We start from the raw sequence: 144,179 nt of genomic DNA, 5'->3' as shown, positions 1-144,179 counted from the left end.
TGAAACATTGTAATTTATTTTACAGGGAATATATTTTATATGTTTTAAGTATAAAGTGGCTAAAAGACTATTGAAATAAATGTGAAAGAATTTGAACAGCTCCCCATTTGTTTATAGACAGGAGACATGTTGTGATTTTGAACTCCAAATAGTGTGCAAATGGTACCAAATCAATTTGGTACCATTTTGTCCAATTGAGTCTAATCAGTACTCAGGATTTTACTGTGCATGATTGTATTGTTTTCTTTCTTTTTCCTTTTTTTCTTTCCTATATAAGGCACATTCTTACTCTTTTTAGAAGAGGGGGGGATGGGAGGAGATGAGGTTTTGTTACCAAGCCTCTCCCCCCACCGACCATGTGCATACCAGAACACACACACACACACACACACACACACACACACACACACACACACACACACACACACACACACACACACACACACACACACACACACACACACACACACACACACACACACACACACACACACACACACACACACACACACACACACACACACAGTGGGCTTGTGCACAGATTCACACATAGATGTAGGCTCCAGAATTATGTGTTTCTTTCAGTAAATAAAGCAGAAAGGAAAAGGGGGCAGTGCGTTGCCAGATAATGCGAGAGAAATAAGCAACCAGGTCTATGAAAACAACAAGCCCCAAATAAACGACATGAAAGGCACATTAAGGTGCACTATTAACCTTGGCCTCCACTATTTGAAAATAGCCGATCTGCAAGCTCACAACGCACCGTGATGCAACGCGTTGTCACCTTGTAGATCAGCTATTTTTTTTTTTTAATATTGGAGTTTTTGTTTTAACATTTCAAGAACACAAATAGGTACAGGCCAGGGGTCTCTGGCACACAATTATTTCAGATGGGGGATCTGCGCTACGGACAAATAGGCTACATATCAATTCGGGGGTCCTTAATCATTGCTTAAACGATAATTAAAACTTTTGAAACAAGCCCAGAAAAACAAACAAAATATTTACACACAACTTTACAGTAAAAACAAGCCCAAAGTCGCTTATAATAAGCGGACATGGCAACACTGAAAGGGGGGCTCAATCCGTCCGGAGGAGGAGAAAGAGGGGATGGATGCAGATCAGATTACAGACAGAGACTTTACTTTTTGGGAGGGGGGAGCGAGAAGTGGGGGGAGGGAGTAGAACCTCGATCCGTTTATTTTACCATCCAGCTTAAAAACATTGTAAAAGGACTTACTATCTAACTTTAATCCTCCACAAACACATTGTTTTTCGGCGGTTCAATGTGGATCATGAAGGGATCACTTTTTGGGATCTACTACGGCGGAGGGTCCTTGTTCCAGAAACGCAAGATCACAAAGTTTCGGACCGCAGCGTGAAAAGTGGAAACTTTTGGATACTTTGTTGCAACAATGTTGCCGTTTTGACCAAACGGGCCTGAACTGGATACAATATGGATGAAGATGGACGTTATACATGTGTAAGAACTGCTTTGTAAAGCATGAATACACAATAGATATATTTATATGTGTAATAGCTGCTTTATGAAGCATTAATACACAATAGATATATTTATGTGTAATAGATGCTTTATGAAGCATTAATACACAATAGATATATTTATATGTGTAATAGATGCTTTATGAAGCATTAACACACAACAGATATATGTATAATGTGTAATAACTGGTTTATAAAGCATGAATACACAATAGATATATGTATATGTGTTATACATGCGTAATAGCTGGTTTATGAAGCATGAATACACAATAGATATATTTATATGTGTAATAACTGGTTTATGAAGCATTAACACACAATAGATATATCTATATGTGTGTGTGTATATGTTTTAGGGGGATTCCTAAAGTTGCCTCTAGTTGAATCGAACTGCCCAAGATGTCTTCCCATCGCAGGGGCCCCGTTTTAGGGCCGTTGCTTTACTATCACTGGGTCTGGGTTTGGTTGTGGGCTTCGTTCTGTTCGGGTTCCTCTTCGTCTCAGGCGGTTCTGTCCCCAAACGGGACGATCCTCTTCGACGACCTCTGCAAGAAGTCTGTGACCTGTGAGGTCCTGAGGTTCAACACATGCCTGGGCTCTCCTCTGCCCTACACACACACATCCCTGGTCCTGGCCGAGGACTCTACCACCCAGGAGGAGGCCAACGAGAAGCTGACCATGTGGTCTGGTAAGAGCTTTGATTTATCATTACTTAAAGCTTCTAAAAACTGTATATTATGTGTGATCCAGTGATGGAATCTTATGTAAAAGTATCAATAGCCTATTGTAGATTAGAGTCTGTTACAAGTACAAGTTCGGTATCCAAAATATAGCCTACTTGAGTAAAAGTACAAAAGTATTGGCAACAAAATGTACTTAAAGTACCAAAAGTAAAAGTACTCATTATGCAGAATGTCCAATTTCACAGGGTATCATTATGTATAAAATGTATTGAAAGGTTTTGAAAATAGCCAAAGTTTAATTAGGGCTGAAGTGGTTAATGTATGTTTTTTTAATAATAATTCAAATCTATAAAGTAACTAGTAACTACATTTTTCAAATAACTGTAGTAAAAGTACAATATTTGCCTCTGAGGTGGAGTAGAAGTAAAAAGTATTGAAGATTGGAAATACTCAAGTTAAGTAAAAGTACCTCAAAATTGTACTTAAGTACAGTACTTGAGTAGATGTAGTTAGTTACTTTCCACCACTGTGTATATGTGTGATCAAAAGTATATTATAGATACAAAAAATGCCTTGGATCAAGAAGACTATTAGAGTCGATAAAATACATCTATGATCCATGTTTATTGTTAGCCACGTGATAATGGGGTTAATTGACATGATGATGACCTGCTAATTATTCCAAAGAGTTCGAGAAATTATTTAAAGGTACTGGAAGTGACAACAAAAGGTCATTCACAGGACAGGATGCAAACAGAAAGAGGAGGTTAGACATCCAGTTAGTGCTCTTTCACATGTAAACACCTATGACACCTATCTTCAGCTGAGAACAACATGTAAACACCTATGACACCTATCTTCAGCTGAGAACAACATGTAAACACCTATGACACCTATCTTCAGCTGAGAACAACATGTAAACACCTATGACACCTATCTTCAGCTGAGATCAACATGTAAACACCTATGACACCTATCTTCAGCTGAGATCAACCTCTATTGATCCAGGTGTCATAATCAATAACAGCTGTGAGAATGAGCAGGAGAGGCTCTGGTAAAAGCAAGAGTCAAGAACCAAATCAAGAGATTATCTTATTATGATGACAACTGAATTTGATGTCTGTCTGTCTGTCTGTCTGTCTGTCTGTCTGTCTGTCTGTCTGTCTGTCTGTCTGTCTGTCTGTCTGTCTATAGCAAGAATACACATTGAATATAAAACTGAAATACTGAGCTACTGGCCTGCTCCTAGATGATCTAGGAGATCAATAGATTAGAAATGTACAGTAAATATTTGGATTAATATACATCTATTGCCAGTGGATGTATGAATGAATATGTGTGTACAGTACAGTCTAACATAGGCCAAGGGTTCCCAAACTTTTCAGACTGCGACCCCCCCCAAATAATCATATTTGAACTGGGGACCCCCCGACCCTGACAAGCACTTGCAATTGTAGGAGTTGAGGCAGCCATTACATTTAGTTTGAAAAATAGCCGAACTACAAGCTCACAGCGCCTCTTTGATCGGCTATTTTCACAATGTTTGCCTCTTTCTTACATAATATTTGACAAATTTGGTGTTAAAAAGGAATTCTAAGTCATTAAATTGTAACTTTAGAAATGATACAGTATGTTTGTTTGTATGTTTATATATTTTCTAATGTTCGAAGACAAAAACACAATTAAATCGTTAATCGCAATTATTTGTCCATATATGGGCAGTTGGTTGTTGTGTTGACATTTACATTATCAACACAACAACTTACTCCTGTAACTATACGGGGCAGGCGGACAACGTAACGCAAGAGCCCAAATATGGAAATGCCCGGCCCGTCACATGCCCATATATGGAGAATAATGCATTACTACGATAATTATGATGTAAACTAGAACCAGGAGACCTGGTACTGCCAGACCCCTAGTGGTTGAAATCTGAATGGCCGGGCTTTGCATGACGTGTGTCCCTTCTATGTCCCTTCTATGACGAAAGGGGGACAGACTTTCTTGGCTGGGGCCGGGGGACAAAGTGACCATGCCCATGTATGGAGAAAACAGATACAAAGCCTCATGTAAGCCCGACCCCTTGGGTCTGGCAAAAATTTGACATGTACCAAGTACATTTTTTTCCTCCCCGATACCAATTCATTCCGATACCCATAACTTGCGTATCGGTCGATACCGAGTACCGTTCCGATACCAGCGTGTAATTTAAAAACAATCTAGGACGTGTCTCGCATAGTGGGGTCCAGGTCCGTCTACAAGCTCATACCGCGTCATTTCGTGACACGCTGCGAGCTTGCAAATCTTTTAATATATATATTTTTTAAAGCAAACATTTGTAACTCAAATCTTTGCTTCTGGGGAGTCCCTGGAACAAAATATTTTTTAAATGGGGATCCGTGGCCAAATACGTGTCATATTGGGTGGTCCTTGACATAAAAAAGTTTAAAAACTGATATTACATCTAAAATGACACAGATGCCTTCCCCGGTCTTAATGGGTTAAGCGTTAAGGGTATTGTTTGGGTTTATTTGGGGCTTTTACACCTGAACTGAACACACTGATCAACGTGTTGCAAAGTGACATAAACCAGCCCAATAAGCCTGACAACTCCAAGCAAGCTGATAACACATAGCTTTTATGCTTATGTGTGTGTAATGCAGTAGCTCTCAAACGTTTTTTCGTGCCAAATTGATATATATTTGGCCGCAGACCCCCATCTGAAAAGGTTTTGTGCAAGGGAGCCCCAGAAGAGAAGATATTTTTCAAATATTTCCAAAAATAGCAGATGTGCAAGCTCGCAGCGTGGCACAAAGTGACGTGCTGTGAGCTTGTACGTCTGCTATTTGTGAATATCCAATGTATACATGGATAAAGTGGTTAAGATGATTGTGTTATTAACTACTTTTGCTGGGAAGCCCCTGGTACCCGCCCACCCGTGTGTGTGTGTGTGTGTGTGTGTGTGTGTGGCCTGGGCATCATGGACAAAATCAGATATCAAATAGTTCTTCAGCAATATCATCTACAGTATATATCAATATTGTGTTTTACATGTACATTGGTGTGTTTTGTTCCATCCAGGCTTGCGGAACGCCCCTCGCTGCTGGTCGGTCATCCAGCCCCTGCTGTGCGCCGTCTACATGCCCAAGTGTGATGGCGGGCGCGTGGAGCTGCCCAGCCAGAGCCTGTGCATGGCCACCAGGGGGCCCTGCAGCATCGTGGACCGCGAGAGAGGCTGGCCCAACTTCCTTAAGTGCGAGGACAAGGACAAGTTCCCCGTGGGCTGCTCGGTACGACATGCACTTTGACTTTGACCTTTTTATTGATAATCCAATCCAATCCACTTTATCTATAGAACACATTTAAAACAACAGTGTTGGGTAGGTAGGTACCCTCACAAAAACATGCAGTAATCCTGGTCTCTATACTGCCTCCCCCTGGTCAGCCAGGGCGCCTGATGGAGGAGAAAGGAACTGGTTGGAATAACGTGTTCTTTCCACGCGCTACGTCCAACCGGGGAAACTCCCCCCTGTCAGGTGATAAGAAGGCTTGTTAGCTCTCATGCATTGAAGGAGGCATGAGCTCAGCTCTGGGCTCTTTCCTTTAAAAAACATTTTGATACCAATACTTTTGTACTTTTACTCAAGTAAAGTTTGCATTCCGGACTTTCACTTGTAACAGAGTATTTCTACATTGCAGTATTGATACTTTTTACATGCGAGTACTTTTTCCATCACTGATCTCGTCCTCTCCTCATCTCTTCTCCTCTCCTCTCCTCTCCTGGTTCTCTCCATGTCAGAACGAGGTCCAGAAGTTGAAGTTCAACGTGTCGGGGCAGTGCGAGGCCCCGCTGGTGAAGACGGACATCCAGTCCAGCTGGTACAAGGACGTGGAGGGCTGCGGCATCCAGTGCGACAACCCTCTGTTCACCGTGGAGGAACACTCCGACATGCACGCCTACATCGCGTACTTTGGCTCCATCACCCTCCTCTGCACCTTCTTCACTTTGGTGAGCCTCAGTAGGCTCCTAGGGCTGTCACGATTTACGTGACGATTAATCGACACACAAATAATTGCGATTAAAGTAGAACTATGTAACTTTTCTCTTCTAACCCGGATTTGAACCTGGTTTCCTGCTTAAAGGAGTAGCAAAAATATTCTATATCAATTACACACCCCATGAAGCCTTAAATTCATGGATGTTCACGGAAAGATGCTAATGTCTCCGGTAGGAGACTCAAACGAGACTCTTTGAGTCTCCGACCGGAAACAAAGCCGGTCATCAAATTATTTGCTCAGGAATACGACAAAAACAAAACAATCTCCATGAATTCAAGGCTTAATGGGGTGTGTAATTGATAGAAAATACGTTTTTTTTTGGGTGAACAACTCCTTTAAGTGCTACCATTTTTTTTACCATTGAGCTAATAGAGCCTGCCTGCTTGCTCAGGGGATCAATGGAATATTAACCATCAGGTCAAAATTTGTGTCAGATCCTGTGTCTAGGTGAGACATGACCTTTGACACGATCTAAATATCTCAATAGAAGAGCAGGGAGACAAAATACAACAACCATAAAATTACATTGTATTCATATGTTGTGTTGTGTTGTGTTGTGTTGTGTTGTGTTGTGTTGTGTTGTGTTGTGTTGTGTTGTGTTGTGTTGTGTTGTGTTGTGTTGTGTTGTGTTGTGTTGTGTTGTGTTGTGTTGTGTTGTGTTGTGTTGACCTGTTCAGTACAGTACTGTATCTTTGTTTGTTCTCTCTTCATCTTCTCCGTCTCTGTGTTTGAAGGCCACGTTCCTTGCAGACTGGAAGAATTCCAACCGCTACCCGGCCGTCATCCTGTTCTACATCAACGCCTGTTTCTTTGTGGGAAGTATCGGCTGGTTGGCCCAGTTCCTGGACGGAGCGCGCAAGGAGATCGTCTGCAAGAGTGACAACACCATGCGCCTGGGAGAGCCCTCGTAAGTCAGCCAGCAAAAAAAACACTGGTGATGAGGTTAAGGCCATTTTATTATACTTGCTTCTTCATATTCATATTAGGGCTGGGCACTTAATCAAAAATATATCAAAACCGACATTTAAAACCAACCAATTTAAAACCGACGTAAAGCAGCACTATGTAACTTGTAATGAATAAAATGTCATTTTGTCCAGTCTGTATGGCCGAGTATGTTAATCCTCCTATAATTCTTGGAACCTCTGTCTGTCTGAACACGTTTATCTCCTCAGTGGGTTGAGCAATTGATCTGAACTAGCACACGGGCATATGATCATTACCATGTGCAGACACTCAGAAACGGCATTTTTCGCTTCTCCCAAATTTATTAGCGTTTTTTTGGAAACTCTGTGTAACTGTACGGCCGCAGTTTCGCTAACTTTGTTAATTAACTTTCGTTAATTCGCATGTGCGGCCTCAGGGTCTGTTTTCATGGTTACAGCCCCTCTGGCTATGGGATGACCCCTTAACGCCTGCACCGTGTGAGTGTGCGTGTTCGCTAGGGGTCCGCGACTTAATGCATGGACCTGCACTGTGCGTGTTTGTGTGTGTGTGTGTGTGTGTGTGTGTGTGTGTGTGTGACTGTGTGTGTGTGTGTGTGTGTGTGTGTGTGTGTGTGTGTGTGTGTGTGTGTGTGTGTGTGTGTGTGTGTGTGTGTGTGTGTGTGTGTGTGTGTGTGTGTGCGTGCGGGCATGCGGTAACTGTCGCAGCTAGGCAGACATCGACTCATAGGAACACACGCCTTGCCCATACATAATTAAAAGTCTGACAATACCTGGAACGCATCTGTGTCATTTTAAGATTTCTTTGGCTATTCAGAAATAGCAGATATACAAGCTCATAGTGCTAGAGCTTGTATATCTGCTATTTTTTTAAATATTTGAATATATATATATCTTACTTTAAAGCAAACATTTTGTACTCAAATCTTTGCTTCTGGGGGTCCCTGGAACAAAAAACATTTCAGATGGGGGTACATATCATTTTGGGGGTCCTTGACATGAAAACGTCTGAGAACCACTGATATAGTAACGTACGTTTTTCAGAAAACTGTTAGGATTTAGGAGCCATTTTGTAGAATCGGAACCTCAGGCCTTAATGGGTTAATCGTAATTGAGACGAAAGTTTGAAATAACGTTGATGTTGATTTGAAGTCTTATCACCCAGCCCTTACGTCACATGGCGTACATTTCATTACCACTCAGACAGCCTCTTGCCTCATGCGCGTGCAAGTATGCTGACAGCAGATGCTTGAGCAGAAACATGGTTGCTCTGGTTTGAGGAGAGGTTTCTTGTGTGAGGAGATCCGTGGCTACCCGCATCATTAAAAGCCTATAAAGACAACCCAATGTGCTTAGATTATTGGAAAGAAATTGCTGTCACTGTCAAAGAAAAGATGGAAGGGTCTGCAGGCAGAAGTAGCCTATCTGACAAGTTTGTGGAGTGGTGGAGTGGTAGAAAAAGTACTGCATTTTCTTTTACTTACAAGTAAAAGTCCGGAATTCAAAATTTACTTGAGTAAAAGTACAAAAGTATTGGTATCAAAATGTACTTAAAGTATCAAAAGAAGAAAGTACTCATTATACAGAATGTCCCATTTAAGTTTTCAATTATGTATAAAATGTATACAAATCTTTTCAAAATAGCAGATCTACAAGCTCACATTGTGAGCTTGTAGATCGGCTATTTTCAAATGGCCGAAATGTATATAGGGCTGAAGTGGGTAATGTATGTTTTGTAATAATAATCAAAATCTACAAAGTAACTAGTAACTAAAGTTGTCAAATAATTGTTGTGGAGTAAAAACACAATATTTGCCTCTGAGATGTAGTGGAGTAGAAGTAAAAGTACAGAACATTGGAAAAACTCCAGTAAAGTAAAAATACCTCGAAATTGTACTTAAGTACAGTACTTGAGTAAATTAATTACTTAGTTACTTTACACCACTGGTATAAACAGAACTACATACACAGATACACACGGACCCTCGAGGCAGCGTGGAAAAGGCGAGTATAATAGCGTTTTTAGATAGTTTGGATGCATTGTTTTGCATCACTCAATTGTTGATTTGTACTAGGGCAAGAGACCTAGTACAAAAAGAAAGAATAAGGACTTCAGTCCTTATTCGTTTCATAGACACTTATATTGATGTCCTCTTTGCCTTTGTCTCGTTGATTTCTCTGTCCTCCGCAGGTCTTCGGAGACGCTGTCCTGTGTCACCATCTTCATAATCGTCTACTACTCCCTGATGTCCGGGGTGATCTGGTTCGTCATGCTGACGTACGCCTGGCACACCTCCTTCAAGGCCCTGGGCACCACCCACCAGCCGCTGTCTGGCAGAACCTCTTACTTCCACATGGTGACCTGGTCCATCCCCTTTGTCCTCACCGTGGCCATCCTGGCGATCGCAGAGGTGTGTTACCAAACGCCAAGTTCCAATCATTCTAACTTCCACACACTCGCGCCTTAGTCCCGCCTCCGGAGGAACCTAACAGGTTGGACTGATCGCCACGGAAACCGGAACGCTCGTCAGCGGCTCTTGTATTCTTCTATTCGTTTAACTGAGGTTAGGAATAAGGTTAGGTTTAGGCATAGTTTACTGAGGTTACGTTTAGGAATAAGGTTAGGTTTAGGCATAGTTTTACTGAGGTTACGTTTAGGAATAAGGTTAGGTTTAGACATAGTTTTACTGAGGTTAAGGTTAGGAATACGGTTAGGTTTAGACATAGTTTTACTCAGGTTAAGGTTAGGAATAAGGTTAGGTTTAGACATAGTTTTACTGAGGTTAAGGTTAGGAATAAGGTTAGGTTTAGACATAGTTTTACTGAGGTTAAGGTTAGGAATAAGGTTAGGTTTAGACATAGTTTTACTGAGGTTAAGGTTAGGAATAAGGTTAGGTTTAGGCATAGTTTTACTGAGGTTAAGGTTAGGAATACGGTTAGGTTTAGACATAGTTTTACTGAGGTTAAGGTTAGGAATAAGGTTAGGTTTAGGCATAGTTTTACTGAGGTTAAGGTTAGGAATACGGTTAGGTTTAGACATAGTTTTACTGAGGTTAAGGTTAGGAATAAGGTTAGGTTTAGACATAGTTTTACTGAGGTTAAGGTTAGGAATAAGGTTAGGTTTAGGCATAGTTTTACTGAGGTTAAGGTTAGGAATACGGTTAGGTTTAGACATAGTTTTACTGAGGTTAAGGTCATAAGGTTAGGTTTAGGCATAGTTTTACTGAGGTTAAGGTTAGGAATAAGGTTAGGTTTAGACACAGTTTTACTGAGGTTAAGGTTAGGAATAAGGTTAGGTTTAGGCATAGTTTTACTGAGGTTAAGGTTAGGAATAAGGTTAGGTTTAGGCATAGTTTCACTGAGGTTAAGGTTAGGAATACGGTTAGGTTTAGACATAGTTTTACTGAGGTTAAGGTTAGGAATAAGGTTAGGTTTAGACATAGTTTTACTGAGGTTAAGGTTAGGAATAAGGTTAGGTTTAGACATAGTTTTACTGAGGTTAAGGTTAGGAATAAGGTTAGGTTTAGGCATAGTTTTACTGAGGTTAAGGTTAGGAATACGGTTAGGTTTAGACATAGTTTTACTGAGGTTAAGGTTAGGAATAAGGTTAGGTTTAGACATAGTTTTACTGAGGTTAAGGTTAGGAATAAGGTTAGGTTTAGGCATAGTTTTACTGAGGTTAAGGTTAGGAATACGGTTAGGTTTAGACATAGTTTTACTGAGGTTAAGGTTAGGAATACGGTTAGGTTTAGACATAGTTTTACTGAGGTTAAGGTTAGGAATACGGTTAGGTTTAGACACAGTTTTACTGAGGTTAAGGTTAGGAATAAGGTTAGGTTTAGACATAGTTTTACTGAGGTTAAGGTCATAAGGTTAGGTTTAGGCATAGTTTTACTGAGGTTAAGGTTAGGAATAAGGTTAGGTTTAGACACAGTTTTACTGAGGTTAAGGTTAGGAATAAGGTTAGGTTTAGGCATAGTTTTACTGAGGTTAAGGTTAGGAATACGGTTAGGTTTAGGCATAGTTTCACTGAGGTTAAGGTTAGGAATACGGTTAGGTTTAGACATAGTTTTACTGAGGTTAAGGTTAGGAATACGGTTAGGTTTAGGCATAGTTTTACTGAGGTTAAGGTTAGGAATACGGTTAGGTTTAGACATAGTTTTACTGAGGTTAAGGTTAGGAATACGGTTAGGTTTAGGCATAGTTTTATTGAGGTTAGGTTTAGGCATAGTTTAGGCATAGTTTTACTGAGGTTAAGGTTAGGAATAAGGTTAGGTTTAGACACAGTTTTACTGAGGTTAAGGTTAGGAATAAGGTTAGGTTTAGGCATAGTTTTACTGAGGTTAAGGTTAGGAATAAGGTTAGGTTTAGGCATAGTTTTACTGAGGTTAAGGTTAGGAATAAGGTTAGGTTTAGGCATAGTTTTACTGAGGTTAAGGTTAGGAATAAGGTTAGGTTTAGGCATAGTTTTACTGAGGTTACGTTTAGGAATACCTGGTGGCGACCATTCCGAGGTCGCCGGATTTGACCCGGGGCAAGGCGTGTTTTGGGGCGAGCGTTCTTGTATTCATAGCCACTTTCCAATACTCAATTGTCTGCCAGCTTTCGTCCTCCGTCCTCCACATGTCACATTGTATTGGACGGTGTATTTCTCTGTGAATTGAGCTGTTTGACATGCATTCTGGCTTTGGCTCAAGATGCCAAGGATTGGTGGTGGACAGCAACATAGTACATTTACATGAGCATTGTACAAGTAAAATCTTTTAGTATCTGTACATATTCGTGCTCAGTATGTGAATGGCGCTTTACACAGCCCAGTCTGGTGGAGATATGCACTCCACGGAGCACCCGTTTCTAATTCTAAAATAGTTTTCTCAACCTTTCTGTCGTTTTTCAACGAGCTGATCATGTTCTGTGTCATGTTCTCCTGTGTAGGTGGATGGCGACTCAGTGAGTGGGATTTGTTTCGTTGGTTACAAGAACTATCACTACCGGGCCGGGTTCGTTCTGGCTCCCATCGGAGTGGTGCTGCTTGTTGGAGGCTACTTCCTCATCCGAGGTGAGTACTGACCACAAACCTTACTTAAACATAAAATGTTGTTACCAAGTGGGATTGTGTATAGGCATTTTAGTCTGTGGAAAACCCTTTAAATGTCATAGATCGACCAGGAGGCAGGCTTGCAAGTAAAATAATATAATTTATTCCAGGCCTGGACAACAATAGGAAATAACAAAAGAAATAAACAACTCAAAACTCAACAGAACATAAATAACAGAGAGGTAAGGTGTCAGCCTCTCCCCATGGCAGCACACTCTACTGAGCAGCTCTCCATTATATAGTCTAACAGACCCCACCCATGGCTACAATCAACCAACCCTGTGCATTCGAAATCCACCCAAGCTGCTCCCCATGTAGCATTAAGCAGCTCCTCAGGCTTCAAGGCAGCCTCCCCTTTACAGCATCTGATAAATAGATAAACACAAGTATACAAGTAAGACGAGCGAACGCTGGAAGCGAACGCAGCTCGAAAATATTGTGTATTTACAGACTTTGTGTGTGTGTGTGTGTGTGTTTGTGTTTTGACTGTAGCTGCACTCTGGCGCACTCTGTCGGCCGCACCCAGGCAGTGCACTGCACACAGACAGACAGACACACACACACACAAGCCGAGCAGACTTTCATAGTAAGCTCCACTTGGGCCTTCCGCGTTCGCAATTAGATTCCATGTCACAACAGAATGTGCACCTTCTGTGGGACTGAGAATCTACAAGTTATACAAAACAGCATCACATACAATGAATGTGTAATACTAGTAAATTAGTCAAGCTGCTCTGTCACAAATGTAACAAGTATACAGGTGTAAAAGAGTGAGTGGGTGATTTTATTTTCAGTACAAGCTCCCAACTTACATATACAAGACAAATGACACATGACACAATGGGCCCTATTTTGCGTGTCTTAAGTACCAGGTCTTATGACTTAACTTAAGACCTGGAGGTGTGGCCAATGCTGTTTGGCTGTTTTGAGTGGCCAAACAGCATTGGCCACGCCTCCAGGTTTTTAGTTAAGTCATAAGGCCTGGCACTTAAGACACATGGAAAATAGGGCCCCATGGCCCTTAAAGAATGTTGCACTGGCACATAACGCCCGGAAGTCGAACCCGGGTCTCTCGTGTGGAAAGCCAACATCTTAACCGCTAAGCCAAAGGGAATTCCATATCGCTCGGGGGAGATATAAGACTTTCAGGCCATGAGACTGAGGGTGCCTCGGGGCTAAAGCATCCAGGAGAAATGACGAGCACCCATCACAAACTCATCACAAAAACAGAAAAAAAAAACTCTGACATCTACACTTCATGAAGTACATTTTTGGTATCAAATTAACCAAATTAACCGCATTAAAGTTACAAACCCCCCCAAAAAGGTAACAAACCCGGGATATAACCGCAAATGTTCGCGCGAGCGCTATGCACGTGCGTTGTGCACCCAGTATCGCGGACATAAATCGGCCCATGAACCACTTCAGATTGTTACAGTAGGAGGTGTGTTAGCAGTGGTTTCCCAATTCAGATTTCCTAAGGTTTTGGGATTGGTTGGTGCATAATGAGACACTCAACTTTGATGTGCATTTTTACTAAAACATTTCCAGAGGCTTTAATTGTCAGCAAGATTACAAGTTAGTATTTACTAGCTTTCTTGTTCCTGGAATGAGCTTTAGACGTTAACTCTCACTTCCATTATTGGGTCAGTTCAGGGCAATGGTTTTTAACACTTTTGTTCAAGATTGTATATGTTTTAATTCATTATCTTGGATATCAGTTAAGCTGTTTTAGATTAGTATTTTCTGTCATTTCTGAATCATGCCTTTTTACATTATTGTTATTAATTAATGCCTACTATGTTGAGTACTGTGTTTTTATTGTATTGTTACCACGGCTACATTGAAAATGAGGTCCTGCCCCTCAATATACTCCAAGTTTAAATAAAGGTGATGATGAAGTGCAGGGAATTCAGCCTAGCAGACTAGTCGAGTTTACTTGGAACCTTTATCATTTAATTATTAAAAAAATATTTGACTATTAGAAAGATACGTTGATTATGATCTGTATTTGTGTTTTCAGGAGTGATGACTTTGTTCTCCATCAAGAGCAACCATCCAGGCCTTTTGAGTGAGAAGGCAGCCAGCAAAATCAATGAGACCATGTTGAGACTTGGTATGATTTAGAACTGTTATTATTCACCCATAAACACAGCATTTGATAACACCACCACCCACGTCTTCTAATCATGTGTTCACGTACGATATTTGTTTTATTTTCCATAAAGGATACAGTGTGTTTATCACTTTTGTTTTCTTCGTGTCAGGTATATTTGGATTCCTGGCCTTCGGTTTTGTCCTCATCACATTCGGCTGCCATTTCTACGACTTCTTCAACCAGGCCGAATGGGAGAGAAGTTTCAGAGAATATGTACTGTGAGTCCTGACACTATCTTAAATACTATAGATACTATCGTTGCGGCAGAAACCAGCTAACACTTTTTTTCCCATAAATCAGTGCTATTGAACAGCCTTTACGTCTGTGTGTTGATTAAACAAATATTGAACCAATGGAAAGTATTAAGAAGTGCTTCTGACAAAACCAACTCCATTGGATCCTCAAACTTTCTGCTAAACCAGCTAACTCCACCAAAGGGGGGTGGAGTTAGCTGGTTTTGATGACTCCAGGCCCCACCCCCTTTTGACCTCCAACCTCATAGTGAGCTTGGAGGGTCCATTTAGCTGTTCTTGATGAACAAAACCTCCTAACTCCACTTTTTGTTTTGTTTTTGTCATTTCCTGAAAAATGTACATTTAGGAGTTAGCTGGTTTCTGCCGGACAGCAGAGATATTATACTAATATCTTATAGTATAAGATACACAAATATTATAGCATTTGTGTGTTGTCACTGCTGTTGTATCCTACTGACTCACCTGCCAGTTATATACTGTTCCATCAAGTCACTTCAATCTTTTTGCCCAGGGGCGTCAATTGGGTATGGCAGGCTATTGCAGCTGCCATACCCTGGCTCCAGGGGTAAAAAAATAAAATGTAGGCCTACTTTGCGTTTAAAATCTTGATTGTATCAACTAACTGGCTGTGCGCATCGGAGGAGCAGCGGAGCCTGTCATCAAGGGGCGGGCCGTGTGTGTGTGTGTGTGTGTGTGTGTGTGTGTGTGTGTGTGTGTGTGTGTGTGTGTGTGTGTGTGTGTGTGTGTGTGTGTGTGTGTGTGTGTGTGTGTGTGTGTGTGTGTGTGTGTGTGTCGAGACACGAGAGGAGAATTAAAACACTCGCCCCAAAACACACTCGCCCCTATGTTTTTCGCCGACCGAGGCCGCCAGATATACCCGGGCGAGTGTGTTTTGGCTTTTGGGGCGAGTGCTTTTGGACGAGGCGTTCTTGTGAACAAGCAGTGAATTAAATCACGTGTCGCCGGTGGAATACAAGTCGGAAAGAAAATAATCAGGAGCTCAACAACATATAAGAGGATACATGAGCTATAAATCTGTGCTAGATGCAAAGTGTGCATATTTAAGCAAGTATTTTAAAACAGTGAAAGCTACCGAGGAAAAAGAAAAAAAAAAGTGATAAACCCCCGCCGGCCGCCACGACTCAAACTAACGACCACGTTGTGAATAATTATAAACAAACAACCTCCTGGTGCCTCCTGGTTGGGGGGTAATTTGACCAAAACCGAAGGTATTGAAGAGGAGAATGTTATGGTCATCAGAGATCAGAGGATCTAGCAGCTGCCATTCTGATAATGTTAGGAGCAATGGACCAGGCAACAGTGATACTACGAGCAGGTAGGGTGACCCTACCTAGGGTCCCGTCCAAAGTGTTTCTAAATGGACTGCAGTCTGCACAGAACCCTATCCATCAGATCCAAAGTGTTATTATCATACTCCTATTACAGAGAAGATTTCATACCCCCCACTTTTTGCAAATTTAATTGTGTTTAATCTTTTTGATAATAAATCGGTAAAATCAGGCAAAAATAAGAATTAAATAGCATAACCCTAACCTAACCCGAATCCTAACCCTAAAACCGAAATAAAGTAACCAAAAACTGGAAAAAAACGAACCCAATCCGCCCAGAACCGCACAAAAATTTCGCGCGCGCGCGGGGCTCATGCACGCGCGCGCAGCGCGCGTGCATGAGCTGCCATACCCTAGCTTTCGCTGAACTGACGCCACTGTTTTTGCCAGTTCTAGTTTTCACTATTTAGCTAGTTTTAGTTAGTTAGTTATAGCAGGGGTCTTCAACAGGGGGTCCGGGACCTCTAGGGTGTCAGAGTTAATACAGGGGGGCCACCAAATCTTTGTGTGATAGAATCTTTTTTTTTTACTTTAACCACTTGAACCCTAGCATCCTTATTCTGAGGGGAACATTAGCCGAAAATAGCAGATCTACAAGCTCACAACGCATCTGCGTTGTGTGCTATTTTCGGTGAAGAGGTTTGGTGTAGAGGGACAAAAGAGTGCACACCGATGATGTACAGTAGTGTTGTCAAACAAGTCTATGAAGCTGTCTGTGAAATCTATGAAAAAGTTTAATCTGCAACACAATTTTATACAATATGCAAGCTACAGGGGGTCCTTGCTTCATCTCTCTCTCTCAGCTAAGGGGTCCTTGGTTTTAAAAAAACGTTGAAGACCCCTGCTCTATAGTAACCCTGCTGTGTAGTTCCACATGTTGCTCCAGAGCTTACATACAACCACTGACTGCAGCCCTGTTCAGCCCCAGTCTGTTGACATTGGTTGGACTGGGATTAATTCCACCTCAGAAATGTCAACCTCTCCTTCCTGCTCCAACCAGTAAAAAGACTGATTTATTCCTCAAACCCGCCATTTGAATAAACCTCATGTACCGAGCTCAGAGTGAGAGTGAGGGCTTATATTACGTATGGTTCACAGTACAGTACAGTTCATTTTTGTATTCATTTTGAACAGGTGCAGATTTCTAATTAAAGGAGTATTATCTTTATTTTTTCTCGCATTCCTAAGCCAATAATTTGACGATTAGGTCATCGGTCAATGCCGGTCATCAAATTATTGGCTCAGGAATGCGACAAAAACTATGAAATCTCCATGAAATCTCCATGAATTCAAGATTTATTTTTGAACTAACAGGTGCGAGGCCAATGTGACGATCGCTTCCCAGACCAACAAGCCGATCCCAGAGTGCACCATCAAGAACCGTCCTAGCCTGATGGTGGAGAAGATCAACCTGTTCTCCATGTTCGGGACGGGCATCGCCATGAGCACCTGGGTGTGGACCAAAGCCACCATCCTCATCTGGAAGCGCACCTGGTGCAGGTCAGAACAACACACCAAACATCTAGCAGCAAACACTATAGCATTTTTTTTTTAAAGCCTTTCTGTAGAGGTTTTATCTTTAACGTTCTCAATTATGATAAGAGTTTGTACCCGTAAGGTCCGTACACACCTAGGCCTGTCACAATTATTACAATCGTCTAATCGCAATTATTTGAGATTATCACAATTCTTTTGCATGATCGACATAATCGTTTCTCTGTTGAACATTTTTCATATAGTTTCAAACATTTTAAAAAGTTGTGGAAATATCAGATCTACAAGTATCCACAAGTTTCCTAGGCTGTGTGGGCATAACTTCCTGTCGATTTGATCCAATGAAATCCAATGAAATCCAATGAAATCCAATGATATCCAATGAAATCCAATGATATCCAATGAAATCGACAGGAAGTGATGCCCACACAGCCTAGGAAACTTGTGGATAGATCGGCTATTTCCACTATGAATATATCTTAAATTAAATATGTAATTTCTTTGTATATTTAGGTTATTTGTCATATCTGCCCTGTGCAACTTCAAAGCCTAAAAGCCAAACAGAAATGTAGTTTCTATTCAACGACAAAAACACAATTAAATCGTTGATCACAATGATTTGTGTGACAATGAATCGTCACGTAAAATTTCAATCGTGACAGCCCTCTACACACTGGGAGCTATTATTTCATGTGATTAATTCACATACATTTAAACTGCTGTGTATGAGGACATCCACACAGATAACTCAAATATAATGCAGTGATAAAGCGACATCTACGTTTTTTTAAACAAGGCATCTTTCATCATTGATCTTATCTACTGTTTGTCGCCTACGCATCCGCTTTGAAACTCATCTGGGTGAGCAGAAGTTCTCTTTCACAATATGGTGGTCCTTGACATGAAAAGGTTTGAGAAACCACGACTCTTCGTGAACTACTTTCTTTGTAGAAACGTGTTAAACCTGATTGATGTAAGTTAGTTTTTTATGGTTCCTATCGCAGGGTCATCGGCCGCAGTGACGACGAGCCCAAGAGGATAAAGAAAAGCAAGATGATCGCCAAGGCCTTCTCCAAGCGTAAGGAGCTGCACAAAGACCCGGAGAAGGAGCTGTCCTTCAGCATGCACACCGTGTCCCACGACGGACCTGTGGGTGAGTGGATGAGCTCACGTGCACAACCGTCTCTGTCGGGTGGAAACTCCATAATGTCCAAATTCTGTTACTCTTCAGGAAATGGAACGAAAACTCTAAGGCAGGGGTCTTCAACAGGGGGTCCGGGACCCCTAGAGGGTCCTCAGAGTTACTACAGGGGGTCCGCCAAATCTTAGTGTGATTTTTTATTTTTCTCGCGCTGCGAGGCGTTGTGTGCTTGTAGATCGGCTATTTTTGGCAAAGAGGTATAGGTGTAGAGGGGGGAAAGAGCAGACCAAGTAAACAAAAAAGTTTAATCTGAAACACAATTTTATACAATATAGAGGGGGTCCCTGCTTCATCTCTCTCTCAGCTAAGGGGTCCTTGGCCTGAAAACGTTGAAGACCCCTGCTCTAAGGAATACAAATAAATGAAAATATAAAAACCATAAAAAAGTATTTTCAATTCATAATTGAAGAGGTATGTAATTGGAAACAATAGTTCCACCTTGTGGTCAGAAATTGTAATGCGACTAATGAAAGACTAGTGACTACGTGTTGTCATCAGTTTTCCTCCTTGCTGTTCCACTGTAGTGTTGTCGTTAACTATCACATACTGTATTAACTGTATACTGTATAAATTATACTTTGATGTCTCTGAATGGGCTTTCCTGTGGCCTGCCTCTGATTTTCATTTGTAGCCGGAATAAATTTTGACCTAAACGAACCTTCCAACGACATGTCGTCTGCCTGGGCGCAGCATGTGACCAAAATGGTGGCCAGGCGAGGCGCCATCTTGCCCCAGGACATCTCTGTCACTCCTACTGGAACCCCAGGTGAGAGCCCCACTTTCACTGCCATCCACTGTATTCCCAAGGCAGCCATTTTGCTCTTATCACACCTAAGATGGGAAAACTAAAACCCAAGAACAAAATGTTCACTGTGTGTATGATCATATTTATATCTGGAATATACATTTTCTCTGTCCTCCGTCAAGTATGCACAATAAAGAGGACAAAAATAAAATATGGACCCATATAGGCCTGTCACAATTATTACATAATCGCCAAATCGCAATTAATTTAGATAATCGCAATTATTTTGCATAATTGTCATAATCGTTCCCATGTTGAGAAAGGTTCATACATTTTGTTCATACAAGCTCACAACGTGTTGCATGGCGATCTGCTATTTCCACTATTTTGTAACACAGTGTGAGTGTTAAATATGAAATATGCCGTATTCTGGCCATAATACATTAATCATTTTGATTATTGGTATCGGCCATTTCTTTAGTGTATTGAAGTTGAAGGCTCTGTGCAACTTTAGTTTACAAAGCCATAAAAGCCACACAATTAAATCGTTAATCACAATTATTCTTATCACAATAGGTCATTTTGTGACCCATCGCTTTTTCTTTAACTTCTCTACTTCTTCCTCTGTGCCCCCACAGTGCCGCCCCCAGAGGAGAGGAACAAGCTCTGGATGGTGGAGGCCGAGATATCGCCGGAGATGATCAAGAGGAAGAAGAAGAAGAAGAAGAGAAAGAAGGACCACGCGCGCCCCCCCATGGAGGAGGTGGCGGACCACCAGGGCTACCGGTGCCGCGAGTTCGGCCCTCCCAGCTCCGTGCCCCGTCTGCCCAAACTCCCCTGCCACCCCAGCCTGGTGGCCAGCCTGTGGGAACAGCAGCAGCAGCAGCAGCTGGAGCAGCAGGAGAACCTGCCGGGGTCCTACGCGGACCCCCGACCCGCACATCAGCCCCCCTCCTATCAGCAGGGATTCCCTTATGCGCCTCCCCGCCAGAGCCGTCAGAAGAGCCACCTCCAGGACCTCCCCAGCACCCTTTACAACCCCCTGACCTTCAACGACCGGCCAGAGGACCTCGGCCTGGGGCCTCGGTGTCAACCCTTAGCGGCCGGCCCTTCCTCCTGGCAGCCCGGCTCGCCGTTCCGCTACCCCGGGGAGGCTGAGCCCGCCGCCGCCGCCGGGGGCTCTGGGTCTGGGGGGAGGGTGGTCCGTGTTGGCCAGAGGGTCGGGTTCGGTCCCATCCACTCCAGGACCAATCTTATGGAGGCACAGCTTATGGACGCCGACTCGGACTTCTAAAGATATTTTTGAGGGCTTTTCTGCCTTCATTGATAGTACACAGTAGAGAGAGAGAGAGAGAGAGACAGGAAACGGGGAGAGAGAGACAGGGAGTGACACGCAGCAAAGTCGCCTGGCTCGGAAATCGAACCTGCGACTCGCTGTCAGGCTGCATTAGAGCCTATGTGGCCATCGGCGCTGCCATGACTTCTAAGAGACGGATTTGCGTTTTATTGACCTGTAAACTATAAAAGAAAAAGTGCTGGATACTTTCAAACACAGCGTTTCCCACAGCGCCCAAACGGTCAAGATGGAACCAAGTGTGGCCAGGATAATATTTTCTTTTTTTTAAAGGGAAGGGCTTAAAAGAAAGCGTTATCATATTGTAAATATCTTCACAAAAAAATATTTTTTTTAATATTCTGTCTTTGTCCAAAATAACATTTCATAGACAAACTCCACGATGACAAAAACAAACGAGGCAGCTAAAGTCATCTTGGCTTAAGAAATAAGTCATCGTCATTCTTGCAAGTCCTTTTTTCTAAATATTTTTATAGTCTATATGATTGTCACAATGTTGATCCTGTTCTCTAGCAAGATCCCTACAAGTTTGTACTTCTGTTCTTCTTTGGAAAGTGACAAAATTAGGGTCAAGACACAACTAGCAAACAACAAGCAAACTGAGCTCAGACATATTCTACTGGCTTACGGATGTTTTATACTCGTCAAGAGATGTCATTTTTTGCCGGCAGACGCGGTCGTTCAATAAAGCATTAATGAGCTTTTTCTCATTAGTCAAATACGGATCACTGAATCACCCAATTTCTGGATTTTTGGAATAGCCATTACATATTCATATGAATATTACACATTTCTTATCCGTCTGTTGGTTTCTACCGAATATATATATATATATATATATATATATATATATATATATATATATATATATATATATATATATATATATATATATATATATATGGGGGACTTGACACTAGGAAGTAAAAAAAGATAAATTGAAACGATACAATTGAGCACATGAAGTAGTACACGGTGAAAGTGACATGATTTTGTAAATTGTCATCTGTATAGAACTAAAATAGTTATTGTATTCATTGCATACACTCTGTTGCCTGGGGCAGTCATGCAACCGATTGAAAAAATATATATATAAACAAGGCTTTTTTTAGGATGAAATAGATGTGAATGACAGCTTGTATTTTCCTTCCCTTTTGTATAAGTACTTTTTAATGGGATTATCTTTTATGTCAGTGTTTCCATTTCTATTATTATTATTATTTTTATTCTGTTGTACATATTTAATATTCTGTCCAGGAGAAACGTATCGTTGCTGACGGGCAGAAACCTTGTGTCTCTATATTTCTACTTTTGTTTATGTTTTTCTTTAAATTAACGCCTTACTTCATACAAGAGTGTCGCACAAAAAGTAGTGAAAATAGCCGCTCTACAAGCTCACAATAGATCTAGTTGTGAGCTGTAGATCAGCTATTTTCACAGTTTTATTTAATAGAAAATGATAATAATGAAAAAAGAAACGGATTTGGACGTACAAGGTTTCCGCCTGACGGTGATGTTATGTTGTCCTTACTTACGTATCTCACTTCCTGTATATTGCGCGTGCGTGTGTGTGTGTGTGTGTGTGTGTGTGTGTGTGTGTGTGTGTGTGTGTGTGTGTGTGTGTGTGTGTGTGTGTGTGTGTGTGTGTGTGTGTGTGTGTGTGTGTGTGTGTGCGCGCGTGTGAGTGTGCGTGTGTGCATTCATGCACTTGTTGTATTTGAATATGTGTGTGTGTATGTGTGTGTGCTGTTCATTAGGTCATTGTTTGTACTGTGTTGTTGTGTATAAATCTAAAAAGTTAAACAAACCAGTCAACCACACACTGTAATACTGTAGTGCAGTGGTTCTCAAACCTTTTCATTTCACGGACGAGGGTAGTGCTCCGATCAGGTTTTTTGGGTCCGACCGCGATCACCGATTTTGTTTTCTTCATGATCGGCCGATAACGATACCGATCGAAAGGGGAAATTTTTAATATCTACAGAATTATTTTATTTTATTTTCCGGATCGGGTAAATTGCCAATCACCAATGGAGTCAATTGGAGTGAAAATCCGGCCGATTTCAATTGGTGGTCGACTGATCGAAGCACCACTAGATTGGTACTGTACCCTATGAGTTATGGGGGCCACAAACCCCCATAACTCTTGAGAATGTACAAATATATCCGTAACTATCTGATAGTGGTAGGTTCCCAACTACCCCCCCTCCCCAGGGTTGAGAACTGCTGTAGTGTACACCTACACTGTCAGTAGGGCTGTGCAACATGGACAGGACACAGTGTAAAAAAAACTACAACAAAAAACACCTTGACATTGATATATTATGATGATAATATAGCATTTGAAAATATCAAGCTCAATATTTTATTAAGTATAAAATGATATTACGATATCCCAAATCCCTGTGTATATATCTAGTCTCATATCACAACATTGATATATGGATATATCTCCCAGCCCTAGGCGTTCATGATCATGATGCCATTCTGAACTAGACTGAAGTGAGAGTCCTTTAAATGTTAATTGGCGAATCATTTAATTAGTCTTTGAAGTGCATAGTGTCGGCTGTAACAGCACTGCTATGAAACAGCAACACTGCAGTTCAAGTTTCATATCATTCGCTGTTTGGCGGAAACCTCACATCTCTGTATGTCAACTTTTTAATGTTTTTTCTTTTGTAAATTAATGCTCTACTTAATTATACAAGAGTGTCGCGCAGAGGAAGTGAAAATAGCAGATCTACAAGCTCACAACGCGCCGACGCGTTGTGAGCTTGTAGACCTGTGATTTTCTCTTTTTATATTACTTTTCAAAATAGTAATTAAAAAGGAATGGTTTTGGACGAACGACGTGTCTACCTGGGCTTTTGCACTGTAAGAAGAATTACAGCTCATATCCACTTACAAGATGGTGCTCCATGAATATTAATGAGATGAAAGGAGGGAGGAGGGGCTACAGGTTCATTTATAATGACGTCACTCCGTTATCCCCACATCCTCCGTGATGTCAGACTTCGGTTCTCTATTAGTATTAGTACCAGTGGTGGACAAAGTACTCAACTCCAATACTTTGAGTCAAAGTATCTACTCAAATATTACTCAACTTGCAAGTGAAAGTTGCTCAGTCAAAACTTTCAATTGTATATACAAATACTCAAGTAAAATACAGATACAAAAACAAAAATGTATTTTAAGTACAGTACTCAAGAAAATGTACTTCGTTACACTCCACCACTGATTAGTTCCATTAGTGAAACAAAACCCTTGAATCCCAGATAATTCCTAAACTGTTGACGAATAATTGTTATCACTTTTATTGTGCAGCTGTACTTTTGTATATTTAAATAAAAAGTAAAGATATATTTTGTGTTTCTTTTCTTTTCTTTTATTTGTAATATGGCCTTCAGCATGGATATTCAACTGGCGGTCCGCGGGCCAATTGCGGCCCACAGGGACCTTTCTTGTGGCCCCTGGAGCAATTCGGCGATTTTCAATGAATTAAAAAAAAACATATTTTTTTCAAAAAATGTTTTTTGGGGGGTTAGTGAAAGTTACAGGTATGGTGTTTGCGATATGAAATGTGAGCTTACCATAATCACAGTAATCCTTAATAATCATATTCCATCATATTCAAGGGCTTTTGGAGAGAAATTAGAGCACTGCAGAGGGGAGGTGTGGGTGTGTATTTGTCCAGCTGATGCTCGTTGTCGCTCGTTAATGTCAAGGCAATTATGTTTCTGCGCTGTCAAATAGGTCTACATCAGATCCTTATTTCCAAGAAAAATAAGGGCTGTCAAAGCGACCTCAGCAGTGCTGCAGGCTGATCACCTCCCTGCCACGCTCCGTTGGCAATTTGTGTAAAAGAAGCCTTCATGCAGAGTATTGAGTGCATAATGAATGAACATACTTTTCACAAGGTTGATATTTTGGTATTATAAATAAAATGTTTGATTGGTCTTTCAATATTTTTGAGATACTGGATATAGGCTGGATATAGGCTTATGTATTATATTACATAAATAGATATATTATGTATTATATTTAAATAGCAGATGTATAAACGCACAGAGCATGGTTTTGCAACACATTTATGACATGCCCAGAAGGGGGGGGGGGCTACAGCAGATCAAGTGATTTCCAAAAAATGACTCTCTAGACACAACAAGTCAAAGTGAAAGTTGTCAGCTGTCTGCCTTGTTACTATGACAATACAATGTTCAGTGTTCATTACACAACCTCTGCTTTACAGCAGATCAGGCCATTTCCAGTGAATGACTCTCGGCACAACAAAAGGTCAAAGCATGCAGGTGTTACTTGCACAACACAAAGTATAGGCTAGATACTCCGGGTCAAATATTACTATTAAGTAAAAGTGCTGGAGTACTTACTTAGAACAGCGAGGTTCCCAGTTCAATCCCAGGCTCCCCCAGAGTTAATATCGAAGTGTCCTTGAGCAAGACACTGAACCCCTAATTGCTCCCTAATGAGCAGGTTGGTCCCTTGCATGGTTTCCTCTGCCATCAATGTATGGGTGAATGTAATGCACAATCTATGTAAAGCGCTTTGGATAAAAGCGCTATATTTACATTTATTGCTATAGAGTGGTAAGAGGTTGTTCAGAAACAGTCCATGTCTCTCCTAGCCTGGCTCCAGCCCGTGAATTGCTAGCCACGGCCATTAAAAAAATATGTTCAGGCGATTCTGGAGTGAAACGAAATGAGAGTTCAGGCTGAGTGTCAGGCTATGTCTCTCCAGCTCTTTATGAGAATGCATTTTCAGGTTGTGATACCAATTTTATCCCACCAGAATAGAGAACTCAGTCAGGATACAGATTAAACAAGTTAAATGGGAAGTGATGACAAATAAATGAGCAGACAAACATTGGAACTGGAACACTATAAAATTAAGCTGATAAATGTGGGTACTCTCTCCTGGTTGGCTGAAATGTTGTCACCCACCTGAAAAGGTGTAAATCAAAGAGCTGGAGAGATGAGGAGACTCCTGTTACTGAACAAACACTATTAGCAATAATTACTATTATCAGAATATAGTGCTTTAACCTAAACAAAAACACTTTTTTGTTTGAACCAAAACATATCACTTACCCTACCTTTAATGACTTTCAATAATAATAATAATAATAATAATAATAATAATAATAATAATAATAGCCTAATAATCATAACAATGTATTATCATTATCGTTATCATTATTATTATTATTTTTTTTATTATAATTATTATTATTACTTTTAATATTATTATTGATTGTTATCATTATTATGATCATTATTATTATTCCAGCATACAATCCAGTTCCAGACCGCCTACATTTCCCAGAATGCCTCAGTGCGGCCCCAGCCAGTAGATGGTGGCCAGGGTAATTAACCAGCTGTGTGGAGAGACAGTCAGACAGACAATGTGAAGCAGCAGAGGTTTACTAAATAGTAAAAATGTCTCAAACTAAACCATTACTTGCACCAAGTGATGCCGAAAACGTCCGGAAAAGATCCACGGCAGGCAGTTCAGGTGAGACTAAAGACATTAAACTCTGAAATGTTAACCCTTAATTATCTCCGAGACTATAATGTGGGACATTTATCCTAACTTCTTTAGGCAATTTTCTAGCCCTTATGCATGACAGGCATGGATGAACTTCAACCTGGTGTTTGTTTGCACTTTCTCCATTTACGGCGCGTACATCTACATTAACGTTCAGATTTCAAATATATAGTGCTTACCCCATGGCCACGGATGTCACAATTATGTACGGGCCCTCAGAAGTACACGTATCTACCGTATTTTTCAATAAAAAGCATTTTAATCCGATTGGTGGCTATTCCTGAAATGTATATAGGGCTGAAGTGGTTAAATTATGTTTTGTAATAATAATCAAAAAAGTAACTCAAGTTTTCAAATAATTGTAGTGGAGTAAAGTATAATATTTGCCTCTGACATGAACAATTTTGAGAACCACTGGTTGTCTATTTGTCAGCCAGAATTTGTACTCGCACCAATGTCTTTTTTAATGTGGTCAGTCACAGACAGGAGGCTACATTCCATATGACCATCAGCAGGTTCATGTTAGTCACAGATGTTTTCCCAGGACAGTTTACGGCGCATCGGGTGTGGAATGGATGTCACAATACCAGTCAGTCACCACTACATCACTTGGTTTTTATTATCTTCACTGTGTGTGTGTCAGTCACCTAAGGGCTGAAGGGCATGCCCATAAGATGTGTGTGCGAGGACTACACATTGCTGGACTGGCTAAAAGAAGGGCAAAACAATTAATGACATATTGTTCTGTGTCTGACAGTATTGGCACTTAATATGGAAAAGACGCTGTCACCTACTCATAACTGTATGTTAGTCTGCTTGTGTCTAGTGTAGGCCTATATAGACAACTGATCATGATCTTGCATAGCTTTTTTTTTACTCTGATATATTTAGATTTTGACATGATTTATGTCTTATAGCGGAGCAGCTAAGTGCTACGATCTTTCAATTTATGATAAAAGCGTGAAAATTGGCGTGAGCAGTCTCCATGGGTCACTTGACAAGAATATTGTCTGAGCCATTTGTAATTTCAAGATGGCGGCCATTTTTCAAGATGGCCGACACCTTAGTGGGCAGTTAAGTGATATGATGGTTTATTTGGTGATACAAGCATGAACATTGGCATGAGCAGTCTCTGTGGGTCACTTGACAATAGGCCACCCACAGCTATTTGAAATTTCAAGATGGTGGCCATTTTTCAAGATGGCAAACACTTTAGTGGAGCAATTAAGTTATATAATGGTTTATTTGGTGATACAAGCATGAACATTGGCATGAGCAGTCTCTCTGGGTCACTTGACAATAGGCCACCCACAGCTACTTCAAATTTCAAGATGGCGGCCATTTTTCAAGATGGCCAACACTTTAGGGGAGCAATTAAGTTATATAATGCATTACATTTGGCATGAGCAGTCTCTAAGGGTTGCTTGACAAGAAAACACTCCCAGCCACTTGAATTTTCTATTTTCAAGATGGTCACCCCCTGGATCCTCAAAAGACATTTTCTCATAGAAATGTACGTTTTTTTTTTCATTAAGGACGATTATTATTATTATTATTATGCTAAAACAGTTGTGTTGATTTGTTGATCATAGATAGATTAGATAAGAGTGAATATATGCACTACCAGGGCACACTGGTGATATATCACTGCTGTTAAACCTCAGAGTGGGGTTCAATGTCAGCTAATTGAAAGTTAGTATCCCAAATGCTGTCTAATTTACCCCAAAACAGTTAGATAGCCGCACCTGAATTGACAGGTTGTGCCAGCGCGGGAGAGCCTAGCCAAGGTTAATGGGGTTTTAATTAACCGGATGGTGTACAGATCGCATGGGATTTAAATGGCATTGGATGAACGATCGGACTAAGTGTTGGGTTAAGGCACAAACTTAGTTGTATCCCATACATCAAAGTGCTTGGTAAAAGGTGGTAAAAGGATAAACCCTCTGCCTCTGCCTATGCTGCAGACATGGCAGAAGCCATCATAACAGTTGTGAAAACTAACTGGGACAGATGTTTCATTTGTCAGCAGGTCACCAAGGAAAAATTCATTCAGCCAAGTTTATTCAACAGAGAGCACGATCGTACTGGTCATGATACCATTGCAAGAAATGTTCCATTATTTCATAAGATCAATGCTCTGCCTATCTTACTTAGTCCAACCCGACTAGATGAAGGTGATGGCATAGAAAGCACATTGACAAGAAACAGAGCAACATATCATTCAAGCTGTTCAACAACACAGAGCTGGAAAGGGCCCAAAAGAGAGCATCTACATCTGCTGAAGACACTGAAGATACCAAAGATATCCATGTCAAGAGACTAAGAAGATCTAATGTATGACCGGTCCAGTGATGTCACAACTGTGAACGAGGCCAGGCTTGATCTCTTTGCCAGAAAGCAAAGACGATATGACTTGATCCTGCCAACTCAAGCAGCACTCAAAGAGCATGCCAAACGTGCTTCTTATGAGGCTGGATACGTGTGGGGACAGGCATTGAAGCGACCTCCACAAATGCCGAGCCCATCTGACTGGGGATGGGTGGAACAGGACGAGAAGTGGAAAGTCTTCTGGACTCCACTTCCACCTATTGCGGAGAGTTGTTGGGAGTTGACCAATTGTGGGTGCACCAAGGCATGTACTGGAAGGTGTAAGTGCTTCAGATATGGACCCAGTTTCACATGCCTATGTAATTGCCCCTGCTAGAACCTATATTTGCATGTTTATTTTGCCAGAGTTATTCCCCGTTGTCCTCTGTGTTTTCAAGGGTAGGCCTATGGCTCGGCTTCCCCTCGCCACATCGGCACATCATGTTTTACTTTGTATCTAGTCTATTACTGTGTAATTTTCAGTTGTTACTTTGTAACATTGCTTCCACTACCTTCCACTGCCATATCTAACAGTGAAGCACATTTTCAGTTTAGTTCCTTAGTATAGTTTGTCATGGTTCCGTGGCTATTGCCATTCAGTGTTAGCCATTGCTCATAATTTTGGAGCACTGTCCGTTCAGCACCACAACTGTGCTTATCAGCACCACAACTGTGTTAATGTATTCATCTTATTTTTTGTTCCCCCACCCCTTAGTATCTATTTGACACATGTAATGGCTGTTAGTTTAAAAAAAAAAAAGATATATATTATCCTCCCTTGTGACTGTTACCTTGTCGTGGTAAGGGAGCTTGTGTAAGCCTACCTCAGTGAACACTGAGAGCTATGCCGGTGGGAGGCAACTCCTGACAGGTTTTACCAAACTGGGCAGCTTGTGGGCGAGGAGTCAGACAAAACACAGTCAAACAACCTCTCTTGACAGAGCTTTTTGAGGAACCCAATACATTTCTATGAGAAAAGATATCATTTAAGGATCCACATGGCGCACGGCAGACATCTTGAAATTTCAAGTGGCTGTGGGCGGTTTCTTGTCAAATGACCTTTTGAGACGGCTCATGGCAATTTTCATGCTTGTATCACCAACTAAATGATTTCTTAAGCTTAACTGCTCCACTAAGGTGGTGGCCATCTTGAAAAATGGCCGCCATTTTGAAATTTCAAGTAGCTGTGGGTGACTTATTGTCAAATGACCCACAGAGACTGCTCATGCCAATTTTCATACTTGTATCACCAAATGAACCATTATATAACTTAAATGCTCCACTAAAGTGTCGGCCATCTTGAAAAATGGCCACCATCTTGAAATTTCAAGTAGCTGTGGGTGGCTTATTGTCAAGTGACCCACAGAGACTGCTCATGCCAATTTTCATGCTTGTATCACCAAATAAACCATCATATCACTTAACTGCCCACTAAGGTATTGGCCATCTTGAAAAATGGCCGCCATCTTGAAATTACAAATGGCTCAGACAATATTCTTGTCAAGTGACCCATGGAGACTGCTCATGCCAATTTTCACGCTTTTATCATCAACTGAAAGATTCTGCCAGAAAAAAGCATTTAGCCGCTCCACTATTAAACTGAAAGTAATGTCCATACACTAGTTGTGAGGGAGAGAGAGGCCTGCAGATTCACTAATGCCCAAGCCAAGAGCTAAGGCATCGGCAACATTTTGTTCAGTTCACTGAACAAAGTGAGCTTGAACTGAAATCGCTTGTTCGGTCAGTGTCTGTGATAATTGGTGCTGTCCGGGTTGCTGTCAAGAATTGCTGAACAAGAACTAAAACAGACTGTTACAAGCTGGTGAAGAAGGCCGGTTGGTGATAAAGTGGATGGCGTGAAGAATGTGGGCGGAGGAGAGAACAGCAATAGCAGATCTACAAACTCACAACCCCTTCGAGGCATTGCAAGCTTGTAGATCTTCTATTTTCAAAATATGTATCTGTGGAACCAAGTCAAACTAAATGTAATGCCTCAACTCCTACAATTCCGAGAGTCTGTCAGGGAGGGGGGTCCCCAGTTCAAATATGATTATTTTGGGGGGTCCCAAGTTCAAATATGATTATTTTGGGGGGTCCCAAGTTCAAATATGATTATTTTGGGTCGGTAGTGGCCTGAAAAGGTTGAGGACCACTGCCGTAGCAACTAAATTATACTGACTTTGTCGTTTGCATGGATATTGTTTCTACTGTCGTCTGTGTATTATTTTCCTCACTAACACTGTACCGTGCGTTACTGTGCTGTATGTTGTTGATACTGTATTGCAGGGGTCTTAAATGTTTTTTTTTCCTTAGCTGAGACTCGAGAGAGATGAAGCAGCCCCCCCCCCCCCCACTACATATTGTATAAAATTGAGTTGCAGAGAATGCAAGAAGGCTCATCCCAACACATTCTTTGTTTATTTGTTTACGCATTATCTTTTCTATTATACAAGTATATATGTTTGATGTTCAAGTGTATTTTCAGACATTTAACCCTCAATACTTTGTAAACTTGAGTGACCATAGGCTCTGTATTTGGTCTGCTCTTTTTCCCTCTACACCAGTGGTTTTCAAACCTTTTCATAGACCAGGTCCATTATTTATTCTGCATTTGAGCCACGGACCACCGTTCGATGAGATTTAGACTCTCAGACCCAAAACATAGAATATTTTGTTATCGTTGGATGAGATTTTGTCCACAATTCCATGCTGTATTGATGTTGGTACCATAGAAGAAATGACTAGCAAATGTTGATCAAAATAACTATTCTTTAATTAAGTAATGCAGATGTTTGACAATATTCTTACTCTTGAGTGCGTAAAATCAAACCATTTGGTTTCATTTTACTTTACACTCTCAAGAGTTAAAGATCTAATAAGGGCCCATTTGGTTACCAACTCTCCATCATTTAGCTGTGGACCACCTGGAACCCCCTCAAGGACCACTGGTTGAAAACCACTGCTCTACACCAAACCTCTAAAAACAAACCCCTCTTGATTCCTCGTGTTCCTCAGAGCACCATGGGGAGCCTGAACAGCATCAACGGTTTCCGCGGCGACATCACTCGGACCTGGCCGTAGCGGAGACGCCCTCCCCCGACGCTCGTCACTCGGACGCCGGGCACCACTTCTGCACCTACTCGCCCAAAGGTCTGCTGGTGGTACCTCGAGGTGAGTGACCACCTCTCTCTGTACCTACTGTACTCACCTAAAGGTCTGCTGGCTGTATTTTGGGCAGAGCGTTATTGTTTTAGTTTAAAGCATCCATTTCACAACTTAATGGTCACAATACTTTGAAAATAAATTGTGATAATGTAACATCCATTAGTATACTTTTTGGTGACACCTATGCTTTTTTCAGGCCTTTTGAGGGTATTTGTGAAAATATAAAGTAAAAAACGGCTTAAAAACAACAGTTACGCAATCAATCAATCAATACGCCATGTCACAAATCACAATATCCAAAATTCCAGATAATGTCTATCCTTAAGTCACAATATAGATATAATATTGATATGTTGCCCGGTCCTACTTGGACCGGGCAATATCTTGTGAGTGCTGTGAAATTGTGTATTTATTCTGAGTGATGTGACGTCCATTGCAGCTCAGTCGAGGACCTCTGCCCGCTCCACGCCGTCACAATATGCTGAGGAGGGCTGGCAAGAGGGCACCTCCAAGACCACCATCAGAGCTGAGAACGAGGTGGAGGCCATGAGAGAGGCCAACAACTACAGGGTAACTGCTGTACAATATGCTGACGTGAATATTCTATTTCAGTCAGACAACTCAGATAGACAACTCTTTTTTTTTTTTACTGAGCATAAATTATTTGAGCATAGATATTTCAAGCATAGTTTGGCATCAAGGCTCTCTATTCGTTCCCTGCAAAGCGCAATACAATATATACAATACAGACGTCTGAATTTTTTCCTTCGTAAAGGGAGGTGATATAACTACAAATTGACGTCATTCCGAGCTTCGGAAAAGGTCGGTCTCTGAACGTCTCCTCGGAACCCTTTGCACCTCTAGATCAGTGGTTCTCAACCCCATGATTTTTTGGGGGTCCCCAGATGAGAGTAAAGTGACAATTTAAGGGCTTTTAAGACCTTTTTAATACCAAAAAAAAAGAAGAAATGAAAAAGGACCATTACTGCATCAAAAGCAATCAACAAACTATACTATAAAGACTGGTCAAACTTTGGCCAAAATGTCAAATAATATAAGATAGAGCCAAACCTTTTGAAAAAGTTCACAACGCCTTGCATTGTGAGATTGTAGATCAGCTCTTTTCACAACATTTATCTGTGGAACAGAGTCAAACTAAATGTAATGCTTCAACTCCTACAATTCCAATTGCTTGTCAGAGTGGGGGGTCCCCAGTTCAAATATGACTATTTTGAGCGGTCCCCAGTTCAAATATGGTTATATTGAGGGGTCCCCAATTCAAATATGGTTATTTTGGGGCATAGCGGCCTGAAAAGGTTGGGACCGAGGTCTGTTGGGAACGATGCCCGTTGGGAACGATGGGGTAAAATGCCTGTTGGGAATGCGTGTCCTTCCAGTTATGCAGAGGACTCCTAGGTTCACTTGTTGTGTTGTGTTCTGTATGTGTGTGTGTTTACTACTCCCTACTGTTGTGACTGACTGACAGTGTGACTGAGTTCTTGTTGTCTTATTCTAGTCTTCTTTGTCTTGTCCTTTGTTTTTCTCTTGTCGCCTTCTCTTCTCTTTCTTCGGACTGTGCCCCGGGCAGTGGTGGAAAAAGTACTCAAATTCTTTACTTAAGTAAAAGTACCAATACTGCAATATGAAAATACTTTCCACCACTGGCCCCGGGCCAGTGTAATAACTGGATGAGGGGGGGGGGGGCGCACTACAAATCCTGAACCTATGAACCTATAATACCTGTTGTCAACTCTGTCTTTACATGTCTGAACTTTGTTTTCCAGTTTGGTTTCAGGAAGTGGAAGGGTCATGTGACTGAAAGACCCATGGAGAACCGGTCCGCGGTGGTCAAAGAACTCTACTGTGATGTGAACACGGTGAAACCTCAAGCAGGTCCATCTGGCTTCCTTCTTTATTCATTTTATGTTGCTTAAAGAATGCAAACTCATCTTGGGAGTCGTTGAATTGTTGATTGAAAAGTGACAACATAAATGACTAATTTTCGCACTATAAGGCGCACCTGAATATAAGCTGCAGCAGCTAAATCGAATGATTTGTACATATATAAGCCGCACTGGACTATAAGCCGCGGGTGTTTTAATGTTTAATTACCATATGTAAGGGTTCGTGCACAGAGGGGATTGTCGGGAAAGAAATGGCTGTTTGGGGAAGCTCCCATTTATTAACATTTCAACAAACAAGTTGCAATTTGCATAACGTATTCAAGTGTTACCATTTAGTGCAATAGTAGCTACAGAACATGTACTGTGCTGTGTAAACTGTACTGTATCACATAGCGTTTCAGACACACAAACGTTTCAACTTTCAAACTTAAAACGGTGCGCTCCCAGCGCACGTACCGGCAGTGATCTACAGTAGTGGTTTTCAACCCGTGGTACAGGGACCACCAGTGGTCCTTGAGGGAGTGCTAGGGGTTCCCCAGCAAAATGAGTTAATAGCGTCACAATCGTTTAACCACTTAGCTTTGGATATTCAAAAATAGCAGATCTACAAGCTCATAGCCCAGCACCGAGTGCCTTGCTATGAGCTTGTAGATCTGCTATTTTTGAAGCTCATAGCAAGCTCAACAAGCTCATAGCGCGGCACCGAGTGCTGCGCTATGAGCTTGAAGATCTGCTATTTTTGAAAAACCTTGGAAAAAGTGTGCACATCTTTGAATATTTATATTTTTTAAAGCGAAAATTAACTGATATCTTTGCTTCGGGGGTCCCTGGCACAAAACATTTTCAATTGGGGGTCCGCGGCCAAATGTGTATCAATTTAGGGGTCCTTGGCATGAAAAAGGTTGAAAACCACTGATCTACATTATAGCCTACAGTAGTACCATAACAAAAAACAAAGCTTACAGCGCTTGACGAGGCAATATCAATGTGCAAAAAAAAAAGTGCCTGTAACACGGCAGTAAGCGTAAGACTAAAGGTGCAGTAAGTAACACGGCTACTTAAAATATACGGTAATCAGCCAGCCTACCAGAAAAGTCATTAATCCTCGTCTTCATCTTTTAGGCCACGGTGCAGTAACACAGCTGTAACCAGAAAAGTCAAGTCATTAATCCTCATCTTCGTCTTCTTCCTGCGTACTAAAACCACCAAAGTCCTCATCTTCAGTGTCGGAAACGAACAGGCTCAGGGTGGCTTCGTCAGCCACTCTCCTCTCTCCTTCGTTGTCGCTCTCAAAACCAAGGAACTCCTCTTCGTCACTGTCGGAATCGAACAGCCTCTGAAGGGCCTCAGCCGTGGCGGGGTCCTCGGCGTCCTCCTCTTCATCTCGCAGCGGCAGCAGTCCAGCCTTTCGAAACCCGTTGGTGATCGTGGATGTTTTGACACTCCTCCACGCTGTCAGGATCCACTCGCAGACTTGAGCGAAAGTTGCTTTTCGCATGCGACCAGTTTTGGTGAAGGATTTATCGCCGCTAGTCATCCACGCCTCCCACTGAACGCGTAGTGCCACTTTGAACGCACGATTCACACTGATGTCGAGTGGCTGCAGATGCTTTGTTGTGCCCCCGGGAATCACAGCTGGAATTGAATTTGTGCTCTTGATGGCTGCTTTCACAGAATCTGTTATATGGGCCCTCATGCTGTCCAAAACGAGCAACGCTTTTTTTGGGCGAAAGAATCCTCCAGGGCGCTTGACGTAGCACTCATTCAGCCACTCCTTCATTACGCTTTCCACCATCCACCCTTTCTTGTTGACTTTAAAGGAGATGCCGTTCGGGATCTTTTCTTTTGGCATAGTAATCCGCTTAAAGATCACCATTGGCGGAAGCTTTGATCCAGATGCTGTGCAACCCAGGACACAAGTGAAATTCGTCCTCTCGTGGCCAGTGGTTCTCAACGGGATGGACGATTCACCTTTCTTGTTGACAGTCCTAGTGAGAGGCAGGTCAAACGTCAAAGGCACTTAATCCATATTTATGATCTGGTCCGGTCCGATGGAATATTCTCTAATCTTTCTTTGTGTGAATTCGCCGAAGTTTGTTATTTTTTCCTGGTAGTCGGGAGGAAGTTGCTGACACACAGTCGTCCGCGCCCTGACGGACAGTCCCTTTCGTCTCATAAATCTGAAACACCAGGATGGTCCACCTCTAAAATTTTCTATTTTCATTTCGGTGGCGACTGTTTTGGCTTTCAGTCGGATCTGCACGGTGGAAACACCTCGGCCGTCTGCTCTCTGTGTGTTCAGCCAATCTTCAAGAAAGTCTTCAAGTTCGGGCCATCTGCTTTTATTACCTCTGAAAGCTTTTTTCGACTTTTTGCATTGAGACAGTTCTTCACGTTGGCGTCTCCAACGTCTCACCATTGACTCATTGATACCAAGGGTACGTGCAGCAGCTCTATTTCCTTCTTTTACTGACAGATTGACTGTCTTTAACTTAAAAGCTGCATCATACGCACTTCTACGTTTGTTTTCCATGGCGGTTTGTGAATGAAAAGTTCCTTTGCACAAACTGTCTCGCTCTGTAATGTCTGTCTTGCTCAGCTCTCGTTCTGGTTCCACTTTTTTTTCTTGGCGCGCTGCCTATCTCACTCTCCCTGGCTTTTCCTGCTTGTGTTGCCATGTCCGCTTATTATAAGTGACTTTGGGCTTGTTTTTCTGTAAAGTTTTCTTGTAAAATGTTGGTCGTTGTGGGTTGTGTTTTTTTTGGGCTTGTTTCTAAAGTGTACTTGCTTAGGCTTGCTTCAAAAAATAGCATAGGTTTTAAAGGGAAACTTCACCGATTTTCAACCTATCTTCATATATTTGATCCTCACTAATACTCATGATAAAATGGTACCATTTTTTTCTACTTGGTCTTTTCACTGGTGACATGTTTCTGAACTGTCCACAGCCCTCCTCTGAGACACAGACCGAGTAGAAAAAAAGGGTACCATTTTATCATGAGTATTAGTGAGGACCAATTATATGAAGATAGGTTGAAAATCTGTGAAGTTTCCCTTTAAGTGCTCATGTGGCCTAAGCATAGAGGGCCTAAGTTGCTTCTTTTGGGCTTGTTTTCATAGAACTGGTTGCTTATTTCTCTCGCAAAATCTGGCAACACTGGCTGGAGCCCGCTGCTTAAAGGTGGGGGGCGCGGACCGGCCATAGAGCCGATAGAGTTAAAGGTGGTGGACTGTAGCCTGTAAAATCCATAGATTTAGGAGATCCCCTAGTGGCCGTTATCTATGTAAAAATCCATAGATAAGCCGCACCGTTATATAAGCCGCAGGGTCGAAAAATTGGGGGAAAAAGTCGCGGCTTATAGTCCGAAATTTACGGTACTTTATAAACCACAAGTTTTTTTTTAAAAACAATTTAAATAAAAAAAAACTAAAATAGATCTTCAACCTCAGCTTTATCAGGTTGCAGATGTGCTATTTTTGAGTGGTGCCAACCACTCCTATATCTGACTGTGTCCGTATGTATGTATTTCTGTCCAATAAACAAACATTGATGACAACATCAATACGGGGGTCAATACGGGGCTCATCAAAGGCACCACTCACTTCACACAGGGTGTGATTTTTTTTTTAGCGGCGCTAGCCGCTCGGTAAGGTATAGAGCGGATCCTGCTCTATACCTGACTTTGTCCGTCAACGTTCTGATTGGTCAGGTCCGTCAACGTTCTGATTGGTCACGTCCGTCAACGTTCTGATTGGTCAGGTCCGTCAACTTTCCAGTGTCGGCCCTATGGGGGGGCATTGGGGGGCAATGCCCCCCCAGATTAGACTTTGTGCCCCCCCAGTTCAGATTGGCCAGATGTTTTTATTTTTTTAATTTTTTTCAAGCAGCGCAGCGCAGCGCAGTATAGCCTGCCTTTTTTTTCTCCCGCTGTGGAGTCTGTGCCTGTGGAGATGCAATGCCGACATTACATTAAAGACATTATAGGCCTAATGCTGTAATTGTATTTGTTGTTGGTGCATATAGGGGCAAGGTAAATGAACCGAATTAACCGAAATAGAGTTACAAAACACCCCAAAAAAGTAAAATATCCATCCAATAACCGAAAAAAATCGCGCGCCGGCGCTTCGCGCCGGCGCGCACGGGTCCCGCACGCGCGCGCAGCAGCGCGCGTGCGTGAGGGACAGGCAGGTGCCCCCCCTAGAATAATTAATGCCCCCCTGCTTATTACTGTCTGCAGCCGGCACTGCAACTTTCTGATTGGTCAGGTCCGTCAACGTTCTGATTGGTCAGGTCCGTCAACGTTCTGATTGGTCAGGTGCGTCAACAAAGTGATTGGTCAAGCTTCACATGACACGTGGCTATAAACACATTATAAACACATATCGATGACATAATGTATCAAAGGCGCCGCTACCTTCACACAGGGTGTGATTTTTTTGGTATAAAATAGGCCTTCCTACAGTCATAATCTCAGCCTAGTTAATAATCATTCATAATTTGTCTGTACAGGTTCCGTGGTCACCTTTGGAAACATAGTCTATGTGTTTTTGTTTGGATGGTGGGTCTCCCTGTTCTACTTGCTGCTTTGCCCTCTGATGTTCCTGACCATCTGCGGAGCTCCTTATGGTAATGTTATGTTTACACATACCACTTAAACCCTGTATGGTTGACCGGAGTATCTCAATCCTCTTTTCTTCGATGTAAAGCGACTTTTGGTACTAAAAAAAATACTATATAAATCTGAGCTATTATTATTACATTAATTATCTTAATATAGCTAAAATGGTTTTAAAGATACATCGCATCTACTGTATGTTTACACGTTCACTTATTTGTGTTTTTTGGAACATAATAATAAAAAAAAAACACATTTTGGCTTTTAGGCTTTTTAGGCTTAAAGGACAACTTTGTTTTTTTTTTACAACCAAGGTTTGTATTTTAGCTTGTAATTAAAGTAAATAAAAGATGAGTGTTATTTTTTTTTTTCATTTACTGCTTTCTATAGTTTTAGCAATTTTCGCGATCTTTTTTTACAGTGGGCGAGGGCATTCTGTCCGGTGGCTAAATATGCCTTTTTTACACAATAAAAAAGGTCCTGTGGTCTTTGATGGCCAGATGTGAGTTATTGGGGGCTAGAAGAGCTACTGTAAATAATAATAAAGAAAACGGCGGGTTATTGTGTAAAAAAAAAGACATATTTAGCCACCGGACAGAATGCCCCCGACCACTGTAAAAAAAGATCGCGAAAATTGCTAAAACTATAGAAAGCAGCACATTTAAAATCATCTTTTATTTACTTTAATTACAATCTAAAACATAAACCTTGGTTGTAAATATACAAAGTTGTCCTTTAACGTTTGTAACGTTAAAGAACGATGTGATGAGTTGTGAGTTTGTAGATCGGCTGTTTCCGTTATTTGTTTGAAAATATATGAACATTTTTCAACAAACATTATTATGCTAATAATCTCAAATAATTGCGACTAGGCGATGAAAAGCTGATTGCAAATATGCTTTTTTTTCTTTTCCTAGGGAAATTGTGTTGGAAGTTGACCTTTTACTTTATATGGCCGTTTGGGAAGTCCATACAGAAGGTAAGATTATACATGGTCCATAATCTATACAGTGTATTAGTTGACTTGTTTTGACAAAAAAAAAATCATGTTATTTTAGTTTGATTTGGCCCCATGGATGATATCGTTGCTGTCGGGCAGAAACCTCTTGTCTCCATATTCTAACTTTTTGTGTTTTTTTTTAAATAAATTAACGCCCTACTCGATCACACTACAGCGTCACACAAAAGTATCAAAAATAGCAGATCCACAAGCTTGTTTGAGCTTGTAGATCTGCTTCTTTTGCTACTTTAACATTTTAACCCATTAAGATTTAGATTTAGATTTGAGCTAAAAAGCATTATTTTACACTTTGGCTATTCAAAAATAGCAGATATACAAGCTCATAGCTACGAGCTTGTAGATGTGCTATTTTTGAAAAATCGTGAAAATGTGTGCAAATCTTTGAATATAAATACTTTTAAAGCGAACATTTTTAACTCAAATCTTTGCTTCTGGGGGTCCCTGGAACAAAATATTTTGATGGGGGTCCGCGGCCAAATACATATCATTTTGGGGGTCCTTGACATGAAAAAGATTGAGCACCACTGATACAGAAACATACGTTTTTCAGAAAACTGTTGGGATTTAGGAGACATGTAGAATCGGCTTCAGGTCTCAATGTCGAGAGTCCCGGTCTGTAGACATAGTCTACTGGCCAATTTTTAATCATAGTGATAATAACAACCGCCTACTGGCGAGTGGTGACAGGAAGTTATAGTCCCTTATACTAGTAGGTTATAAATAGACCTTGATGTTTTGTTTTGAAGCTTGACATTTTCTGGTGTAGTGAATTTACACGGCAGCCTGTAGCCCCTTCATGCAGAATTACAAAGGTTGTTAGCATCCTGACATGCTCGACTGTGTGATCGTCGTCCGTCGTTTTAATTAGTGTTTTTTTGTGATAATGCAAAAAAAAAAAGCAAAAAGGCTATCCATGTATGCAGGAACATCTGCATTTGGGATAGACGGATTATCCTGAATATATATTTAATTAGTGTTTTTTTGTTATAATGCAAAAAAGAAAAGCAAAAAGGCTATCCATGTATGCAGGAAGATCTGCATTTGGGATAGACGGATTATCCTGAATATACATTTAACAGGATATGAGGTGGTATTAGTTGGACTACTTTACATCATTTAAATCTAATCTTTCCTTTCTCTTCTGCTACTTTGTGTGGACAGGAGATCCCAAACAGCAGTGCGATCCAGGAGGAGGAGGAGGAGGTGGACACTGAAGACAGAGAAGACCTCGGCAGGGAGAAGCCCGTCTCGGTGTCTTCGCCTGTCCACCTGGACGTCCCCGTCCCCATCGAAATCCCCGTCCCCCCGCCGCCCCAGGAAAAGAAAGCCTGCTCTGATCACTGGGTGAGGAAAACCATCAAGATGTAAATGCTTTTCCAGAACATTTAGCTTTCAAATGGATGCTGTCTGTTCTCTATACCAGGGGTCTTCAACAGGGGGTCCGGGACCCCCAGAGGATCCTCAGAGTTACTATAGGGGGTCCGCCAAATCTTTGTGTGATATGATTTTATTTTTCACATTAACCACTTGAACCCTAGTATCCCTATTCTGAGGAGAACTTTAGCCAAAAATAGCAGATCTACAAGCTCACAACGCCTCGTGCTGCGAGGCGTTGTGAGCTTGTAGTTCGGCTATTTTTGGCAAAGAGGTATAGGTGTAGAGGGAAAAAAGGGCAGACCAAGTAAACTAAAAAAGTTGAATCTGAAGCACAACTTTATACAATATAGAGGGGGTCCCTGCTTCATCTCTTTCTCAGCTAGGGGGTCCTTGGCCTGAAAAAGTTGAAGACCCCTGCTCTATACGGAGATAAATCCTCTATTGGTCCCTGGATGTATTAGTCAGAAATGTGAACAGCACGAGGTACAGTCAGACATCAAGGCTAAAAGGATGACACAACAAAGTCCTGGGACTTGTTAACATTGCGTTCCTCCATTTAATGAATCAACATGGCATACAAAAATTGTGTGTGGTGTCACTCACTTTGGGGAAGTAGTTAGACAGGTATGAGGGTATTGAGGGCACTGTCTCTTTGACCAACTCAGATACCAATCCCAGTGATTTTTGCTTAACCCTGTCTTCTACCCTGATCCATAGCAAACAACAAAGTGTGTTGGAATAGGCTCTATGCACAGCAGCCATATTGGGAATGAATTGGGCCCCTTCCTTACTTCCTTCATAGGTGTTACCAATGATACTAATTAAGGCTCTGTTCCATTTAGTGTGGCATAGTGGTTGTCTTATTTTCAAGGACCCCCATAACTCTGAGAGTGTACAAATGGAACCAAATGGACCCTTACGGGTCCATTTGGTTCCATTTGTACACTCAGAGTTACACACCCACCATAAGGGGCCATTTGGGAACCAAAATGGAGTGTTTCTAGTGAGCCAACATGCACGATATCAGCACCCTGACCAGAATGGAACAGAGCCTTCATTAGTATCATTGGTAACACCTGTGAAGGAAGTAAGAAGAGGCCCAATTTCCTCCCAATATGGCTGCTGTGCATAGAGCCTATTAAGTGATCACAGGCTTAAGGCCGAGAAGTAGTCGTACTCGTATCAGTTTTGGGAGTCTGAAGCTTAGTTTTTAGTGACATGAGACGCTGGAGAACCAAGAGGTGCAAGCCATAATCAAAATGGCAACTTATACCCTAACTGGTCATCCATCCTAGTGTCGACTCAGTACCGCGGTGTGGCTGTTGTCGGGCTATCCGGTGCTGGTCGTGGTCCACTCTCTGGTTTGCATCATCTCCTGGCTCCTGGTCTTCACCATCCCTGTGGCCAAGATGAACGCCCGCACCCTGGCCACCGTGCTCCTCATGCCCCCGGAAGACATCCACATCCACACGCCCAAAAATGTACGTGTTGCTTTCCTTAAATAATCTGCAGTTTAACCCATTAAGACCTGAGGCCGATTCTAGCTATGCCTTCTAAATCAGCAGTTCTCAAGCTTTTTCGTGCCCCCAAGGACCCCCAAAATGATATGTATTTGGCTGCGGACCCCAGTCTGAAAATATTTTGTGCTAGACCCCCCCCCCCCCCCCACCCCACCCCACCAGTAGAGAGGATTTGTGTTAAAAACTACTTTCAAGACGCTTCAAAAATGTTCAAAAATAGCAGATGCAGAAGCTGTGAGCTTGTAGATCTGCTATTTTTCAGAACCACTGTTCTAAACCGCTGTTCTAAATCCTGCTTCCCCGGTTTTAATGGGTTAATATATAATCAAGGCAAAGGAACATATTTCCCCTTTATTTATACTATTTGAGCGTGGCCAACCCCAATTTTCTTTTCATCTTCTCTTCGCTGTTGAAAATGTGATGATAAAGGGTCAGTTTTCAATTGGTATGTGACTTTGTAAAATAAGTGTCATGCGTTTTCTGTTGCAGCTCCATGGATGTGAAACCAAGGTGATCCTGTGCTGCTACCGTGCCTTTAATGTGTACTATTACAAATACACGTTTCAGGGAATCCACATGTTCGCTCTCAGTATCCTTTTAAACTGATATATGGGCAAATTTTAACACTGGTGGAAATCACACTGCGGGCCGTATCATGCACGCCGCCTTACCCCTTATGCTAGTTCAAATAGCTGATCTACAAGGTCACAATTTGTCCATGTAAATCAGCCATTCTTACTATTTTAAAATGTTTTTCAAAGATAGTAAAAAATACCTTAAAAGTTTAGGATAGCGCGCAAGATAGGGCCCTGTGTCTATGGACTTGGACAATGAATCATGGTGGTTCTTCCTGGCTACAGATCCAACAAATACTGAACCGTCTGCTTTAAATCAGATGTTTTTCTTGAGAATAATCAACGTTCGATTTCCAAACTATTTTTAGTTTTTGTATGGAACCAGCTAGAGTCAATCCAATCAGCCGTTGTATTTTCCATATCTGTATACTTTCCATGGCCATTTCCCCACCCCACATAAAGTAAAATATACTGAGCAGAAAGCACTGCAATGAATGCATTACTAATGAACTTGTATACGTTGTATATTGTATAAGCTACAATCAGTACTGTGTAATCAGTCTTTAGTCCATAACTCCACTGTCCTGCAGACATGCTTCTTATGGTAGTGGTGACACTGATAATTGGGTACATGGATCGTGGCAATGTTTATACGAGTTCAGAGATGAAGTTTGCCACAGCCATCTGTTCCATCATCCCTCTTTCCTACTTCATTGGAATGGGCATTGCCAGGTAAAGTCTTCTAACACTGGATTTTTGTGTCTGATTTTTTTTTAGAGTTCTAGACCACCGATTACCCATGTTTTGATCAATATGTTATGCTGCATCTCTGCTGTGCTGCTAGTGTTTGCTGCTAACTTGCAGGGGCTATTAAAAAGCTCCATGATCCGCCACTATACTGGGAAATAATAATTGGTCCAGTGGAGTGAACACAGTTGTCACAATTGCAAAACAATCTGGCCGACCGGAAATGGAACCAAAGACAAAAAAAGGCCATTTCCGGTTTACTTCCTGTATCTGCGTGAAGTAGGTGGCCGCCTTTTTAGGAGACCAGAAACAGGTTGGAGTCTATTAATTCCAATGGAAGAGTGAACGTGAACACAGCTTCTGAACAGCCTCATGGTCACTAAACAAAATATTGGACCCGATCGTCACAAGCCACACAATATTCCCAAGATTTTCATACAAAAAGATATATTTTTTTTTGAGCCAAATCAGGAGAAAATCTACTTTATCTACCTTTCTCTGTCCCAGAAACACTCTTGCAGGATCTAGCACCAGTAAACAGAGGACATTTCAGGGGGTCCCCAGCAAAAATAAATATAGCATCACAATCATTTTAACCATTATTTTATACTTATACTCGTAAAATATGTGCAAAACTTTAATATAATATTCTTTTAAAGGCAACATTTTAACTCGAATCTTTGCTGCTGGTGGTCCCTGGCACAATATATTTTTGCGATGGAGGTCCAAGGACAAATACATACATTTTGGGGGTCCTTCACATGAAAAAGGAGGGAGGGACTGTCTGGTGTACCAGGTCATCATAATAGGTCTGTGGCGCCCCTCAGAGGTGGTAGCTGGAACTGGCATGTAAGGGCCTTTTATGTGCTCCCTCTGCCTGAAATAGGCTCTATGCACAGCAGCCATACTGGAAAGAAAATGGGCCTCTTCTTACTTACCAATGATACTAATGAAGGCTCTGTTCCATTCTGGTCAGGGTGCTGATATTGTGCATGTTGGCTCACTAGAAACACTCAATTTTGGTTCCCAAATGGCTCCTTATGGTGGGTGTGTAACTCTGAGAGTCCATTTGGTTCCATTTTGTACACTCTCAGAGTTATGGGGGTCCTTGAAAATAAGACAACCACTATGCTACACTAAATGGAATTAGTATTAATTAGTATCATTGGTAACACCTGTGAAGGAAGTTAGGAAGGGGCCCAATTCATTCCCAATATGGCTGCTGTGCATAGAGCCTATTCACTTAGAAAAATGCAAAAATAAAAACTAATAAAACTCTAGGCTTTTATTACTTTCTCTGATTTTTAAAGCTGCAGTTATGCTCTTGAAATGATAAAGGCCGAGATGAGAGAATATCAATGTAGTCAGTATTACATTTATTTCATTAACGGGAGCTTTTCTCTACAGAAATTAATTTTATGCCAGGGACCCCCAAAGGAGAAGATTTATGTTCATATTTTTAAACATTATTCCAAATGTTTTAAGATTTTTCGAAAATGGCAGAAATGCTATCAGTGATTCACCTATAATTGCACAGAGAGGGATGTTATAGTAGGGTTGCAGACTGCAGTGAATAAACCCCTCGTTACAAAGACATGCACATTTAAGAAGGATGAGGCTGGCAGGGCACTGTGTGTCAGGCACCCGGAACTATTGGCAAGCAAACTGACACTGTGGGAGCAAACCCAGGTCAAAGCCAGATGCACTGCGGCGCGACAGTTTAGCTAACAACACTGTAGAGCCTTGGTTCTCAAAGTGGGGTCCGGGGACCCCCAGGGGTACTTGAGGGGGTTCCAGTGGGTCCCGACTCCCCAGCCAAATGTGTTAATATAGCATCACAATAATTATGACCCTTTTATACTTTGGCTATTTTTTAAAAATATTGAAAATTTGTGCAAATCTTTGAATATATATTTTTTAAAAGCGAACATTTGTAACTTCAATCTTTGCTTCTGGGGGGGTCCCTGGAACAAAATATTTTTAGATGGGGGTCCGCAGCCAAATACATATCATTTTGGGGGTCCTTGACATGAAAAAGTTTGAGAACCACTGCTGTAGAGCTCAAGACCCTAATGCTTGATGGGACTCCTGAATCATTGCCCTCCACACTCTCCTGAGTTGGTGTTGGCTAGGCCGCACTCTCTCATCGCATAGCATAGCACATAAGAGTTCAGTGGGGGCAAAAACCATACGCACTGGTCTACAGAGATGTGCGGAAAAGGTTATATGGTCAGATGTGTCATCCTTCATCACATTTTCCACGAGTGTGTGTGAGTGTATGTTTGCCATACACCAAGAGAACACATGGATTAGTTCTCACATGCTGTTCTGGTGCCTCGTGGTGACCCAACACCTTAAGACATTTAATGTTTTTTCTATGTGTGTGTGTGTGTGTGTCCCAGCCTTTCTGCACAGAGTAGCTTTGCCGTGGGGGCGGTGGTCAACGCCACCTTTGGTTCCATCACAGAGATGACCTTCTACATCACGGCTCTCCTCCAGGGCCACAACGCCGGCACCAAGTGTTTCGAAGAGATCGTCAAGGCCGCCCTCACCGGCACCCTGCTGGGGTGTATCCTCTTCATCCCGGTGAGTATCTGATGATGATGATAACGATGGGCAGGTTAGATCCCTACTCAACACTGCATCACACTTACGCCTACACGTTAGTGGTTCTGGAGAAACCTGTAAAGTGAAACAAACTGGTGGAGCTGTTTGGCTCTCTACTGGGTGGTACTTCTGTGTTCTTCAGTGCTGTTTAACTTTAGATCATGAAATTGGGACTCGGGGTGGAAAGGGCAGGAAGATGATTTCTGACTAAATTTGATCACAGCATTTTACAAGTTGACATCTCTAGCAATGACGGACATGGCGACATCTTACTTCTCAAAGATGTATTTATGGCGTACAGTAGATAATGATACAGCATGCCGTTTGGGTTAGTAATGCAGCTAATCTGCTAGTGGTGCATCCAGCCTGTCTTGAGTCCTGAGCAGTTGGTCAGTTGTTCTTATTTCCTTTTTTTTCCTCCCCAATTTAGTCATCATGCCAATTCATTCCTCCCCACACACTTGCCCGTAGGAGTATGTGCAATGACACTTATCACCCTCCTCCCCGCCTGGCTTCCTTCCTCCAAACACGGGCCAATAGGCTCTATGCACAGCAGCCATATTGGAAAGAAATTGGGCCTCTTTTTACTTCCTTCACAGGTGTTACCAATGATACTAATGAAGGCTCTGTTCCATTCTGGTCAGGGTGCTGATATCGTGCATGTTGGCTCACTAGAAACACCCCTTATGGTGGGTGTGGAACTCTGAGAGCGTACAAATGGAACCAAATGGACCCGTAACCCATAAGACAACCACTATGCTACACTAAATGGAACGGAGCCTTAATTAGTATCATTGGTAACACCTGTGAAGGAAGTAAGGAAGGGGCCCAATTCATTCCCAACATGGCTGCTGTGCATAGAGCCTATTGTGTTTGTGTAGACACTCGACAAAGCCGGATGCACCACGGTGGATTCAAACCATTCAAACAACCTCTGCGGTGGTGGGCAGGCACTTTAACCATCTATGAACAATTTTGATAGGATTTGTGTTCTCTCATGCTCTCTTCATGTTGACTGTGTGTGTGTCCAGGGGATCTGTATGATCATTGGGGGCATTAAACACAGAGAACAACGCTTCAACAGCCGCTCGGCTGGTGTGAGCTCGGCACTACTCTTCATATCTGTAGGAGGTATGTACGTAACTCAAACTATATTGCCACCAACAGATCTATAGGAGGTATGTACACATGTTCTCAAGCTGTAACATCATATGTTATGTAGTTTTGTTTTTCTCTAGGTGTGTTTAATTTGATTAGATAATGTTGGTTTCTCTTGGTGTGTTTGACAATGAGGTGTAATGTTGTTTTTCTTTAGGTACGTTTAATACCTTAATGTCTTTCTCTAGGTGTGTTTAATGCTGTTGTTTTTCTCTAGACGTGTTTAATGTTGTCTTTCTACAGGTGTGTTCGCTCCCACGCTGTTCTCCAAGAGCTACGGTAATCTGATCTGTGATGAATGTACCAGTGTCCCTGGAAACACCACGGCACCCTTTATGTGCAAGGACTGTCATTATGACATGGTAGGCTAGGCTACCATCACAGCGCGTTCTGTTTGGGACTTGTCAAAAACTTGTTTTCAGGGAGGGAGAGTGCAGTCCTAGTTTGTTACTGGCTATAAGATGAGCTGAGAACATAATATGCAGGTTTTGCAGTATCAACTCTTTGACTGCCAGAAATAAAACATAATTTGCTCAGCCACTGCCAGCAATTTTCGAGTGTTTTCACTAACCTTTGAAAAATCAAAGGGGGGGGGGGGGTCATCCTCTCCATAGTTGTGGTTAGTTGAATGTAGGTTGTTTTTTCCAAAAAGCAACAGAAACGGAGAAAAAGCATTTTTTCCAAATCGAATAACAAGCGATCACGTGATTTGCTGCTGCATTCTGTTCCATAGCTTTGACGTTTGGATGGTTGAATTGTTCCCTCTGTTAAGATTATACCTGCATGACTCTCACAGTCCACATATTTCAGTGTAATAGTTTTTTCCTTTCAATTATGAAGCTTGGCTGCATCGCTTGTATGCTTTATGTAAATTTTGTTTTTGTTGACAGACTCAAGCAAGCCAGCCATGGGTTCTATCTCACATAGAGTAAGTACTTCTAGAAGATGTCAGCACTTTGAGAAGTGAATAGAAGAACAAAACATTGGCAAGGCAGTTGTATTTGTATCGCACATTTCTACAGCAAGGCAATTCAACGTGCTTTGCACAGAATATCAAGCAAAGGAAACGCAAACATAACATTACAGTGTCTCAAAGGTAGCAACAATCAGAAAGGACTTTAGTGTGTGTTTAGTGTTTTAAAAGAAATAAGAGCAGCAGCAGACCTGCAGTTTTCTGGGGAGTTTGTTCCAGATATGTGGAGCATAAAAACTAAATGCTGCTTTTACACGTTTATTTTTGGTTTTAGGGACAGAAAGCAGGCCTTTATCCCAGATGACCTGAGAGAGATTCTGGATGGTTCACGATATCGTACTGTAAAACTTTATAGACTAACATTAGTATTTTGAAATCCAATTCTTTGACACACAGGGAGCCAGTGTAAGGATTTAAGAACTAGAGTGATATGCTCCACTTTCTTGGTATTTGTAAGGACAAGGTCAAGCAGCAGCGTTCTGAATCAACTGCAGTCGTCTGATAGATTATTTTAGAGAGACCCGTAAAGACACCGTTACAATAGTGAAGTCTACTGAAGATGAATGCAATTTTTTCTAGATCCTGCTGAGACATAAGTCCTTTAACCCGTGCTATATTTTTGAGGTGATAGTAGGCTGACTGTGATTGTGTTAATGTGGCTGGTCTGGGTCAAATATCTCTTGTTTCCTCCCAGGCCGTTGGTCTACACCATCTCAGTGATGCTGCCCGCCGCGTACCTGATCGGCCTCATCTTCACGCTGAAGACCCACTCCCACATCTACGACATCCACATCAGCGACGGCCAAGGAGGCCAAGGTCCTGGTCAGTACCCAAAAGAGGGCACGACAAACGGCAAGGTCACCACTGACCATCTAAAGACAGACAACGCAAGCATTAATAGTACCATTACCTCTACTACCACCAGCCATGGAACAGGTGTGTGTGTGGGGGGGTGTTTGCGTGCATGCAGTGCATGCACATGTGCTCGTCTGTCTCGGGGAGTGAGGAAGCGACCTTTACTCCGTGCATGTGCTGCTTGGGAGTTTGTGTTCCTGCATGCAAGCGTGTGACAGGGAGGAGGCAGAGTGGACCTTAAGGCACTGTTGCCAGATTTTGAGAGAGAAATAAGCAGCCAGGTCTATGACAACAAGCCCCAAAAGAAGCAACTACTAGGGCTAGGCTACATGAGCACGTTAAAGTTTAAACCCATATATACATTGGCTATTTGAAAATAGCCAATGTATTTTCAAAAAGATCTTGAAAAAAGTGATATAATGAACTAGGTGTGAAAAAAAATTAAAACAAGGCTGAACAAAAAATTATAACTAACCTAAACTGTATTGTGTTTACAAAACAAACTAAAATCCTAGAGAAAATGTCCCCTAGGTTTGGTGTTTGCCAATTCATCTCATACATCAGCCTAGTATTTTGGGTGGATACCAATTGTTCAACAATACCAGTTTTTACTCTTAATTAAAAAAAATATTATAATTGCACTATTATTTCTGACTTTCCTGAATGTCGCGCCCGACGAACACCCCACATTACAATCTTAAAACTAAAGCCTAACTCTAAAACTAACAAACTGAAATTAAGCTTCAAAAAAAAAAAAAAAAAAAACTACACGAGCAAACCTGCATTAAAAACTGATTGAACTAAAATGAAACGGAAAACAAAGTCAAAATGAAATAATAAAACTAATGACAAAAATGCAAAATAATAACAAACCTCGCACTTGCCCAAAAGAAAAGATCTACCAGCTACTGGTCTCAGGCTGTGGTGTGTGTGTGTGTGTGTGTGTGTGTGTCCCAGCAGGTCACCATGTGGTCCACTGGTCCCGGTGGAGAGCGCTTTCCGTGCTGATCGTGGCCACGCTGCTGATGGCCGCCTGCGCTGACCTCACCACGGAGAACATCCAGCCCATCCTGACTAACTCCATCATCAACCAGGTACACATGAACAGCTGAGTGACACATGGATCAAAGTTCTCAGTCGCCACGACTGATTTCAGTCATTTGGATTCCATTGAACAGTGGTTCTCAAACTTTTTCATGTCAAGGACCCTCAAAATGATATGTAAATATCAAAATATGATGTTCCAGGGACCCCCCAGAAGCAAAGATTTGAGTTACAAATGTTGGCTTTAAAAAATATATATATATTCAAAGAAAGTTTTCACTATTTTTCAAAAATAGCAGATCTACAAGCTCATAGCTGAGTGCCGCGCTATGAGCTTGTAGATCTGCTATTTTTGAATAGCCAAGAAATATAAAATATGGTTAATGATTGTGACACTATATTAACTAATTTAGCTGGACCCCTGGGGGTCCCCGGACCCCACTTTGAGAACCAATGCCATAGAAGCCAGCATGTCTTCTATGGAAGCATGTTACGCAGCGAAAGTAGCGTCACAGACGCATTGAGAGCTTGTAGATGGGTTACTTTCGCTTATTATTTTAAGACTAGAGCCTACACGCTACGAGAGTGCAGATCTGATATTCTTTTTAAATCATGAACATTTGTGCAGGTCTTTGAATATATATTTTAAAGCAAACATTTGTAACTAAAATCTTTGCTTCATGGGGGTCCGCGGCCAAATGCATATCTAAAACATTTTTCTAAATCCTAACGGTATGTTGTTATATCATTGATGCTCCAACCATTGTATTTGGCCGCGAACACCCCCATCTCAAAATGTTGTTCCAGGAACCCCCAGAAGCAAATATTTGAGTTACAAATGTTTGCTTTAAAAAAAGATATATATATTCAAAGATTTGCACAAATTGTCCAAGATGTTTCACAAAAATAGCAGATCTACAAGCACTATGAGCTTGTACATCTGCTATTTTTTAATAGCCAAAGAAATCTTAAAATAACACGGTATACGTTCTTAATGGATGAATTGAACGATGTCCTCATGTCTTCAGTACTTCATCGGTGTGACGGTCCTGGCCATGGTGCCTGAGCTCCCTGAGATCGTCAACGGGATCCAGTTCGCCCTGCAGAACAACATCAGCCTGAGGTAAGTGCTGCTGTATCATGGCCGCAGACAGTACACCGCTGCTGGTTGCCACTCGTTTTGTAAGCCAATCACAAAGCAAACGGTTAAGGAATCTCAAACCACCCTCTGTGAGCTCATTGTCACATGACTCTGAGATCATTTGTACCTAATTAATAAGGAAAGCTGCCTTGTGTAGCACCACCATGAGGTCGATTAGGAAAAATACATATTTAACAGAAAAGACCATATTTGGACTTTCATGTGAACTTCTATTCTATCACTTGAACTTGTTTTGTTTTCAGCCTTGAAGTGGGCAGCTGTATCGCGGTGCAGGTGTGCATGATTCAGATCCCTCTGCTCATCCTCTTCAATTCCATCTACGTAAGTTTTCAATGAACATCAAGCAACGTCCCGTTTAGGTCTGTTGTTAGCAGAAGTGTGTCTCTGACTTGGGTGACTCTTATTTTGCAGGACGTGGGATTCGTCCTGGTGTTCAGTGACATCCACCTGTGGGCCAGCATCTTCAGCGTCATCGTGGTCAACTACATCTTCATGGATGGGAAATGTGACTACTTTCAGGGTAAAGAAATTAAAAGAACGTGATTCATACATACGCAAGCTTTCGAGCTTGCGGATCCGCTACTTTTGATGCTTTGGCGCGACACTGTAGTCTGAACAAGTAGTGCGTTAGAACCTGGAGATGGGAGGTTTCTGCCCCGACCGCAACAATATAATAACCTTGATATTAAGAGACCTGAAGCCGATTCTACATGTCTCCTAAATCTCAACAGTTTTCTGAAAAACGTATGTTTCTATATCAGTGGTGCTCAAACTTTTTCATCTCAAGGACCCCCAAAATGATATGTATTTGGCCGCCGAACCCCGTCAAAATATTTTGTTCCAGGGACCCCTAGAAGCAAAGATTTGAGTTAAAAAATTTCGCTTTAAAAAATATATATATATTCAAAGATTTGCACACATTTTCACGATTTTTCAAAAATGGCAGATCTACAAGATGCCGCGCTATGAGCTTGTATATCTGCTATTTTTGAATAGCCCAAAGTGTAAAATAATGCTTTATAGCTCAAATCTAAAAATGACACAGTTCCAGGTCTTAATGGGTTAACCATCGGTTGTGTTTCGCCCTCAGGAACGGCTCTGGTGGTGGTCTACCTCATCCTCCTGGCTCTGTACTTCTTCGCCCCATCTCCTCGCTCATGCTGACACCCTCGCTGTCCCCACGACCTGTTCTCTTCTAAAGATGCATTATTCAGTGGTATCTCCAAGGACCCAGTGGTACCTGCACAGCTTAACCATACGACCCATGCATCCACACTGTAAGAAGAACATGCATGTGATGGTACTAATGGTGCATTTGGTCGGTCCTTCTGGTCAACTCTTGAGTATTGTCACGTGACCCAAGTCGTATTTAGCAGGTGTTTGCTTTGTTTTGAGTGTTCCGTGTATCATGTGAACGAACGGTACCGACGACATCGCTCACTGCACAGTAATGTAAAGAAGGAAGCCAGGCATAAACTGTGTGTGTGTTGAAAGCCTCAAATCTTGTTTGAAGTCTAATTGGAACTCCCACTTTTGACATTGGACTCACGGACAGATATGTTTTATATCAAGACAAAACATTTTTGTAATGGAGGGTTGGTAACGTTCATATTGTAATGTCTGTACTTCTAAAGCTGCTGTCTGGTTTATATCACACTGCTGTACTTAAAGATATTTAACTACCAACATTGTATGCTCTGTTTGTGTGTGTGTGTGTGGTGGTGGTGGGGGCGGGGGGTGAAACAAAAATCTATCGACTGTTTATTTTTATTGACTCAACTCAAAACACATCCACAAATACAGCTCAACATCTGAGTTTCCCATTTTAAGACTGTTTTGACACAAAGTGAGGGTTTGGAGTCTGTGAAAAAGCAACGTAACGTTCAAAACATGGCGGCTGTGATTTCATGCACACAGGAAGCTTGGGCAGAAGGGGGGGGGGGGGGGTTTAACCCATTTAGACCAGGAAAGAATCTGTCATTTTTGTAAAAAAAAAAAAAAGTTTAAAAAGTATGTATGTGAAAAAAAAATGGATCCGGCCAAATACAATTTTGGGGGTCCTTGACATGACAAAATCACTGGTTCTCAAACTTTTGGGAAGTTTGAAGTCTTATTTTCACAAAGTGTGCATATATATATGGTCTCTGTCGGGTGGAAACCTCATACGTCCAAAACTGTTACTTTTCAGGATTCAAATGCAAAAGCAGCAGATCTACAAGCTCAACACGTCGCTTCTAGCTTGTAGATCTGCTACTTTTTTAAAAGAATTCTTGGGGCTTTTATATTGATGGGACAGTAGGTTGACGGGAAATGGGGAGAGAGAGAGATGGGGAGTGGCATAAAGCAAATGCTGTCTGGATCGGGAGTCGATGCCGCGACACGCTGTCAGCCAGACGGTTACACCGACCGTCCGGGCCTGCTACTTTTAATGCTTTTGTGTGACGCTGTAGTATGATCAAGTAGGGCGTTAATTTACAAAAAAAAAAAGTTAAAATATGGAGACAATAGGTTTCTGCCCGACAGCGACTGTATATACAGTACACACGTATAGTGTGTGTGATCTCATATCCAGGGACGTGCACAGATAGACTCTAGGTGGTGCTAGAGCACCTGCCCTTTGCAAGTGTGCCCAGTTTACAGCAGGGGTCCGGGACCCCTAGGGGGTCCTCAGAGTTACTACAGGACCCCCTGTAGTAACTGTAGTAAGCCAAATCTTTATGTGATATGATTTTTCTTTTTACCATATCCACTCGAAACCTAGCATCCCTTTTCTGAGGAGAACTTTAAAAAGAGGTATAGGTGTAGAGGGAAAAAAGAGCAGAAAAGTAAACAAAAAAAAAGTATAATTTACTTGAGCACCTGCCCCTCAAAATGTCTGTGCATGCCACTGCTCACATCAGAACAATGGGATTTGGGTTCAAAATCTGGTTACAAATTCCTGGCGAAAACTTCTGGGAACTCAGATTACAAATTCCCTAACTGCAAAACATTTTAATTGCTTTCAGGATTGGACACCCAAAGTAAACGGCACACTGCTAGGGTAAAAATGTAGGTACGTTTGCAGTAAAATCCTGAGTTCCATCATCGTGTTCCGTAACGCGACATAACGCATGATTAAAATGAGATGAAATGGCATTTGAGAAGTGGCTGAATCACAAACAAGAAAATGTTGAAATATCTTTGCTCTTGATCTTAATGCAGTGTTTTTTTAAACATGCCAAAGGTCTTCAACCATGAAATGAGATGGTTCAGCATTAAAGCTGCATTCTGTAATGTATTCCCATGAATAAAAGGTTCTATTTGAACCATTCTGTGTGTTAATATAATTAATACAATTAGGGCAGTGGTACTCTCTTCTATTAAGACATTCCCTGGTGTCGGGAAGGACATCTGCAAGTTCAGTGGTTCTCAACCTGTGGGTCGGGGTCCCCACATGATTGGGGGACGACGACAGTGAAGTGACAATTTAAGACTTTTTTTAACACCTAAGAAAATAATGGAAAAAAGACCCATTACTGCATCAAACTACTTTACTATTAAAATTTTGACAAATACTATTGTCAAATAATGAAAGAGGCAAACATTTAAAAGTAGCAGATCAACAAGCTTGTAGACCTGCTATTTTCACAATATTCATCTGAGTCAAACAAAATGTAATGACTGAATTACGACAATTTCAAGTGCTTGTCAGGATGGGTCCCCAGTTATTTTGAGGGGTCCCCGGTTCAAATATGATTATTTTGGGGGGTCCCAAGTTCAAATATGATTATTTTGAGGGGTTGCGGCCTGAAAAGGCTGAGAACCACTGTGCTAGTTGACCCGCCTGCCAGAAGCCCAATATCCCTCTTGCATGACCGGTAGATGCTCGGTCGTGGGAGGCCTATAGGTTAGAATCCCGTGTGTTAACAGTTGCTAGGACATCAAAATTAAATGAAGGATTGCAGCTTTAATGGTTGAGGAAAGGCACTGCATTACATTTAGAGATAATCAGCATACTATCTACTACAAAACACACCCAGCGTTGACAAGCTGTTAAAATAAACCATTGGCTCAACAGAGAGGGAGTAAACATTTTAACATAATTATGACACATTTTATTTGAATAAAAGCATTTTTAAAGTAATTTTTACGGAGCACCATGTTCACAGTGATTGATGGCTGGGTTTACAGATGAGAACTGCTCGCATACACTCAATGAAAATGAAAGCTACATGGAACTATTTTGAATAATTTCTTTTCTTTTAAATTGTACCGCACAGTAAAAGCCTGTGTTAATTCATTCAACCCTTAAAAGTTAAATTAAAGCAGCACTATGTAACTGTTTTAAATCAAATAAAATGTAATCTTAACCAATGTGTATGGTAGAGTATGTTAATACAATGTAACTTATGTATTTTGTCTCCCTGCTCTTCTATTGAGACATTTAGATCGTCTCTCACCCAAACACAGGATCTCGACACGAATTTTGATCTGATGGTCAACATTAAATTTATCCCCTGAGCGAGCAGGCAGGCTCTATTAGCTCAATGGTAAAAAATGTCAGCACTTGTGCAGGAAACCGGGTTCAAATCCGGGGTAGAAGAGGAAAGTTAGGTAGTGCTGCTTTAATACTCATGTTGAATTCATTGTTTTGCGTGTTGTGGTGGGAAAAAGTCAAACTAGCATCCAGTTCATCATCACACCAAAGTAACGCCATTACTTTTCAAACCAACATCATACACAGGTTTCTCCACCAGCGTCGACAACTAAATTGCTGCCTTCCACTTTTTTCAGACATAGGCCTACTGATAAAAAAAAGTGAACTAACTGGAGCCTTTTAATCTTAAACACCTGCTTAAAAAGTAAAACAAAAAAAAAACATACCTCCCATTTTTTTCAAGTGTGTGTGCAAACAATCTGATGATAAGATACAACAAAGAAACTGCCTCAGTCCTTTCAATAAATAAACATGCAGCTTTGTCTTCTTAAAGTGGTAAATAAGGCTGATTAAAGTCTTTTGTCTTCACAAACATGACACTGTGAAACTAAACATTTCCAGGTTTTTCGAAGTTTTTTTTTTAATACATTTAATTTTCATTATCGGGGGGGGGGGGGGGGGCAGAGTGGCTCGACTTAAAATCCATAAAACATTCCACATTAGTTTTTTTTTTCTTGATCATCCCATGAAGTGCAAACAAAAAACAAAAAGGCATCCCATTGTTTTTTGGTTTTAAGGCGGGGCTGCGTTTTAGACACACGGGAACGAAGAGGAGACGACATCTCCCCATAATGTTCTCCATATAATAGAATCCTGTGCTCTGACTGTCCAATCCCGTCTCCTCCTCCCATCCCACACACCTACCTACCCATCCATCCATCCATCATCCATCCATTTGTCGAAGGGGCCGCTCACACATTTTGCATGCGACAGCGTGTCGGATACGCTGGGGGGGGGGCGCGGCCATTTCAATTCATGTCCTATGGAATTCATGTGGTTTTCAAGCGTCCGACGTTAAGTGTTGGGAACCCGGAGGAACCGGTACCCACATTGAGGAACCGGATCCATCACAATTTGGAGCCATTTCTGGAACAGGTTTTAATCACACTGTCAGAGCTGGTTATGTGGACTTCACGTCTGCCATGCAATTACAATACCAGTGGTTCTCAAACTGTTTAATTTCAAGGACCACCATAACTCTGAGGGGGTACAAATGGTCCATTTGGTTCCATTTGTACACTCTCAGAGTTACAGAACTGTTAGGGTCCATTTGGAAACCCCCTGTAGGAATCATCGGCCGCTTGAAAACCCACGCGACTCCCATAGGAATTGAATTGAAATGGCCGCGACCCCCCCCCCCCCCCTTCCTCCTCCCCCGGCGTATCCGACACGTTGTCGCTCGCAAAATGTGTGCGCGGCCCCCCCCCTCTAAGAACAAAAGGCGAGCCGACGACGAGTGCATCTTAAAGAGTTCAACGGGCGAACTCCAAAAGATCACTTTTAGTCTTATTATTTCAAGCGCTCGATGAGCTCCTGCGTGAGGCCCAGGTTCAGCAGCTGCATGGTGGGGAGAGACGCCAGGTGAGGGAAGGCCTTGAGGAGTTTCTCCCAGCACAGCTCCAGCAGGCTGGGCACCGCCAGCCAGATCTTAAACAGGGAACCCGTCCTCTTGTTCTCGTGGATGTTCACCACTCCGCCGTGGATGAACATGCAGCCAGCCTGTGTGTGGAGAGAGAGTTAAGCATCAAGTGTTAAGTTGCAAAAATATGAACCACTTAACCTCCATTTTACAGGACAAATAGCAAAGATTGTTAGCATTTTCTAAAAATTATAGCCTATAATGCCCAACATTGGGACGCCAGGTTTAAAGTAGTTAAAAACACAAAAGATCACATGCAAATCTCTGCTGTCAGTCAGAAACCAACTATGTCCAACATATTCATATTTCAGGAAATGAAAAGGAAAAAAAAACTGCCACATCAAAGATGGTATGGTGACTTGTCAGATACTTGAATGTGTCCTTATGTTATCGTCACTTTACCCAAATACAGCTCAAGTGGAGTTAGGAGGTTTGACTGACTGTTTGAGGAGCCAATGGAGTTATGAGGTTTAGTCAGTGTAATACTTTTCATTGGTTCAATAGCACCGATTTTTTTTTTTTTTAATTAAAAAGTTGAAAAATGGAGATAGTTGGTTTCTGCCCGACGGCAACGATATATTTAGTATAAGGAGTGAAGAATGGGTAAATGACTAACCGGGGTAACAGCAGCACAGTGGAAGTATGCAGGCTCAGGCATCAGCGCTGGGAGTTTACTCCACTGGAAGGTGTGAAGGTTCATCTTCCATAGATCAGATAATATCAACTCCCCGTTGTAACCTCCACATATAAATACATCTGGAACACAACACACACACACACACACATAGTTGTAACCTCCACATATAAATACATCTGGAACGCAACACACACACACATAGTTGTAACCTCCACATATAAATACATCTGGAACACAACACACACACATAGTTGTAACCTCCACAAATAAAACCATCTGCTGACACACACACACACACACACACACACACACACACACACACACACTCACGGTCGCATGCGGTTGACATCATGAGAAAAAAACAAAAATAATATGGAGGCGTTTAAACTCCAATGTCTCAATTAGAATTCAGTTTTTCTTCAATACTTTTTTTAATCAGCTGCAGATTTATTTTTTATTGAATTAACCGTAGCAATATCACAATTTATAAATATTTTACTTGCTGTATTGAAAATGTTACTTGAGTATTGGCATCAAAATAAACTTTACAGTACCAATTGTAAAAGTAGATACTTATGCAGGATTTCACAACCATGTAGGATTGTACTTAGTATTGCGTCAATATGTTCATCACTTTAATAAAACAGGGAATAGGGAAGAAGAGACAGTATTTGGTACAACATCTCACCATTTCGTATTTGCACACAGCTATGACACCTCCTAGGAGCAGGGTATCCTACAAACAAACACATTTTTAGAACCATTTTCTCACATAGGGAAAGAGCAATGGCCTTAAATGGTAGGGCAAGTGATTTTCCTTAGTTAAAATAAGTGTTAAATAGTTCTATATTCTGACAGTACTCATTGCTATAGAATCTTTGTTCAGTAACAGGAGTCTCCATGTCTCTCAAGCTCTTTATTAAACAGAAAAAGCATTTTCTGGTCGGGATATCAATTTTACCCAATCAGGATAGAGAACTCAGTCAGGATACAGGATGAACTAGTATAGTGATGACACAAAGAAATGAGCAGACACAATTGGAACTGGAACACTATAAAAATGAAGCTGATAAATGGGTACTCTCTCCTGATTGGCTGAAATTGTGTCACCTAACTGAACATTTATTTTATGTTTATTAGTAAGAGCCAGGGAGACTCCTGTTACTGAACAAACACTCTACAGCAATGGTCAGAATATAGTGCTTAAAACTTTTAACAAAACACTTTTCGTTTTAACCAAAAATCATCACTTACCCTACCTTTAATTTGTGACACATTGTAACATACTCACCTATTTTATCATGAGGTTTAGTTGAAATCTCCTCCCAGGAATTTGTCTCCAAATTGTAAGCATGTATCTGGAAAAAAAGGGAAAAAAAGACGAATATCTCTCGCTGTTCATAGCCACTCACACATGTATGTCTCACTCTCATGGCCAACCAGAATTGTAAGATTAAAGGTCCTTGCACACAGGGAGTGTGCAAATATTTCACACCAAGGGTACAACATTAATGCTTTCTTAATGTCAAATTATGCCTCGGCTTGCCGAAAATAGCTTATCTACACGCTTGTGGATCAGCTATTTATGGCAAGTGATACCGTCATATGACGAAGTATAAATCAGGCTTCCATTAGGAATGAGTTAAAGACATACAGTAGAGGTGAATCCATCCATTGATTTAGATTTAGGTTTATTAGGTTCACATAAAAACAAAATGGTGTTTCACACATCCACAGTAAGATTATCAGTGGACAAAAAAAAAAGAATAATCTACCATAGAACTAATTCGTGTCAGATCCTGTGTCCAGGTGAGACCGTCGACATGATCTACATGTCTCAATAGAAGAGCAGGGACACAAAATACAACCACCCCAATTGTATAAGTTATATTGTATTAACACATCGGGTGCCGATCACGGTCTGAACCGTGTTTTCACATAGTAGCGCTCTGGTGCCGTTCGCGGTCTGAACCGTGTTTTCACATAGTAGCGCTCTGGTGCCGTTCACGGTCTGAACCGTGTTTTCACATAGTAGCGCTCTGGTGCCGTTCACGGTCTGAACCGTGTTTTCAGTCTTTTTGTTTTTTTCGTTTTTCTCCACACGGGCGGGGCTAGAGCAGCTCTGGGAGTACCCATTGTGATCTTGAGAAGGAAGGGCCAGATAGATCACCGGAAACAAAAACATGGCTTCCATCCGCTTCCTGTCTATTTCCTTCTTTAAAACGCCTATATCTCCGGATCTGTTTCCGGTGTGGAAAACCGGTCATGCGCGGTGCGCGATCCGTCCCCGTTGTAACTTGCGAGTGAAATGTTATCGATCCAGGCTGTAGCCAGGGTCATCGCGCAACATGAATGGATGCTTTTTTTAACGTGGATTTGCTCGTCGCGGAGTCTAAAGCTTTAAACAGCAAAGTGCAGTCAATGGGGAGAATGCTGGCACCCAACGTAAGTTGTTATGAAAAAATGCTGGCACCCGATGTGTTAAGATACTCTACCATACAGATTGGACAGAATTACATTTTATTCATTAAAAAAAGAAGTTACATAGTGCTGCTTTAATTGATTTTTTTAAATTGCTAAAAATGAGGCTGATCAGAACCGTAGTACCTTATCAAGAGGATATGATGTCCACGATGTCCCTCCTCCCAGGATGTAAATCCGCTGTCCGTCATGTGCTATCTCATGCCTGTACCTGTACAACATATGGAATAAAGCAAAAATAAAACCTCTTGTCAGGCCCAAATTACTTATCAATTTGGGGGTCCTTGACAGGCAAACGTTTGAGAATCAACTGGTATAACTGACCGTTCTTCGGGCAGGTCGTGCGGAGGGTTGTTGGGCTTGAGGTGAATCCACTCCCTGGTGGTCAGGTCTAGTCTGTGGAGGTCTGTGCTGTAGATGTACCCCGTTGTCCCTCCAAACACGTACAGGAAGCCGTTTATGATGGCCATCGCCTGGTGGAGGGAGGGAGGGAGGGAGGGAAGGTGTCAAGGTAAGACTTCTCACAGTTTAAAGTTGAATCCGCTGTAGACGGAATAAATAGAAATGGAATAACCGACAGCAATCTGTATCCTGTGTGAGTTCTCTCACTGAAAACGCATGTTCTGTTTACTAAAGAGCTGGAGAGACAGGGAGACTCCCGTTATTGAATAAACACTCTATAGCAATCAGAACATGGAGCTATTTAACACTTATTAACAGAACCATATCACTTACCCTACCTTTAATGCACTATTTTATTTGAGCTGCCAGTTTCACTATTCTTACCATTTTCACCTACAGTATAATGACATGCCTAAAAAAGGAAGGCCAGGCTGAAAGTCATTAAGTCTGTCTGTGGGTCTTATAAATATATTTTTTTCCATTTCCTGACAAGTAACGCTTTTAGACATATTGTACCACCCGACAGCGACCAAATGGGTGTGACCCAGCTAGGGATGGAACGATAATCGTTATTATCGTTTATCATGATAAAAAATGGTTGTCCTCCGTCATACACATACATGAATTAGCTTTTGTTTTTTCTCCTCTTTGTCTTTATTGTTACCTGTCCATAGATTCTGTTGGGCTTCTTCCCCCGGCAGTTGAGCAGCGACCAGCGCTTGTACTTTACGTTACAAACGTGAACGTCGTTCCCATTGTTTTCACCAAAGGGAATCCCGGTGCCACCGAAAACCAGCAGGTTGTTTCCGTGCAAAACAGCTGAACGGAGACAGGAGACACGGTATTCCATTAGTCCATTAGTGGTTCTCAACCTGTAGGGGGGGGGGGGGGTCCCCAGATGATTTGCTCAAAGTGCAACATTGTTTTCTCACTCAACAGTAAACAAACCAACACACTGTAAAAGCGTATACAGGGTATATGCCCATCAGGAAACCCTGTCCCTGGCCCACAGTAAAGAGGAAACAAATCCAGATTGACGCAGTGACGGTGTAGTTCTGTATACTGTAGGGCTGGGCAAAGCATCGATATTAAATCCAAATAATGATATGAGACTACATTATGCTCTGGGATTTGCGATATTGTAATATCGTGATGTAACATAAGTGTTGACGTTTCCTGGTTTTGCAACATGTTGTGAGCCTGTCGATTGGAAACTTTGAGATTGGAAACCCCCATCTGAAAATATTTTTTTTCAAGGGACCCCCAGAAGCAAAGATTTGAGTCAAAAATCCCTTTAAGCCCGGTGCCGGGCTATGAGCTTGTATATCTGGTATTTTTGAATAGCCAAAGTAAAAAGTAATGGTTATGGCTAAAATCTAAAATGACACAGACGTGTTCTGAAGGGTTAATTGGCTTAATGACTAAATTGGGGAGAAAAATGGGTAAGAATATATATATATAAAAATTTAAAAAAGAACGTCTTTACCCGACATGGAGGCCAGCTCTGTGGGCATGTAGCCCTCCGTGCGAATCTGCTGCCAGGTGCCCGTGGCAAAGTGGTAGCGCCACAGTTCCCTGAAGAGTGGGTAGTCTTCGTTCTCCGAGCCGCCCGACTCGTCGTAGTCTGGGTTGTAACCTCCGAACACGTACAGGTTACTGTTGTCCGCCACACAGCGATGCCCGCTCCGAGCAGGGGGGGTGCGATGACCTGGGGAGGTGGGCACAGAATGGCATAAGCAACAGCATACATAGACTTAAAGGGGAGTTATGAAAATGATCTACTGTACCACACGTCCTAGGATATAATAACATCATATAAAAAGGTAAGAAAAAGGCTAGTCCGAAATTCCCCTTTAATAGTATATGTACTGCTCATACTAGTATGTATTGCTCATACAGGTTGTAGGGGAGTTTTTTCAGGCTTGTGTTGATGTGACACAAGACACGACTCAAGTCCATGTGTGACCCAGAGCAACAAGAGAAACTAAGACACCGTTGTCTAATAATGCAAAGAAGATAAGCACGTGCATGATAAGATAAGTAAAGACGACACATAGCTATCTTTGGGCTTGGTAGAAATGACCCATGGACTCCATGTAAAGCTCAGATGACTACAATAAACTCAAGAGTTTATCCTCCTGCCTTGGAAAGGTCTCTGTAGTACTGTATGTATGTATGTACAATTGGCAACGTAAAACAAAAAAGCAAAAGTAGCTTTGGTTTGGTTCTGCACTGAGTTAAAAAAAATGTTTTGTATTTTACTCTAATGGTTTCCTTTCCACCCAGGAACGCTGTGAGACTGTCCTCAGTCTCTAAGTGTTGACTGACTGAGGCTAGTACCATACTGGATCTTATCTAAGCTTCCATTTGCTCATTGGAACACCTTTTACTTTTTTTTAAACTTTATTTGTTTATTTGGACAGGACAATGCATATTAATGGACGTCACATGGACGTAAATACACCAAATTTAGCAAAGATGCTAATTTTCATCCGCAGTCCTCACAAAAAACATAAAATCAGAGACAAATGGTGGAATACATTTACATAACATTACATAGGGAACACAGCATAAAAATAAACCTAAAACATGATTACAAATGGTTGCAGCTTTGGTTTTCAAGCAACCATCTTTTCAGATTGAATTTAAAAGATGGAAATGTAGCACAATCCCTTATACGCAGAGGAAGGCCATTCCATGCTACACAACCCTGTACTGAGAGGACATTTTGACCGAATGTTGTTTGCCGGTGCGGCACTTCGCAATCTCCTCGAGTGGTTACTCTGGTACTGATTCCCCTATCAGGCTTCCTTTTAATGAATTCACTTAGGGGGGGCGGACACAGACCATATAGGGTCTTGTATATGACCCCAACCTGTTTGAAAATTTTGAAGTTGTCAAAGCTAAAGGATGTTACAATGATGATATGAGTGAGGCGTCCTGTCAAACACTTTGAGCGCACTCTTGTAGAACTGTTAAATGGGTTTGGCAGTGGCTCAGGGATAGAGTGGCCGGGTAGAGTGAACTGGAAACCGCAAGGTTCCCAGTTCGATCACGGGCTGAGGCGCTCCCCCAGAGTTAGTGTCGAAGTGTCCTTGAGCAAGACGCTGAACCCCTAATTGCTCCCGATGAGCAGGTTGGTGCCTTGCATGGTTTCCTCCACCACTAACGCACTGCCAGTTGAGCTGCTCTGCTCATAGACAAGGGAGGTCTCAAAGCCCACACTCAGCTCTGCAGCAGCTCCTCCACAAACTGACTAGCTTTTACAATTTTACCCAGTCCTATTTTTTCCTTGTACTTATAATATGCTTGTTTAGTCTGTCCACTTTGCTGTAGCCAACAGATTTAAAAAATCGGGTGCTTTTTTTTTCGCTTTATTGAGGCACTAACTGAATGACTCTGCCACCAAGTAGCCGGTTAGCCTATTGCCTGCTGCTGGTTTGACAGCCAGCAGCTACGCTAGCTGTGGCTAACTCAACGGCCACCATCTAGGCACATTCGGCTCCGATTCTGCTCTTTTTATGATTGGATGCATTTATTCTAAACTTTCAAACACACGAGGACTCTACGGCGACCTGTCCCTACCCGGAATTGCTGTTTATAGCCGGCTACCGCTGGCCTGCTGTCAGCCTGACAGCTAGCAGCTGTTGCTAGCGGTGGCTGGTTTGACAGCTGTCATCCACTGAGGGAAGGATCATCGAACCCTGTGTGAATTGAATTTGAGACTACTCACCGCAGCGGGTCACCTTTTGGTGACCCTCGCGGGTAAGTGTTCTTCTGCACTACTGCCCACTGTGCCCAGCTACTGGTTTATGCCATTTCTCCTCTCACCAGCCTACATCATCTATACATTACTGTTACACTGTCACTGGCCACAGTTGTTTTCTCCCTCAGCACCACCACTATCATCATGGCACCCTCACCTACCTCAACGCCCAGCTGTGAGTGCTGTCTCCGGCTCTCACAAGAGGTGTCCGAGCTGAAGTCCAGAGTGACCCGGCTTCATCAAATCCGGGACGACGAGGCCCTCTTTGACTCCCTCTGCCCAGATGACATCTCCCAAGCTCCCGTGATGACCTCGATCGACGCCGATGTCTCCGTTGGCCCCGCAGTCATCACAGCAACGGCTCGAGATCTGGACAAAACGGTCCCCTGGCTGGATGCCTCCGTGTACTGGGCCCACAAGAATGGGGCTAAGTCCAGGCTCCCACCCCCGGCCAGTTCGACTCCGGTCCCCTGGAATACAGTGGCACGGAGCAAACATGGGGGTCCCCCTCGCCCATCTCCACCCCATGCTCCTCCACCCACCACCACCAGCAATAAATTCTCCCCGCTGTCTACTGTCGATTTCCCTCCACTCTCTGTCCATGACCCTCTGCCTGCGGGGTCGTCACCCAACGGCTCCTCGCCTCACCCGGCGAGGCTGGGGCTGTCCGCCCCTGTTCAGATAAATAACCGCCACCAAATGGTAAAAGCAGCTGTCCGACGCCAGTCCGGGGCTCTCATTCCGCAGTCGCGGACGAGTGCCTCAGCCTCACCCGTAGTGGATCCACGCACCCCTCCACAGCCGTTTCCCTCGCCACAGCCTCTCCAGCCGCCAGCTTCTCCTGCTATCCTCTGCCCCCAAATCACCCCGTTGGCCCCGAGGGCAGATCTGACTCACTCCAGGGTCAATCATTTTGTCACAAATACTCCAACCGCCATCCCTTCACTTATACCCCCGTCACTGCTGATCGTCGGCGACTCCATAATAAAACACATCCACTTTCCAAATGCAATAACGCACTGTTTCCCCGGAGCGACTGTTCCAGTCCTCCTGGAGAAACTCCCAGGTGTTTTCAATTCACTTCCACAGTCCATCACAAGGGTCCTGGTCCATATTGGGTCAAATGATTCTTCCCTGCGTACATCCGAGCAGTCCAAAACCCACTTTTTACGTCTCATCGATCTGTTGAATAATAGTGGAATGACTTTCTTTTTCTCCGGTCCTATCCCGACTTTTACGGGTGGTGACGAACGTTTTAGCCGAATCGCCAGCCTAAATACCTGGCTCTTACGGCTCTGTCGTGCCCACGACCTCAATTTTATAGACAATTTTAACTTGTTTTGGGGACGCTCTTCTTTTTATGGTTATGACGGTCTCCACCCAAGTAGACTGGGTAGCCAGATGCTAGCGGCTAACCTAGCCCGTGGTGTTCGTCACCACACTGCATTGACCACTGACCTGTCCGTCACCAATTGACATCCTCCGGGTCCCAGCTCCCATTACTCTAGTTCCACCCTGTTTCCTAGTCCCTTCTCCATTGGGCTCGGACCACAACATGCACTTACTACTATTGTTCAAGCTGAATTGTCAACCACTTGCAATATCCCTGTTAAGCTCACCTTAAATCGTGCCAGTCACAGATCAAATTGTTCTTTAAACCCCGCAAACTTAATATCAATTAGACCTACTAAAACCCATCTCCAATTGCCCCATCTCATTCCATCTGTCACTTCCTCTGTTAACATGGGTCTTCTAAATGTCAGGGCTCTTCAAGAAAAATCAGCCATTTGTCAAGAGTTCATTACCTCACATAACCTTGACTTCTTTTTTATTACTGAATCCTGGCTCGATGTGGGGGACAATGTTCCTCTCATCGCTACTACCCCCCCTAATTTCGCATATTTCACTCTGCCTAGACCAGTGAAAAAGGGTGGTGGATTAGCTGTCTTCTATAAAAATGTTTTTAAATGTTCCCCTATCACTTTTGGTAATTTCACTACTTTTGAAGTTTTTAGTTTTTTAATTAATGGTAAGGACCCGGTACTCTGCGTTTTAATTTATAGACCCCCAAATGGGAATTGTGGTTTCATTACTGAATTCTCTGATTTTCTATCACTTGTCACTCAGCGTTTTGGACACATCATTCTGCTTGGTGATTATAATATACACATCTGTTGCCCCTCCCACCCTCTCTCCACTGCTTTTATGAATCTTATTGAATCATTTAACATCACTCAGTTTGTAAATGGACCCACTCACCTCAAAGGTCACACACTTGACCTAGTGATGTCTTTAGGTTTAGCTATCCAAAACATTGAATTGTTCCCTTTTTGTCTGTCTGACCACAAAGCTGTGGTTTTTAAAGCTCCTCTTCCATGTCCCACTCCTACATGCTCTACTCCTGTGAGAGCCCGTATTTTTAACTCTAAGTCTGCCAGTGCCTTTAGTGATGCCTTCACAGCAATCCCCCATCGGCCGATTAATGAGCACATTGACATTGATTGCTTGATCGCAAATTTTAACAGTAACTGCACCTCCATCCTAGACTCAATTGCTCCATTTACCATACGCACACCTAAACTAAATAAACAACCCTGGCTCAATGACCACACTCGATCCCTTAGGAGAGAGTGCAGAAGGGCAGAACGCAGTTGGAGGGCAAACCAAATGCATTCATCTCTCACAGGCCTTAAGGAGCTGATGGTGAAATATCAGCAGGCTATAAAACAAGCCAAATCCAGTTATTACTCTAACATCATCTCCAATAACAGCAATAACCCCAGGACCTTATTCAAAATAATCAACTCTGTCACGGCACCGCCAGCTATTACGCATATTGATCCATCCCCGGAAGATTTTCTTAAGTTCTTCATAAACAAAATTGAGACCATTCGGCTACAAATACCTTCTTCCACTCCTGATAATTCAATCCCACCCAATACTCCATTTCCACTTAATCAATTCGAACCCACCACTATTCCACTTATCACCAACACTATTTCACAGATGAAATCCTCATCCTCCCAACTGGACATAATCCCGACATCTTTCCTTAAGGAGATTTTTGGTTCACTAGCTCCCACCATTCTCTCTATAATAAATAACTCCTTAGTCTCTGGTTTCTTTCCCTCCTCATTTAAACATGCCCTAGTTCAACCCCTTCTTAAAAAACCTGGTCTTGATCCTCACCTTCCCAGTAGTTATCGACCCATTTCAAAACTATCCTTTCTGTCCAAACTTCTGGAAAAAAACATCTCCACACAGCTCATTGACCACTTACAACACAATAATTTATTTGAGACATTCCAATCTGGCTTCAGAGCCCTCCATAGCACTGAGACAGCATTAGTAAAAGTAACCAATGACCTACTCATGACTCTAGATGATGGTGACTCCTCGATCCTGGTCCTTCTGGATTTAAGTGCGGCTTTTGACACAGTAGATCACAACATTCTGTTAAATCGCCTGGAGTCATGGGTGGGTCTTGGTGGCACTGCCCTCCAACTGCTCCGCTCATACCTCTCAAATAGAACCCTGTCCGTTGTTCTTGGGAATGTCTCCTCGACCTCTGCCCAGCTTACGTGCGGGGTCCCACAAGGGTCCATACTTGGCCCCCTATTATTCTCAGTTTATATGCTCCCCCTCGGTCATATTATTCGTAAACACAACATCCATTTCCATTGCTATGCAGATGATACTCAGCTCTATCTTCCACTCAAAACCTCTGACCCTAGTTGCCTATCCTCCCTCAAAGCATGCCTGGCCGATATCCACTCCTGGATGTCTCAGAACTTTCTCCAGTTAAACTCCGACAAATCCGACATTATTCTTTTTGGTCCCCTCAGTTCACAAACCACCATTTTAGACAGTCTTGGCCTCTTGGCAACGAATGTGACTCCCGTTGCAAGGAACCTGGGAGTCCAATTCGACTCCGAACTCCGGTTTGAAAGCCAAATAAAAAAGGTGGTACAAACCTGCTTCATGCATTTAAGGAACATTTATAAAATCAAATCATTTCTTTCCACTGCCAATCTTAAAACTGTTGTGAATGCCTTAATATACTCTCGCCTTGATTACTGTAATGCATTATACTCTGGTCTCAACCAAAACCTTATTCATCGTCTGCAACTGGTCCAAAATGCAGCAGCCAGGCTCATCACTGGTACCAGGAGATTTGAGCATATAACCCCTGTCCTAGCTGCACTTCACTGGCTGCCAGTTGCCTTCAGGATTGATTTTAAGATTTTATTACTAACTTTTAAAGCTCTGAATGGTCTGGCGCCTAGTTATTTATGTGATCTGGTGGAACCTTATGTGCCAGGTCGCACCCTTAGATCCTCTGGCCAGGGTCTATTGGAATTTCGTACTGCTAAGTTGGTGACCAAAGGCGGTCGGGCCTTTTCTATAAAGGCCCCTATACTCTGGAAAAGCCTACCAGAAGAACTAAGATTAACCAGGTCATTAACAAGTTTTAAATCCCTGTTAAAAACCCATTTTTACAGAATGGCCTTTTTAACTTGAGATAAATGTTGTTGATTATTGCTCTGTTTTACTGTAAATGTATATATCACTGTTAATTCATTATCTGCATTGTTTTGATTGCTCTTCTGACTGTTCAAGCACTTTGTAACTTTGTTTAAATAAGTGCTATACAAATAAAGTTTTATTATTATTATTATTATTATTATTGGTGTATGAATGTGTGTGTGAATGGGTGAATGGCACAATCAATGTAAAGCGCTTAGGATAAAAGCGCTATATAAATGCACCATTTACCATTTAATGTCAAGTTTGTCATCCAAATGGGTTGTACATACTGTAGGCTACAAGTTCCAAAAACCTCTACTACTACTACTACACAATTATACTCTCTGTAGTCTACGATTACTGTAGTACTCTCTGTACACATGGCACGGCAAGGCTACTTACTTACTTTATTCTCTGTAGGCTGTGTAGTCTAAAATACTACTCTTACTCTACAACAGTGGTTCTCAAACTTTTTCACGTAAAGGACCCCCAAATTAATACATATTTGGCCGCGGACCCCCATCTGAAAATATGTTGTGCCAGGGAACCCCAGAAGCAAAGATTTGTGTTAAAATGTTAACTAATGTTCAATATCTACTAAATAGCAGATCTACAAGCTCATGGGCTATGGGCTTGTAGATCTGCTATTTTTTAATAGCCAAAGTATGCAAAGTTAAAGTGGTTAAAATGATTGCGATGCTACTGTACATTAACTGCTTTTTCTGGGGACCCCCTAGAACACCCACCCCAAAAACCCCTGGGGGTCCCCGTACCCCACTTTGAGAACCAATGCTCTTCTCTACATTACAATACTATGTAGTCTATACTATTATTACTGTAAATACTAAATATGTAGTCTACACTATCATAGCTGTACAATACCTGTGGCCCTAATTATAATAGGGGCTTGGTGTTCTTCTCACTCATGTGAAAGCTGTTAGTGTGGTGTAGTGTTGAAAGCAAGAGAAAACAAATCAAAATGTGAAAATAAAAAAGATTTCACTCATACAGTTTTTAGATAGATACCAAGTTGACTACTGACTGGACTATAAAAGCAGGATTTCCCAGCATTAAAATTAAAACCTTAACCATGTCAGAAATCAATGCTATTATTTTTTGCCCCATTCTTATAATGCAGCTGCATCGCTCTGAAACACATGGGTCTTCAACAGGGGGTCCAGGACCACTAGGGGGGTCCTCACTCCTCAAAGTCACTACAGTCTTTCTTATACACTCTTGAAAGAATGTGACAAAAACATTTTTTTAGGGGGGGATTATATATATATATATATATATATATATATATATATATATATATATATATATATAAATGTCAGAAGGCTGATCCTACGCATACTGTATATATTCCTCCTGTTGGAACAGACGTTTGCATAATGTATGTATTTAGTTTTATCTATGTCTGTATTGTACTTTATTGTTGTTTTTCTGTAGTTATGGAATATGGACCCATGGTGACTGGAAATAGAGTTGAATATGATAAAATCATCTAAAACTGGACCCAAGCTGTATAAAACAGTTATACAACCCTATTCAATATAGCAGTTTTGCAGTATAGCAGGGGGGGGGGGGGGGGGGTTTGACCACCAGAACCACATAAACCACTAGAACCACATAACCACCAGAAACATGCTAGCACTGGGTCAACAGAACCAGTAGAGCCACGAGATTGATTGATTGATTGAATACTTTTAACAGTTTGCAAATAGAACAACCACAGAACCACCAGAACCAGAAGAAAGGTGTATAAAGCCACTGGGTCAACAGAACCACCAGAACCAGTAGAACCATGCTAGCAGTGAGAGTTAGCATGTGAAGCTAACCTGCTAGCGGCCTCCCGTTCACTCTCTCAAAGCCGTTGAGTCGGTCCAGACCGCGGGATCCGTCTGCGTCCGACATCCTGCTACCGGGTCAATCGATGTAATCGATCAATAAACGGGGCTGATCAGTAATACTAACAATAATGATTAATAAGGTTTCTACTGATCAAACATCACAGGCAGCGCGAGCGCAGCGCATCCTTCAGGCCATTCCCGACCCGTCAAACCTGGACAAGCGACCAATCACACGCCTTGTTATTGGATGCGTAGCAGCGAGACTAGCCATGGATCACACATGACGGTTCGTCATGGATGGAACTTCAACCTGGTGTTTGAACTTTCTCCATTTACGGCCCGTACATCTACATAAACGTTCATATTTCAAATATGAAGTACAAACCCCATGGCCACGGACGTTAGACTTATGTACGGGCTCCCAGAAGTACCCGTATGTTCTGTGTTGTGCAATAAAAAGCATTTGAATCCGATTGGTGGCCATTTTATCATAGAGTTATTATGTATCAAAGAGTGCAATACACCTCCCAACCAATAGGGTCAATTAGTCGAAAGCATTATGGAGAAAATTCGAAGAAAATAGCCACCGATCGGATTACAATGCTTTTTTATTGAACAATACGGAAGATACGGGTACTTTTGAGGACCCGTACATCATTGTAACATCCGTGGCCATAAAGTAAGGACTTTATATTTGAAATTTGAACGTTTATGCCGATGTACGGGCCGTAAATGGAGAAAGTGCAAACACCAGGTTGAAGTTCATCCATGACTGTCATGATATGACAGTAATGTTTCAGGGCTAACAGCTAGACGAAACGGGTGGGGTCTATAATCTCGCGATGCCCGTCTTTGACTCGAGACGGTGTCGCGCCACGGAAAACCGCCGATCTACAAGCTCAAAGCGCGTTGCGTCCGCTACGCGCTGTGAGCTTGTAGGTCGAGGGTTCTTGGCACGCGACGCACGTCGTACGACGGAGCGTAAATGTGAAATCGCGAGATTTGAGTTATGTATCTTTATTTCAACCGATATTAAGTGTGTTTTAATTTCACACTTGCTTTGGCAATTGGAAACTGTATGTTTCCCAAAATTGAATTGATTACAATGGGTCTTTGTGTTTGTTTGTTTGTTTCTTCTTCAAATATGGCAGGAGGGGGGCCATAACATAAATACAAAAAATACAGAATACAATAACATGCTATTGAAGTCCCTCTGACTACAATTATTTTTGAATTCTTTGAAGAACACATGTTTTTTTTGACTGAAGATAATGACCAACAACTTAAAATAAATTCTATCACTGATGATGGTGGAACTTGGAAGTAACTAAGTACATTTACTTAAAGGGCAAGACCACTTTGGTAGAGGTTTGGGTTGTGTAGTTACCTTGCCATGATGTAACTCCAAAGATGGGCAAGAAATCAAAAATAATTGCTCCATTGATTAGAAATTGATAATTCAAAATATGCTCCTCATTGACTTACATTGTACGGTAAAACAGCTCTCAAAGTCACTCTTTTAGCACATAAACGAATGCAAACAAAGTTGATTCAGACAATATAGAACATCACCAAACCCAGTACTGTTTTTTTTTTAAATAAAAATGCCAACTTCCTGTTGATTTTGCCATTTTTAATAAGTAGAAAACCTGGACTGGATCCGCGGATCCGGATCCAGATCCAGATCTTCAAATAGTAAAATCAACAGGAAGTTGACATTTTTATAAAAAATACAAACAGTACTGGGTTTGGTGATGCTCTATATTGTCTGAATCAGCTATGTTTGGGTTCATTTATGTGCTAAAAGAGTGACTTTGAGAGCTGTTTTACCGTACAATGAAAGTCAATGAGGAGCATATTTTGAATTATCAATTTCTAATCAATGGAGTAATTATTTTTGATTTCTTGCCCACCTTTGGAGTTACATCATGGCAAGGTAGCTACACAACCCAAACCTCTACCAAAGTGGTCTTACCCTTTAAGTACAATCTTTTAGGTACTTTTACTTTACTGGAGTATTTCTTATTTGTTATGCTTTTACTGTACTTCTACTCCACTACATCTCAGAGACAAATATTGTACTTTTTAATCCACTACACAATTATTAGAAAACTTAGTTACTAGTTACCTTGTAGAATTATTATTACAAAACATACATTAAAAGTAGGGTAAGTGATGTTTTAATCATTGATATAGAGTGTTTGTTCAATAACAGGAGTCTCCCTGTCTCTCCAGCTCTTTAATAAACAGAAAATACATTTTCTGGTAGGTGACACAATTTCAGCCAATCAGGAGAGATTACCCATTCATTCATTCATATATATATATATATATATATATATATATATATATTACCCTACCTTTAACCACTTCTACCACATTTAAACTTTGGCTATTTGAAAATAGACGATCTACAAGCTCACAATGCATTGCATCGCGCGATCTAGATCGCAAAACCACGCATTCACATTGTGAGCTTGTAGATCTGCTATTTTCAAAATATTTTAAATACATTTTAAAACTTGTGAAAATGGGACCTTTTGCATATCACACTCCAGATAGTGGGGTCTCTCAAAGTGGGGTCCGGGGACCCCCAGGGGTCCTTAAGGGAGTTCCAGGGGGTCCCCAGCTAAATGATAGATTAGGCACCAAATGGACCCTTATGGGTCTGTAACTCTGAGAGTTAAATTAACATTGATTTTACAACATAAATTGGGGTCCCAGAGATAGAAATGCCATTAAATGGGGGTCTGTAGCCCTAATGCATGTCAAACTGGGGGTCCTTGAAATTAAAATGGTTGAGAATCACTGCTAGAGCCGTAAAAAATCTTCTCTTATGGGGGTCCCTGAGGCATATCTTTTCAAATGGGGGTCCGCGGGCTAATAAGTGTCAATTTGGGGGTCCTTGACATGAAAAAGTTTGAGAACCACTGTTCCAGAGGAACGTTGAAAGAGCACTGGTTGTGTTCCAGGGGGACGACGTTGACTGTAGGACCGATGATGGCGGCGGTCGGCAGTAGTCGTGTGTCGGACCGTCTGAGCGGCTCCATCCAGCAGAAGGCTTCGTTTGCGTCGCCCGAGAAGGTGCGAGAACTCCTGAGCGAAGGCGTTCTGCCGGCGGACAGCAGAGACAACAGGTACGTGTCTTCCATTAGAACCACAAACAAGCTTTGTTTTCGTCCAAAAGGAGAAAGTGTGGATCCATCCATGTAGCTGCTAGTGCTGCTACACGAGGGGGAAAGGGAGCCCCCTAGTGGTCAGTTCAGAGTGGGCTACCATCAGCGTTGCCATTTTTTTGGAGGGGAGAGAAATAAGCAACTAGGTCTATAAAAACAAGACCAGGTGACACGAGCGCTTTAAACCTGTATTGTGCAATGCATCGGCTATTAAAAAAAAAAAACCTCTTGAAATAAAATGTGTAATATTTGGATTATTTTTTGTTTTACATTCTAACACAAATGCTCCCTGCCTGGCACAGCACACAACATTGTTTAAGTATTTGAGAACCACTGGTTTTAAAAATAATATTTTTTTTGGAAACAAGCCTTAATAATCAACTACACTTTAGAAACAAGCCCAAATAAACAACTACACTTTAGAAAAGCCCAAAAAACGGCAACCCACAACTACCTATATTTACAAGCAACTTTACAGAAAAAGAAGCCCAAAGTCGCTTATAATAGCCGACATGGCAACACTGGGCACGATCGGGGCACGATGGGGAGGGGCGCCGCCTGGTGGTCAGTTCAGAGTGGGACCACCTCAACATCTCCAAACAAACACATCTAAGACACATTTTAATGCAACAGTTTTGTGTTTATTTGCATGTATATACACACGTCTCGCTTGTTATTAACTTCATATTCATCACGTTTCATTTCACGTGTGTAGAAGTCAGTGTTGGAAGTATTTTTTGTGTCCTTGTTATGTAATGTAATCATGAGCTGCACACAAAGTACATAATGTACTAATGTCTAATGTCTGCTGAAATATTATTTATAAAATATGTGATGTTCTAATGTGTGCTGAAATATTATTTTGTGTTTTGTATTTGACTCCAGACCGTTGATAAGGCATTATAATGTTTATAATGTTTTTGGCTGGTTTCCCTCACCTACTACCATGCAATACAGTAGCCGAAAAGCCATTGATTAAAATATATATATTTAATTAAAGATTAAAGAGATTTGAATATGTGCGGTGGTGTCTGTGTAAAGTAACTAAGTACATTTACTCAAGTAAACTTTTTAGGTGTTATTTACTTTACTGGAGTATATAGTATATTTCCAATATTCAATACTTTTACTTCTACTCCACTACATCTCAGAGGCAAATGTTGTACTTTTATTCCACTACAATTGTATGAAACCTTAAGTTACTAGTTACTTTGTAGATTTGAATCATTATTACAAAACATATTAACCACTTCAGCCCCATTTAAACTTTGGTTATTTGAAAATCCTATATACAAGCTCACAACACGTTGCAATGCGACGTGTTGTGAGCTTGTAGATCTGCTATTTTCAAAAGATTTGTATACATTTTGAAAACTTGTGAAACAGGACATTCGGCATAATGAGTACTTTTACTTTTGTACTTTAATCCATTGAGACCTGGAACTGTGTCATTTTTAGATATGAGCTAAAAAGGATTATTTTACACTTTGGGCTATTCAAAAATAGCAGATATACAAGCTCATAGCGCCGCGCTACGAGCTTGTAGATCTGCTATTTTTGAAAAATCATGAAAATGTGTGCACATCTTTGAATACTTATATTTTTAAAGCGAACATCTTTAACTCAAATCTTTGCTTCTGGGGGGCCCTGGAACAACATATTTTGAGAGGGTTCCGCGGCCAAATACATATAATTTTGGGGGTCCTTGACATGAAAAAGATTGAGAACCACTGATATAGAAACATACGTTTTTTTCAGAAAACTGTTGAGATTTAGGAGACATGTAGAATCGGCTTCAGGTCTCAATGGGTTAAGTATATTTTGATGTTGATACTTTTGTACTTTTACTCCAGTAAACTAGACTTCCTGACTTTCACTTTTTTCTACATTGCAGTATTGATTTGAGTACTTTTTACACCACTGAACATGTGTTTTATCTCTAATGAATTCCAGTTTGCAGAGGGGTTTGAAAGATGCACCAAAGGGCACCACTGAAGCACCCTGCGAGGCAACCAACAAGGAAGCCTTCTTCTCAAGAGTGGAGTCATACTCAATATCCTTTATTGATGGAGAATATCTTTATAGGCAAAAAAATAAAATACTAAACTTTCTTTTCTTCTTCAATAAAGCAGATCTACAGGCTCACACAATTCATTGTCTAGTACAGCGGTGGGCAACTTTGATGATGGAGAGGGCCACTAATTTCCACACACACTCCAGAGGGCCACATTGCACATACTGTCTCTCCGTACTTTAACTTTTTTCGCCATTCTGTCACACAAAAGTAGAAAAAAGAACTAAGGACTAACTAAAATGACTAGGATTCTAATTCTAAAATAGCTAAAATAGCAGATCTACAAGCTCAAAACTTGCGATGCATTTTGAGCTTGTAGATCAGCTATTTTAGAATTAGAATCCTGATTTTGTTTTTCCCCACTGGCTTAGGAATGCTTAGGAATCTCCATGGGTTGACTAATCGATAGAAAAAAAGTAATTTTGGGGGTCGAACTATCCCTTTTTAAAGCCTCAATATGTGATTTCCTCATATGTAGAACAGCAGGAACAATATAACTAAATCATAAGTGTACATATTGTGTTAATTGTTTAGGAAACGGCGTGTGTGTGTGTGTGTGTGGGGGGGGGGGGGGGCTGTCTACCTCCATGAGCCACTGCCTCCCCGGTGGCGTCCATGAGGTATATCTAAAACGTTTCCTTAACCAGAGCACTGTCTGCGATGGGCCGGTAAGCCGCGCACGCTGTCCCCGCTGCGCTGCGCCCGCTACGGCTGGATCAACGTGGGCTGTGACATGCTGAAGTGTTCCACCTGCCAGGCCTTCCTCTGTGCATCGCTGCAGCCCACACTGGACTTTGAGAAATGTGAGCTAATCTCCTTTTGATTGAATACTTTATATTTGGTCAGAAATGTAAACTGCACGTGGTACACTAAGACATTAAAGGGGTGTAGTTCACCCAAAAATCATACTATTTGTATCAGTTACACACCCCATGAAGCCTTGAATTGATGGCGATTTTTTTTGTTTTGTTTTTGTCTCATTCCTAAGCTGATAATTTGACCGGTGGAGAGACACACAAAGTCTCCTAGTGAGTCTCCTAGGGCAGGGGTTCTCAAACGTTTTCATGTCAAGGACCCCCAAATTGACACTTATTAGCCCGCGTACCCCCATTTGAAAAGATATGCCAGGGACCCCCATAAGAGAAGTTTTTTTTTACGGCTCTAGCAGTGATTCTCAACCATTTACATTTTAAGGACCCCCAGTTTGACATGCATTACGGACCCCCATTTAATGGCATTTCTATCACTTGGACCGCAATTTGTATTATAAAATCTATGTCAATTTAACTCTGAGAGTATACAAATGGAACCAAATGGACCTAACGGGTCCATTTGGTTCCATTTGTACACTCTCAGAGTTACAGACCCATAAGGGTCCATTTGGTGCCTGATCTATCATTTAGCTGGGGACCCCCTGGAACCCCCTCAAGTACCCCTGGGGGTCCCCGGACCCCACTTTGAGAACCAATGTCCTAGGGACAAAAACAAAAAAAATCCATGAATTCAAGGCTTCATGCGGTGTGTAATTGATAGAAAGTAATTCTCTGAGTGAACTACTCCTTTTTAAGGCTAAAAGCATGACAGAAAATAGTCCTGGGAACTTGTTTCCATTGTGGTCCTATGCATTATATGTGCAAAGGAGAAAAGGAAAAACAACGGCAGTGAATGACATGGGAATTTACATTTACCACCCCTTGTGGTCTCCTGAGTTTTTTTTCAGGTCAGTTCTGAAAGAAACCAGTGATTCACATCCTTTTAATGAATTCTGTCAAGACACGTTGGTGGCTGAGTACCGTAGTAGAATGAGAATGTTCCTGTGTTTGTCCTTGACAGACATAAAACCCAATGTCAGAGTGAACTTTATTTTGGCAGCGGATGGTTGTTACCTTTCCGTTAAGGACACGGATTTCTCTTTTTCTCTTCCCCTCATAGACGAATCCCGCATTGCAGAGATATCAAGACAACTGCAGACACAGCATGAGAAGTTCTGTCCGTGGCCAGACTTTCCATGTCCAGGTAAAGGCTTGTTTATATTTTACAGTTTAACAATGGACGTTAAATATGTATTGTCCAAAAATGACAACAGTGCACTGAATTCACTCACTGGGAATTCACTTCACTAGTTCAGTGGTTCTCAAACTTTTTTCATGTCAAGGACCCCCAAAGTTACACTTATTAGCCCGCGGACCCCCATTTGAAAAGATAAGCCAGGGACCCCCATAAGAGAAGGTTTTTACGGCACTCTAGCAGTGATTCTCAACCATTTTAATTTCAAGGACCCCCAGTTTGACATGCATTAGGCTACGGACCCCCATTTAATGGCATTTATACCTCTGGGACCCCAATTCATATTGTAAAATCATAACGGGTCCATTTGGTTCCATTTGTACACTCTGAGTTACAGACCCATAAGGGTCCATTTGGTCCCTGTCCATCATTTAGCTGGGGACCCCCTGGAACCCCCTCAAGTACCCCTGGGGGTCCCCGGACCCCACTTTGAGAACCAACGCACTAGTTCATACCTGGCGATGTGCGCAGCCAAACTATGTGCAGACTTCTGGTTTATGCAATCGGTATGCAATCTATGCATAGTTCGTTTTGGATTAAAGGGATTTAATCTTGTTGGTGTGTGTGTGTGACAACCCGGTCATTTACGACCAGACGCATGTCTAGCGAGCGGCTATAGATCCCATAGCCTGCTGGGGCTGTAATCATGACAACAGATCCCATAGCTCGAACTCCGAGTCTCTGTTGTTTCCTTAAAAACGCTAATGAACTGCTTAGATTTTGGGAAAGTGAAAAACGGGCTTCCTCACTGACTGCATATGCTAATGGTCAATTGGCCTTGTGTTCAGATCAATGGCTCAACCCACTGAGGAGAAATGATATGATATAAAACTAGAAAATGTGCTCCTCGGAGCACAGGTCTAGCCTGGTAAACCCTCCCTCCGGAAATCTCATTTCCATTTGATTTCAGGAGTGAGTCTGGGCTGAACCGCCTTTCTGCAATAATCGCTGTGGGCTGGAGTTGGGCGGGAGTAATACCGTTGACTGACAACCCCTTCAACCAATGATCGTTTTTCCCCTTCAGCCAATCAGCAGTTCATTTTGACGAGCTCCAGACTATGTGACGCAACGGGACTTTTGGGACGGCCATGCCGAAAATAGGTTGCCTTATTGGGATACATGCGTGTCACTCCCCGCCCCTGCCGGTTCTCTAAATTTATATTTTTAAATAGGCTCTGTCATGATTAATTGACCACATATATGAAGTTAAACAACTAAATTCTATCCAAACGATATCTTAATAGTAAATTCCGTGCCTCAAAAAAGAAGTTTGAGACCGTTTTAAAAACTAAAGTAAACAGTGAAGGCACTCGGACAACAACAATGGCTGCCGTTCGTCTTTTGTCGGCCCCAGTCAGGCTGCACTCGGCTTCATTCGGGCTCACTCGAACTCGCCACCTGATTGGCCAACTGTCGCTGTCAATCACAGAACGATGTGCGACGACGCTGATAGGCTCGTCGGTTCGGAGAACAGAGCGATTATTGCAGAAAGGCGGTTCAGCCCAGACTCACTCCTGAAATCAAATGGAAATGAGATTTCCGGAGGGAGGGTTTACCAGGCTAGCACAGGTCTCCGCCACTACTGTTCCTGATTAATCCTGTCTTACCTATTTATATTACATATTGTCACGTGTCACTTGACCAATGTTAGCTTGGCTGATGGAAGCTCACTTCAAAAAATATAAATGATTTTTTTGAAGTGACACACCTATATATTGTCACGTGTCACGTGAAGCTTGACCAATGTTAGCTTGGCGGACACACGGAAGGACGGAGACGAAAACATACTCTACACCTCTGGCGGAGACAAAAATCACACCCAGTGTGAAGTGGGCGGTGTGGTCATCACAGTGGTCATCACAGTGATGGAAGCTCACTTCAATTTATTTTATTTTTTTAAGTGCATAGTCCTATTTATAGGTTATTCATTTCATCATGTGTCTCGCTAGCCAATCACAGTGCTGAATAGAGTCAGCCAATCACAGTACAGCTAGGGGTGTACTAATGTAGGGGTGTACTAAATGTACAAGAACAAGATATTTTGATGGGGGTCCGCGCCCAAATACATATAATTTTGGGGGTCCTTGACATGAAAAAGATTGAGCACCACTGATATAGAAACATACGTTTTTCAGAAAACTGTTGGGATTTAAGGAGACATGTAGAATCGGCTTCAGGCCTCAATGGGTTTAGTTATATCAGAGGGACGAAGGCTCTGTGTTGTTTTCAGAGAGGTTCTGGCTGGTCCTACAGCCTCGGAGCTCTCGGTTATGTGTACGTTGTGTTGTGTTTCAGAGAGGTTCTGGCTGGTCCCTGCCTCGGAGCCCTCGGTGCTGCTCACTACCTTCCTAGAGCGCTTCCAGAGCGTCTGTCTGCTGGAGCAACAGCTGCCTGCCATGAAACCAGAGCATCTCAAATCCATGGTGAGACCTCACGTCCTAGCATGTTAGACTTTTATTTCATGCCGTCTCAAAACATGAAGACTAGGGATGCCGCCGAAAATAGTTTTTTTTTAAATATTCGTGGCGGTCTCATAGTTCGATTTTAATATTTCATAATAATGTACAGTATATAGACATTTTTTTAATGGCTCATTTACAGCCAGAATATTGGCTAATACTACTGTACAGTAAATTGCAATTAATTAATCGTTCACACTGTCGGCTGTTTGATATGACAGTAATGTAAACTGTAGCCTAAAGGCCAGTCCACACCAGTAGCGTCCCCAGGAATTACATATAGGGCAGGCGAGATGTTTTTGCCCCCCGCCCCCCTCGAAAATCGGCGATGGAAAACCGGCGAAAGTGGCCGTTTTCAAGATGTTTTTGCCATTATTTCTGGAATGGAAGGTCCAATCTGCTTAGTTCAAAGCTTGTTGGACGTGTGACTTTAATGACATTAAGCACGCAATGACACCTTTTCGGGTTATTGGGGTTTCTAGGGGAGGTGAGATCTTAGTTGGGAAGGCGACCGCCTGTCCTGCCTCTACAGTGGGTACGCCACTGGTCCACACCAGTGCAACTACTTGCAACCATTATCCCCAATGGCAGTTGCGTCTATAGTTGCATTGGTGCGGTTTGGCCTTAACGTAGAGGAGCTCTTCTCTGCCTCTCTATCGCACAGCAAAAATGCTGTAGCTTCGCCTCTAATGCTCGTCTCCCTAAACTCGGTTCATACTTTGTGATGTGCTGAGCGTAAGCCCATCTGCAAACTCACAATAGTCGTTTTTCTGGCATCCCAAATGAAGACCTGTTTTCCTTCATTCATAGTGCAGCAACTTTTATGAAGTTTTACTCCCAGAAAATCACAAGTTTTGATTTGTACTTAAACATTAACACATGTTTGTTTCCTATCCCCAGTCTTTGACTGAGGATGTGGTCAGTGTCGTCCTTCAACTGGTCGAAGAAGAGCAGAAGAAACGGGGCCTGACGGGGTCTCCTGAACCTCTGGCCGTCCAGGTGGCTGCCTGCATCGTGGCTCTCTGTGGCTGGGCTGCTAGGTGAGCTGATCATATTCCACTAAACTAAACAATATCCATGCTTTACCCATGGATTTAAAGTTCTCAGTCGCCACGACTGATCTCAGTCTTTTGGATTCAATAGAAGTCAGCATGTCTTCTATGGAAGCATGGTGTGCAGCGAGAATAGCCCATCTAGATAGGCTATTTTCAATAGTCTGCATTGTTCATGGGGTCTACACTCTTATGTTTTCACAGCCCGGCTCTACGTGCCATGAACCTTCCCATCCTCACCTGTGCCTTCTGCATGCGCAAGGTGGGCTTGTGGAACTTCCATCAGATGGACGGAGCGGCTTCATCAGAGGGGGGAGAGGTCTTTTCCATCGCCGTCAGCCCCTCCCCGCAGACACCGGGCCCTACTACTACTGCCTCAGTGGTATTCACACCTGAGGCTCAGGCTGACCGGTCCTCGTCTGCCTCGCCCACCACCTCCCCGTCCCCTTCCCCCGGCCGCATGAAGCTGAGGAGCCAGGACACCACGCGCAGCACCGCTCAGGTCAGATCCAGAGTCCAGGCCAGCTGCTGTAGAACTCGCATTCAGTGGTGGAAAAAGTACTCAAATTGTTTACTTAAGTAAAAGTATCAATACTGCAATTCAGAAGTATTCTGTTACAAGTAAAAGTCCCGAATTCAAAATTTACAAAAAAGTACCAAAGTATTGGCATCAAAATGTACTTGAAGTACCAAAAGTAAAAGTACAAGCTCACAACGCGTCGCGATGCGACGCGTTGTGAGCTTGTAGATCGGCTATTTTCAAATAGCCTATGTATAAAATAGGGCTGAAGTGGTTAATGTATGTTTAAGTAACTAGTAACTAAAGTTCTCAAATAATTGTAGTGGAGTAAAAGTACAATATTTGCCTCTGAGATGTAGTGGAGTAGAAGTAAAAGTATTGGAAATTCGAAATACTCAAGTAAAGTACAAATACCTCAAAATTGTACTCAAGTACAGTACTTAAGTAAATGTACTTAGTTACTTTCCACCACTGCTCGCATTACATCAGTGTTGGCAGATGGGAAATGTTCTATTCTTACCGGAGGCTTAAAATTATCGTATTTGAAAGAAAGCTATCGTACACAGCCAAAAAAAGATAAATCACAGGTGTAAAATTGCATATTTATTCAAGGAACAACCTTGTTTGAGACTCCTACGAGATAAATACGCATCACATATGCTGAGTGGAAGCAGGCAACTTGACCTGGACCTTTCACAAATAAAAGCCTGAAACTGGACTGAAAGACACGACCGGTGTTTCTAATGCCTCCAAGTACAGATCTAGGATTCACTGATTTACTTACTTATTTTGAAAAGACAAACTGGATCCCGAATCGGCAGCCAGGGAATTTTGTAAATTCACACACTTTTTTGAATTTGGCGATTTTCGTTCATTTGGGATTTCTTTTTTAAATTCTTGATCGTACAGAGGGTAAACTTGTATTGTTTTGTGTGTTGTTAAATCATTGATGATAATCTTTCAGAACATTTCTTTTTGTAATTCTTCTGTCCCAGGTTGACGGTGTGTTGCGTACACGCAACCGGGACTCGCCCAGCCCCAGTGAGGAGCTGCCAACGAGCCCCCTGCCCCGAGGGGGCAAGAGGCCTGCGACCCGGGACTCCCCCAGCCCCAGTGAGGAGCTGCCAACGAGCCCCCTGCCCCGGGGGGGCAAGAGGCCTGCGACCCGCAGCGGGGCCGCCAGCCCTCAGAACACTCCCAAACGTCTGCGTCTGTCCTCAGCCAGCAGCCCCGTAAGACCAAGATGATTCCCTCTGTTCTTATATAACACACTGCTCAGATTGTGTTGTCTTGCTATGATTTTGCGGGTAGAGAAGTTTTCATTAATGATATGCGGCACATTTTTGTCTCAAGAAATATGCAGTGTTCTGCATTTTCATGAATATGATGGGGGGTACCCCCCCCCCAATAATCATATTTGAACTGGGGACCCCCCACCCTGACAAGCACTTGGTATTGTAGGAGTTGAGACATTTTTGTTTGACTCTGTTCCACAGATAAATATTGTGATAGCCTACACTACAAGCTCACAACGCCTTGCAATGCGAGGTGTCGTGAGCTTGTAGATCGCTTAATAATGTATAAGAAAATAATGGATAGTCCTACATTTGACCTACTTCCCTGTGTTGTTGTGTAGGGCACACTACATAGGAATGCCTTTGACCCGCTCACCCAGCACAGGGACTGGTGTCCTTGGATCATGGCCGAGACCGGAGGCTCCACGGTGCTTCAGCAGGGCTGGAAGGCTGTCCTCAACCTCCTCCTACCAATGAAGAAGAGTCCCAACACTTCAAAACAGGCACGTTTGTGATTGCAACTTTATTAGGGGAAAAAAAGAACACTTTACCAGTATCGGAAAAAAGCTGCCGATACTGCCTAAAATGCTGGTACCGGAGAGAGCATGCCATTCCAATACCACGTCATTTATCACATGACGATCTCATGATATGTCATTTACAGTCATTCATTATTTTGTATTTTGAATGCTTCAGTAGATGTTACACTTAGGGGTGTGGGGAAAAAAATCGATTCGTACTCGTTTTTTTTGGTAAAAGTTCTTTTGAATAATTACATTTTTGAGAAGTGGCAAGTTCTGGGCTGGCAGATAGCCTAAGCATACCAATTTTATTTATGTTGCAGCAGATGTATTACTTAAATGTATTTTTCTGGTAACTGAGTGTCAGACTCAGAAGTTAATAAGTTTTGTATAAGTTAAAATGTGTGCAAGCATGAATAAATGAGACATGTCTTGGATTACCTTTGTGTGTTTACATTATTATCAGTTAAAGCACTTAAAGCACTTAAAAATATATATGAAAAAATATAAAAGTTATGTAAATGTACTCTGCTTTCATGCCAGCAGACTGGAGTAGATCCTGAAATCCTATGTTTTGAATCGAGAATCGTTTTGACTTGAGAATCGTTTCGGGGAAAAAAGTCTATTTTGAGTTGGAAATGTTTTTTTAAATCGAGAAAAGTTTGTGTTTTGAAAAAATCTGAATGGTGACCCAAGAATCGGAATCGAATCGTGAGATACAGTAGACTTCACAGCCCTAGCTGCACTGCCGTTTTAGACTCTTACTGTACTATTTACTTTACCAACTTGTAGCACTTACGCAATTATTATTGGAATTTGTATTTATTCCTAGATCAGGGTTTCTCAAACGTTTTAATTTCAAGGACCCCCATATTTCTGATAGTGCACAAATGGTTCCATTTGTGCACTCAGAGTTACAGTCCTGTACGGCAGTGGTTCTCAAACTTTTTCATGTGAATGACCCCCAAATGGACACTTGTAAGCCCGCGGACCCCCATTTGAAAAGATAAGCCAGGGACTCCCCATAAGAGAAGATTTTTACGTCTCTAGCAGTGATTCTCAACCATATTAATTTTAAGGACCCCCAGTTTGACATGCATTATGCTACGGACACCCATTTAATGGCATTTATATCTCTGGGACCCCAATTTATATTCAAAAATCAATGTTAACTTAACTCTGAGAGTGTACAAATGGAACAAAATGGACCCGTTAGGGTCCATTTGGTTCCATTTGTACACTCTCAGTTACACACCCATAAGGGTCCATTTGGTTCCTATCCATCATTTAGCTGGGGACACCCTGGAACCCCCTCAAGTACCCCTGGGGGTCCCCGGACCCCACTTTGAGAACCAATGCTGTACGGTTCCATTTGGAACCCCCTCAATAAACCCTGAGGGTCCTGGACCCCACTTTGAATATAGGATTGACTATCCTAGATTTGTCTTTTTATTACACACTGGTATCACACGTTATGGGTATTGGGAAGGAAGAAATTGTCGGTACATCTCTACTTGTTCTGTCACGTTTTGAACTATTTTTATCTCAACTTTCTGCTCTGTTCTGTTCTTCTAGGGCCCTCTGGACAAGTCTAAAAGGGTGTTTGCTATATTCCGTCAGTGGCAGGTGTCTGTTCCGTCTCAGTAGGACTCACTCTTTTCAACCCCAGGATAAAGAGTTGCAACACTTATCTGGTGACTTCTGCTCGTCTTTGTGGTACTGGGTGTGTGTGTGTGGATGCACTGACACCGCGGTCATATCGGTGCATTTCTCCCGTCCCTTAAAGGAATACTCAATAATCGTCATGTCCTTGTCGTTGGGAGTAATGATCAGCACACGGTGTTAAGTCGGTAAACGCTTGTGTGTCCGCTTGGTGACACATAGGGTGCATCTCAGGTCCTTATTCTGATCCGTCATATCTCCTACATCCTAGCTCTTACAGGAAGTTGAAGTCGTCGGCCATTTTGCTCCTCCCGTCAGGTCTCCTTCGCCTGTTCGAAGGATTTAGGATTAGGAAGCGTCACCGAGGAGGTACTGTAGGACGTAGGAAACCCAAGTGCTTGCCACCGGGAAGACTTTCCAAGCTGAACAGCATGATGTGTGATGATCCCACCCCTCTAGCTGACAATATAACGCCCCTACAAGGGAGGGGGTCGTGTCACCTGCGTTGTCATCAGAAATGGACGTCGCACGACATATGACACTTCAGAGGAATGTACGTCCCACTTCTCTTAACAAAATGTCATCCTTTCCTCTCTCTTATTTCCTACATGCTTTGTCAGTGGGAGGGACTAACATGCAAGGAAAGGATGCACGTGTAGGAAATGAGGATTTCATATAAGGACCTGAGATGCACCCATAGTAGGGCAGACAAAAAAAAACCTACAGCCGTTCTTCCTTTGCCGCTAGGGGTAGACGGCCTCGAAAACTGCTCCAGAACCAAACCATTTCAGTGAATTCTGGGTGTTTTTTAAGATCAGACGGCACAGCGCGGGGCGCGCCATGCTCAAAACATCGATCGGCACAGTTAATCACAAATTGACTAAATGTTTGCACATTGGTCAGTGGGGTATTCCTTTAAGGGCAGTGTTTACAGTCAAAAGAGCTTTTCCTCTGAATTTGAGGGAAGCGGTATGATGGTGTTTTTGTTAGAACTGTTTTTTCTGTGGAAAAAAAGGAAAAACAAAAAAAAAGGAGGAGGATGTCTTCCATGGATGGCAATAGGCTCTATGCACAGCACCCATTTTGGAGAAAAATTCTTACTTCTTACTTCCTTCACAGGTGTTACCAATGATACTAATGAAGGCTCTGTTTCATTCTGGTCAAACAGAGTCAGGGTGCTGATATTGTGCATGTTGGCTCACTAGAAATACTAGTGGGTCTCAAAGTGTGGTCCAGGGACCCTCATGGTTCCTTGGGAGGGTGTAACTCTGAGAGTGTACATATGGAACCAAATGGATTTGTACACTCTCAGAGTTATGGGGGTCCTTGAAATTAAAACGTTTGAGAACCACTGTGCTACACTAAATGGAACAGAGCCTTCATTGGTGTCATTGGTAACAGCTGTGAAGGAAGTAAGAAGAGGCCCAATTTCTTTCCAATATGGCTGCTGTGCATAGAGCCTATCCAGATGTCGTCACTGTCGGGTGGAAACCATGTCCGAAACGTTACATTTCAGTAAATGGAAAAAGTTATTTAGTCACAAGCTCTTGAGACGTTTCATTGGTTAAGTATTTATAAAACCCACAGACACTTTCACTTAAAAAATGGCAATTCTACAAGCTCACTTAGATTTTTTGCTGCTTTGTGTGACGCTGTTGTATGACGAAGTAGGGCATTAATATAAGTTGAAATATGGATATAGGATGTTTCTGCCCGACAGCAACGATATGTACAGATTTACCGTTAACTGAGAATTAAATGGGTTAAGATGCAGTCGGATTCCAGGCAAGATATTTTTTTTTATTCACCGTACATGTAGGGCTGGGCAATATATTGATATTGTATAGATATGAGACTAGATATCATTTGGGATTTTGGATATCGTAATATTGTGATATGACATGAGTGTTGACTTTTCTTGGTTTTAATCACTTGAGCCTTATTTTGTACTTCGGAAAATTGTTCAATAGCAAAAACAGCCGATCTACAAGCTCATAACACATCGCGATGCAACACGCATGCTGTAGATCTGCTATTTTCTAGGCTATTTTTTTGAAAATGTAATCAATATAGAGGTATTTGGTCAAAAATGTCTTGATATTTGATTTTGTACATATTGCCCAGCCCTATACATGAAAACTGCTTGGGTAACCTTATATCATATCATTGATTATGTTTGAAATATAGATTTACTTATGAGGGGAACATAACTGACTGACCACTGGAATGAAAATGTTTATCTTCAATCATAATGTGAGGGGAGTGTAAACATGAACTTAAATTTATCAGAAGCTGTGAGAAAGTGAGTGGGTACTCATACTTTTTCTAGTCCATTTAGACCTGAGAGGCCCATTCTAAAAAACGTCTTCTGAATCCTTTTCTGAAAAAAATGTCAAATAACAATGTTGCTATAAATAAAGCGACATCTAAATCAGTGGTTCTCAAACTTTTTCATGTCAAGGACCCCCAAATTGACACTTATTAGCCCGCGGACCCCCATTTGAAAAGATATGCCAGGGACCCCCATAAGAGAAGATTTTTTTACGGCTCTAGCAGTGATTCTCAACCATTTGAATTTCAAGGACCCCCCCGTTTGACATGCATTAGGGCTACGGACCCCCATTTAATGGCATTTCTATCACTTGGACCGCAATTTATATTGTAAAATCTATGTCAATTTAACTCTGAGAGTGTACAAATGGAACCAAATGGACCCTAACGGGTCCATTTGGTTCCATTTGTACACTCAGAGTTACAGACCCCTAAGGGTCCATTTGGTGCCTAATCTATCATTTAGCTGGGGACCCCCTGGAACCCTGGGGGTCCCCGGACCCCACTTTGAGAACCAATGATCTAAATTGACACTGATTCTGTTCCGGATTGAAAGGTGTAAAGACATATAGGTTAAAGAGGTTTAAATGGGCTAGAGAGCCTTTAACTACAAATTACTGTTTGTGTACTTTTTTTTTTTTCCTTTGTGAGGAGGAGAATGTCCTTCTCTGGAGTGTGCTTTAGTTTTTGTATTATCAGATATTAAAGCCAAGTAGAACAAAAGCTGTGCCATAGGAATCCAAACCTGTTTTGGATTAGAAGAATGAAATAGTCTCATTCCAGTTTGCCTTCATGTTAATGCAGTTCCTTCCCTTCTACTGTGCATGTGCATTCATTCCTAAAATCTCATAAGGAGTTTTAATAAAATGCTTTTTTTTAAAGTGTTCTAATTTTTTCTTGGTGAGTTTTTGTTCACTCCATTGGGGGGGGGGGGGATAAGAACATGTTCCCTGGTTTTATTTACAGGTCTTCAAAGTGGGGGATGTGGACCCCGTGTTGGGGCAGCCAGGGGCCGAGAGGGGGGTCAATTGGAATGGAGATTAAAGAGGAAAGAAAAAAATAATAAATATATATAGCTACTGTATAGTCACCATAAAAAAAACTTAATTCTTTTACATGTGTGTATATATTTTTAAATGAATAAAATAAAATAATTAAATGAAAGCAATTGGAGAAAAAACTGTCCCCTCACGTTTTCGAAGGACAATATCAGAACCAAGGACCAGCGTTTTCTATGAATCTATTATGGTTAAAATAGAGTTTGAAGTTACAATGGCTTTGTATAGGAAGGGGACTTGTCTGATAAAATTAATATCAAATATCTAAATACTGATTCAAGCAACTTAAAAACTGTCTGGGGTGAAACACAAAAGCCAGAGTAGACATCAAAATGACCCCAACCATGTTTGAAAGTGAAATATCCCTTTAAGTCCCTTTGTTTTGATTGCAACTGTAGGGCTGCAATCAAAACATTAATGAAAATAGCCAATCTACAAGCTCATAACGCGTTGCCAGCTTATAGGTCAGCTATTTTCACTATTTCTGCACGACACCATTGTGCGACAAAGCATGAAATGGGGCCTAAGAGGTTAATTGATTCATTGAAATACAAAAACATTTTAAATTCTTGACTAATCAAAAAAGTAATCAATTGAATTGTATTATCACCAAGAAAATAATTGATAGTTGCAGCCTTAGTCAGCTTCACATTAGTCAGTCAACAGTGATAGCAGGGAAGTGAATCCTTTCTCTGTTATAGAAAATTGTAAATCTGCCAGTTGTGATAATTATGGAGCACCTTCTCTGTCTCATGTTGCTATTATTAACTCCACCAAGGAGATCATGTTCTTTTTAAAGACACATTAGACAGATTACAAAGAATCTTTATAATGAATGTCTTTCTCCAAATGTCTTTTCTCAAAATAACGACTTAGTAGCTCGATAATGCAGGTTTATCAAAATAATGACAGTATCTAAAAAATAATTACATCTCAGAATGATGACTTGGTATTTTACAAAAGATTAAATTACTTTGTATGTCAAAGTAGTTATTGAAGAATGCAAAGGATCTTTTTTATGAACTAGTAAATTGTAACTGAATAACAAACAAAAGTTAAAGGATCTAAACCATGCATTTAAAAAATATATTATGTATTTAATATCATATTGTTTATGTCCCTCAAACGTTTTTCAAAAGGTTTGAGCCTAAATCAAGCCTCAGATATAATCATTCCAACTACCTTCTCTATGGCTTATAATGCACTTTCACCTGCAATACCACATTGTCCTGATTTGCCCGTTGCGCTATTGAGCCAGTTTGTATGCATGTTCGGCAAAAACCCATCCGCTTGAATGGAGAGTAATTCTTTCTGACACCAGCAGGGGTGAAACACTTCCTATACAGCCTCAATTTACAACTCAGAAGCTGGCCCCTTGCTCCATTGCTCCGCCCCTCTGTGTTCCTATTGGCTGGGGTTTAAACAGCCATAACTCCAGTTCCCAGCATGCTAAAGAACCCAAACTCTAGGTGCTCTTAGACGGCCAATAGGGACAGGATGTAATTGCTGAAGCCCTATGCTACAGCATCCAAACTTAGTGGATGGTCCCACAGACTTCCAATTTCACTTACGGTTTGTCGGATTGCCTTGAAACCGGTTTTACCAGGAAGTGGTCGAACAGGTATTACAGTGGACCTGGGTGCTGCAGGTGCATCACTGCTCGGCAGCAGTGTTTTTTTTTTATTCCACAACTGGGCGCTACACTCCCTCTGCCAGCCTAGGGAAAGCCCAGAGCCGAGCTCATGCCTCCTTCAATGCATTAGAGCTAACAAGCCTTCTTATCACCCGACAGAGGGGAGTTTCCCCGGTTGGAGGTAGCGCGTGGAAGGAACACGATATTCCAACCAGTTAGTCCATCAGGCGCCCCGGCTGACCAGGGGGAGGCAGTAAAGACACCACGATTACAACATGTTTTTGTGAGGATACGCGGAGGAGAGGACACGCCCCCAGCGGCCCCGGCGGGAATCGAACCGGCAGCAGTGTTACAGCAGTGTTTAACGCTTAAAATGGCCATACATCGGTGACCATTGCTCTATCAGCACGCGCACACACACACACACACACACCCACCCACCCCCACCCACGCACACGCACACGCACACACACACACACACACACACACACACACACACACACACACACACACACACACACACACACACACACACACACACACACTGTAAATAGTGAAATAGTGTGGAAGTGCTTCGATGGCTTATTCGACTTCGAACTACAAACATGCCCGTTCTGGTCGCACTGTCGCACATAATATGACGCCATAGGCGGAGGGATCGATCGACGGACGGACGCTGCTGCTTTGCTTTGCTTGTCAGAAGAGAGAGAGAGAGAGAGAGAGAGAGAGAGAGAGAGAGAGAGAGAGAGAGAGAGAGAGAGAGAGAGAGAGAGAGAGAGAGAGAGAGAGAGAGAGAACAGTAGAGCTGCTTACTGCAGACACACAGACGGACACGTATTTTCACCAGCTGTAAGGATTCCTTGTGTGTTTTTAAACAAAGCCAAATGTTAACGTCCAGTGATAGTTCGGGGTTTACAAGAAGCTACAGACTGTCTAGCGTGTAGGAGAAGGAGAGGAGGAGGAGGAGGAGGAGGTGGTGGTGGAGGAGAAGAGGAGAAGAAGAGAGGAGGTGTTGTTTGGAATATAATCAGAAAAATGTCGTCTCCAAGTCCAGGCAAACGGCGCATGGACACCGACGTGGTCAAACTGTATCCTTTACATTGTTTGTGGGAAAACGTCAACAACATGAGTTTATTATAGAAGAGCAGTGTGAATGTTGTGTGTGTCTGTAAGCGTTTAAACCGTTAATTATGACACGTTATTGTTGTTGGTGTCCTTCTTGTTTTAGCTTTGCTGCAGTTGTTGGTAGCTTTCATTGTCAGTGGCTTTGTTTTTGTGTGTGTGTGTGTGTGTGTGTGTGTGTGTGTGTGTGTGTGTGTGTGTGTGTGTGTAAACAACATTTTTAAGCTAGCTATAGCTGTTTATAAGCGACAGACTGACACCGTTGGTAGGTTGGTTGCTTTCCTGTAGATCTACAGTAGATCTACAGTAGATCTACAAGCTAGCAAGCGACCAAGCTGTCTGTCGCTTGTCGACAGACAGCTTGGTTGCTTGCTAGCTTGTAGATCTACTGTAGATCCACTGTAGATCTACAAGCTAGCAAGCATACCAAGCTGTCTGTCGCTTGCTAGCTTGTAGATCTACTGTAGATCTTGTAGACCTATACAAGCGACAGTGTGTCCTGCCATGAAGGTTTAATCATGTGTCCTGTTGTTGTTGTTGTTGTTATTGGGGTCACTTAGTTTACATTAAGATCATAATGAAATCACTCCTTCTCTTCTGTTCTGTCTGTGTCCTTTTTGCTTTTATTACTGTTTATTTCTGACCTCAGCAGCTGTGTAGCTTGGCTATGCATTACTACACATTACTTTGTCTGTACATTATGCATGTCACTACTGTTACTGCTGCTGTTCTCCATTTCCTGGAACATCTTTGATCCTATCCATATGTTATCTATATTATGTTTTATTTGTTTGACATTTAGTGGAACCCCATTGAAGAAGTGTGGGACAGTTAAAACGTTGTGTCCTGTCCAGCCTCTTAAGGGAATCATTGTTTACATAACTCTAAACCTAGCTGGCTGCCTTTGTTCTGAGAATGTAACTTAGTGTAACAGTGATGTTACAGCTGTTTAGACTTGGTGACGTTACTATAGGATCTGAAATAAGCTTGTTCTGCATCTATTGGTCTTACATACAAATTAACCACATCAAGTCAAGAATAATAATTACTCTTCATATGCTTGTATTGGATTTTTATACATGTGACAATAACACACTGACATCAATAAACAGTTGAGCTAGCTGGCCTTGGCTAGCTGTTTAATTTCAAGTATCAAAATGGCCACCTGGATGTCTTTATGTCTCACTGAATTTTAATGTATTGTCGGCTTAAAATGTGTGTTGTTAATAACAGCTGCACTTAGTTGTTGTTAGATAATTAGTTGTTGTTTCCTGGTTGGAAAAGTGTTAAGTTTGGAGTGGAGTGGCATCATTGGCTGGCCGTAGCTGGTGTGTAAACACGGTATTGTTGTTTTCACTGCAGTTAGTGCTTTACTGTCACAATGTATTGTTGACAACAACTAGTGTATTCCCCCCTATTCAGGTCATTATTGTTGTCACCGTGACTGCTTTTCCTTTTGTATTCAAGATGTTTTTGTTGTAGTTTATCTAGAAATGGCAGAGGAAGTTCAAAAAAAGATACTGCACATATGTGCTGTAGCAATGTTCTAGAAGAGAGTAGTGAGAGCAAGTTGTTTTGTTTGTGTGTGTCTGCTGAGTGGAAAGCAGCTTAATGATTGGATCGTCTGTTACTAGCCGGAAACCACACGAGGGTGGGACTTTTAAGAACAGCTGATCATGGAACAGGCAGTAGCTTTTTTTTTAGTCAAAATATGGGGCTAAAACTGTCCTAGTCCAAAACAAACAAACCAAAAAGCAAGAGGGCCATCTATTTTTGACATCTCAAAAAGTGGCTTCATGAAAGCCAGCAAATACTTTTTGTAAATAGTAGTTGTTCAAAAGTTTGAGGATGCTGATATTTGTTTATTTACTATTTACAATGTAGCAGACGCTCTTAATCCACAGCGATTTACAGTAAGCAAGGTAAACACAAGGTGATACATCAAATGCATAGAAATAGTAATCTAGGATCATAGGTAAACCAAGAACCTAGCATCAGTCTAAATAGTATAATATAAAAAACCTTTTCTAGTTGTTGTTCATTTGTATGGGCATCTATACATGATGTTGTCACATTTGAACTGAAAACCTTTTGTTTTGCCCGATGGCTGAGGCTGAATTTGTGACACAACAGACACATGTACCTCATTTGCCCAATCAATTCTTTCCCAGTTAGCACATAGTACTCTGCTAGGTTGTTGGCCTACTGCCTAAAGGCATTTGTGTCAACGGCTGTTAGCTAGCAACGGTTCTTGTTTGAGCAAGTAAACTGTGGCAGTACACACCAGAGCTGTAAAGGATTGCGAAAACACACACACACACACACACACACACACACACACACACACACACACACACACACACACACACACACACACACACACACACACACACACACACACACACACACACACACACACTGCAGCAGCAGCTAACCTCTCAGCTGTAAACCCCCACTGTCCACTGAAGCTCTTAGTCAGTGACAGGCGAGAGCAGGTTCGCTGAATGCCACCTGCTCTGTTACACACAAGGACATAATGTGTGTTAAAAGTTACCAGTGGGTACTTGGCATTACATTTTGAGAAGCAGATTTAAGTGTGCGAGCGCTTGCTTTTGAATTGAGTTCTATAGGCTTGAGTTTTGTCTGGGCTACACTTACAATAAGTGAATACTGGTTAATCGAGATAATCGATTATTAAAAATGTAACCAATTTTTATTGACCCGTTTATTGACAACGGGTCCCATCGCGACACTTTCAAAAAGATCATATCGCGACGCGTCGTGCGGGCTTGTAGATGGACAATGCTTGTGTGTCATCGTTGTGCGACAACGGATAAAGTAGAGCTAAATCAGTCAAATAATCTTTCACGTTGATTCAATGATGAAATTTGAAATGAAAAAATAAATAAATAACCAGAAACAAAAAAGCTTCTCGATTAATAGAAAAAGTAATCGATAGAATAGAATAACCTCTAATAGGCTAACTGATAGTTGCAGCCCTTCTGTTGAGTGCTGTTGAGTGTTAGTGGTTCTTCTGGGCCTGTCACTGGAGCTGCACTTGCAGTTAACAACCTTCTCTCTGTGCTCTCTCTCTCTCTTTCTCTCTCTCTCTCTCTCTATCACCATGTCTTCCCCCCGCAGCGTAACCAAAACCCAGAAACTAACACCGGCCTTTAGACAGGAGGAGTAGCTCTTCTCTTATGGGCTGACACCGAGAGGAGAGGAGCCCGCACACACATTAATTTGCCGCGGCCACAGGAGAGCTGAGAATCTGGAGCGAGGCCCAATTGGGAATTTGTGAAAACGAGTGTCAGAATGACCTCGACATGGAGCCACCGCTAGACTTAAACTACACTGTGTGTGCAGCAGAGAGAGAGAGAGAGAGAGAGAGAGAGAGAGAGAGAGAGAGAGAGAGACCGTTTGACACCAAAGTACCCTAAAGCAGTGGTTCCCAAACTGTGGGTCGGGACCCCCAGGGGGGCTCCCAAATCATTTTGGGGGGTCCCCAGATGATTAGCTTAATGTGCAACATTGTTTTCTCACTCAACAGTAAACAAACAAACGTGTATATACAGGGTATCTGCACATTTCTAAAGTGATAATTTAAGGACTTTTAAGACCTTTTTGATACAAAATGGCCAAATTGTCAAATATTACCTAAGAAGTAGCCGACCTACAAGCTCACACCGCGAGGCGTTGTGTTTGGCTATTTTCACAATATTTATCTGCGAGTCAAACTAAATGTAAATGCCTATAATTCCATGTGCTTTTCTGGGTGGGGGGGTCCTCAGTTCACTTCAAATATGATTATTTTGGGGGTCGCGGTCTGAAAAGTTAGGGAACCCTCGCCCTAAAGGTTTCTAGTACTCCCTTATATCTACACGGGTGACATTCGGTGTATCCCCTTTGTGCCGTTTAATGAAATAATCATGGTGGAGAGATACGTGTTGTGTTACTACAGTGTTTGTGTGTCACACACACACTCTATCCTCGCTCTTCCCCTAATTTGAAGGCTTGCAGTCTGTCCTACACAGAACTCCTCAGTGTTAATTCAAAATCATATCAATATCCTGATATGAGACTAGTGTCGTCTGGTATTTTGGGTATCATAATATTGTGATATGGCATAAGTGTTGACTTTTCACTTAAAGGAGTAGTTCACCCCAAAAATGAAAAATGTTCTATCAATTATTACACACCCCATGAAGCCTTGTATTCATGGAGATTTTGCGACAAAAAATTAAAAATCTCCATGAATTCAAGGCTTCATGAAATAAAAAAATAAATGACAAAAAGCTTCTCGATTATTCGATGAATCGAAAAAGTAATCGATAGAATAACCTCTAATAAGCTAAGTCTTTTTTTTGGGTGAACTACTCCTTTAAGCCCTAATTTATACTTTAAAAAATGTTCGCAAATAGTGAAAAATAGCAGATCTACGATGTGGCCATCAATGTTTATGTCGTTTCATTTGTGCTCATTAAAAGATAGTGTGATGATGAAGGGCTGAAGGACTTTAAAACAGTTATTTCTTAATTATAATTAAGATTTATTTGTTTCCCTGGCACAAAAAGGGGGGAACGAATAATGACAAAAACAAAGGAAACAAACAGACCAAACAAATCGCTATTGTCTATCGGCCAAATTATTACTTTGAATATCGGTAGCCACCCAGAATTTCCCAATATTCGGTGCGTTCCCTATCTTTTTGGTAATTTGCAATTGCCTGATCGTTGTACATGTTACTTTAACCCATTAAGACCTGGAACTCTGTCATTGTTAGATTTGAGCTAAAAAGCATTATTTTACACTTTGGGCTATTCAAAAATAGCAGATATGCCGCGCTACGAGCTTGTAGATCTGCTATTTTTGAAAATTCGTGAAAATGTGTGCAAATCTTTGAATATATATATTTTTAAAGCAAACATTTTTAACTCAAATCTTTGCTTCTGGGGGGTCCCTGGAACAACATATTTTGATGGGGGTCCGCGACCAAATACATATAATTTTGGGGGTCCTTCACATGAAAAAGACTGAGCACCACTGATATAGAAACATACGTTTTTCAGAAAACTGTTGAGATTTAGGAGACATGTAGAATCGGCTTCAGGTCTCGATGGGTTAATTTGTGAATGCTTCTGTTCTTGGATTCAGAGAGTTGCAGTGAGCATTACATCTTTTCTTCTGTGGGGACGAATGTACTTTCTTTTTTAGATGCGTGTTGTGCTGTTATTTTGGCTGATGATCATGAGAATTCAGAATCCAATTATTCGTCAAGTATGCGTACTCACTCACGACTCATGGAATTCATTAGTGGCCTTCGTTCTCCCTCCTCGGGTTTGCTGTTGAGCCTTAAGCTTCGTTAATCTGAGCAGGTAGGACAGCAGAAGGTTCACATGTCCTCCGGGTGATTGTGACACACGGCCGATGCCGTGTACGTACAGGCCTGTCACAATTTTGACATAATCGTCTAATCACAATTATTTGAGATCATCGCAATTAGGTTGTCATAATAGTCGTAATCGTTCTTTCATACGCTTTGAGACGCTTTCAAGATATAGCGGAACCTGACATCACCGGGGTCAATTATTGACTTGGTTCTTAAATTAGATTAATTAATCTTTTCTTATCTTATTTAAGAGCTGAGTCAATTTGACACAAAACATAGATTTTTAAGATTATTTCTTCATAAGTTATTATTATAAGCTTCCGCTTCTTTAGCGAAATAAACGGGCAGAACACCGGCCTACTATTCATAACAGACAGAGGGCCCTAACTTGCGTGCCACCAGATTTGAGCTAAAAAGCATTATTTTACACTTTGGGCTATTAAAAAATAGCCGATATACGAGCTTGTAGATCTGCTATTTTCGAAAAATCGTGAAAATGTGTGCAAATCTTCTGAATATATATATTTTTAAAGCGAACATTTTTAACTCAAATCTTTGCTTCTGGAGGGTCCCTGGAACAAAATATTTTGATGGGGGTCAAATACATATAATTTTGGGGGTCCTTGACATGAAAAAGATCGAGCACCACTGATATAGAAACATACGTTTTTCAGAAAACTGTTGAGATTTAGGAGACATGTAGAATCGGCTTCAGCTCTCAATGGGTTAAAACGTCCTGTCAAGTCAATGAAGAATGAACTTGTTTGTTGTTCTGCTTCGTGAAGCTTCACTATTGAACCTTAGCTTACTCCTCTGGTCATTGCTTTGTACACTTTGTCCTCTGTGAAGCAGTTACCTTTTGAAAAGCAACTGGGCCCTGAGGTGAACATGGCTTCAAGGATGAAAGCTCATTGCATTGGAGAGCTCATCATTACCATCATTATGCTCATTTTTCCCTGTAAAGTAAAGCTGCTTCGGCGAGGAACAAGCTGGGTATGTTTTTAATCCACGCCGCCGGAAGGTCCAGCAGTGATTGGATAGGAGTTCTGTGAAGCATGGCCACACCAGTGAAAAGGATTGGGGGGTGGGGGGGGGGGCAGGGTTGTCAGGGGTTTGCATGCTTCATTGGCTCCATTATCCATCATAATACCTGGCACCAGCAGCACTGGTCTTCATCACCAGACGGCGGTTTTACTGTGAGAACAGTGTATCGTGTGTCATATATTGCGTGTTGCCTTTCATGCAGAACCCACGCAAGGTGACTTCCCATTATTGTGATGTTCTGTTTTTGTTCCTATTCTCATATAGGACAGCTTTTCTTGCGTTCTGAAAGTGACTGTTGTGTGAGGCCAGCAGTTGGATTTCGAAGGAAGTTCACTATTTCATTTAGACCTCCACAGCGGGGGGTGTAGGCTGGTAGGGGCAAGGTGTACCTTCTTCCTGCTTATTAGACCCCCCCCCCCCCCCCCCACACACACACACACACACACACACACACACACACACACACACACACACACACACACACACACACACACACACACACTCCACCCACTCCTCCTGTCCAAACCCTTCACCCTCCCTGAATGGAATACCAATCTCAGGCTTTATCTGCCTCTCAGCCGGTAGAGTTTTCAGTCCTATTGTTGCCCGTGCGGCCTGACATCCGGACCGCATCAACGGTGAGGGTCTTTTGTCTTCTCTGCGTTTACAGGAGCCCCCGTGCTCTGTGCTCTCTCTCTCCCTCTCTCCCTCTCTCTCTCTCTCTCTCTCCCTCTCTCTCCCTCCCTCTCCCTCTCTTGGTGTTGGACCGTGTAAGTCACACAGTCACAGGCACATAATCTGCAGCCGGTTCTATTCTTGCCGTGACTGAGTCAAGTAGACAGCCGCTGACCGTAGGGACGGACAGAGCCCAGCGGCTCGTGTCCAGGAGGCCTGGTTCTGGCCTGGAGTGACAGGGCTGAGTGAGGAGAGGAGGATCATGGGAGGACAGAGAGAGGTTGGTGTTGTGTTGTGGCAACATCATGGTACTACAGTAGATTCACTACATCGGTGATTCTCAACCTTTTTCAGGCCGCGATCCACCAAAATAATCATATTTGAAGTGAACCCTCCCCTGACAAGCACTTGGACTTGTAGGAATTGAGGCATTACATTTTGTTTCGCACTGTTCCACAGATGCAAATTGTGAAAATAGTGAAAATCTAACATGTTCACAACTATTTCTTAGGTAACATTTGACAATTTGGCCAATGGTTTACTACAGTAATGGTCTTATTGTAGTATTGCATTTTGTATCTTAGCGCAGGGGTCTTCAACCTTTTCAGGCCAAGGACCCCCTAGCTGAGAGAGAGATGAAGCAGGGACCCCCTCTATATTGTATAAAATTGTGTTTCAGATTAATGTTTTTCTTTTACTTGGTCTGCTCTTTTTTCCCTCTACACCTACAGCCTCTTTACCAAAAATAGCCGATCTACAAGCTCACAACGCCTCGCAGCGCGAGGCGTTGTGAGCTTGTAGATCTGCTATTTTTGGCTAAAGTTCTCCTCAGAAAAGGGGTTGCTAGGGTTCAAGTGGTTAAGTTAAAGATAAAAACATATCACACAAAGATTTGGCGGACCCCCTGTAGTAGCTCTGAGGACCCCCTAGGGGTCCTGGACCCCCTGTTGAAGACCTCTGTCTTAGCGGTATCAAAAAGGTATTAAAAGTCCTTAAATTGTCACTTTATAAATGTGCAGATACCCTGTATACACTTATACTGTATGTTGGTTTGTTTACTGTAGAGTGAGAAAATAATGTGGCACATTAAGATAATCATCTGGGGAGTGGGGACCATCCCAAAATCACTTAGGGCCCCCCCTGGGGGTCCCGACTCACAAGTTGAGAATCACTGCACCACATGTAGGCTAGTGTGGTGATACGTATATACAGTAGAACATGTAGGCTAATGGTAGCTGGTAATATATACAGTGTACACAGTATATGCTGTGCCCACCTGACTGCCCGTTCGTTGTGGGTAGTGCGTGGGGCTGGGCTGGGGGGGAGTGGGGCGGGTGCTAAAAGATGATCGGCCCAGGGGCCTGCTGCTCAGGGGTTAATCCGTCCCCCCTTTGCATGGTTTCCTCCGCCGTCGGTATGTGAATGTGTGTGTGAATGGGTTAATGTAATGCACATTGTAAAGCGCCTTGGATAAAGGCTATAGTGACAAAATTCTAATTTACAATTTACTATGACGTTACCACTACCCTGCATGTACATGTATCATGTATGTACTGTGTAGGCTAGTGGCGGTAACATGGTGCATATATTATACATGTAGGCTGGTGGTAACATGGTACAGATGCAAACATACAGGCCATACAGGTCATGGTCATCTTGGCTTTAGGTTAATATTTAACCTGTTTTTGAGAAGTTCAAACACAACCTCTGGCTATCTAGTATAAAGCCCACATATGGACAAGAATCCATTGCTTTCCCTGTATTTCACTATTGTTAGAGTTGGATGATAGACGCGTTGTGAGCTTGTAGATCGGCTATTTTCAAACATTTTTGTACTTTTACTTTTGGTACTTTAAGTACATTTCGATACCAATACTTTTGTACTTTTACTCAAGTACATTTTTAATTCCAGACTTTTACTTGTAACAGAGTACTTCTACATTGCAGTATTGATACTTTTACTTAAGTAACACATTTGAGTACTTTTTCCACCACTGTATGAGCGTGTCTATTTTAGTCATTCATTTCCAATAAATATGAAGTCAAGTAAGACGGGAGGGATTGTGAAAATAGTGTGTGAGCGCATCCTAGTATGCACAGAGAGTTGGCCCCATATGACCGTTAGGCTTAAAGCGTAATTCATCGTATCACAAAGCACGGTTCACAAACAACTTTCATTGAAATGAATTGGTGGGCTGCCCGCCCTCTAGATATATTACTCTATGGTGCAGCCCTCCCCTCCCCCCTCCAGTAGCACCTAGAACAGGGGTGGGCAACTTTGATGATGGAGAGGCGAGAGGGCCACTATTATTTCCACACTCACTCCAGAGGGCCACATTGCATATACTGTCAGGCCATTCTATGTCACACAAAAGTAGCAAAAATAGCAGATCTACAAGCTCAAAACGTGTCGCAGTTTTGAGCTTATAGATCTGCTATTTTTTGCAATTTTTGAATTGGAATTCAGATATTTTTTTTTGCTATTATTGAATTGGAATCCTGAAAAGTAACATTTTTATTTAATTTCAAATGCATTTAGTTATACTTATGTTAACTTTATTATGAACTTAAATACAAATACATTGGACATAAAAAAGACAATAGAATTTTAGTACTAGTCATTAAGCTACTACCTACTGATATAGACTGAAGTAATTAAAGTGGGTCATGTTTGCAATTGTAACAGCTGAAATCAATAATATATCAGTATTCCTATATTAACCTGCCCAGTTGCCCATGTATGACCTAGAACTGCGTTTTTCCTGCAGGAAACCTCCCACGTCTGTATCATTCAAGATTCTTTATTTCAAGTATATTTTCAGATTTCAAGTAGATTTTCACCAACAAATATTAGAAAGTATTCATTTATTCACACACAAATGTGTGTCTGTGTGTGTGTGTGTGTGTTTTCTATGTATATACGTACATAGATACAAAGGATAAGACAGCACAGACAATTTAAACAATGAACCATATACTATGGTTCGGCAAATAACATAAATACGTAAATATCATTGTGAAGGCTCATGTACCTCACTCTTAACACAACTTCTCAAATCGTATGCGTTGATAAGAGTAGCTTAGCTCCAGTCCTATCCACACCCTGTACATATGGCACTATCTGACTCTGTGGCTTTATGCGAGTCTCATCTGTAACAGCATGATAAAAGCATATGTGTGTGTGTGTGTGTGTGTGTGTGTGTGTGTGTGTGTCGCTGTCCTCGCCTCATGCCCCTATGCCACACCTGTCCTCAACATTAGACTGCTTGACCGTTGCATTTTCTTGTCTTTATTTTTTGAAACACATTGAGTCTGCGCTTCGCTGCGTCGTATGAAACAAATGTTTTGACTTGACTTTATTTCAGAGTACCCATTTCTTCTTATAGAGCAGTAGTTCTCAAAGTGGGGGTCCAGGGTTTTTTTTTTGTGGGGTGGGGGGGATTTCCATGGGGTCCCCAACAAACTGAGGAACAGTTAATTTTATAGTTTGGCTATTTGAAAAAAATAATGTGTTTATTGTGAAAATTAACAACACAAACCTTCTTGTATGTATGGGGTCCCTGGTGTGATGTGATCTGATCTCCCCCCTCCCAGAAAGAGGACAAAGAACTCCCCCCTGCATTGTACTGCACTGCTCTCATTCAGCCACTAGCTGCCATATAACATGTATAGGCAGCCATGTCTACAGGTCTGTCCTGGACTGTGTGTGCTGTATCGTATGTGACTCATGCAGCTAAATAAAGGCTTTATGCTACGTGATTATGACGTTGCTGCTTGTCTTGCATGAGGAGTAAGTGCTGATCTGTGTGCTTTGTACTGTACTGGACCACGGCTTGTTGGATCTCGGGAGTCGCCTGAGGAAATCTAGCACTTAATAACCCATTCAATGCGAGAACGCATCTGTGTCATTTTCAGATTTCTTTTTAGCTATAACCATCATTTTTTATACTTTGGGCTATTGAATTCAAAAATAGCAGATCTACAAGCTCGTAGCACGGCACCGAATGCCGCACTCCGAGCTTGTAGATCTGCTCTTTAAAAAAACATAATTTTGGGTGGTCCTTGACAAGAAAAAGTTTCAGCACCACTGATATAGCAACAATATTTTTTTCAGACATTTCGGTTGCAAATGCTCGCTTTAAAAATATTTATATATTCATAAGATTTGCAAAAAAAAACACATTTTAAAACGAAATAGCAGATCTACAAGCTCATAGCTATGAGCTCGTATATCTGCTATTTTTGAATAGCCAAAGACATCTTAAAATGACACCGATGCGTTCCCGGATTAAATGGGTTATAGTCTCGGTGCATCTGAGGACAATGTGCATTTTCTTTTAATCAAATGTAGGCTCTGGCAGTGTCATCATTGCTGCTTGCACACAGTGTGTAGGTTCAGCTGAGGTCGGGTGCTTTCTTTGGCGTCTTGGGTAGGGCTGTCACCAATCTGTGACATTTCAGTCCACGATTGATTGTCATGCAAATCATTGTGATTGATGGTTTGATCGTGGTTGTCCATTTGGAACCTATAAATAACAATTCTGTTTGCCCTTTTAGTGTTTTGTAAACAAAAAACGTATTGTATTTTATTGATTGCTTACTTTAAACGGCACGTGGTACTGTCAGACGTTTGGCATATAAGGATAACACAAAGAAGTCCTGGGGACTTGTTTCCATTGTGGTCCTGTGTATTCAATTCATCAACGTAGCATAAAAGATTTACACAATAATGTCATCAACAAATACAAACACTATATGTACAAAGGAGAAAAAGGAAATGGCTAAAATAGACTATCTACAAGCTCCACAACAACGCTTTGCATTGCGATCGCCGATACGTTGGGAGCTTGTAGATTGGCTATTATGGCAGCTATTTTTGAAAACCTTTGAAAGTTTAAAACTTTTAAAACAATTTTCGGAATAGTTTGCCCCCATATACTAGGGACACCTGTTTGAAAGTGGTTGAATTAAAGACCATGGACAACGACATGGAAATAATTATGGAAATAGGACATTTCTGTTGATTTCATCCAGCTGTCTTTATACAGATAAATGGAAACGGTTATATGCTAAATGATTATTTCGATTAGCTCAAATAAGTAATTGCCATCAGGCAATTATGTTATAACTGTGGACAGGCCTATAGTCCGGGGTAGATGGTGTGTGTTGTTTAGGCATGTAACGATTTATCGTAAATCGATTAAAATCGATTCAAACTGGTGACAATTTAAATCGATTTAATAACAAATGTATCGCAACGCAAACAATTGCCAAAAAAAGAAGGAAATACAGGTTCTTTGTAAGAGAATTGATAAAAAGTTTTCAGTCATTTGCTACTGAATTGAAAAGACTCTGTTGCCAGGACAGGTGCTCTGGTAGCCAAACATAATCAGACAAACTAAACCAGTTATCCTGGGGCTTAGCTGAAGAATTCAGAGGTAAACTAGTAGCCTCAGACACCTCAAGAGGTAACCAGAACTAGACTCATTGAGTGGTTATGTCTGTGTCATGCCATCAAGCTGAAATACAGGGAGGAACCATGTGTCGTATACAAAATACATACAGGAGTAGACCATTGGTTGTCAGAGTGGTGTCCGGGAACCCCCAGGGGTCCTCGGGAGGGGTACCAGGGGGTCCCCACTAAAATCCACTTTAACCATATTCTATACTTTAGCTATTCGAAAATAGTAGATCTACAAGCTCATAGCGTGTCACTCCGTGCCGCGCTATGAGCTTGTAGATCTGCTGTTTTAGATCCCTGGCACCAAATATTTTTGAGATGGGGGCCCGGAGCCAAATACATATAATTTTGGGGGTCCTTGATGTGGAAAGGTTTGAGAGCCACTCCAGTAGACAATACATATTGTCTATGCAAAATGTTGTGTGTGTGTGTGTGTGTGTGTGTGTGTGTGTGTGTGTGTGTGTGTGTCCTCATCTGTGATATCATTGCTGTTGGGGAGAAACCTCTTATCTCCATATTTTAACCTTTTCAGTTTTTTTGTAAATTTACGCCGTACTTGATCAATATCAAACGTTTGCTATTTTTTTCATTTGAATCCTGAAAAGTAACAGTTTTGGACCTACAGTATGAGGTTTCCACCCGACAGAGACAATACATTAGATTTGATACCATTTTGTATCCCTGGGACCCCAATCTACAACACTGTAAAACCCTCAGTGCTAATTTAACTCTGAGAGAGTACAAACCCTTTTTAAGGGTCATTTGGTTCCTAACTATAAATCAATTAGCTGGCCACCCTCCTGGAAACACCCTCAAGGACCAGCTGGGGTGGGGGTGGGGTGGGGGGTCTCCCATATTGAGAACCAGCACGTTAGATTTGGAATTAAAGAGAGGGGCCACACATTCCTCTAGTTAGTTGGCTACGGCCACCCCCCCCCCCCCCCCCCCCCCCGGCCTGCCTTGTCTGTCTTATCAGATGTTGAATTCTAAATGTAATTGTTTACCCTCTTTGGTTCCCCCTTCAGAATGGGAGGCTGAGACTATTCATTACACTGTGTGTGTGTGTGTGTGTGTGTGTGTGTGTGTGTGCGTGTGTGTGTGCGCGTGTGTGTGTAGTTACTTTATCCCATTCAATACGGGAACGCATCTGTGTCATTTTAAGATTAAAAAATTACTGAATTTTTAAGAACCAAATATTTTGAGATGGGGGGGGTGGGTGGGGGGGGGGGGGGGGGTCTGTGGACAAATACATATCATTATGGGTGGTCCTTGACATGAAAAAGTTTGAGAACCACTGATATATAGCAAAATAAGAAGAAAAAAAACTGTAAGGATTTAGAAGACATTTGTAGAATCCCCCAGTAGCAAAGATTTGAGTTAAAACTGTTAACTGTTAAAAATATTTATATTCAAAGATTTGCACACATTTTCACGATGTTTTTAAAAAAAATAGCAGATCTACAAGCTCATAGTGCGGCACTCGGTGCCGCGCTATGAGCTTGTATATCTGCTATTTTTGAATAGCCCAAAGTATAATAAAAATGGTTGTGGCTAAAAATCTAAAATGACACGGTGTGCGTTCCCGTATTGAAAGGGTTATTTGAGAGCCAGGAGGAATTTTCATTTGGATTTTTCAGTGAGTCACACAGGCCTTTCATTGATATGTAAAACATGCTGGGGAGAAGAGACTCTTCTTTGCTTTCACACAGGCTGTGTACATGATGCTATAACAGCCAGCCCGCTCGCCACGTCTGAACACAGCTTCATAGTCAACAACCACCCCTCTGATCAGCGTTGCCAGATCTTGCGAGAGAAACGAGCCCAAAAGAAGCGACTCTATACAGGCCACATGAACACTTAACACATCGGGTGCCAGCATTTTTTCATAACAACTTACGTTGGATGCCAGCATTCTCCCCATTGACTGCGCTTTGCTGTTTAAAGCTTTAGACTCCGTGACGAGCAAATCCACGTAAAAAAAAGCATCCATTCATGTTGCGAGAGGACCCTGGCTACATCCTGGATCGATAAAATTTCACTCGCAAGTTACAACGGGGACGGATCGCGCACCGCGCATGACCGGTTTTCCACACCGGAAACAGATTCGGAGATATAGGCGTTTTAAAGAAGAAAATAGACAGGAAGCGGATGGAAGCCATGTTTTTGTTTCCGGTGATCTATCTAGCCCTTCCTTCTCAAGATCACAATGGCTACTCCCAGAGCTGCTCTAGCCCCGCCCATGTGGAGAAAAATGAAAAAAACAAAAAGACTGAAAACACGGTTCAGACCGTGAACGGCACCAGAGCGCTACTACTGTATGTGAAAACACGGTTCATACCGTGATCGGCACCCGATGAGTTGATATAGTTTATACCTATATGCATCGGCTATTTTCAAATAGCCAAAACAATACAACCTCATAGCGTGGCAACGAGTGCCTGCCGACTCTCTATGAGCTTGTAGATCTGCTATTTATTATTCTTTTAATCGTGGGAAATTTGTGCAAATCTTTGAATATATGTTTTTAAAGCGTTTTTTTTTTGTTTTACCTCGATCTGTGGTTCTGGGGGTCCCTGGAACAACATATTTTGAGATGGGGGTCCGCAGCCAAATCCATGTCATTTTGGGTGGTCCTTGACATGGAAAAGTTGGAGCACCACTGATATAGCAACATACCGTTAGGATTTAGAAAACATTTTTAGATATCTATTTGGCCCGCGGACCCCCACCTCAAAATGTTTTGTTCCAGGGACCTTCCCCCCCCATGAAGCAAAGATTTGACTTACAAATGTTTGCTTTAAAGATACAAATATTCAAAGATGTGCACACATTTTCTAGATCTTTCAAAAATGGTTGATAATACAAGCTCATAGATATACAAGCTCAGATATACAAGCATATGAGCTTGACACAGATGCGTTCCCGGATTGACTGATGCTGATTGACAGCGTAGAAATAAATCTAATAGGCTCTATGCACAGCAGCCATATTGGGAATGAATTGGGCCCCTTCCTTACTTCCTTTACAGGTGTTACCAATAATACTAATTAAGTCTCTGTTCCATTTAGTGTGGCATAGTGGTTGTCTTATTTTCAAGGACCCCCATAACTCTCAGAGTTACACACCCACCATAAGGGGCCATTTGGGAACCAAAATGGAGTGTTTCTATTGAGCCAACATGCACGATATCAGCACCCTGACCAGAATGGAACAGAGCCTTCATTAGTATCATTGGTAACACCTGTGAAGGAAGTAAGAAGAGACCCAATTTCTTTCCAATATGGCTGCTGTGCATAGAGCCCATAGACGGGTTTCATGTTGATAAACATTGAGAGGATATGACCGCGCAGAGGAGGGGGAAGCCTATAGAGGGCGCCATTACCCGCAGCAGCTCTGGTCAAATGTCCATTCAAAAAAGAAATGATCTTCACCGGGTTTAATGAAAGTAGATTAAATTATGCAGTTTGTAATACCTTGTTTACTCAATACAAATGATTTGTCGGAAGTTGGATCTGTTTGTATATAATAGCAGCATTATGCCTATTATGCCTATAATAGCAGAATTATGGCTATCTAACTCCCGAACACAACAACAGAGTGAACGGCGCAACAATTCGTTTCCCCCGAGCATGCGCAGATTGCGCATTCTGCTCTGTGATGACGTCGCGCGGAAATCCGTCTATTGCTGGCATGCCGGTGTTGGATGATTTTTTTTTTCAGTTTGTGACTTTCACTCCACTTGATTTCTACTACAAATTACCTTTCTAGGAATGGACCCCATAGACCGAAACTTACAAAAAATAATGTATTAACCACCTAGCTCAATTTTCAGAAATCTACAAGCTCACAACGTGTTGCGATGCGCCACGTTGTGAGCTTGGCGATTGGAAATGTATGCTACTAGAAGTTCGGGCCGCTACGCGGCCCGAACGTCTAGCGTGACGCGTCGTTCACTTTGCAGTGCCACCTTACAGGCACCTCACAGTGTGAGAGAGTTTTGTGCTCTCCTAAATCCACGGCAGGCTTTGAAAGTACCCACTTCAGAAAGAGGTGACGTGCATCACCTCTCCAATGACCAAAACCCACTATGGAAGCCGTCGAACTGGTGCGATCTGACGGCATCCTAGAATTTATAGGTAGGATGTGATGTCATGCGTGATGTCATGCTGTCGTGAGATTACGTCACACTGGCGTTGTGTCCGCGGCCCGAACGTCTAGCGTGACGCGTCGTTCACTTTGCAGTGCCACCTTACAGGCACCTCACAGTGTGAGAGAGAGTTTTGTGCTCTCCTAAATCCACGGCAGGCTTTGAAAGTACCCACTTCAGAAAGAGGTGACGTGCATCACCTCTCCAATGACCAAAACCCACTATGGAAGCCGTCGAACTGGTGCGATCTGACGGCATCCTAGAATTTATAGGTAGGATGTGATGTCATGCGTGATGTCATGCTGTCGTGAGATTACGTCACACTGGCGTTGTGTCCGCGGCCCGAACGTCTAGCGTGACGCGTCGTTCACTTTGCAGTGCCACCTTACAGGCACCTCACAGTGTGAGAGAGAGTTTTGTGCTCTCCTAAATCCACGGCAGGCTTTGAAAGTACCCACTTCAGAAAGAGGTGACGTGCATCACCTCTCCAATGACCAAAACCCACTTTGTGATTACTCAGACCTGGTATGGCAGACCTGTGGGGAGTGTGCAGTGGTGTACAATGTGAAAAGATAGTTGAAATCGCAGGAGATGAAGTTAGCAGTTTATTTGTGTAAAAGGTCGTCGGCGTGGGTTGTGTTGAGGATGGAAGCCGTCGAACTGGTGCATCCTACCTATTTAGGTCGAACTGGTGCGATCTGACGGCATCCTAGAATTTATAGGTAGGATGTGATGTCATATTGTCTCATCGTGATATTGTCTCATCGTGATGTCAGATTGCGTGATGTCAGATTACGTCACACTGGCTACATACAACGTTAGGTAGGATGTGATGTCATATTGTCTCATCGTGATGTCAGATTACGTCACACTGGCGTGATGTCAGATTACGTCACACTGGCTACATACAACGTTACAACGTACATACTGATGGCGCGTCACACTGGCGTGATGTGGCGTGATGTCAGATTACAGTATTGTCTCATCGTGATATTGTCTCATCGTGATGTCAGATTGCGTGATGTCAGATTACGTCACACTGGCTACATACAACGTTAGGTAGGATGTGATGTCATATTGTCTCATCGGCTACATACAACGTTACAACGTACATACTGATGGCGCGTCACACTGGCGTGATGTGGCGTGATGTCAGATTACGTCACACTGGCCACATACAACGTTCGTACATACTGACAACCGACATGGCGCAGGATTCAAATTGTATATATATAGATAGATTGTTGGAAATCAAGTCTTGGTATGAAAATATTAGTCATGTGGAAGGCTATTTTTACAGAGTAGAGAGGTCTATGTTTAGCCTGAAATTGCAGGTTAAAGCGAGATTCCTTTTAAAATGTATTTATTGTCACCGAATGAAGCTCTGATACAAATTGACAACAGTGGTCCTTTTCTCAGTCTAAGGCTACGCCTTTGGTTTGACCAAGAACATCAAGTTCTGCATGACTGTGAAGTCTATCCTACCCAAAAGAAAACAAACCACCCACATTCAATGCAATTTCATCTTCACTCGTCCATGTTTTACAACGTTTCACAAGGAGATCAGGTTGGTGTGTGGCTGTGTGCAGGAGAAAAAAAACAGAATTTGCATGTGTTAAAATAGGCGAATTTGGGCTATCTTCGCGCCTCGTATTATGCCAATGGTGGGGGTCTACAGGGGGATTTGTGGAGTAACTCAATGGGCATTTCTACGTTGGTAAGTGATTTGCCACATATCAAAGATAACACTAAAAATGAACGGAGTGATCCGCGGCCCACATCTTGGGTCCTGCCTGACCCCACTGTGTGGGAAACGGTGGTCCTATAGTGTCTGATTCAGTGGCACAAGTGCTTACGAGAGGCCAGCAAGCACATGGTCCTCCTCCTCCTCCCCTGAGGCGTGCACAGGAGAAAGGGGAAGTGGGAACAGCTGGTGTAGGGGCTGCTGCTCTCCTCCTGGTCCACCTGCATTCACTTATCAAGCCAGGCCAAGCCAGGCCAGGCCAAGCATGGACAGCCAGGGCTCAATAGCCTCAGAGAGGAGAGAGAGCAACATTGTCGAGACGACAGTTTTATTTGGGCTGTTGTTGGATCTGTTGCCACTTGCGAGGACCCTCAAATTGATATGCAGTGGTGGAAGAAGTACTCGGATATTTTACTCAAGTAAAAGTAACAATACCACAGTATAAAAATACTCTGTTATTATAAGTAAAAGGCCTGTGTTCAAAATGTTACTTGGGTGAAAGTGCGAAAGTATTGGCATCAAAATATACTGAAAGTATCAAAAGTAAAAGTACTAAAATGTTTGAAAATAGCAGATCTACAAGCGTTGTGAGCTTGTAGATCGGCTACTTTCAAATAGCCTATGTATAAAATAAAATAAAACTTAAAATGCCACTTTTGTTAACCAGCATCCTTTAGCATTATTCTTGTGGATCGGCCAAAAATAGCCAATCTACAAGCTCACAATTTCACGATTAAAATTAAAATCTCAAGCGTTTTTTTTTAATCACGATAAACGATAATAACCCTTATCGTTTTACCTGGCTTTCAGCTAAACTGTAAAGCTGTTCTTCTAGCTCCTCGCTATATAACCCCCACCGGGATAGGACCGTCTTATTCAATAAGAGCTAGAATTAATGAGCACTAAAGGAGAGCAAACAGGAGGAAGAAAAGGGGGGAAAAACAAGAGTGAGAATGAGAGAGAGTGTTGCAGTGGGTCGAAGGGGTTGGCTGCCGATGGCTGTGGGGGAGAACTGTCCGTTTGTTTGTTTGTTGGTTTGTTTCATGGAGCTGATTTAATTTAATCACTGCGACTGCCTTTCTGGCTCCCTTGCTTTCTTTCTTTCTTTCTCCCTTTTGCCACCCCGCTCTCTATCTATCTGTCTGTATGTCTCTCTGTCAGTGTTGATTTTGACAGCACGTTTTTATCTAGTTTTAGTCATAGTCTTTTGAAATCTACAGTTGATTTAGTCGGCTGAAATGTGTGTTGGCGGTGCCTTGATGGTGTCGTAACGGCTGATTTTACACTTGGTTGCATGCTGAAAATAGCCGATCTACAAGCTCACAACGCGTCGCAGCGCGACGCGTTGTGAGCTTGTAGATCTGCTATTTTCAGAGCGCAACACCCGAGCGCAACTAAAGATAAAATGACATGTTTTTAGTTCTACTGGATCTCTTCTCCTCTTGTCCTAACATTTAACAGTCTAGTTTTTATTTGTTGACAAAATTGTCAATATATTTAGTCTTAGTTTTAGTCATCATAGCTTAGTTTTTATTTAGTTTTTATCTAGTTTTCTTAAGTGAATACAGGTAGTCGAAAAACATTTTTCGTCAAGAGCTTTAGTCGACGAAATCAACACTGCAGTTTGTGTGTGTGTGTGTGTGTGTGTGTGTGTGTGTGTGTGTGTGTGTGTGTGTGTGTGTCTCTCTATCACCCCCCTTCTCTCTCTTTCTCTGACTGACTTCTATGGTTGGCAACCCACAGGATTGCTGCTATTGGTGGCATCCTGCAATCTACCTGCCCCAATTAATAAGAGCTTGCTTGAGTGCAAAGTGGTCTCCCGCAAATTGATTCAATTCTGCGATGGTAAGAAACGACACATGTACAGTATATGGTACGCTTTTCGCGGGACAGACCCCCCCCCCCCCCACACACACACACACACACACACACACACACTATTTATATGTGATCTCCTTACATCACAACAATGGGATGTGGTATTTACATAAACAGACTAAAATAGTACTCTGTATGTGCATCCTTCCACTTGCGTCATCTCTCTCAATAACAGAGCGGACATTGAGCCTATCAAATGTCATGGAAGGAAGTAGAAAGCACTGCATTGAGATATATCATCAAAGATGGTTAACTTACTGTAGGATAGAAAGAAGAGGTAGTCCGCACACTATTGAAGCTCCAGCGACCAGGTTCTGGTCGCTGGAGCTTCAACAGTGTGCGGACTTCCTCTTCTTTCTATGGTGTGTATTTTTGAGTCCAGCACCTGCAAATTTTCATAGAGATGTGCGTACTTCCCTTTTTGTTCTAACCTACTGTAGGAACCATCCCCATTGGAGCCACTAGAGGCGAAATGGTACACAAATCCTACAAAATGGTCTGACGGCAGATCTCGCCAACATGCGATGTTTACTGGTGCTACATCCCACGAGAGCGTGTTGCCAGGACAGAGAAAGATCGATAATAAAGTTGATTTTCTCCTGATTTGTCTCTCTGAAAAAAATGCCATTTTAGTATGAAAATCTTGGGAATATTGTGTGGCTTGTGACGATCGGCTCCAATATTTTAATTTAGTTCAGTGACCGTGGGGATAAAGAATGGTTCAGAGGCTGTGTTCACGACACAATTATTTCACATCAAATGATTTGGTGATGTCTGTCTCATTCATACAGGTGGATGATTTTTATTTGCCGTGACCTCGTTTTGAAACATTCAAGTGTTTTATTTGCGTTCTGTGTGTAGTCCTAACATAAACAGCAGTTTAAATCAATGTGACTTAATCACACTGGTGTGTACAATCCATGATCCTTCATGTTCTAGACGTACTCTTTCGGGCTGTGTGTGTGTGTGTGTGTGTGTGTGTGTGTGTGTGTGTTTCTTTGAGTAGAGGAAATCTGCTCGTCTCGCCCTGAGGACTCTTGCTACATTTCCTGCCTTTCATCTGCAAGGTCTTTGATTCTGCTGCCTGCTGCCCAGCCAGGCTGCAGTGAGAAGGTTGTGTGTGCACCACGTTCACGTGTTGAAACGTCTTGCCTGAGTTGCCTCTAATGGCAGTGACACCCTTTGCATGTGCATATTGCCTCATTTGACGGGTATTAGGGCATTAACAGAATATTCGGATATTCGACTATCAAACCACTATTCAACCACTGTACATCAAAGTCGATTATTTTATTTTATATATTTTTTTTCTGTGGCTTTTCTACAGCAGACACGCAGCTGTGAGCTCTGGTGTTGGTAGTTTTCCTAATCCATTCATGGTTGATTGTTGTCAAATCATTTCATACTGGATGTGAGGTCGTGCCTGGGGCTGTCCCCTAAAAGTCGACGCGTCGGGCGAGGAGCCTGACGTCGGCTAGCATTCCTTGAGTCGAGTCGTCAATGCCATTGGCAAAAAAAAGAATATATTTTTAAAAATAAAATCGATTAATCGAATATTTGAATACTTATAGGTCGAATAAGTCAAATGCAAAAAAATCACTATTCGTGAATGCCCTACTGTAAGCTCACAAGCCCAATATCTCTCTTGGCCATTTCCTCTTGAATGAGCGGTGGATGTTTGGTCTTGCTTGTGGGAGACCCCGGGTTCGATTCCCCGGAGTGTACAGTTGCGATTACCTATTCTGCGTTGGGAGAGGACCTACAACTTACGGGTCTTTAAAGCAGCTTTAAAATTGTGTGTACACTATTATACTATTGTGCGTTTACAAGACGAACAAAAACTAACTAAAATCATACAGAAAATGACCTTAGTTTTAGTCTTTTGTCAATTTCCCAATATTTTTCTTCCGTCCGAATTAATTATTTATCCCAGATATAGATCCTTCCACCCACCCACGACCACACAGATATGACTTATCAGTACTAAAGAGAAGCCAAGATATGAATGGAAACATCTGTTGTGCTGCAGTCAGTCTGCGTAGGCTGCTTTCCTGAACGCAACTCACAAAGGGAAACAAATGGACCCTTAATAAGGGGAAGTATACACACACCTGGCAAACGTAAAGCAAATCTCACAGGAACAACATTACGTTTGTGGCTTATGCTTGCTGGTCGTCGACTTGGTGGGTGGGGGGGGGATTTAAACCACTCTGTGCCGCGCTATGAGCTTGTATATCTGCTATTTTTGAACAGTATGCGTTCCTGGAATGAGTGGGTTTAAGGTAATTGGATGAACAGACAGTGGCGTAGTATTTAATTCCCAAGCAGCGGTGGGCAAATGTTTACCTAAACCAGTTTACAGCCTGCCTGCTGCCAGTGGCCACGACAGTAGCCCTGTCCCCCTCTGTCCAATCACAGACAGTGGCCCTGTCCCCCTCTGTCCAATCACAGACAGTAGCCCTGTCCCCCTCTGTCCAATCACAGGCAGTAGCCCTGTCCCCCTCTGTCCAATCACAGTGAGTGAGTGAGTGTTCGCCCTGCCCCAATCCATGGCCACTGAGATGGTATTTTGTTTTGTTGTTTTGTTAGTGCTGCGCTGTGCCCATGGTGATTTAAATCATATAACACACACACACACACACACACACACACACACACACACACACACACACACACAGACACACACACACACACACACACACACACACACACACACACACACACACACACACACACACACACACACACACACACACACACACACACACACACACAGAGGAGTCATCGTCATGGGCCACTGCCTGAGTTTTTCCTCTTTTCTGTTGTGAGTGTGCACTGTGCACTGAACTTTCCCTGTCATGTACTTTCCCTGACCTCAGTATCTCTTTCTGTATTCCACTTTTACAACTGACTGTTCTTGGGGGTGGTTTGAACACAGATTTCCCAATATGAGAGAGAGATCAGATAAAACCGATGCTTATTTATTCTCTCTCTCTCTCTCTGCCCACTGCCAGATGCTTCACACTTCGACTTGAAAGGTTTGAGTAGAAGCTAGACGATGAACTGTCAGATTGATCACTGTACTGCTGCAAGCTGAAGACGAGAACCAAGGAGCTTAGATCAGACTAGACTTTTCTTCGCTTTGGTGTTTAGATCAGCCTGAATTCTGAAATGGACGGCTTGATAGCAGACGGTATGGACAGGAATGTTATTGTTTTGTGCAAAAATATTGTTGTGACGCATCTGTTCACACAGCTTTTCATCTTAACCGTTAATGGGTTTTCTGAAATACTTATGTTGCTGTATATTATATATAGCTAAAATATAAAATGACACAGATGATGCTTTTTCCGGATTGTGCCAACTTCCTGGGAGGTTTTTCTCTGCCTTTCCACAGCTCATAATCTCCAAAGAGGGAAACATTCAAGTGGTCGACACCGCATTGTTTGACACAGTGGCGTTTTATGATAGGCCATCATGTTTGTCTTCCCTACCCGGCCGGGTTATTTAGAGCCTGTGGTCAGATCGGGGATAGTGGTCTGAATGTGGCCAGAGGGAAACCAGACCGGCCTGCACACACCACACCCATAAATACTGTTTTATACGCTATATGGTTTTCTGCTTGAGTGAGCCCCATCGTAGACTTTAGATCAGTTATTCTCAAAAATAATAATAATTTAAAACATGCAATACAAAAAATGTAAAAAATGTGCACGGACGCTGCACGCGCGGGAGGCCTTCCCGGCGCCGCGGTTACAACTTCATCCTCCTAGGGAAACACTGCTGCGTCAAAAGTAATACTTTACTTAAAACAAACTATACTTTTAAAATGGTCAAACATTGGCCAAATTGTCAAGTACCGTATTACCTGAGAAAGAGGCGAAACATTTGAAAATAGCTGGTCTACATACTCACAACGCGAGGCGTAGATCAGTATGTAGCTATTTTCGCAATTTTTATCCGTGGAACCGAGTCAAACTAAAGGTAATGCCATAACTCCTACAATTCCAAGTGCTTGCCGGTTGGGGGGTCCGCTGTTCAAATATGTTTGTTTTCTTTTCTTTCGGGGGGGGGGGATCTCGGCCTGAAAAGGTTGAGAATTGCCGGAGCTATATCCAGGCTGGAATCACACCCAATGGCACCTAATATGCAAGAATGCATATGGCTGGTTCTAGTTGCACATTCTCCCTTGATGTTGGTTCACACATCGTGAAAGAGTTTGGGTCGCTGACGCGCCTATGTAATTCCTTTTCAATGAGAGGCGGGCGATTTATTTGGGACGCGCGGAGAAGTTGAAGGGCGGTGAGGCGAGCAGGCACGGTCCCGTGAAATTCTCGCGCTCGTGCTCGTTTGTGCACACGCCCGTGGGCGGCGAGAGCTGGATTGTGGTGAGGTTTCCCCCCCCCCCCGCTACGCGCAGGAGGACAAAACGACAATGATGATCCGAGCGAGAACGTCCCTGGAACAAAAATATTTTGAGATGGGGGTCCGCGGCCAAATTCATATCTAATTTTTTTTTCTAAATTCTAACAATATGTTGTTATATCAGCGCTGCTCTGACTTTTCCATGTCAAGAACCCCCCAAATTATATGTATTTGACCGCGGACCCCCATCTCAAAATATGTTGTTCCAGGGACCCCCAGAAGCACAGATCGGAGTTCAAAATGTTTGCCTTAAAACATATATATAAATATATATTCAAAGATTTGCACAAATCTTCCAAGATTTTTTAAAAAAAATAGCAGATCTACAAGCTCATAGTGCGGCACTCGGTGCCGCGCTATGAGCTTGTAGATCTGCTATTTTTGAATAGCCAAAGAAATCTTAAAATGACACAGATCATGCGTTCCCGGATTGCATAGGTTAATTCTAAAAACAACCACTGTTTGTTTGATCCATTTAAATGAGCCTTTCATAGCCTCACAACAGATGACAGAGGAAGGTTTTCATTACAGTAAATCACAACGTAAACAAAGGTACAGTCGTGGGAGCAGCATGAGTCATGCGTCGGTCAGCGTTGCCATGTCTGCTTGTTATAAGCCGACGTTGGGCTTATTTTTCTGTAAAGTGACTTGTAAAATATTGATATATATTGCGGGTTGCGTTTTTTTTGTGCTTTGAAAAAAATATTCAAAATAATTCACTGTTTGTCACTTTTCTTTTTAAAATAGCAGATCAACAGTTGTGAGCTTCGGCTATCGGCTGTATTCAAATAGCCTAATGTAGGGGTCTTCAACGCTTTTCAGGCCAAGGACCCCTTAGCTGATAGGGAGATGAAGCAGGGACCCCCCCCCCCCCCAACTACATATTGTATAAAATTGTGTTGCAGAATAAACGTTTTCATAGATTTCATAAACTTGTTGACAGCACTATCATAAGTGTTGCCCGGTTTGTTTCCTATTCATATGTTGTATTTTCAGACATTTAACCAGTTAAACCTCAATAGTAAACTTGACCTTTTGTTGGCTCTGCACTTCTCTATCTACAAGTTCACAACGCTTCTCAGTGCGAGGCGTTGTGAGCTTGTAGATCTGCTATTTTAGGCTAACGTTCCCCTCAGAATAGGGATTCTAGGGTTCAAGTGGTTAATGTAAAAATAAAAATAAAGTTCCTATCACACAAAGATTTGGCCTGTAGTAACTCTGAGGACCCCCTAGGGTTCCCGGACCCCCTGTTGAAGACCCCTGGCCTAATGGTGTATAGGTTTAAACAAAGTGCTCATGTGGCCTAATAGTCGCTTCTTTTGGGCTCGTTTTCCTAGACCTGGTTGCTTATTTCTGTCACAAAATCTGGCAGGTTTTGTGAGGTTTTGCTTTTCAAGGAGACATGGATCTAGATGTGAGTTTGAGTGAGGCTGTGCAGTGGTGCAAAGTAACTAAGTACATGTTCTCGAGTACGGTACTTGAGTACAATTTTGAGGTATTTTATTTACTTTACTTTAGTATTTCCAATTTCCTATACTTTTACTTCTACTCCACTACATCCCTGAGGAGAATATTGTACCATTACTTTAAATGGAACATTTCTGCATAAGGAGTACTTTTACTTTTGGCACCTTTAATTTTGATGCGTTGCTTGTTTCTATGTTGCGGTATTGATACTTTTGACTTAATTAAAACACTGGAGTGCTTCTTCAATCACTGAGGCTGCGTGTGTATCAGATTATATGTGTGCGTAAAGGGATATTATTGACCTAACGCTGTCCACAGATTATGGCTCCACTAATCCTACTGTAGGTGTGGGGAAGGATTCACCTGACAGGCAGATTGACTTTATAAAGACACAATTTTACAATACAATTCAGGCATTTAGCAGACGCTCTTAACCCATTAAGACCTGGAACTGTGTCATTTTTAGATTTGAGCTAAAAAAGCATTATTTTACACTTTGGGCTATTCAAAAATAGTAGATATACAAGCTCATAGCTACGAGCTTGTATATCTGCTATTTTTGAAAAATCGGGAAAATGTGTGCAAATCTTTGAATATATATATATTTTTAAAGCGAACATTTTTAACTCAAATCTTTGCTTCTGGGGTTCCCTGGAACAAAATATTTTGATGGGGGTCCGTGGCCAAATACATATCATTTTGGGGGTCCACTGATATAGAAACATAGGTTTTTCAGAAAACTGTTGAGATTTAGGAGACATGTAGAATCGGCTTCAGGTCTCAATGGGTTAATCCAGAGTGATTTACAGTAAGCAAGGTAAACACGAGGTAATACCTCTAATAGTAATCTATAGGATCATAGTAATCTATAGGATCATAGTAATCTATAGGATCATAGGTAAACCAATAGGTAAACCAATAACTTATCATCAGTCTAAACAGTATAATATGAAAAAAATGAATAATCTGTACATTGAAACTATACAAACTATAGGATCAGATCTACAAATGAACCTGGCTTCTGTCTACATCAGTGGTTCTCAAACCTTTTCATGTCAAGGACCCCCAAAATATTTTGATGGGGGTCCGCGGCCAAATACATATAATTTTGGGGGTCCTTGACATGAAAAAGATTGAGCACCACTGATATAGAAACATACGTTTACACTCGGTGCCGCGCTATGAGCTTGTATATCTGCTATTTTTGAATAGCCCAAAGTGTAAAATAATGCTTATTAGCTCAAATCTAAAAATGGCACAGTTCCAGGTCTTAATGGGTTAATGCATATAGGGGAAACACTGTTTTTTTAATAGCCAAAAGATTTTTTTTTTTTACAGAGATGCCCTGTTTGAATGGGCTAATATCACAGTCTTGTACTGTTGTCCACTAAACACAGTTGTTTGTATGCACTGAGGCTTAAGTGCACTTTCATCATGTTATTGCGAGTGCTTAACTTTGCCGTTCCGACCATGTTATTGTGTAGTGACAACAATATTGCGTGAACTCTGCAGGCGTGTTCCCAGTTCCCACATAATAGTTTCGTTGGGCACAGAGCCACAGAACAACAGACATTGTTGAGAGGCCGGTCTTTTCTTGTCTGCAATGCATAAGGTCCTCCTCATGCATAAGGTCCTCCTCATGCCCCAACGCGGACAGTGTCGGTTATCCTGCAGCTTGACCACTGCTGATTCCACACCGTTAATGACACACACACACACACACACACACACACACACACACACACACACACACACACACACACACACACACACACACACACACACACACACACACACACACACACACACATACACACACACCATCCGTATCCCTATAGGCACATGACACACACACACACACACACACACACACACACACACACACACACACACACACACACACACAGAAGCCGTGTCCCTATAGGCTCTATATACGGATGCCCTTATATGAAGGACATGAGTATGAAAGGCTGCAGAATGCAAACAGCATACGTGTGTGTGTGTGTGTGTGTGTGTGTGTGTGTGTGTGTGTGTGTGTGTGTGTGTGTGTGTGTGTGTGTGCGCGTGCGCGCGCATGCATACATGCATGCACAGACTTAGAGGTGTGTGTGTGTGTGTGTGTGTGTGTGTGTGTGTGTGTTTCATGTGTTAGAGGACAGTGTGTGTGCATGTGTTTTTCATGTGTTAGAGGACCGTGTGTGTTTGTGTGTGTGTGTGTGTTATTCAATATACCTGTTAGTAAAATGCCAGGTGCTCTGGTAGACAAACTAAACCAGTTATCCTGGGGCTTAGCTGAAGAATTCAGATGTAAACTAGTCGCCTCAGACCGACCTACACCTCCAGAGGTAACCAGAACTGACTCATTGAGGGGTTATGTCATGCCATCACGCTGAAATACAGGGAGGAATCTAAATATACAGTATATATTACTGAATACCCATGTGTCAGGTATACAAAATACATACAGCAGTAGACCATTGGTTCTCAGAGTGGGCTCCGGGGACCCCCGGGGGTCCTTGGGAGAGGGGTACCAGGAGGTCCCCAGCAAAATCCACTTTAACCAAATTTTATACTTTGGCGATTCGAAAATAGCACATCTACAAGCTTTACGAGCTTGTAGATCTGCTATTTTTGAAAAATCCCTGACACCAAATATTTTTGACATGGGGGTCCGGAGCCAAATACATTGACATAATTTTGGGGGTCCTTGACGTGGAAAAGTTTGAGAACCACTGCAGTAGACAACACATATTGTCTATGCTGTGTGTGTGTGTGTGTGTGTGTGTGTGTGTGTGTGTGTGTGTGTGTGTGTGTGTGTGTGTGTGTGTGTGTTCGTCCACATTTCTAATTAAATAAAGTACTCCTTCAGTACAAAGAATTGTCTGGCGTTGGCCTCAAAATGTCTTCCTGACTGAAACAGGACCCAGAGCACAGTAGTTCCTCCTCTCTGTGACACATTTCCTGAGCGATGCAGGGGGGGGGGGAGGAGGAGGAGGGGAGGGGGCTTCAATCTGCCCTTTGCAGACTCTGCCAGAGCTTAAAATAACCTCCCGTTTGATTTAACCCTTAGTGGGTCATGGCTGCTGCTAATGGGATACACAACACACACACACACACACACACACACACACACACACACACACACACACACACACACACACACACACACACACACACACACACACACACAATCAGGATAGAGGAGTCGGTCAGCTGCTGCTGTGGCTTGGTCCTACTCATGTATCTTTTAGTTTCTACATGTTTTATAATTCATTGCATTTTGTCCTGTAAAGATCCTTTACCCAACAGGGATGTTTTTTTTATTGCCAGCAATTCCCCTGAAAATGTTGTCCATCCCACACACACACACACACACACAACGCCAATATTACGCAGTGATAATATATAACGTAATTGTTTACAGATAATTGGTTCTCAAAGTGGGGTCCGGGGTCCTTGAGGGGGTACCAGGGGGTCCCCCAGCAAAACTATTTAATAGCAGCGTCAAAATCATTTCAACCGTATTGTATACTTTACAAGCTTGTAAATGAGCTTGTAGATCTGCTATTTTTGAAAAAACGTGAAAATGTGTGCAAATCTTTGTATTTATATATATATTAAAACAAATGTGTGAACATTTTTAACTCAAATCTTTGCTTCTGGGGGTCCCTGGCACAAAATATGTTGATGGGGTCGGCAGCCAAAATGCAGGGGGTCCTTGACATGAAAAAGTTTGAGAACCACTGGTTTTAGATCAGCTGTCCTCAAACCTTTTTCATGTCAAGGTCCCCCACAATGGTATGTATTTGGCCCGACCCCCATCTCAAAATATGTTGTCCCAGGGACCCCCAGAAGCAAAGATTTAAGTTACAAATATTCGCTTTAAAAATATATATATATTTAAAGATTTGCTTACGTTTTCACGATTAAAAAAAAATAGCAGATCTACAAGCACGGCACTCGGTGCCACACTATGATCACAGTGTAATATGATTGGATAGTCCACAGGTGTTTGATGAGGGCTATTTGCCCACTCTGTAAGTGTGTATAATAGTCAAAAGGTCTATTGTACGTTATATGTATATATTTCCAGACATCCTGTCAGGGTGTAACAGGGAGTATGTGGTGCAGATGTCTTCTTATCATGATATATTATTCGCTAGCGGTGAGGAAGTGAGAACAGAACAGGAAGAAACCTCTTGTATCCATATGTTAACTTTTTGTGTGTTTCCGTAAATTAACGCCCTTCTTGATCATACTACAGCGTCACACCAAAGCAAAAAGCATCTATAGTTTTGACGCGGAATAGTCGCTGTCTGGCGACACATGTTTTTGTGTTTTAACACATTTTTTGCAGTTTAATTTGGTGATTCTTTGTGTCTGGTTTCTTTGCACATGCTCACTGTACGCTCCATCTCTCTTTGCACTCTTGTTTTTCTCCTTCTTTTCTCGATCATCCCTGATCACATAACGCTGGTGGATCATTTCTGGGTGATGAATGAAGTTGTTTGTACCAGAGTGGTGATATAGAAGGCTTGGATGGCATGCCACATGTACAAGCTCGCAGCGCTGTGAGCTTGTATATCTGCTATTTTTGAGAACCACTGTTCTAAACCACTGTTCTAAATGTGAAAAACGTATGTTGCTATACATAGCTAAAATCTAAAATGCCACATATGCTTTCCCGGTTTTAATGGGTTAATGTGTGATTTGGCCGTGTTTGCCAAATAAAATAAAATGTACTAACCCCTGGTTTAGGGGGGGGTGGTCATTATTGTAATTGGTGTCTGTCTGTAACTGGAGTAACTGGCCATCTTTAATCCATTCAATCCGGTAACGCATCTGTGTCACTTTAGATTTCTTTGGCTATTCAAAAATAGAAGATATTATATACAAGCTATGAGCTTGTAGATCTGCTATTTTTGTTAAAGAAAAATGTGTGCAAATCTTTGAATATATATATATATATATATACATTTTTAACTCAAATCTTTGCGTCTGGGGGTCCCTGGAACAAAATATTTTGAGATGGGGGTGGTCCGTTGCCAAAAACGTATCGTTTTGGGTGGTCCTTGACATGAAAAAAGTTTGAGAACCACTGGTATTATTGCACGTTTATTTATTTTTTTAAACTGTTAGGATTGTAAGACATTTGTAGAATCCCCAGAAGCAAAGATTTAAAAAACATATATATTCAAATATTTGCACACATTTTCCTGATGTTTAAAAAAAGCAGATAGCAGATCTACAATCTTGTAGTGTATAAATAAGGGTTATGGCTAAAAATTAAAAAAATGACACAGTATGCGTTCCCAGATTGAATGGGTTAGAATGGTCTCAATGGCCAAGAATGGAGGAGAAATGCAGACTGGGGTTATTCACCATCATGTGACATGGATATGAGCATCTGTTCTGCCACATAGCAGAAGTTCAGGGAGCTCAGCCTGTGTGTACTACAGTAGGTCTTTTCAGGTGAATCACTTGTGAATCACTTGACACAAAGCGAGACATTTTCATCACAAATCCGTCTTCTTCTGTCGTGTGTCCTTAGAGCAGTGGTTCTCAAACTTTTTCATGTCAAGGACCCCCCAAAATGATATGTATTTGGCCGCGGACCCCCATCTGAAAATATTTTGTTCCAGGGACCAGGGACTGTCCACAGCCCTCCTATGAGACACAGACCAAGTAGAAAAAAATTGTACCATTTTATCATGAGTATTAGTGAGGACCAATTATATGAAGATAGGTTGAATAGCGGTGAAGTCGTCCTTTAACACATTCCCTGCCAGAGTTTATTCATAAGGTACTCACCCACTGCCAGCGTTTTTGAGTTTTATAGCCTTTTGAACCGTTCACAAAAAAATTATATCCATTAAAATCCGCGATCGGATGGTGTTTATAAACAGCAACGACGGACGTACGAGCCCTCATAATGTTTACACTTTTTTTCCTTTTTCTTCTTCTTTCCCCACCGGCCATCTTAGATTAGCTTAGCCTCCGATCGGCTATCAGATCGTTTTTAAACACAAAGAGGATAACCGTTCGTCGTCATCAAAGAAAAGAAAATACAACCGGAGCTTATCATTCGTTTTTTAAACCGTGTGAAAACCATGATCTTTAGCCAAAACCAGGGAAAAACTGTTTTTTCAAGATAAAAAACGAACCGGAAACGGTTGTCGGAAATTTTCTCATAGGATGGGTCGGAAGCGTCATGGGAAAAAAAAAAAAATCAAGGATGGTACCAAAACATTTTTTTTTCGTTATTAAACCACATAAAAAGACGATCCCGAGATATCTCGGGATACGCAGGTAACGGGTGGATTTAATGTCCCGAGATATCTCGGGATTGGCAGTATATGTGTTAAAGACATAATATATAAAATGTGCATTCACAGTGGGCGCTGTCTGTGAGACCCCACTTCTTTATTTTTATGAATTTGTGATTGTTATTTAAACGTAAACAATCACAAATTCATAAAAAGCTGGATCCAGTCATGTTGTTTTTTCCCCATATTATTTCAGAGTCACAAGATTCTCGCACCCTACCAGAATGTGTTGCCTGAGTCATGTGTGATATTACTCACTCTCACATTGCAGCTATATAGACGGACAGCCTAGCGTCTGTACTTGTGACTGAGATCATACCACATCCCACAGGGATAAACCGAGTGGTAAAGAAGAAAGGCGGAGGAGAGCTTGCTGTCTTCGTTATGTCTAGTAATTGGCTTTATGCACAGCAGCCATATTGGGAATGAATTGGGCCCCTTCCTTACTTCCTTCACAGGTGTTACCAATAATACTAATTAAGGCTCAGTTCCATTTAGTGTGGCACAGTGGTTGTCTTATTTTCAAGGACCCCCATAACTCTGAGAGTGTACAAATGGTTCCATTTGGTTCCATTTGTACACTCTCAGAGTTACACACCCACCATAAAGGGGCCATTTGGGAACCAAAATGGAGTGTTTTTAGTGAGCCAACATGCACGATATCAGCACCCTGACCAGAATGGAACAGAGCCTGTATTAGCATCATTGGTAACGCTTGTGAAGGAAGTAAGAAGAGGCCCAATTTCTTTCCAATATGGCTGCTGTGCATAGAGCCAATTGTAAAGGGACATACAGTATGTGGACCTCGGACATAGAGCTGTTGGCTGTGGGTTCGAGGCCATGCCACCAGAATGATTTCTCAGTAAGAGTGGATATCTTGACAACAGCCATTGCATACTCACTGATGAGGACAGATCATTGAGCAGCTGGAGCTCCTGTTTGATCAAGTGACTAATTTGACATTTGAGTTATAGATTCTATACGGACATGGCTTTGTGTTCTTCAGGTGATTCTGAATAATGTGGCTCAAATGTGATCTCAGGAGTCTGTAGGACTCTGGACAATAGTAAAGACTAGCTTCTACACGCCCACATGGCGTACTAGTAGAGAAGGTACATAATGTGTTTGGCAGCTGTGTGGGTCCCTGTCTGGAATAGCAGAAGGAAGGAACATCATCACGCTCTTATCATCAAGTCACAGACTCCTTGTGTGTGTGTGTGTGTGTGTGTGCACTGTATATGTGGTATAGCGCTTTGGTTCTCAAAGTGTGGTCCGGGGACCCCCAGGGGTCCTTGAGGGAGTTCCAGGGGGTCCCCAGCTAAATGATGGATCGTTGGGAATCAAATGGACCCTTATGGGTCTGTAACTCAGAGAGTGTACGAATGGAACCAAATGGACCCTAACGGGTCCATTTGGTTCCATTTGTACACTCTCTGAGTTAAATTAACATTGATTTTACAATTTAAATTGCGGTCCCAGAGATAGAAATGCAATTAAATGGCCAGGGGTCCGTAGCTCTCAAATGGGGAGGGAGAGATGTTGAGAGATGATGATGACTGAAAGAACGGGCTCATCATAACAGTCCATCATAACTTCTATCTTTTAATCAAAGCCAAAAATGTGAGTGTCAGAGATGTGGGGTTCATCTCTCACGTCTCTATTTTGTTGAAATTGTTGTTGTTTTTTTTTACGGCCTAAAAAATGAGCAATGCCTTATTCAATCCTTTCACACAGTTTCACAAATCGCATAATAGGACTTGACCATACAATTTTTTTTTCAGTCGTGAGATTTATTTTTTTATAGCTTTAATCCATGAGTGCTACATGTCATTTCTGTCTGCCTGTGTGGGTGTGTTTGTGTTTGTGTGTGTGTGTGTGTGTGTGTGTATGTATATTTGTTGGTGTACATGAAGCCAAACAAATAGACATTTTCCTTAACCAGCCAAAAACAGAATCGAGAGCAAACATGAAGTCACCATCCTCAGCGGACTCAACGAATTTGTAGTCAAGTTTTTCGGACCACAAGGAAGTAAGTGACTTTTGTTTCAACACATGGAGCCAAAACGTTTACTCTGCCTGTCATGTCCTCCATTTAGGATCCCATGAGTTTTGTTGCTTTTCATCCTCGTTCCGCAGACCAAACTTAACGTAGAATCTGACCTAAATTGGTGACCTCAGGTCACGTTACTCTACATATCGTTGCTGTCAGGCAGAAACCTCTTATCTCTATATTCTAACTTTTTGTGTTTTTTCCTAAATTAACGGCCTACTTGATCATACTACAGTGTCACACAGAAGCATCAAAAGTAGCAGATCTACAAGCTCGAAACAAGCTCGTTTCGAGCTTGTAGATCTACTACTTTTGCTATTTTTGAATTTGAATCCTGAAAAGCAACCGTTTTGGATGTATGAGTTTTTTTCCACACGACAGAGACGCTATGCAATGACAATACAAACATGACATGCTGAACTCAGTGCAAGGTTAAACCTTTGACCACTTAAGCCCTATATACTTAGTCATATTGATGAACAGATGATCTATAAGCTTGTAGATCTGCGGGCGATCTCGGGTGGCGCAGTGGTAAAGTCACTGCCCACCACCACGGAGGTTGTGGGTTCGAATCCACCGTGGTGCGTCCAGCATTGTCGAGCGTCCATACGAACACAATTGGCCCGTGTTCGGGGGAGGGAAGCCGGGCGGGGGAGAATGAGGGTGATATCGGTCATTGCACGTGCTCCTATGGGCTGGGGGGGGGCGGCACCTGTCAGCGGGGAGTGTTGGGCGGGAGGAGTAGGACGAAGGCTCTACGTCCTCCTGGTGGGGGCTCCTCACTGGCAGGTGAGTCAGTAGGATACGACGGCAGTGACAACACAGACATTGACAGCAGTGACGACACAGGGAGGAATCAATTGGTATGACGACTAAATTGGGGAGAAAAAGGGGTAAAAAATGATTGGCTACTCTAAATCAAAAAATAAAATAAAAAAAAGCTTGTAGATCTGCGATTTTCACTTTAGGGACACCATAGGGTTAAAGTGGTAAACGGCACAATCAGCTTCAGCTGAACTTCCAAGTTCATTGTCACGTCAGAAGGATCAGACTCGTCTTGAGGTTTAACAGGTGTAAAACAGTGGGTGATGATATTTGTTTTTGCGCAAGATCCATCGTTATTTTGTTGTTTCCAGAAAGAGAACGAATAAAAAAAGAGGGGGAGGGGGGGGTTGCAGGGGTAACAAAAGTTTACAGGCACATGAGAGCAGGTGGAATGAGTTACCATAGAAACTACACGATTTGCAGTTACAAAGCATTATTGTCATAAGAATATGGAGAAAGAAAATAAAGGAAAAAGACAGATAACAGGACAGCAGAGAAATAAGAATAAAATAATTGCATTTGCGGTTAAATGTGAATGCTAGGGGGTGGAAATTATTCATGTTCCCCCCGGGACCCTAAATCATTGGTTCTCAAAGTGGGGTCCGGGGACCCCCAGGGGGTCCTTGGGGGGAGTACCAGGGGGTCCCCAGCAAAACTATTTTTTTTCGATTTTTTTTTTTCTTTTTTCCTCCATAGCAACAGGAGATATCATTTTTCGAAGATAAATCCACTCCATAATCCACTTCCTGGTTAACTTATGACTTCAAAAGCCTGTATCTCGGCTCCTGTGTACTTTTTTTTTTACAATGTATTTTTGACTATTTTCAACTGGCTGCAACTATGGAACGGATTTCCGAATGTTTTTAATTTTTTCCCCCCGATTGTACGAGACCTCTATATAATGAATGGATGTTTTTTTTTTTTACATGGATTTGCTCGTCGTGGAGTCTAGAGCTTTAAACAGTAAAGCGTAGTCAATGGGGAGAATGCTGGCACCCAACGTAAGTTGTTAAGAAAAAATGCTGGCACCCCATGTGTTAAGAATCGCCTCAGGTCTTAAAGGGTTAACCGTATTTTATACTTTGGGCTATTCAAAAATAGCAGACAGATAATACAACGCGCTATGAGCTTGTAGATCTGCTATTTTTGGTCTGCAGCCAAATGCATATCATGTTGGGGTTCCTTGACATGAAAAAGTTTGACCACCACTGCCCTAAATGATGCCCCCTTCCTCCCGGAACTTGGGCAAGGCGTATCGGGCATATCGGACTGGATTGAAACCAGGCCCGAGGCGAGGAGAGGCGGGCCGCCCCGCCCCCATGGCCCTGTGTTGAGGGGAAGTGCATGAGGAAGATGGTGTCTCCTCCTCAACAGGAAATACTTCTATTCTCATGGTGTTTCAGAGCATCTGGCACACAAACAAACGCCAGCCTTTACTGGAGAAAGAGTCACAGACATGAACCTGTTCAGATCGAACTCTGTACTTAGGAATAAAGCCCCCCAGGGCTTTTTGTGTTCTCCTTTTTAGCATACCTGGAACACCTATACGTTTGGTTATATATGCTCTGAGGAAGGCTCATAGCCAAAACGCGTAAGCGTTCACTTTATTGGTGTGCCAATAAAAAAGTGGAAATGTGAGTAATTTGTCCTCCATTTAATTGACATTTTTGGATGTGCTACCTTTTTGGATTTTTTTTAAATTCCTTTTTTGATATGTATACTGACTTTGGGTCTAGCACTCCACTGAGAAAACCCATTGTTGATGCGCAACCTCTTTTTCTTATTTTGTTTGGTTATATACAGTACCTTTCGAGCCGAGAACACCACCTCTGTGTGTAGTTGTTGCTATATATACAGTATATACAGTATATCGTCAGGCAGAAACCTCTAATCTCCATACTCTTATCGTTTTTTCGTAAATGAATGCCCTACTACTACTGGACCACCATTTGATTAATCTGAGTTCCCAGAAGTTTTCGCCAGCTCTGGCGAGGAACTTCTGGGCCACAGCCCTGGTATTTGTGGGCGGGATGTACGTCACGCTCTGAATCTGAGCGGACACGCCTCTTACCGGTCTGAGAGCTGTGCAACTCGTCTAAAAAGTCCGACGAGAGGCAAACAGCAGTACACAACAATGGCGGCCGAAATTTCTCAAGGGGAAATTGCTTCCCGTCGATCCTATTTAGATGCATCACCCACTGCATGTGGATCCCGCCCCCTTTTCTTCATTGGCTGTTGATTTGAATCACAACGCAGTGGCCGCGCCCCTGCTGTCCAAGCTCCGACGCTAACCCTCCCAGACTACCATTTGATGAGATTTAGACTCTCAGACCCAAAACTTAGAATATTTTGTTATTGTTGGATACGATTTTGTCCACAATTCCATGTATTGATGTTGGTACCATAGGAGAGATAACAGGCAAACGTTGATCAAAATAACAATTCTTTAATTACATAATGCAGATGTTTAACAATAATTTAACTCTTGAGAGCGTAAAATGAAACCCTTTTACACTCTCAAGAGTTAAAGATCTATAAGGGTCCATTTGGTTACCAACTCTCCATCATTTAGCTGGGGACCACCTGGAACCCCCTCAAGGACCACTGGTGGTCCCCAGACCACTGGTTGAGAACCACTGCCCTACTTGATCATATTACTACATCGTCACACAGATCTACTTAAGCTCAAAACACGGACAGACTTTCCACCCGACAGAGACGATATAGCAACATACTATACAAACTATAAAAAAGTGAGGTTTTTCAGAAAACTTCAGGACACATTACAGGATTCAGAAGGCGTTTATAGAAACGGTCTCACGTCTAAATCGGTTAAATTTTACTGCCATACTGTTTTCAGCGAGTTAATAAAGTATTCAATCATTCAATCAAATACTGTGCGTGCGTGCGTGCGTGCGTGCGTGCGTGCGTGCGTGCGTGCGTGTGTGTGTGCACGCACGTGCTGTCCTCAGCAAGTGTCAGTGTGTTAATGTCTATGTGTGCTACTCAGTTCCAATACGGAACATCAGACTCCAGTTACTCACAGCTATTCTGGGAGAGCAACAAACGCATGGGCACACACACACACACACACACACACACACACACACACACACACACACACAGGAAACACACACATTTCTTTTCTTCTTTTATATCACTCACCATACTGCATGACACAAATAGGCTCTATGCACAGCAGCCATATTGGGAATGAATTGGGCCCCTTCCTTACTTCCTTCACAGGTGTTACCAATGATACTAATTAAGGCTCTGTTCCATTTAGTGTGGCATAGTGGTTGTCTTATTTTCAAGGGCCCCCGTAACTCTGAGAGTGTACAAATGGAACCAAATGGACCCTTACGGGTCCATTTGGTTCCATTTGTACACTCTCAGAGTTACACACCCACCATAAGGGGCCATTTGGGAACCAAAATGGAGTGTTTCTAGTGAGCCAACATGCACAATATCAGCACCCTGACCAGAATGGAACAGAGCCTTCATTAGTATCATTGGTAACACCTGTGAAGGAAGTAAGAAGAGGCCCAATTTCTTTCCAATATGGCTGCTGTGCATAGAGCCTATTGAATTGTTTGGAGGTAAAGAAGTCTGCTGAGCCCTCTGGGCTGAAATACATTTTATTGCATGGAATCAGAAAGAACGGCTGTTGTTGGACCTAGTAGCAGTAGAGAATAAAACCTTGCAACGCTTTACCACTTGAATCCTATACTTGGTTGAACCGTTGTCCCTCAGGGGCAGGGCTCGATACTAGCGACTTTTCTGTTTTCACTCAAACATCTTCGCTGAAAATAGCAGGTCGACAAGTTTATCGATCTGCTATTTACTGCGAAGGTTTTCCCCAGAATACAGATGCTGGCCTTTACGTGGTTAAATCCACTGGAGTTCATGAAGGTTGTGATGCATTGGTGAATAAAAAGTCACTCTTCTCTCCTGAAGGATTTATCGTTTCTCTCTCTCTCCCTCTTTCTCTCTTTCTCTCTCTCACACTCTCTCTCTCTGTCTCTCTCTGTCTCTCTCTCTCTCAGCGCCATACGAGGGGGGCGTGTGGAAGGTGCGAGTAGACCTCCCAGACAAATACCCTTTCAAATCACCATCAATAGGTAGGCAATAGGAATAGCTTTTGAACTTTACAAGCCTGTGTTGAACTGTCGGTTTCACTGGAATCTTTTTTTTTTTTTTTTACTGTAATTTTCTCTTTCTTTTGCAGGATTCATGAATAAGATTTTCCATCCCAACATCGATGAAGCGTAAGATAATAACAGTCATACATTTTGATGTCTGTGCATTTAAATATTTTGTTCTGTTTGCGGTCATGTGTAAATGTTTTTAGTATTGTAACTGTATCTACCCAACTTGTTACATCTGTCGGACAGTTGGCATGGGGGCTACCCTTGTCTTTTTTTAACCCATTCAATCCGGGAACGCATCTCTGGCATTTTAGATTTCTTTGGCTATTTTTGAAAAATCGTGAAAATATGTGCAAATCTTTGAATATATATATTTTTTAATTGACCATTTTTTACTCAAATCTTTGCTCCTTGGGGTCCCTATTACAAAAATATTTTTAGATAGGGGGTCCGCGGCCAAATACATATAATTTTGGGGGTCCTTGACATGAAAAAGTTTTAGAACCACAAATATTTTGTTCCAGAGATCCCCAGAAACAAAGATTTGAGTAAAAATATCCCCTTTTAAAAAAATATTCAAAATAGCAGATCTACATGAGCTTGTATATCTGCTATTTTTGAATAGCCTAAGTATAAAATAATGGTTATACCTAAAATCTAAAATGACACAGATGCGTTCCCGGATTGAATAGGTTAATTCTCAAATTGGAAACATGAATATAGCCGATATTTCTGCCATGCTACACTATCGTATGATGGCGTAAAAAAATGACACTATAGCCACAAACCCAAACCAACAGATAATAATGTTGTCTGCAATGTTGAGATTAAAATCCAGATCATCTCAACCCTCTTTCGGAAAAGAAACAAAAAAACTAACCGTTTTCTCCTAAAATGCCCCAGCCTTCTGTTTTATTAGTTTGTATTTCCCCTTTAGATTACACAGTGCGATGCATTGTGGGATGTAGAGCGCCACTGAACATGAATGCGATCATAATAATCTGCTATACAGCTTAACTGCTGCAATGTGATGATTCTAAAGCCCAATGCCCTGACCTCCACTTCACCATGCACATAGATGTATGGCCGTGCCCATTTGTGGCCTGCTGACACACACACACACACACACACACACACACACACACACACACACACACACACACACACACACACACACACACACACACACACACACACTATAAGTCCCTGTTCCATCTGCTAACTCCAGTCTCTCTTCCATCTCCAGATCAGGGACAGTGTGTTTAGATGTTATCAACCAGACATGGACAGCCCTTTATGGTGAGTGGCTGTTTGTGTTGTGTGTTCATTTTGTGTGTGTGCGTGTGTTAAGGCTTGATGCATACGTGTGTGTGTTATGTTTTAATGGTTTGTGTGAGTTCTGTGCAGCTCTAGGTGGCGTTAAGTGGTGGAAACAGTTTGCAGTTTAGGCATTTAGCAGACGCTCTTAATCCAGAGCGACACACAGTAAGCAAGGACACAAGATAATACATCATAATAATAATCAGAAAGCGTCTGTTGCTGAAAAGCTGATGTTGAATGGGCGCTGGGTACACTGTTGCGTCGGGTCGGAAGTTGTAGTGAAGCGCGGGATAGCGGAGAGGAGGTAGAGCTCTCTGGTTGGCTGATTATGATGATGAAACGTTGGAGTACTTCCTGGATGCACAAGGCTCCTGTTGTGAGTAGCCTATCCCAGTGGTTCTCAAACTTTTTCATGTCAAGGACCCCCTAATTGACACTTATTACCCCGCGGACCCCCATTTGAAAAGATAAGCCAGGGACCCCAATAAGAGAAGGTTTTTACGGCTCTCTAGCAGTGATTCTCAACCATTTTAATTTCAAGGACCCCCAGTTTGACATGCATTAGGCTACGGACCCCCATTTAAATGGCATTTATACCTCTGGGACCCCAATTCACATTGTAAAACCAGTGTTCATTTAACTCTGAGAGTGTACAAATGGAACCAAATGGACCCGTTAGGGTCCATTTGGTTCCATTTGTACACTCTCTGAGTTACAGACCCATAAGGGTCAATTTGGTTCCTGTCCATCATTTAGCTGGGGACCCCCTGGAACCCCCTCAAGTACCCCTGGGGGTCCCCGGACCCCACTTTGAGAACCAATGGCCTATCCTACAGTAGGCTGCTCCAACAGAAATGACAGGCTTCTGGCCTGGACCGAAGTAGCCTGACAGCTCTAAAGTAGCCTGACAGCGCGCCGCGGGTTTGAGTCCCGATCCCGACGGCCTTTTCTGCATGTCACTCCTCATCTCTCTCTCTCCCCATTTCCTGTCAGACTACTGTCCTATCAATAAAAGCATAAAAGCCAAAGAATGTATCTTTAAGAAAAATGACAGGCTTCCACTTTTTCCTAATAATTCTAGCTATTTATTATACAGTATATAGTTGAAGCTAAATTATTTGGCCATGTGCGCATTGCGCTGCCGTTTGCTGCAGGCACGCAGTGTTTACTCTTTAATTAACGTTAAATATCAAAGATATGATACACCAGAATAGTCTAAATACAGATAACCTTGTGCCCATGCCCTAAGCACCCTGCAGTGCAGTAGTCCATCGGTGTCGGTTCTCAGGTGCTTTCAGCAACTCTTTTTTTCTCATCTCACCTTCCAACCGACTGACTTCATTCCACTGCCAGTTTGTAGTTATCTATAGTAGTCTGTTTGGTGGAGAGCTACCTTTTTAAAGGGATAGTTCACCCCCAAAATTACTTTTTTTCTATCGATTACTCACCCCATGGAGACACTCATGGATATTTTTTTGTCTTTGTCGCATTCCTAAGCCAATAATTTGGTGTGTGTGTGGTCACGTCCAACACATACCTTGTTTTCTTCTGCTGTTTCCTGTTCGACACCTTTAAGTCACTAAATATAACCTCAGTAAAACTATACCTAACCCTAAACTTATTCCTGACCTCAGTTAAATTAATATAAGAATACAAGAACTGCTGGGGGCGTGCGGTCCGCGAAAACAAATGGGGACAATGTGTGTTTTGGGGTGAGCGTTCCGGGTACCATATAAGTCACTGTGGCGCCTGCTAGTGATCTACGCATAGTCCCCTACCCTGTCATAGGCTCTATTCACAGCAGCCATATTGTGAAGAAATTCACAGGTGTTACCAATGATACTAATGAAGGCTCTGTTCCATTCTGGTCAAACAGAGTCAGTGGTGCTGATATTGTGCATGTTGGCTCACTGGAAACACTTCTTACGGGTGTGTAACTCTGAGAGTGTACAAATGGAACCAAATGGACCCTTACGGGTCCATTTGGTTCCATTTGTACACTATCAGAGTTATGGGGGTCACTGTGCTACACTAAATGGAACAGAGCCTTCATTAGTATCATTGGTAACACCTGTGAAGGAAGTGATCCTATGGCTGCTGTGCATAGAGCCTATAGACCATATTCACACGGCGGCCATATTGGAATTTAACATTGAAAGTGCCGCCACCCGGGGTGGCTACTTTCATTGACTTCATAGAAACATGGCCGCCGTGTGAATATGGTCTATTGGGGCCCCTGCAAGTGTCCTATACTATAGGCCTCTGTGTCACTGTGTGTGTGTGTGTGGCCCCTGTTAATGTCCTGTGGACACATACATACATGTACAGTGCTGGCCCTAATCCTCTTAGTAGTCAGTCTCCCATTAACACTAATGAGCTAATACTCCGAGCCAGCAAGGTCAGGAAACCTTTTACCCTGACAGGAATGAGACCGAGATGATTACACACACACACACACACACACACACACACACACACACACACACACACACACACACACACACACACACACACACACACACACACTACATACCACACGCACACACGCACTTGTAGATCTGCTATTTTTGATTAGCCAAATAAATATTTTTTTCTGAAAAACTGTTAGGATTTAGAAAATGTTTAGAGGCGGCCTCAGGTCTTAAAGGGTTAAAAAGGTTCAGATATTTTCTTAATTTTCAGGCTCACACCTCGCGAGAGAGAGACACGACGCCAGTTAAAGTTTAATGTTAAGGAAGAGGTGCAGAGGTGGAAAAAAACTGAACGTCATTCTATCGATGGGATTTACTCTGCAAGTGACCCTAGTTAGCTTAGCATCACTAGCAGTGTTGCTAACAACCATTTACCAAGTGTGTTAGGACTGATTACGTTACATTGATTACGTTATTATTGCCTGTTGAAGTGCAGATGGTGAGATATGTTGAGTCAATGTGACATCATTTATAACACAAAATGCATGGTGACATCGTAACTTAAACTTCAAATGACTTTATTTTCAGTCAGAAACAAAAACACAGCTATGCCTGCTATGCTACACATATACCATCATATGGAGATAAAACATACAAGCTAATAAATGAATAATATTAATACAAACATCACCAACAATACAAACATGTAATACTGGTGTGAATCCATGGCTTCTGTCTGTGTGTGTGTGTGTGTGTGTGTGTGTGTGTGTGTGTGTGTGTGTGTGTGTGTGTGTGTGTCTCTCTGTCTCTCTGTCTCTCTGTCTCTCTGTCGCTCTGTCTCTCTCTCTCTCTCTCTCTCTCTCTCTCTCTCTCTCTCTCTCTCTCTAAATATCTCTAAATATGCCCCCATTCATTTCTCATTACAACCCTCTATATATTACATGGTTCAGAATGTCTTCATGACGGATGTTTCTGCAGCTCATCTAATTCATTTTCTCTGGTACTCTGGTAGTCTCAAGATATGAACCCAAAGCACAAAGGGAAAGGCCTAAATTGGGTCTAAATTAACTAGACTCCAAATGAACGTGCCGATTCAGTGAAACCAATATTAACGGGAGTGGAATTCTCCCAATCACTTCATGTCAACAAGCCTCTCTTTTGTCCTCCTCAGCAAAGTGCCAGTGTCCAGAGGCTAATCTCTCTGCCTTTGTTTGTCTTCATGTAGAATCAATGTGGACTTTGATTTTAAAGAACAGAAGTCAAGAGTGTAAGCCCCCCGACTGAGAAAACAAGCCGATCAATGAAGCATTATTATGTGGATCGTCTTTTCCTCTATTGATGAAATCACCAGAACATAGCAACACAAAGGATCTTTATTTATGCTCCTTCAATGGAGCCAACAGTGACACCACCCGGTGGATGAGATCAGTATTACAGGTTATCTTAGTGAAAAGGATTAGTGGAGTCATTCCTCTGGTTGAGGCTATTAAGCCTGAGGAGGATTTCACTTATATGTCTGGCAGTGGTGGAAAAAGTACTCAAATGTTTCACTTAAGTAAAAGTATCGATACTGCAAGTACTCTGTTTCAAGTAAAAGCCCCGTGTTCAAAATGTTACTTGAGTAAAAGTACATAAGTATTGGCATCAAAATATACTTAAAGTACCAAAAGTGAAAGTACTAAAATGTTTGAAAGTAGCAGATCTTCAAGGTCGCGATGCGACGCGTTGTGAGCTTGTAGATCGGCTATTTTCAAATCTGTTTTCAAACAGGGCTAAAGTGGTTAATGTATGTTTTATAATGTAATAATTTATATCTGCAAAGTAACTAGTAACTAAAGTTATCAAATAATTGCAGTGGAGTAAAAGTACAATATTTGCCTCTGAGATGTAGTGGAGTAGAAGTAAAAGGATAGACAATTGGAAATACTCCAGGAAAGTAAAAGTACCTCAAAATTGTACGTAAGTACAGTACTTGAGTAAAAGTTACTTTACACCACTGGTGAGCACGCTATGCATTTTGACGCTATGCATCGCCCCCCCCCCACCCCCTCCTCCATGATTGACATGTGTGTAAATCGACGCGACGGGTTTCGTGGCTGCACTTAATCAGTGTTCATTTGGCAGATCTATCCGTGCAGGCTGCACTTAATCAGTGTTCATTTGGCAGATCTATCCGTGCAGGCTGCACTTAATCAGTGTTCATTTGGCAGATCTATCCGTGCAGGGCCAGTCGTTTGATTAAATTAACCACATCGGCGGGTGACTGACTGTAACATTAAATGTATTAACTCCGTCAGGTTAAGTGTAAAAGTCAAGTGTAAAAGTTGACTCCAGCCATTTGGAAAGATGTATTATTAAGCTAAGTCAGGTATAATGTCATGATGTCGTGTCGCGTTCGTTCCTCTTCCAGATCTGACCAACATCTTTGAGTCGTTTCTGCCCCAGCTGCTGGCGTACCCCAACCCCATCGACCCCCTGAACGGGGACGCAGCCGCCATGTACCTCCACCGACCAGAGGAGTACAAACAGAAGATCAAAGGTACGTATGTCCGGTGGCTCGCTTCTTCTTATTGGACGTATTACTATTTACTATTTTAAAAAACATGTTAAAATAGTTCAAATAGCCAATCTACAAACTCACGACGTGTCGATGTAGATCAACTATTTTCACTATTCAAAAATATTTTTCAAAATAGTCCCAAAAAAAATGCCTAAAACTAGGATTTAGGAGACATTAAACGTCTCCTATTAATTCAATTAAATCATGAAAATGTCTCTCTCTCTCTCTCTCTCGCTCTCTCTCCCCTCTCCTTGTCTCTCTCTCTCTCTCTCTCTGTATGTATGTCTCTCTCTCTCTCTCTCTCTATCTCTCTCTCTCTCTCTCTCTCTCTCTCTGTATGTATGTCTCTCTCTCTCTCTCTGTCACAGAGTACATCCAGAAATATGCAACGGAGGAGGCTCTGAAGGAGCAGGAGGAAGGAGCAGGCGACTCCTCGTCAGAAAGCTCCATGTCAGACTTCTCAGAGGACGAGGCCCAGGACATGGAGTTGTAGTGATGGGAGACACCCCCCCCCCCCCCTCCTCCCTCCCTTTCCCTCCTCCCTCCCTTTCCCTTCTCTAGAGCAGTGGTTCTCAACCTTTTCAGACTTGTGACCCCACCCCCCCCAAAATAATCATGTTTGAACTGGGGACCCCCCAAAATAATCATATTTGAACTGACCCCCCACCCTGACAAGCACTTGGAATTGTAGTTGAGGCATTAAAGTAGTTCACCCAAAAAAGTACTTATTTTCTATCAATTGCACACCACATGAAGCCTTGAATTCATGATTTTTATTATTCCTGTCTCCTACCGGCTAATGTATCCGGTAGGAGACACAAAGTAGATTATTTGTGTCTCCTACCGGAAATACACCCAGTCATCAAATTATTGGCTTAGGAATGCCACAAAAACAAAAACAAATCCATGAATTCAAGGCTTCATGGGGTGTGCAATTGATAGAAAATAAGTAATTTTTTGGGTGAACTCCTCCTTTAACATTTAGTTTGACTCTGTTCCACAGATAAATATTGTGGAAAATAGCAGATCTACAAGCTCACAACGCCTTGTAGATCTGATATTTCCACAATTTCTGCCTCTTTCTTATATTATTTGACCATTATTTTGTCCAATGTTTGACCAGTTTTTTTATAGTATAGTCTGTTGATCACTTTTGAAGCAGTAATGCTCTTTTTTTTTTTTTTTATGTGTGTGTTAAAAAGGTCTTAAAAGTCACTTAAATTGTCACGTCACTGTCATCTGGGGACTCCCCCTCAAAAATCATGTGGGGACTCCACTCCCCAGGGGTCACCACGACCCACAGGTTGAGAACCACCGCTCTAGAGCAGTGGTTCTCAAACTTTTTCATGCTAAGGACCCCCAAAATGTATTTGGCCGCGGACCCCTAGCTCAAAATATGTTGTTCCAGGGACCTCCAGAAGCAAAGATTTGAGTTAAAAATGTTCGCTTTAAAAAATATATATACAAAGATTTGCACAAATGTTCACAATTTTTCAAAAATAGCAGATCTACAAGCTCATAGCGCGGCACTCGGTGCCGTGCTATGAGCTTGTAGATCTGCTATTTTTTAATAGCCAAAGTATAAAAGGTTAAAGTGGTTAAAATTATTGTGATGCTATATTAAGACATTTAGCTGGGTACCCTCTCGAACACCCCTAAGGACCCCTGGGGGTCCCCGGACCCCACTTTGAGAACCAATGCTCTAGAGTACCGCTCCCTCCCCCCCCCCACCCACAACCCTCCTCCGCCCCGCCCCGCCCCCCCACAGAGACTATATTTGATTTCCTAACCATGAGAAAAGCAAGACTTATATTCATATTTAAACAAGTTGATTTCTTTTTTCTTTTTTTTTTATTATGATTACTATTATGATGATTACTATTACTACTACTAAACAAGGATTTTTATGGATATCTTTATCATTTTGGTGTATTTGACCCCCACCGCCGCCGCCCCGCCCCCGACCACGCCCCCCAGTCTGTTCATGTTTCTCTTTGCCCCAAATGTCGCGGTTGTTGTCACTGTTCTCCGCCCCTCCCTTTAAGGTGTGTGTGTGTGTGTGTGTGTGTGTGTGTGTGTGCGTGTGTGTGTGTGCGTGTGCGCGTGTGCGTGTGTGTTCGTGTGCGTGCATGCAGCAGTAGCCTGGGATCCAGCCCCCCCTTTAGTGACCCGGTCATTTTCATATGGCTGCTGTCGGCGCAGAAACCTCTTTTCTCCATATTTTAACTTTTTGTGTTTTTTTTGTAAATGACCGCCCTACGTGATCATACTACAGCGTCACTCAAAAGTAGCAGATTAGACAAGCTCGAAACTTTTCGTTTCGAGCTTGTCTAACCCATTGAGACCTGAAGCCGATTCTACATGTCTCCTAAATCTCAACAGTATTCTGAAAAAAACTTATGTTTCTATATCAGTGGTGCTCAATCTTTTTCATGTCAAGGACCCCCACAATTATATGTATTTGGCCGCGGACCCCCATCAAAATATTTTGTTCCAGGGACCCCCCAGAAGCAAAGATTTGAGTTAAAAATGTTCGCTTTAAAAATATATATATTCAAAGATTTGCACACATTTTCACGAATTTTCAAAAATAGCCCAAAGTGTAAAATAATGCTTTTTAGCTCAAATCTAAAAATGACACAGTTCCTGGTCTTAATGGGTTAATCTGCTACTTTTGATGTTTTTAAATTTGAATCCTGAAAAGTAACAGTTTTGGAACATATGAGTTTTCCATCCGACAGAGATGATATACGGCTAAAATCTAAAATGACACAGATGCTTCCCTGGTTTTAATGGGTTAAATGTACCTTTTTTGGATGCACAAATTAATTGTTGGTCTTGCAGTATACATTTGACTTCATCTTCACAGCTTTATGAGGTTTTAACAGAGATTGAATTGATCGAGTTTGTTTCATGACCCTGATAGATCGACAGATAGATAAATATATCTATCAATAAAGATCTATCTATCCGTCTATGGCCCTGAGCTTTTTGGACTTGATTTCTTCGTGTACTTTTGTGGGGATTTGACCGTCGACATGTTCGGGGTTATTTTATTTGTAACGCCACCGGACTGGTTACGGTGATGGCTTCACCTCACGGAGGAACTCCCAGGCTCAAAAACCTAAACACTCAACAGTGTTGCTTTTTGCAGGCAAAACACTGGCACTCAAACTACCTAAAGAAACCTAACTTGAAATGTGTACGTACCATGATCCATGTTCCTACCTTTCATAGATCGCAGTATAATAGAAGTACAGATAGTCGATCCAGAGGGAGAGACTAGCAACTGAATCATGTCTCCAGATGTTTGGGGTTGAGATCTTTGTTTTGTAAAGTATTGCTCTTGTCCACCAGTGTGTCCAGTGCCTCAGCATGGGAAAAAAAACGGAAGGTGTCTGTTGAAAGAAATGCCAAAACCAAGTAAAACAAATAATAATGAAAAGAAGCCATGATAATTAAAGAACAGAACAGGAAAAAAAAGCACAGCGTTTTTAACAAGATGCCTTTCCTCTCTGGCTCCAGAAATTCTGCGGTGTTGAGTTTGTGATTTGTTGTCAAGTTTCTTTTTTTTCCCCGACCACCACATTGTATAGTTCTGAAGAGTGATGTAGGGTTGAGGTGACAACGCGTCGTGTAGTTCTAGGGTTGAGACGACAACGTGTTTAGTTCTGGGGAATGATGTCTGTTCACAACATCATCACCTCAGATGATGTTGTTATAGTTCTTGGGGGCGCGACATAAAGTAGGGTTGAGACGACAACAAGTATAGTTCTGGGGTTGAGGTGACAACATATCGTTGTTGTCGGGCAGAAACCTCTTATCTCCATATTTTAACTTTTTGTGTTTTTCGTAAATTAACGCCCCCTACTTGATCATACTACAGCGTCACTCAAAAGTAGCAAATATTCAAGCTCGAAACGCTGCGCGAAGCGACGCGTTTTGTGTTTGTAGATCTGCTACTTTTGCTGTTTTTGAATAGGCTCTATGCACAGCAGCCATTTTGTGCAGGGTCTCAAAGTGTGGTCCAGGGACCCTCATGGTTCCTTGAGAGGGTGTAACTCTGAGAGTGGACAAATGGAACCAAATGGACCCTCCATTTGGTTCCATTTGTACACTCTCAGAGTTATGGGGGTCCTTGAAATTAAAAAGTTTGAGAACCACTGTGCTACACTAAATGGAACAGAGCCTTCATTAGTGTCATTGGTAACACCTGTGAAGGAAGCAAGGAAGGGGCCCAATTTCTGTCCAATATGGCTGCTGTGCACAGAGCCTATTTGAATCCTGAAAAGTAATAATTTTGGACTCGATGAGGTTTTCCACCCGACGGAGACGATACAAGGTTCTGAGGTTGAGGGGACAACATGTATAGTTCTACGGAATGATGAACAAAGGGGTTGAGTTGAGTTGAGTTTTGTTGAGCTGACGTAGGATTGATGGAGGCTTGTGTGTCTTGGATTTGAAACACTTGGCGTTTGTATCTTGCATAGTGATTCTCTTTACATATTCACTCCAAAACGGAATCGCAAGGTAGGATGATATCATACTAACATTAATAAGCTTGCTGAGCTATAACGCGTGTTTTTTTACTTGGATGTCTGGATAGTTAGTGTTGACGGGTGGTGACTTCAACTAAACAACACATTGATATATGGTGATATGACATGCATTACATATATTAGAAGTAGCTAGTTTGATATAATGGTCTCTGAACGAGGCGTTAATCGTGTGGTACATGTAGACATACCTGCTTGTCCTCTTGTTGCAGATCAGAGGCGTTCAGACGAAGTGAGTGATTTCAAAATAAGGCAACGTTTGACCTGTTATTGAACCCTGTTAGACCTAAACGTTGAGAGACCAAGCGGTGACATGAGCCTCATGCAAGTTATTGTTGGATCGTCTCTGATGGCATGAAGCAGAAAATAAGGAAACTCATTCTGCACTCGAGTCATCCCACTGGGACAGAGATATGATATGACCCCCTACCGTAGTTAGATTTGTTTCATTTCCAGTGTTAATTGAAGAGTTTGGGGCATTTAAAGGAGCAGTTCACCCCAAAAATACTTATTTTCTATCAATTACACACCCCATGAAGCTTTGAATTCATGGAGACATTTTTTTGGGGTAGGGTGTGCTTTCAGAAGTATGTGGTGTTTTTTTTGTAAGATTCAATTTGAATAATGGATGATTATTAACTGTCATGATACTGTGGGTTCTAGGTCAGTGGTTCAATGAATGGTGAGATTTTGACATTTTTTAACGACACAAATCTTCTCTTACGGGGGTCCCTGGCACAAAATCCCTTCTGATGGGGGTCCATGGCCAAATACATATCACTTTTTGGGGGATCCTTGACATGAAAGTGTTTGAGAACCAGTGTTCTAGGGTGTATAATAATGCCATCAGAATGTTGTAGCCATGATAGGAGGTGTGTGATCCATCATCCACGTCTGTTCACAAACAAAATGGAGCCTGAAAGCTGATGTAGTAAATATTTAATAATATCCACAGACCCTGACTCATAACTGCTTGTGCTTCCTCCCACGCTGCCTGTATGTTTTTCTTTTTGTTTCATGTTTTTGGGTTTGTTTAAATCATAATCCGTTTTGAACACCACTTCTATAGAAAGTTAAGTTCTGGATCAAGCCAGTCGGCACTGATGAGGATCTGAACTTGATAACTTGAGTTTTTTTTTTTTTTTTCTTTCTTTTTTTGTCGAAGTATTCAGATTGGAGTTCTTTCTTTTTTTTTACTTTACAGTATTGTATTTGAGTGCTGAAAATATATACAACTTGAGAAATGTAATTAAAAGCACATTTTGCTTGTGCTTCAGTGGTGCAAGGGGGCACAACAGTTTATGACCATTTTGGTCATAAACTGTTGGTCATTTTCAAAAAAATGGACTCTTGGGTTTTTGCATAGTGTGTCCCGTCCCCACTGATTTAATACAATCATTTGATTATATACCCAGTTTGCAGAACAATACGGTCGACTGCTGTGTGACTTTTCTTCTTGCCTTCCATTTTTATCCCCCCCCCCCAACTAATGCAATGACAGAG

General features: G+C 42.0%; 5 protein-coding genes across 5 annotated transcripts; 4 read left to right on the top strand and 1 right to left on the bottom strand.

Moving 5' to 3' along the window:
* Positions 1–1,168: 1,168 nt before the first annotated feature.
* On the top strand, positions 1,169–21,638 carry smo (smoothened, frizzled class receptor). The gene is made up of 12 exons (XM_084049888.1): positions 1,169–2,194; positions 5,271–5,479; positions 5,989–6,198; positions 6,983–7,155; positions 9,384–9,603; positions 12,128–12,251; positions 14,314–14,406; positions 14,558–14,666; positions 17,366–17,551; positions 18,550–18,698; positions 19,378–19,512; positions 20,130–21,638. The coding sequence occupies exons 1-12, from the start codon at positions 1,906–1,908 to the stop codon at positions 20,783–20,785; spliced, it is 2,553 nt and encodes an 850-aa protein (XP_083906014.1). The 5' UTR covers positions 1,169–1,905; the 3' UTR covers positions 20,786–21,638.
* On the top strand, positions 21,339–52,989 carry cax1 (cation/H+ exchanger protein 1; the record flags this gene model as incomplete). Its single annotated transcript, XM_084050157.1, has 20 exons — positions 21,339–21,372; positions 31,790–31,945; positions 32,379–32,509; positions 33,724–33,832; positions 38,354–38,470; positions 39,377–39,438; positions 40,642–40,824; positions 42,153–42,338; positions 42,867–42,966; positions 43,543–43,684; positions 46,102–46,285; positions 47,338–47,437; positions 47,708–47,826; positions 48,355–48,392; positions 49,132–49,259; positions 50,253–50,386; positions 51,365–51,459; positions 51,741–51,819; positions 51,910–52,018; positions 52,589–52,989. The coding sequence occupies 20 exons, from the start codon at positions 21,339–21,341 to the stop codon at positions 52,660–52,662; spliced, it is 2,280 nt and encodes a 759-aa protein (XP_083906283.1). The 3' UTR covers positions 52,663–52,989.
* A 3,286-nt stretch (positions 52,990–56,275) lies between these two features.
* klhdc10 (kelch domain containing 10) lies at positions 56,276–71,480 on the bottom strand. Its single transcript, XM_084049627.1, has 9 exons — positions 71,269–71,480; positions 62,621–62,842; positions 61,799–61,953; positions 61,057–61,205; positions 60,859–60,943; positions 59,543–59,609; positions 58,940–58,987; positions 58,231–58,370; positions 56,276–57,694 (listed from the first exon to the last, which is right to left on the bottom strand). Exons 1-9 carry the CDS (start codon positions 71,342–71,344, stop codon positions 57,485–57,487), a joined length of 1,152 nt encoding a protein of 383 aa, XP_083905753.1. The 5' UTR covers positions 71,345–71,480; the 3' UTR covers positions 56,276–57,484.
* A 2,800-nt stretch (positions 71,481–74,280) lies between these two features.
* Positions 74,281–88,792, top strand: zc3hc1 (zinc finger, C3HC-type containing 1; the record flags this gene model as incomplete). The annotated part of the gene is made up of 10 exons (XM_084049621.1): positions 74,281–74,417; positions 76,410–76,509; positions 77,183–77,333; positions 78,463–78,546; positions 80,893–81,020; positions 81,957–82,096; positions 82,313–82,610; positions 83,624–83,860; positions 84,265–84,426; positions 86,020–88,792. The coding sequence occupies 10 exons, from the start codon at positions 74,281–74,283 to the stop codon at positions 86,089–86,091; spliced, it is 1,509 nt and encodes a 502-aa protein (XP_083905747.1). The 3' UTR covers positions 86,092–88,792.
* A 3,140-nt stretch (positions 88,793–91,932) lies between these two features.
* Positions 91,933–139,710, top strand: ube2h (ubiquitin-conjugating enzyme E2H). Its single transcript, XM_084049632.1, has 7 exons — positions 91,933–92,216; positions 126,759–126,835; positions 131,728–131,802; positions 131,910–131,949; positions 133,076–133,128; positions 137,971–138,099; positions 138,489–139,710. Exons 1-7 carry the CDS (start codon positions 92,164–92,166, stop codon positions 138,611–138,613), a joined length of 552 nt encoding a protein of 183 aa, XP_083905758.1. The 5' UTR covers positions 91,933–92,163; the 3' UTR covers positions 138,614–139,710.
* Positions 139,711–144,179: the final 4,469 nt, after the last annotated feature.

Source organism: Gymnoscopelus microlampas, assembly GCF_963454915.1.
Source record: "Gymnoscopelus microlampas genome assembly, chromosome: 23".
Taxonomy (NCBI): Eukaryota; Metazoa; Chordata; class Actinopteri; order Myctophiformes; family Myctophidae; genus Gymnoscopelus; species Gymnoscopelus microlampas.
This window is presented reverse-complemented; position numbering and strand designations above follow the sequence as displayed.

Coding starts and splice junctions, on each gene's coding strand:
- smo (XM_084049888.1), top strand. CDS start 1,906: ATGTCTTCCCATCGCAGGGGCCCCGTTTTAGGGCCGTTGCTTTACTAT. Junction 6,199..6,982: donor TCTGCACCTTCTTCACTTTG/GTGAGCCTCAGT, acceptor CTGTGTTTGAAG/GCCACGTTCCTTGCAGACTG. Junction 9,604..12,127: donor CCATCCTGGCGATCGCAGAG/GTGTGTTACCAA, acceptor TCTCCTGTGTAG/GTGGATGGCGACTCAGTGAG.
- klhdc10 (XM_084049627.1), bottom strand. CDS start 71,344: ATGTCGGACGCAGACGGATCCCGCGGTCTGGACCGACTCAACGGCTTT. Junction 61,206..61,798: donor CCAACAGAATCTATGGACAG/GTAACAATAAAG, acceptor TCCCTCCACCAG/GCGATGGCCATCATAAACGG. Junction 60,944..61,056: donor CACGACCTGCCCGAAGAACG/GTCAGTTATACC, acceptor TATGTTGTACAG/GTACAGGCATGAGATAGCAC.
- ube2h (XM_084049632.1), top strand. CDS start 92,164: ATGTCGTCTCCAAGTCCAGGCAAACGGCGCATGGACACCGACGTGGTC. Junction 131,803..131,909: donor TTTCAAATCACCATCAATAG/GTAGGCAATAGG, acceptor TTTCTTTTGCAG/GATTCATGAATAAGATTTTC. Junction 131,950..133,075: donor CATCCCAACATCGATGAAGC/GTAAGATAATAA, acceptor TTCCATCTCCAG/ATCAGGGACAGTGTGTTTAG.